At 34.3% G+C, this 141540-nt stretch overlaps 13 protein-coding genes across 22 annotated transcripts; 8 read left to right on the top strand and 5 right to left on the bottom strand.

Moving 5' to 3' along the window:
- The first annotated feature begins 11625 nt into the window (after window positions 1-11625).
- Window positions 11626-17590, top strand: LOC127796168 (uncharacterized). Its single transcript, XM_052328168.1, has 2 exons — window positions 11626-11884; window positions 13856-17590. Exon 2 carries the CDS (start codon window positions 13971-13973, stop codon window positions 17148-17150), a length of 3180 nt encoding a protein of 1059 aa, XP_052184128.1. The 5' UTR covers window positions 11626-11884; window positions 13856-13970; the 3' UTR covers window positions 17151-17590.
- Window positions 17591-27516: 9926 nt separating this feature from the next.
- On the top strand, window positions 27517-30461 carry LOC127797070 (abscisic acid receptor PYL3-like). The gene is made up of 3 exons (XM_052329569.1): window positions 27517-27947; window positions 28846-29061; window positions 29953-30461. The coding sequence occupies exons 1-3, from the start codon at window positions 27831-27833 to the stop codon at window positions 30169-30171; spliced, it is 552 nt and encodes a 183-aa protein (XP_052185529.1). The 5' UTR covers window positions 27517-27830; the 3' UTR covers window positions 30172-30461.
- Window positions 30462-33100: 2639 nt separating this feature from the next.
- LOC127796988 (polypyrimidine tract-binding protein homolog 2-like) lies at window positions 33101-50770 on the bottom strand. Its single transcript, XM_052329382.1, has 13 exons — window positions 50343-50770; window positions 49623-49877; window positions 49153-49532; window positions 42808-42994; window positions 42466-42675; window positions 38788-38850; window positions 38589-38662; window positions 37977-38069; window positions 37509-37569; window positions 36933-37037; window positions 36736-36817; window positions 35828-35940; window positions 33101-33757 (listed from the first exon to the last, which is right to left on the bottom strand). The coding sequence occupies exons 1-13, from the start codon at window positions 50697-50699 to the stop codon at window positions 33410-33412; spliced, it is 2328 nt and encodes a 775-aa protein (XP_052185342.1). The 5' UTR covers window positions 50700-50770; the 3' UTR covers window positions 33101-33409.
- A 1050-nt stretch (window positions 50771-51820) lies between these two features.
- LOC127798256 (pentatricopeptide repeat-containing protein At2g13600-like) lies at window positions 51821-56729 on the top strand. 8 transcript variants are annotated; one of them, XR_008022363.1, is made up of 3 exons: window positions 51821-54173; window positions 55081-55155; window positions 56591-56729. XR_008022363.1 is itself a non-coding variant. In XM_052331703.1 (1 exon), the coding sequence occupies exon 1, from the start codon at window positions 51829-51831 to the stop codon at window positions 54046-54048; it is 2220 nt and encodes a 739-aa protein (XP_052187663.1). In that variant the 5' UTR covers window positions 51821-51828; the 3' UTR covers window positions 54049-55562. The 8 variants fall into 8 exon arrangements, 1 of the variants encoding a protein (XP_052187663.1); XR_008022364.1 differs by having other exon boundaries at window positions 56587-56721; XR_008022361.1 differs by having other exon boundaries at window positions 51821-55155.
- LOC127798258 (bidirectional sugar transporter SWEET3-like) lies at window positions 55746-57834 on the bottom strand. The gene is made up of 7 exons (XM_052331704.1): window positions 57683-57834; window positions 57549-57607; window positions 57407-57443; window positions 57088-57310; window positions 56648-56809; window positions 56155-56274; window positions 55746-56042 (listed from the first exon to the last, which is right to left on the bottom strand). Exons 1-7 carry the CDS (start codon window positions 57814-57816, stop codon window positions 55869-55871), a joined length of 909 nt encoding a protein of 302 aa, XP_052187664.1. The 5' UTR covers window positions 57817-57834; the 3' UTR covers window positions 55746-55868.
- Window positions 57835-64166: 6332 nt separating this feature from the next.
- LOC127796987 (NAC domain-containing protein 83-like) lies at window positions 64167-65269 on the top strand. The gene is made up of 2 exons (XM_052329381.1): window positions 64167-64457; window positions 64622-65269. Exons 1-2 carry the CDS (start codon window positions 64167-64169, stop codon window positions 65267-65269), a joined length of 939 nt encoding a protein of 312 aa, XP_052185341.1.
- Window positions 65270-68587: 3318 nt separating this feature from the next.
- Window positions 68588-70397, top strand: LOC127797723 (probable WRKY transcription factor 53). Its single transcript, XM_052330849.1, has 3 exons — window positions 68588-69099; window positions 69178-69306; window positions 69517-70397. The coding sequence occupies exons 1-3, from the start codon at window positions 68768-68770 to the stop codon at window positions 70124-70126; spliced, it is 1071 nt and encodes a 356-aa protein (XP_052186809.1). The 5' UTR covers window positions 68588-68767; the 3' UTR covers window positions 70127-70397.
- A 4817-nt stretch (window positions 70398-75214) lies between these two features.
- LOC127798082 (transcription factor SPEECHLESS-like) lies at window positions 75215-77498 on the top strand. The gene is made up of 3 exons (XM_052331387.1): window positions 75215-75832; window positions 76192-76770; window positions 77433-77498. The coding sequence occupies exons 1-3, from the start codon at window positions 75470-75472 to the stop codon at window positions 77496-77498; spliced, it is 1008 nt and encodes a 335-aa protein (XP_052187347.1). The 5' UTR covers window positions 75215-75469.
- A 1729-nt stretch (window positions 77499-79227) lies between these two features.
- LOC127796385 (plastid division protein PDV1) lies at window positions 79228-85470 on the top strand. The gene is made up of 2 exons (XM_052328486.1): window positions 79228-79633; window positions 84804-85470. The coding sequence occupies exons 1-2, from the start codon at window positions 79319-79321 to the stop codon at window positions 85335-85337; spliced, it is 849 nt and encodes a 282-aa protein (XP_052184446.1). The 5' UTR covers window positions 79228-79318; the 3' UTR covers window positions 85338-85470.
- An 8571-nt stretch (window positions 85471-94041) lies between these two features.
- On the bottom strand, window positions 94042-95612 carry LOC127797652 (ethylene-responsive transcription factor CRF4-like). The gene has a single exon (XM_052330739.1). The coding sequence runs from the start codon at window positions 95290-95292 to the stop codon at window positions 94297-94299; it is 996 nt and encodes a 331-aa protein (XP_052186699.1). The 5' UTR covers window positions 95293-95612; the 3' UTR covers window positions 94042-94296.
- Window positions 95613-103456: 7844 nt separating this feature from the next.
- LOC127797649 (potassium transporter 26-like) lies at window positions 103457-107752 on the top strand. The gene is made up of 7 exons (XM_052330731.1): window positions 103457-103692; window positions 104801-105272; window positions 105491-105541; window positions 105655-105915; window positions 106114-106166; window positions 106267-106636; window positions 106791-107752. The coding sequence occupies exons 1-7, from the start codon at window positions 103534-103536 to the stop codon at window positions 107609-107611; spliced, it is 2187 nt and encodes a 728-aa protein (XP_052186691.1). The 5' UTR covers window positions 103457-103533; the 3' UTR covers window positions 107612-107752.
- Window positions 107459-111483, bottom strand: LOC127797650 (probable inactive receptor kinase At4g23740). Of its 3 annotated transcripts, none has more exons than XM_052330734.1 (3): window positions 109332-111483; window positions 108433-109105; window positions 107459-107607 (listed from the first exon to the last, which is right to left on the bottom strand). In XM_052330734.1, the coding sequence occupies exons 1-2, from the start codon at window positions 110563-110565 to the stop codon at window positions 108456-108458; spliced, it is 1884 nt and encodes a 627-aa protein (XP_052186694.1). In that variant the 5' UTR covers window positions 110566-111483; the 3' UTR covers window positions 107459-107607; window positions 108433-108455. The 3 variants fall into 3 exon arrangements, with proteins under 3 accessions (XP_052186694.1, XP_052186693.1, XP_052186692.1); XM_052330733.1 differs by lacking the exon at window positions 107459-107607 and having other exon boundaries at window positions 108245-109105; window positions 109332-110580; window positions 110811-111482; XM_052330732.1 differs by lacking the exon at window positions 107459-107607 and having other exon boundaries at window positions 108245-109105; window positions 109332-110580; window positions 111235-111482.
- Window positions 111484-112441: 958 nt separating this feature from the next.
- Window positions 112442-113472, bottom strand: LOC127798289 (putative F-box protein At1g67623). Its single transcript, XM_052331752.1, has 3 exons — window positions 113237-113472; window positions 112958-113123; window positions 112442-112842 (listed from the first exon to the last, which is right to left on the bottom strand). Exons 1-3 carry the CDS (start codon window positions 113389-113391, stop codon window positions 112444-112446), a joined length of 720 nt encoding a protein of 239 aa, XP_052187712.1. The 5' UTR covers window positions 113392-113472; the 3' UTR covers window positions 112442-112443.
- Between the last annotated feature and the right edge of the window lie 28068 nt (window positions 113473-141540).

Raw genomic sequence — 141540 nt, 5'->3', positions numbered from 1 at the left:
TTTAATAAAGAACTCGACAAAAGGCACTGTTCATTCTCAAACAAAATGCATGCTGTGAGCAAAAATATCTTTTGAACAGTATGTAACGTTAAAACGCAATGGTTAGGTATTAATAAATGTGCTTTACTTAACAAATAAATAATTCTATTAATTAAATAATTTAAAATATGATACATTTATTATTAATTAATAAAATTATTTAAAACGATGATTACAATATAATGTAACCCACCACAATCAAAACAAGAAATCGCATATTTAATTAGAATAGAATTACTTGACATAGGTCATTGTCTCTCTCTTTAATGCTCTCATCATCTTCACCGTCTACCATTCTCATTTTGAGAATAGCCACTAGGACCGATTTAAGAGATTGGGCCTAGGCCATCGTTAATTTAGGCCCAACCTCTTAATAAAAAATAAAAAATTTATTAATTTTATTTTAATAATAAAATTAAAATTATTATTTATTAGGCTCAAGGGTTGGGGACCCTAACTGAGCCGGTCCTAATAGCCACAATAGCCTTTTAGTTTGATGTTTTTCATCTTTAACGTTTTTTTTTTTCTCCCCAATGAGAATGGTTTTTCTCTCAACCCATAGCCCATGGTGGTCGTGTTGGAAAAGTGAGAGAAATATATATTAATATACTAAGGACGGATATAAATACGAATTTGAGAAAGAGTAGTCCCCAGATTTATAAGTCATTTCAACCTCCCTCCCTTCTCAAATGATCTAGATTCACACGACAGATTTGGAGAAAACTAAGGGGTATATCATATTAAAGATCACAAAATTTTAGTGTCTTTTGTAATTTGATCAATAAACTTCAATTCTTTGCAAAGTGATCACAAACCTTTAAAATGTTTTGTAATATGGTCACTAAAGTGATTTTTTGACAATTTCTCACCAAAATTGCTGATGTGGCAATGGCCACATCATCGCCATGTCAGTAATTTCGGTTAAGACCTATCAAAAAATCACTTTAATGACCACATTGTAAAATATTTTAAAATTTTATTATCACTTTGTAAGAAATTAAGTTTAGTGACCAAATTAAAAAAGACACCAAAATTTTATTTTATGATCTTTAGTGTAATTTATCTGAAGACTAAGACTGACATGGACCGCAACTCGTGAGGGATGGAATCTGCCCCTACTTCCGCCCCAATAATAAAGTGAAATTGCTTACGGTGGTTGTTAGTTTGGAAAATTACTGAAACCGCTGTTGCATTAGTGAGGGATGGAATCTGCATATTTCAACCATTACTAATGCCAACAATGATATTTTATTTTTCAATTGGATAGTTATCAAGAAAAATATGATTTAATTTAATCTTAATTAAATAAATTAGTAACAGAAGGGGTGCCCGAGCAAAAAAGGAAAAAACTATAAGGACCTCTCAAAATTTTTTAATCACACGAGGTTTTCGTGCAAATAGTCCAAACTATATCAAAATTTGGATAAATTTTCCTATTATAAAATTAAAAAGAGACACGTAGCTTTGTATATTATTGAAAAAATTAAAAGTTTGTTATAACATTGAAACAAAATGTAAAGTTTATATATTATTAAAAAATTAACAATTTGTTATAAAATTGAAATAAATTAAAAGGTTTCATATTTTTATGTTGAAATTGAGAGTACGAGCGGTGGGAGACCACGTAAAGACGATAATCCCTAGGTTTCATATTTTTTGGTAATTTTGTCTTCTAATTTAGTATGTCGTGTTTAACAAGTAAGAGATTTGAAAGGAAATAATGGGACATTTCATTCCAATTTTTTTTATTAATTTATATATTTTTAAATTATGTCACTAAACAATGATAATGCATGAGCATTTCCCTAACAATGTTTATAATTGACTAAGTGTAGTGTCAAATAATATGATAGTTTGAATTTAAAGTTTATTTTTGTCATTCAAAACTAATATCTCTAGACAATGATAAATGCACGTGTATTTCTATGGTGATGTTTATAATTGGCAAAAGTGTAGTGCCAAATAATAGGAAGGTTTGAATTTAAACTTTCTTGTTGTCACGTGAGGGCAACTTTGCTAAAAAATGATAAATGCATGTGCATTTTTCTTGTGATGTTTATAATTGGCAAAGTGTGCGAAATAATAGGATGGCTAGAATTTAAAGTTTCTTGTCGCCATCTTGAACCAATTTTGCTAAAAAATGATAAATGTACATGCATTTCCCTTACGATATTTATGTAGAGCAAAACAATAAAATGATCTGAATTTAAAGTTTCTTCTAGCCATCTTGAAGTAATTTCGCTAAATAATGATAAATGCAAGTGTATTTCTATAGTGATTTTTATACTTGACAAAACTGTAGTGTTAAATAGTAGGATGGTCTGAATTTAAAGTTTCTTGTTGCCATCCTAAACCAGTTTCGCTAAATAATGATAAATGCACGTGCATTTTCCTTGCAATATTTATAATTAGCAAAGTGTAGTAAGAAATAATAAAATGGTCTGAATTTAAAGTTTCTTGTAGCCATCTTGAATTAGTTTTGCTAAATAATGATAAATGCACGTGTATTTCTAAAGTGATGTTTATAATTGGCAAAAGTGTAATATCAAATAGTATGATGGTCTGAGTTTAAAGTTTCTTGTCACCATTCGAGAGCAATTTTACTAAAAAATGATAAATGCACGTGCATTTCCTTTGTGATGTTTATAATTGGTAAAGTGTGAGATAATAGGATAGCTTAAATTTAAAGTTTCTTATCGTCATCCTGAACCAGCTTCGCTAAATAATGATAAATACACATGCATTTTCCTTATAATGTTTATAATTGTCAAAGTGTAGTGCGAAATAATAGGATGGTTTGAACTTAAAGTTTCTTATAGCTATCTTGAATCAGTTTTGCTAAATAATGATAAATGCACATGCATTTCTTTGACGATGTTAATAATTGACAAAGTATAATGCTAATTAATAGGATAGTCTGAATTTAAAATTCCTTGTCGCCATCCAAAACTAATATCTCTAGACAATGACAAATGCACGTGCATTTTTATAGTGATGTTTATAATTGGAAAAGTATAGTGCCAAACAGTAGAATAGTTTGAATTTTAAATTTCTTGTCATCATCCGATGACAGTTTTGCTAAAAAATGATAAATGCACGTTTATTTCCCTTGCGATGTTTATAATTGGCAAAGTTATGCAAGATAATAAGATGGCTTAAATTTAAATTTTCTTGTCGCCATCCTAAACTAGTTTCGCTAAATAATGATAAATGCACGTGCATTTCCATTGCATTATTTATAATTGGCAAGGTGTAATCCAAAATAATAGGATGGTCTGAATTTAAAGTTTATTATAGTCATCCTGAACCAATTTTCCTAAATAATGATAAATACACGTGTATTTTTGTAACGATGTTTATAATTGGCAAAAGTGTAGTGCCAAATAATAGGATAATCTAAATTTAAAATTTCTTGTCAACACCCAAGGACAATTTTGCTAAAAAAATGATAAATGCACGTGCATTTCCCTTGCGAAGCTTATAATTGTCAAAGTGGGCGAGATAATAGGATGACCAGAATTTAAAATTTCTTGTTGTCATCCTGAATTAGTTTCGCTAAATAATGATAAATACATATGTAATTTTCTTGCAATATTTATAATTGACAAAGTGTAGTGTGAAATAATATGATGGTTTGAATTTAAAGTTTCTTGTAACCATCCTGAACCAGTTTGGCTAAATAATGATAAATGCATGCGCATTTCTCTAGTGATACTTATAATTGGCAAAGTATATTGTTAATTAATAGGATGATCTAAATTTAAAATTTCTTGTTGCCATCCAAAACCACTATCTCTAGACAATGATAAATTCACATGCATTTGTATAGTGATGTTTATAATTGACAAAAGTATAGTGCCAAACAATAGGATGATCTAAATTTAAAGTTTCTTATCGCCATTCAAGGGCAGTTTTGTTAAAAAAATGATAAATGCACGTGCATTTCTTTTGTGATATTTATAATTGACAAAGTGTGTGAAATAATATGATGGTCTAAATTTAAAAGTTTTTTGTCACCATCCTGAACCAGTTTCGCTAAATAATGATAAATACACATGCATTTCCCTTGCGATATTTATAATTGGCAAAACGTAGTGTGAAATAAAGAATGGTCTGAATTTAAAGTTTCTTGTAGCCGTTCTCGACTAGTCTCGCTAAATAATGATAAATGCATGTGCATTTCTTTAACCATATTCATAATTGGCAAAATATAAGGCCAATTAATAGAATGGTCTGAATTTAAATTTTTTTGTGACAATGCAGAACTAATATCTCTAGACAATGATAAATGCACATGCATTTTTATGGTGATGTTTATAATTGGCAAAAGTGTAATGCCAAACAATAGGATGGTCTGAATTTAATATTTCTTGTTGCCATCTGATGACAATTTTGCTAAAAAATGATAAATGAACGTGTATTTCCCTTGCGATGTTTATAATTGACAAAGTGTGCGAGATAATAGGATAGCCTGAATTTAAAGTTTCTTGTCGTCATCCTGAACCAGTTTCGTTAAATAATAATAAATGCACATGCATTTCTCTTACAATATTTATAATTGGAAAAGTGTAGTGCCAAATAATAGGATGGTCTAAATTTAAAGTTTCTTGCAACTATCTTGAACCAATTTTGCTAAATAATGATAAATGAATGTGCATTTCTCTAGTGATGTTTATAATTGACAAAGTATAGTGTCAATTAATAGAATGGTCTAAATTTAAAGTTTCTTATAACCATTCAGAACCAATATCTCTAGACAATAATAAATGCACGTGCATTTCTATAGTGATGTTTGTAATTGTCAAATGTGTAGTGTCAAATCCGTAGGATGGTTTGAATTTAAAGTTTCTTATTGCCATCCGATGACAATTTTGCAAAAAAAAAATGATAAATGCAAGTGCATATGTTTATAATTGGCAAAATATGTGAGATAACAGAACGATCTAAATTTAAAATTTCTTATTATCAGCCGAACCAGTTTCGCTAAATATTGATAAATACACATGTATTTCCCCTGTGATGTTTATAATTGATAAAATGTAGTGCCAAATAATAGGATAGTATGAATTTAAAGTTTTTTGTAACTATTCTGAATCTATTTCGATAAATAATGATAAATGCATGTAAATTTCTCTAATGATATTTATAATTGACAAAATATAGTGCCAATTAATAAGAGGATCTGAATTTAAATTTTTTTATTGCTAACCAGGACCAATAGATCAATCCTCATTCTAAATCGTTGCGATTTTAGAATCTAATACACATTAAGACTTGTTAGATTTGTTCCCATTTCTTTTCACTGGATTCCCGGAATTGAAGAGTCAAATCATGAGTCACTTCATATAGAAAGGGGCAACTTACAGCACAAAGTTTCCACCATTATAACATCTTAGGAGGATTAATTGTATACAACCATACCTCCAAGTCTGCAACATGTAGATCAAAATGGAGCAACCTGTGTGCTGTCGTTCCAAGGCTACCCTTTAAAAATTGTCAAACAGTAATTGTAGCTCTAGATTCCTTTGACCGTGGTTAGATTTGACTGGAATATACTCTCTGTTCTGATTCTAAGTTTGGGAGGACTGGATAATAATCATAGTTCTAAATATATCATTGTTCCATATATCTAATTTAACGAGAGTTCTAACATTGATTTGTTCTTTTGCTACTTTGAATACGGAGAGGCCTTTTTGCTTGAAATGGTGTTTAAAATTTTGTATTAAATGAAAGAAAAAATTATATTTAAAATCTTTAGTAATGTTACCTAAATGTAATGCCTAATTTAAACATAATCATTAGTCAAATCTATATTTTTGTCCTTATACTTTCTCATTTTTTTTTTGTCTAACCATCTAAATATTTCATTATTTTGATTACACCCTAAAGCATGAATTTTCGAATTAATTGTGCATATCACCAGAATTAAGTTAAAGCGTGCAACAAACGTGCACTGAAATGTTCAAATTATTCCTTACGTACATGCAAACCCTTTTTGTCTACCATAATCTTTGCCACCATTTCTTTCTTTAGTGGTCGGCAACAATTGGGATGTAGAGGATGAAAAAGAAAATGAGTTAGGACGAAGGGGATTTGCAAGTGGTGAGGGATTGACGAAGATGGTAGCTAACAACAAGGCTAGGTAGGCAATATGACAAGACAAGAAACAGCTGGCAACGAGGTAAGAGAGGTGGCCAACAACAAGTATAAAGGAAAGAAAATAAGGTGTGGCTAGGATTGTGGTTGACAACGAGGCTGGATGGGTGGTGTGACAAGACAAGAAGCAACTGACGACGAGGCATGAGAGGTGGCCCACAACAAGTACATAGGATGCAGAAAAATTGTATGCTCAAGATCACCGATCATCGTTAGCCCCTTGTAATCATTGTTGATTGCATTAGTCGTCGTTTTTCGATCATCGCCATTGTTTTTGTGCCATTTCTGATCATCACAGCTGATCATTGGTTTTCTCCTGTCGACAAGATCTCTTGCTTTATCTTTTCTAATCATTGTCTTCCAGTCGATGATGCCTCTAACTATCAATTTTCTTTTTTAGTTATAGCACTAACCATCAATTTTCTTCTTTACTATTGCTGATGACGACCTTTACACATTTCTCTATCGTCAACGTCTTTTTACCATCAATTGCCCTCTGCCATAGCCGATATTCATCTTCATTTTTCACCATAGTCGTCGATTTACACTTTCTCCTCCATCCTTTGTACTTGTCATCGGCCACCTCATATGCCTTGTCTCCAACTGCTTTTTGTTTTACCATACTATCCACCCAGTCTCATTCCCAGCCATCATTTCCGTCAATCCCTCACCCTCTATAAACTTATTTTCGTCCTAACCCTTTTTTTTCCTCCGTCATCTGCATTCCAATTGTAGCCAAATCACTGAAAGAATAAGTTGTGACAGAGATAAAAGTCGACAATGAAGGTTTCTTAGATATGGGTTACGAATGATGAATAGATAATTTGGACATTTTAGTGCACAAGAAATTGCATATTAGAAATACAATATTTGTTTTTTATTTTACATTAATTAAAATTCTACTTCTTTTAATGTTTTAATACATTTTTTATTTTTCAATAATATATCTCTAGTTTCAATTTTATAATAGAGTAATTGTCCTCAAAACCCCTGTACTTCGTTTTCACCAACTAAGTTTTGTATTTTTCAATTATTGCCTATATACCCTTATATTACAAAATGACGTTAGTTAAGATTGAATTAAATAATAATTATTCTTAATCCCTATTTAATCAAAAAATGAAAAACCAACAAAATTAAAAAAAAAATTAGAGCCATAACCATTTACAGCTTCCGACAATGACTGATCAAAATATGTACAGATTCCTATCTCACTTGAACCCGATAAGGGTTCTAGCCATGGCCGGCCGCCACCAACCATTTGTAAGTTGCACCTATTGCCACCATCTTTGACGCTTTCCATCTCCAACAATGGCTGCAACAATCTTTTTCATTGAGATATGTCATTGTCTCTCTCTTTAATGCTCCAATCACCTTTACCATCTACCATTCTCATTTTGAATAGCCACAATGGCCTTTTAGTCTGGTGTCTTTCATCTTCAGCCTTTTTTTTTTTTCTTCCAATGGCAACGGTTTGTCTCTCAGCCTATAGCCCATGGGGGTCATGTAGGAAAAATGAGAGAAATACATATTAATAAAGTGAAATTGCATATGGTGGCCGCTAGTTTGGATAATTACTGAAACCTTTGTTGCATTCTAGCGAGGGTTGGAATCTGCATATTGCAATCATTTCTAGATCCAACAATGATATTTTTATTTTTCAATTAGAAAGTTATCAAGAAAATTATGATTTAATTTAATTTTAATTAAATAAATTAGTAACAGTAAGGGGGTGCCCGAGCAAAAAAGAAAAAAATTATAAGGATCTCTCAAATTTTTTTAATCACACGAGGTCTTCGGGCAAATGATCCAAACTATATCAAAATTTGGACAAATTTTCCTATTATAAAATAATTAAAACGAGACACATAGTTTTGTATATTATTGAAAAAATTGAAAGTTTGTTACAATATTGAAACAAAATGCAAAGTTTATATATTATTAAAAAATTAACAATTTGTTATAAAACTGCAATAAATTTAAAGGTTCTATATTCTTTTGGTAAATTAGTCTTCCAATTTGGTATGTTGTGTTTAACAAGTAAGAGATTTGAAGGGAAATAATGAGACATTTCATGCCAGTTTTTTTGATTAATTCTCCGCAGTTATCTTATGAAAATAAATAAATTATATATATAATTAACAAATGACCCAAACAGTAAGTTTAAATGTATAAATTATTTTATATAAAAATTAATTACGTTTTTGTAATTTAAAAATATAATTTAAATATGTTTTTGTGATGTAATAATTTTTTAAAATTATAGTTGAATTTTAAAATAGTAATAAGTATTAAGTGTAATATGTAACTATTATTTTTTTCATTTAAATGAATTTATTTACATTCATAAAACTTCACAACTTATTTTGAATTTATTTTAACACCTCTAATTCATTTAAATAATAACAATGAGAACATAGAAAAATAATTTTTTAACGATTTTAATGTAATTTATTAGGATTGATAATGCAAATGAATGTAATTTTAAACTCATTTTTATAATTGATTACTTTAACATTATCTATTGATATTTTAATTTTATTAGTAATGTCTATAAAAAGACAATGTTTTTATTTTTATTTTAGTTTTTATTGTTTTGTGAGTTTCTATTATATTTTAATTTTAAATAAAAACTCACTTTGCCCCTTTAATTTTTCACCATTTATCATTTTAATTGTTGAACCTTTTTGGCTAAAACGATCCTTACACTTTATAAGTTGGCTTACTTTAATATTGTGACTAATGAATTGATGCTTATCTTTACTTAGGTTAACTCCAATAGCTTGTTAAATCGATTGTCATCATCAAATTTAGAGAACCAACCCTAAAATAACACCTCCAACAAATCTTGCCGTCACCAAATTCATTTGCCAAATTTATGGCAAAGCTTATTTGGATCACCAACTATGGCAATCAAAATTTGCAAGGAACAACATCACCATCTCTCCCCCCATAATGGCCATTAATGTTAAAAGATGACCACATTAACCGGATAAGATAATGATTAGCTGGATAAGAGGGGTGCAGGTGTAATAGAAGACAAATTGACCACTAGATCAGTGGTTGCGGCCATTGATAGAACGACTGGCAACGGTAACCAGTTGCTGCGACTCCATGAATAATTGGCGACTTGCAGAACAAACAAAAAAACTGTTGTCCATTATACCAATGGTTTGTGATTTTTTTTCTGAATTTTTTATTTATTTGTGTATTGAGTGAGTGGTAATATGTATTTAGTTATTGATTTGTATATTTAATTATTGAGTTTGTGTATATGCGTATTTAATTATTTATTATGTATATGTGTGTATCTGATTATTTTGTATATTTGATTATTAATTTTATATATGTGTGTATTTAATTATTTTGTATATTTGATTATTGATTATGTTTATATTAAAATAAATAAAATTAAAATGTATTAATAAATAAATAAAATAGAGAAAAATATGGAATGTTGTTGGAGCAAATATAATTTTTGACGTAAAATTAAAATAGATAATAAATTATTTATAATATAATAGGGAGTATGATGAAGAAACCTATTGGAGTCAACTTTATAGGGTCAAAGTGGATTAATTTGTGAAATATAGACTTGTATTTAAGTAAAAAAAATTAAAAATACTCCCCAACTTTTTTAGTCATAGTGTCAATGTAGACTAATTTATAAAATATAAGTGTACATATGAGCCCAAAAAAAAGTTGGATTAAAGTGGCAAATCATGAAAAATTTTGGGGTCAAATTGAGATTTTATCTTTTAATTTTTTATTTTTTAAAAATACATACAATCAAAATATAAATTTCAAACTAAGTTCCAAATTAATGAATGTTGCATAGGAAATGGCGAAGCCATATGCCAAAAATAAAGGCTCGTAAAATAGCAAAGACAAATAAAGATTTTGCATATTTTCGTCAAACCATAAACAAAATCTATAGACACAAAATTCTTTGGTGGGATTTTTATAAATAAAAAAAATTATAATTAGTTTGATAATGATAACAAAATATTACTTTGTCGACACGAATCAATGCATCCCTTTGATATTATGCAAAATAAATCTTGTTTTATTTTTTATTAGAGATTTTTCTATAAAAAAGAACTTTTGACTTATTTAGAAAATCTCTTTTGTTAAATAACTTGTAATAGATAAAAAGAGTCACTCTTTTGTTCCATATAGTGTAGTACTATTAGCCTTATCGAGCAATATCTACCTACACAAGCTCGATCAAAAGATAGGGAAGATTCGATCAAAGCACAAATTTTCAATTGTTAAAAATAATTAAATATAATTTTTTAAAATAATAATAGTAATACCAAATGAAAATATCAAGTGAGTTAAAAAACCCACCAAAGAATTTTTCTATGCAGATAAAATAATATAATTTGTTATAGTTGACATAAAAAATTAAAAAAAGCATCCCAATCACAATATTTTTTAATAATTTTGTTCAAACAAATACTATACATAAAAAATTAAACATCTTAACTATTTTGATAAATAATATTATTGCCGACATATGCATAAAACCTAGCTTAAAATTTATTGCCAACTCAAGTTAAAAATTGATCATGTTTGAGATCTCAAGTTGGGGTTGGGACATAAATATTATAAGAGGGTATTCCCTTTTCTCATTTTTTTCCTAATTTTTAAAAATATTTTTTAGTATTTCGAGACTTCACGGTGTCTTTGAGGAGGCTTCCATAAAAAAAGTACATATCTTTTGTCACCTTCTATTTGACGCGAGTAAGAAAACAAATACACGTCCATTATATATATAAATGATAGATTAAAATCTGTGCCTCGTTGCATTAGGTTTTATCTGTCTCCAATTATTGATTCTAGGGTTCTTCTTTTTCTTTTTTAATTTGGGATACTAAATGTTGGAATGTTAATGGTGTGATGTCAAATTTTGTTGGTTGAATTTGATTTTGTGGCTTTTGCATTGTCGTGAATTTGGACCCTCGCGCATCATTTTTGTTCAGTGTAGCTTGTTTTGGGATTACAAATTTGTTTGACCACATAAATTTGCGACCAACGCTATCAAAAAATAATATTTTTAATGAGAGGATAAACATCCCATCATTAAAAATATAATTTTTGAGGAATTATTTATATTTTTACTAAATATGGTGTAAAATTAATTTTTTAATAATAACTTCTAAATTTCTAACTATTAATTAAAAAATTACCGTCATTATTGAGCCTCATAAATCAATGCAAATATTTCCTTCCAAATATAACTTATCGAAAGAAAAAAAATATTTCCTTCCAAATATATGCCTATAATCTTAATTAGACAATTTTTTTATTAATTTATCTTTTGAAAAAATCTTCTTTTTTTCCAAATAATTTTCATAATCTTCTTTTTATAAAATAATTACATAATCTGAAAATTTTCATAATCAATTTCTGGGCAGAACATCAAATTTTCATCAGGCTGTTACTCCTTCCCGCGCGCCTCTGTATCCCAATCTCCGCCTCTTCCCGTCAATTCCAAATCTCCCTATCAAATCCAAATCCGAATCGCCTCTTCTTCCCATCAATCCAAATTCGCCTCTATTCTTTTGATTTTCCTTTTCTCTTCACTCATTCCCTTTCTGGTTTGTGCGAACCCTTCTTTCATACCGTCGGCGATCGAAGCCCTGCATATCGCTGTTGCCCGTGTCGTCCTCGATCTCGGTTTCTTGTAAGTTTCTATATCGCTCTTCCAAGTTTTCTATATTTTGAGGGTTTATTTTGAGGGTTTATGGTTTTATTTTCTGCATTGCTTTTGGATTAAATTTGTCTATTGGCACCTGGTTTATGAACCACAATTATGTGAATAATTTTCTTTCAGAATATACTATGATTTTCTTGCTTGTGAAATTGATCTAGCTGCTTTCAATGCATGTGAATTTGTGAGTCCTTAATAAATAGCTGTGATATATATATGTATATATATCTGAAATTTGGACTCGCTAAACAATGATAATGCACGAGCATTTCCATAGCAATATGTATAATTGGCTAAGTGTAGTGTCAAGTAATAGGATGGTTTGAATTTAAAGTTTCTTGTCGCCATCCAGAACCAGTATTTTTAGAACCAGTACCTCTAGACAATGATAAATGCACGTGCATTTCTATAATGATGTTTATAATTGGCAAAAGTGTAGTGTCAAATAGTAGGATGGTCTGAATTTAAACTTTCTTGTCACCATTCGAGGGCAGTTTTGCTAAAAAAATGATAAATGCACGTGCATTTCCCTTGCAATATTTATAATTGGCAAAGTGTGCGAGATAATAGGATGGCCTGAATTTAAAGCTTATTGTCGCCATCCTGAACTAGTTTCGCTAAATAATGATAAATGCATATGCATTTCCATTGCGATGTTTATAAATGGCAAAGTGTAGTACAAAATAATAGGATGGTCTGAATTTAAAGTTTTTTGCAGCCATTATGAACCAGTTTCACTAAATAATGATAAATGCATGTGTATTTCCCTAGCGATGTTTATAATTGGCAAAGTGTAGTGCCAAATAATAGGATGGCCTGAATTTAAAGCTTTTTGTCGCCATCTTGAACCAGTTTCGCTAAATAATGATAAATGCATATGCATTTCCATTGTGATGTTTATAATTGGCAGAGTGTAGTGTGAAATAATAGGATGGTCTGAATTTAAAGTTTTTTGTAGCCATTCTGAACCAGTGAACTAAATAATGATAAATGCATGTGTATTTCCCTAGTGATGTTTATAATTGGCAAAGTGTAGTGCCAAATAGGATGGTCTGAATTTAAAGTTTCTTGTTGCCAACCAGAACCAGTAGATCAATACTCACTCTAAATTGTTGCATTTGAGAATCTGATGCACATTCGGACTTGTTACATTTGTTCCCATTTCTTTCCACTTGATTCACGGAATTGAAGAGTCAAATCATTAGGCGCTTCATATAGAAAGCGGCAACTTCAGTTCGCAGTGTGGGCCCGTTTGACAACTGTCCATTTCAAGTCGTCTCTTCAAAGTCACGCTTTTCGTCATGTCTGGCAGCTTCTGAGAGACCAGATTGTTTCTCCCCATTGAGTGATCGCTTCTTTGCTTTTGGGGGCTGGTTTTAGCTTTTGTTTCTAGTTGCAGATTTCGTTGTTCTGTTTGTTGACGTATATATCTTCAGTTCTTCTCTTTTTCTATTTCTTTTAGTTTTAATTTTCTTGTCCCAGTGGGTGGTGGTGGTTGTGCTTTGTCCCCTCCTTTGCTTTGGCAGTTTGGGATTTGCCCTAGCCTGGTTTGTAGCCGTTCTGGCGGTGTTCTTGTTTAATTTATTCTTATTTACAGAAAAAAATATATATATATAACATCTTAGGAGGATTAATTGTATACAACCATACCTCCAAGTATGGAGAGGCTTTTTTGAGGCTTAAGTCTGCAACATGTAGATCAAAATGGAGCAACCTGTGTGCTGTTGTTCCAAGGCTACCCTTTAAAAATTTTCAAACAGTAATTATAGCTCTAGATTCCTTTGGCTGTGGTTAGATTTGACAGCAATATACTCTTTTCTGTTCCTAAGTTTGGCATGACTGGATAATAGTCATAGTTCTAAATATATCATTGTTCCATTTATCTAATTTAATGAGAGTTCTAACATTGATTTGTTCTTTTGCTACTTTGAATACGCTGCTCAGGTATTGATTACGGAGAGGCCATTACATTGTCACATCTGATGCTGGTGACGGAGTTCTGGCTAACTCTTTGAGGACAATAATATTTTGAGGTGAACACTGAGATACTCTACAAATTATGGAATGCAATAAAGATGAGGCCACTCGGGCAAAAATAATTGCCGAGCAAAAGTTAACAGAGAAGGATTTTTATGGTGCAAAGAAATTTACGTTGAAGGCCCAAGCTCTGTACCCTGGACTTGAGGGTATTTCCCAACTGTTGATGATACTTGATGTATATATCACTGCAGAGAACAAGATCAATGGGGAAGTAGATTGGTATGGGATACTTGGTGTTAGCCCCTCTGCTGATGATGAGACAGTAAAGAAACAATATAAGAAGTTGGCTCTCATGCTGCACCCTGACAAAAACAAATGTGTTGGCGCAGATGGTGCATTTAAGCTAGTTTCACAGGCCTGGAGTTTGTTATCCGATGTGGCTAAGAAGCTAGAATATCAAAGGAGGATCTCTAAAGGTTACGAACATAGAGTTCTGAACAAGAGCGGTGGTGAGTCGGCAACCCCGAATGCAAAAGGTTTTCACGATTTCCAAAATAGGGCGACTTCAAATGAGAAGAGACAGAATATTGCAGCTCAGGTGCATCCTACTACTGTTCACCCTCCATCGCATCCAACAACTGATTCTTTCTGGACCACGTGCCCTAGGTGTAAGATGCAATATGAGTTTCTTAGGTCATATATCAACCGTAAACTTGTCTGCCCCAGTTGTCGTGAAGCCTTTAAGGCTTTTGAGACAGCTCGACCTCCGAATTTTTCTAAGACATTTGCTCCAAGAAGGCCAGGGGATCGTAATTTGTTCAACCACTCAAATGTCCAACAGGGTCCATTAACTAAAGCAACTGGTGTTGGCACAACAGAGTCACCGGCGTCTGTGGCTGCAAAATCTGCAAGAGTTGTTCAGCGGGCAAATCCGTCTACTAAAGCAGCTGGTGTTGGCACAACGGCGTCACCAGATTCTGTGGCTGCAAAATCTGCAAGTGTTGTTCAGCGGGAAAATCCATTTACTAAAGCAGCTGGTGTTGGCACAGCGGCGTCGCCAGCTTCAGTGGCTGCAAAATCTGCAACTATTGTTCAGAGGGTAAATCCATTTACTAAAACAGCTGATGTTGGCACAACGGCGTCACCAGCTTCTGTGGCTGCAAAATCTGCAAGTGTTGTTCAGCGGGCAAATCCATTTACTAAAACAGCTGGTGTTGGCACAGCAGCGTCACCAGCGTCTGTGGCCGCAACAGTTGCAAGCATTGTTCAGCTGGCAAATCCGTTTACTAAAACTGCTGGTGTTGACACAACAACATCACCAGCTTCTGTGGATGCAAAAGCTGCAAGCATTGTTAAGCGGGCAAATCCATTTACTAAAACAGCTGGCGTTGACACAACAGCGTCACCAGCTTATGTGGATGCAAAAACTGCAAGGGTCGCTCAGCGGGCAAATCCATTTACTAAAACAGTTGGTGTTGGCACAACGGCTTCGCCAGCTTCTATGGCTGCAAAATCTGCAAGTGTTGTTCAGCGGGCAAATCCATTTACCAAAACAGCTGATGTTGGCACAATGGTGTCACCAGCTTCTGTGGCTGCAAAATCAGCAAGTGTTGTTCAGCAGGCAAATCCATTTACTAAAACAGCTGGAGTTGGCACAACAGCCTCGCCAGATTCTATGGCTGCAAAAATCGCAAGTGTTGTTCAGCCGGCAAATCCATTTACTATAGCAGCTAGTGTTGGCACAACAGCCTTGCCAACTTCTGTAGATGCAAAAGCTGCAAGTGTCACTCAGCAGGCAAATTCATTTACTAAAACAGCTGGTGTTGGCACAACAGCCTCACGAGCTTCTGTGACTGCAAAAGCTGCAAGTGCTGTTCAGCGGGCAAATGAGAAACTGAAGAGAAAGCGTGATGTATCAGACGCTGCTGATGACCGGGAGGGTCTATTGAAAAAAGGAAAAGTTGATGGCGGTATTAATGGTCCTAGACACAAGACAGCACGTCAGATGGGCATGAGAGATGGTGGAAATGGCCGAAGACGTTTATTTGGATTAAGAAAGGGCGGTCTTAATACGGATGGGGCCACTGTCTTTTCTGGTGTTAATGATAAGCTTAAGAGCATGAGAGAGTTGACACCACTGGAAATTCGGAACATGCTAATGAAGAAGGCTCAAACTGACATTTCCAAGAAGTTGAAGGAGTGGAGCTCAGAGGCTATAACCAGGCCTGTAGCCTCAAAGAAAGAGAAGGTGAAGGAAAGCAAAAATGAAAAAGAGAAGCACTCCGTAGAAGGTGGCAACCATAAACAAAAAGGGAATGGAGTCTCTTCCAGTGCTGTCGAAGGAGACATAGCCAGCAAATATTTCACTAATACTTCTGCTGATGATGGAGAAAAAGACATTGCACCAATGTCAATGAATGTGCCAGATCCAGATTTTCATGATTTTGACCAGGACCGTACGGAAAGATCTTTTGCAGGTAATCAAGTCTGGGCTGCATATGATGATGATGATGGCATGCCGCGTTTCTATGCAATGATTCATAAGGTAATATCGTTCAAGCCTTTTAAGATGAGGATAAGTTGGCTTAACTCAAAAACCAACAGTGAATTTGGTGCAATAGGATGGATAGGTTCTGGCTTCTATAAAACTTGTGGGGAATTTAGGATGGGCAAACATAAATTCACTGGGTCTCTAAATTCATTTTCACACCAAGTTAAGTGGGCAAAGGGTCCACGTGGAACTGTTTGTATATATCCCAAGAAGGGCGATGTGTGGGCACTCTACAGAAACTGGTCCGTTGATTGGAATGTGCACACCCCTGATGAGGTGATACATAAATATGACATGGTGGAAGTGCTTGAAGACTATAATGAGGATCAAGGTGTATCTGTTGCTCCTCTGATCAAGGTTGCCGGTTTCAGGACAGTTTTTCTTGCACATGCAGACCCTGAGAAGGTAAGGCAAATACCAAAAGAGGAGATGTTTCGGTTCTCTCATCAGGTCCCAAACTATTTGCTAACAGGCCGAGAAGCTCAAAATGTTACCAAGGGCTGCCATGAACTAGACCCGGCTGCTACTCCTATGGAACTTCTTCAAGTAATTACAGAAGCTAATGGGGCAACGGTGGAGAATGAGGAGAAAGCTGAGACAATGATGTTGCACAGTTCCGCTGAAATTAAGGTCGATGAGATTGTGACTAGGGCTACGGAGGCTAATGACGAAGAGGAAGCAATTGGTGCGGAAACCAAGGATGGCTGATAGTCATCCTGAAGTTTCCAAGGTAGCCGGTTCAATAATGCCTAAAAATCTGAAGCAGATTCAAGAAAGTTGGAGATGCATGGCTTGCGCGCTTTTGGTTATTTGGGCTAGAGCTAAAATAGGACGGCATCTTGGCAAAGAAGTGGATGAAAGGTGAATATACAGAAGTTCTTACATTTTGTTGCTGCATAATTTAGACTGAAATAGAAATGCATACCTCAGTTCCTTTTGCAATTTAATATGGATTACAGCATCTGAAAACATGGTTTTTGTTTATCTTTTTTGGTTAGTTGGAATATTTACCTACCTATTTTGGATCCACCTCATAGGTTTAGGAATATCAGTTTATTGTAATTTTAACATTTAGACTGCAACAGCATATGGAATCGTTTGTTAGTTTCTTCAGTGTCAATCAAGTGCATGCAAATGATCACCCTATCTTGCTTCTCTCATTTATATTGTTCAGGTGGTTTAGTTATGTTCTTCTGTATCCGTCTGAAGGTAATTTGTATGTTTTCACCTCACAGGTGCTATACAACATGTTTTCTGCCAATTTAGTGTCTTACTTCCAGTTTTCTGGTACATTTCATGAGACCATAGTTCCTAAGCTATAATGTTTGGCTGACTAGGGCTTTAAAACGAAGACATGCTCGATCTAGTTTATGCGATTCTAGGGTTATGAAGTGTTCATCAGGAATTTATTAAGAAACTACACTGGAAGGGAATTTTTTTCGTGGCTTACATGCAAGGACGCATCTTTTTTGTGTAGACTCAGCTGTTTCGACGTAAAATCTTTAACATTGAAAAGTAATGTACGTGTGAAAACATTTTACGCAAAAAAATATTTTTCATCTCACGAAGAGATATTTTCCAGAAGTGTTTGGCATGAAGAGATATTTTTCAAAAGTTAGTTATATGTATGTATATGTGCTTATGTATCCAAATTGTACATGTGTGTGTGCGTGTATGTATATGTGTAATAATATATATTCATTTAATATATGTATGTGTGCATATATACGTAACATGTATTTGTGTATTATGTATTTATATATAAATACACCTATATGTAAAGGTGTTTTGATAGAAGAAAAAACAATTTATTAATTTTAGTGTGAATATAGAAAAATAAGGCAAGGATTTTGAGTTGGTAAACAATTTTTCTAATTTTGAGGTAAAATATTTTTCATATTTGTTGTTATCTAAAATAGTGAAAAACCTTAGGGTTTGGATTTGAGTTTGGTATCACTGAATTGTTTGGCTGGTCATTATTTATCAATGTCATTCGCTAACTTAATGGTAAAAGAATAAATTATGATATCTGAGATAACTCTTAATAGAGATTTTTTTAATAAATTAAATATTTTAAATTAGCAATGTGAGTGGTGGAAACACGAACTATTTGAATGGGTCTCTATAACATTTGGACATGCTGAAAACTTGTAGCTATCCATCAAAATTTCTATAATAATCTTTCTTGTTAGGAGGCCATTGAGAAATCTTTTAGGCTAGAACCTGGATTGGCTTATGATGTAGCCAACCAAAGGGTCCACACCTCCTTGATATGACCCACCATGTTCTCAACCATATAAAATCCATAAAGCTTTTCGTCTGTCTTTATCTTTATCTTCATCTTACAGGATCAAGAAAAGCCAAAAAAGAACTCTGGCGAAGAACAAAATTAAGAGTCACCATTTCCCCTTGTGAATGGGTGGCTAAGAACAGGACCACCCCGACTTTCACTTTTTGTGGCTCGTTTGGCAGTGAGATGTCCCAATCTTAACATTAAGTGCCAAAACCAAATCCATATTTCTGACCAATACTTGCGAGTCTTGACCCTGTACATGACTGGATCGATGATCAAACTTGCACACCATGTGTACAGCGCAAAGTATATTTTTTAAGTATCTGCAGTTTATTTATTGTCTCCCTTAAGATAATGAACACTCAAGCCTCATTATACTAAGAAAGAATAATGATAAATCTTGCGATAAGTTATCTGAATTTGCCCTGCATTACTGCTCCTACACTAATGTAAAGATAAAATAGATAATTCATTGCCTTGACACATTCATTAAGACAACTTCTCACAAGATTTACTATTATTTTAGAAGGAAGGAATATATAGTTCAAAATTATTTTACTTGTTGTTTGGTTATCAGGATAAAGAACCAGAAAACGACAAAAGAAAAGGGTCCTAGAAAAGAAAGTGCTCAAAACCCACCTTATGCTCTTGAGGGGGGGAATCCATCACCTTTAGTTGAAAAGCTAAGTATGTGCATGAAAGGCATAAATATGATGTTGAACCTTCTATTCCATTTGATCTTATAGTGAAGGGCCATGTCCTATCTTAATTTGTTGTCCAAATTCTCCGCAATGAACATCTAGAAACTATGGCTCCGTTATCTATAGATTCTTAATTAAAATAGTATTAGCGAACTTAATATTTTTTTCTTTAAACAGAAATTTTTAAACTCTTTTTTAATTTTTTTAAAAATCTCTCTTAACATAAATATCTCGACGCATGAGCCAACAATGTGTTCATCACATGTGAGTTTAATGATACAAATTATTAAAAAATAGTTAATTATATATTTATTTATTATTTTAAATAACTAACAAAATATGTCAAAACAATAATAAATACCGACAACTTTATCCTAACTAAAATAAGTAAAAGTGAGGATTATTATGATGCATGTGCCTAGATTTGTGGCATGTAATCATATTTGTTGTGAGGGTTATTATGATGTTGTTATTTAAATGTAACGTTGGATATGTTTGTTTCAAAGATTGTGTCAAACTAAAATAGTAATGGTTGTGAAAGAGAGTTGAGAATAAATTTTCAATCCCATGACTTGGTGGAAATAAAATGGGATAATTAAGAGGCAACGTTACACTCTTGATTAGCTCTAATTTAAGTATTAAAGTTAAAGCTTCAAAATTGTCTCTGCAGCTTCCAAATGATGATTAATGTACAATTTTTGGAGATTACATCACGAAATTAATCATATTGATCATGAAATCCCCAGCGATACTGCTTGGTGGGTAAATGGCTGTTCAAAATGATTCTTGTGGAATTGATTGCGATATCAACGAACAACAATGCCTACTCTATTCAATTCAATTGATGCTTTTGCCTAACTCCAAATTTCCAATGCCCACTTTGTCTTCTTTTCCCATAAAAAGAATCAAAGATACTTGCCTCCTTTTCACCGTCCATTCCACTTCGCTTTTAACTGTTTGTTGATGCTGAAATTTGCACCAATTTGATTGCATTTACACCCTAAAATTCGGTCTCTTATGCTGTTTATTACGTCGGTTAAGTTATCTCTAACTAAATGCTCTCAGGACATAGGTCGAGCAGTCAGATGAATAATATATCAGTGTCAATTCGATAAGTTACGAGTTCGATTCTCACCTTGTGTAAAGGCCAAAGATTCAACCTGCAATTTACCCTTCCTAACATAATCGAGGGCACGAGTATTGGAGATCGCATAAGGACCATCATCCCAAATTATCTACAACTAAAATAAAAAGTCATGTTAATCGATATTATTATAAATTTTAATTTTATAAGTGTCGACGTTCGAAATTGGTCGACTGAGATTCGTCGGTCCGTACTGATAGAATAATCATAAACACCGGGAGAAGAAAACAATAGCACGATCAACAAACAATACACCAGAATTGTGCTTAGTCTACCATTGTTCTCTAATAATTTTGGCAGAGTAACAGTATGTATTTTTTTCATGTATGTACAATGATTTTTGACCCCCTATTTATAATGTGGGATATTTACAATTTATAAAAAGTTCAAAACAGTGGGGTCACGTCGTGAGGGACAATGTGTTCTTATTATTTCCATAAAATCAAGAGAAAAAGTTCGGCATTATTTGGGACCTGGTTTACCACGGACAAGACAGACATACATCATCTCCGATTATCCTGCTTTATGGTTCTTTTTTGCGAGCTGATCGGCACAACCAGCGAGCTAGAGGCGTCGCTGGGAGCTCGCTCGCTATCGCGGTTGGAGCTCGTGTATTAACAATTATGCAACCTCGTTGAGATCGTCTTCGGCCTTAAGCCTATTGGGCTTCGAGAGGTTAGGCCCAATCTTTGGATTTATTCTCAGCCCAAAGCAGTCCAGACAATTATAATACCCGAAAAATTCTAAAGGACTCAAGACTAATTTATCTTGGGGCAAAAAGGGAATTTTCAGATAAATGGAGGGTATAAGGGTAATTTATTATTATATAAATGACCGAATCGACTACATAGAGTGCCCTGGAGCCGGGATGCCAAAGAAAAATGATATGGTCGTGATGAGTATTTCGATGCATGATTTATGGCATCGAAAGAAATGGAATTCGAAATAATTTTCGGTACAGCTAAAATATAATTGTCATTTAGACTGCAAAACCGAATCGTTATAGACGAATTTCAAGAAGTCAACGAAAGTTTGAGGAAATTTCGATTTTTCATAAGGAACAACCCTTCAGTGGTTTCAGGGAGAAACGAAAGGGTTTTGGCCCAAAACGAAGATTCGGGCCTAAGTGCAGTTTTCCAAAATTGCCGAAAGGAGGTTGAAATGATATTTTTTTCAGAATTTTCGGGGGTCAAATGGATGTTTTAGGGCTTGAGGGTCTTGAAAGCAAATATGAAAAGTTCAAGGGCTAAGTGAAATGGGCCAAAATGAGAAAGCCAAAACATAAAGGGGCCAAAGTGCAAATAATCAAAAGTTTGGCCAATGGTATTCGACCAGCAGCATGGCCAGTCGAGGACGACCAAAATAGACTATAGGGATGGCACGAGCAATGGTCGAGGATGCCTTTCGGTAAAAGGCTTGGCCGACAACGGCCATTAGGTTGGCCAAAAAAGCAAAAAAAAAAAAGTGACCGAAAGTTTGGTCGTTTGGTCGAAGCCTGCAAGTGATGATTTGGTCGGCCAGGGTTGCTTCCATGCTGATCTAAGGGAGGTAGAGACGCCTTTGAGGGTGTATTAAGCGGCCAAGAGGGTTTTGGGAGCTCGAATTTAGCTATAAATAGCTGAGAGTTTTTAGAGGTGAGAGCTTCAAATAGAGGTCATTTTCAAACGAATTGGGGGACCAAATTAAGGGGCTTTTGTTGCCCATAAGGAGTAGATTCATTCTGGAGAATTTGAGCCATTTTTGTTGAGGTTTGGTAGGATTTTGAGTTTTGCCGGAGAAGGAGGCGGTCCGCTTAAGCCGAGACTTCAAGTGGCTGGTTGGAGGCTCTCCGGTGCTCATTTCAGGTTGAAACTTGGCCATCTGGATCGACTCAAAAAGGGTTACAAGATGGCATTGGAATCTTCCATCTCCGTTGTGTTGTGGCCGGGGAAGATGACCGGCGCGTGACCTGCACGCGTTGGTCACACGTGCAGACCACGCGCGGGCGCATGGAGTCTTGGAAAAATCTACAAAAAAATGTTAGAAAATCGAAAAAAATGTTTTATGGGGGTTTGTGCAAAAAGTCTTGAGGTTTGCTTTCCTGGTGTCTCGGTATTTGCACTAATAGCCTCATTTTTAGTGAAAACGCAATATTTGGATAAGTTCAATAATTTTCCTTTGAAGTTCATTAGATATTATGAATTATTGTGGAAAGAAATTTGAGAAAATAGTCTCGAATGTGTTTATTGAGATTTTTAGAAGGAAAAATGGAAGAAAATGAAGAAAAAATGAAAGAAACTGGAATATTGAGAGATGTAGTGATTAAATATGTTTTTTATGATTTATGTGCTCGAGGAAAAGTGATTGATGCAATTTTCAAGAGTTCGCACGAAAATCGAGGTCGGGCATGCATATTGAAGCGATGCGTGTGAAAAATTGAGTTTATCTCAAATGGTGAGTTATCCTATCCTATATGATATGATTGTTTATTATACATGATATTTATGAAAGATATGATTCCTTATATATGCATGATATTTATGAAAGATATAATTCATTTTGTCATATTATATGGAAAGTCGTGATATTTGCATGGCACGATATTATTGTGATATTGATATTTTTTTATAGGAATTGGATGTTACTCTAAAAGTATAACCGTAATTCCCCAAAGGCAATTGATGGAATAACGTTAGGATTATCTTGTCGGAGGTGCCAAGATTCTGCCTAGGATTCTGTGCTGGGCTTGTGGGCCAGGGAAGTTACACTAGGGCGAATGTTTGTTCACGTTATTGCATCATGCATCCATATATATGTTTTTGGACCATCACTAGAAGTTTCATCTTTTAATGGATTATACCCATAGAACATTCAACGTTCCAGTTTAGACTTACAGTTTAGGCAATAACGTGATTGAGGTATGGCGGCATGGGGTGACGTGTTCGATGATTCAGCAGGTTGATCCAGTATTTCGTTTATTTAGAAAGATTCGGATATGTATCAGATGAGATGATAAATGACAATGTATGATTAAGGTATCATTAGATCACACTTGAGGTGTTTAGTTAATATCTCAGGAAACGACTCTCCATGTATTTATGTGTTAAGGCTTTTTGAAGATATAATGTAATGGTACGAATTCTTATATTGTTATAAAGTGAAATTGATTATATACCATATTAGGTTTCGATTTTAAGTTTCCGCATTTATGATGATTACTTGTCTTAACTTATTGATTTTTATTTTGGTATGTTGAGAAGGTAGAATGGGATTGTCGGAAAATAATTTATATTAAAAAAAAAATATTTTCAAAATTATTAAGTTATTTAACGCCCTTGAAAAATGGCGAGGTGTTACAACAGTAATTCAAGGTAGTTCAAAAAATGTATGTTTATAAACTAAAACATGGGTCAAAAAAAGTGAAATATAAGAAACGTCAAAAATATTTTTTTATTATATTTATTAAATTTATCTAATAATTCATTAAAAAGAAGTCATGTAACTTTTATTTGAAATTTTATAATAAATTTATCTCTTTCTTTTTAAATAAATTTATTTAAAATTTTATAAATAAAAAAAATAACTTATTTGTCCTCAATCTCATAAGACCCTCACCATTCTGGTCCATCTTTTTTTCTTTCATCTTCCTATTTATCTTCCTTTCTTTATTTGTTCTGTGATGGTCTATGTCGTAAACAATTTTAAATGAATTTAAAAATATGAATATTTTTAATAAAAAAATCCTTATCTCGATACTTTATTATATATATTTTAATAAATATATAGAAATAATCAATATAATTCTGAGTAAATTTTAAAAAATTTAACAAAAATTTTGAAATACTTTTTTTTAATTTTATTCTGATCATTTTATATTTTAGTTTAAAAAATATTTCAATCTAATTTTATTCTATTTAACAAACATTATCTATAAAAAAATATTTTTTAAAAAAATAATTTATTTTTATTTTTATTCTTACTGCACGCTTGTTTGCTGTCGTGAGTAGTGGAGGGAGGACATGTACTTTGGCACTTTTATCATTACTGCCATCCATTGACAAAACATTATTAATGCTGTCGTCGCCACACACACAGATTTATATATAATTTAATTTAATGTATATTTATAACATGATGAGCTTAAAGTTTCAAAGTTTTAGACCCCCTCGCCCTAAATGATATTATAAAAATATTATTAGAACCATTTATTTTAAAATTTGTATAATTCTTTTATATCGAACAGAATAGTGTGACAACTAACTGGTAATTATTAAAGACGGTATTACTTAAAATGATTCATAATTGTGAAAATGCCAATGTCATATGATATCATTCTAATAACATTAATCTCACTAACATATACTTTGTTTGCTTCCAAGCCAAAGGCTGCTGAGAAAGCAATTTACTGTCGATAATTCTTCACACAAGGCCTCCAACCTTTGTAATTTATAAAGAGCCATTTATAATTAGCATAAGTTATAAATATGTCTTCTAACTCTTTTTTTTTATAATTATTTAATTTTTTTAATTTCAAAGCGAACCTATTATACTTCTTTAACTTTTAATTTTACTACAATCACACACTTTAAAAGTGAGTTGTTGGCGAGGAAAAGGGGAAGCGGGTTGCTTGTGAGGGAAAGGAGAAAAACAAGGGTCGGTGGCGAAAGAAGAGAAGTAAACAAAGGTCATTGGGGAGGAAAGGAGAAAAAACAGAGGTCGGTGGTGAGGGAAAAGGAGGAAACAAAAATCGAAAGTGAAAGGACGAAGGTTGATTGACGACTAAGGAGGGCAACAGCCGATGGATTGGTCATCACCCGCATGGAAGAGGTTGGTCATTGTCCAACAGAAGTTAGTCATCTCACGCAATGGCTTCGGTGGCTGACCAACCCACCAGTTGTTGGCCTTTTTAGTTGTCAACAGTCATCTTTTTTTCATCTTCGATATTTGTTTTCTCTCCTCTCTCGTCGATGAGTGCGAGTGTATCTCACGCGTATTTATTTGAGAAATAAAGTTTATAATTATAGTAAAATTAAAAATTAAAAGATATGATATGTTCACTTTAAAATTAGAAAGATCAAATGATTATAAGATAAGAGTTAGAAGGTATATTCATGCGTGATGCCTTTATAATTATAAAGAAGGTAAGAGAATGTGGACATATTTCATTTGTCTTTTGTCTGGCTGCTCATGGCAACGTCAAGCCATGCACACTGACGGCTACTTGAAATCATTGACCAGTTTGCTTTGCTTTTCCCGCGGAGGCTGCTATCACTATATTGTAACGTAATCTTTCCAGTTCCAAAAATTAAGTGTTTTAATTAATTATTAAATATCAAAATTTATTAAAAATTTATTCAACTCATTCTTCGAGTCCACATTTGGCCTGGAGTGTAGTCAAGGTTTTTTTTTTTTTTTAATAATCCAAGTGTCAAAATTTGTACATCACTATTCTTAATAGAGATAGATCTCACCCTAATCTATTCTTAAATAAATTATGATTTAATATTCATATAATATTTTCAAAAAAAATTGAATATGAGACCTTAGACATCCACCGCTTGCTCTCAAAGGATGTTTTATTAATATTAGATTTGGTTGGTATGTGTGGAATTTTATGACTTATCCGCAATACCTAATTTTAAGTATATGCATTTTGATAAGGTGAGCAACTTCACCTTTTGAACCTAAGTATATACATTTTGAATCCTCACAAGCACAGCGATAAAGTATTAAGAGATTTAAATGATTATCTAAGATTCGAATTGTTGTGGAAGTCTTCGTATGTCTTATCATCCTTCTAGAGATTTTGTCTGCATAATATAAAGGGGGTTCACAAGATTGTCTATTTTGAATATATAAAAAAATTCTGATCGTATTTAAATTTATTTAAAGAACAAATCAAGAGGAAAGATTGTCTCTTCAGAATTAATGAGACACGAAACTCAAAACTTTTATAAAAAAAAAAAAAAAAATTCTTCATTTTGAATAAAGATGAAGAAGTTGCATACAGACATACATGTGATGCACAAGTTTTGGTGATTAAAATGTTTGACTTGCCTTTCGCTATACATAAAGTTTAGATAAACGTGACGTTTTGGTGATTCAATGTTTTATGCTAACTGTGAGGGTCGTTTTGGTGGTTCGCTATATTGGAAAATGTTGGGTTTTGTTAGAATTCAATAGTTGGTTAATTTTCTCCATAGGCCTAGCCTAGCATTGAGGGTATTTTAATTATTTTAAAATTTTAAATAAAAATAACATTTAATACACAAGTTAAACGATTGAATGAGTAATATGTCAATGTTAATCCGGTTGATTGCGAATTTGATTCTCGTCCTATGCAAGGATCAAAAACTCAATTTGTGATTTATCTTCCCTTAACATAATCGATGGCACGAGTACCTAAGACCACATAAGGGCGATCATCCAAAATGAAATACTAAAAAAAATAAGATAATAATTAATTTCTAGATAAAATATTTTGATATTAAAAAAATTCACTCTAAAACAAATTTTTAAATCATAATAAAATTATTTAGATTTTAAAAATAAAATATATTTATTAATATTTAACTTATTACTCTAAAAATAATAATTAATATTATCCCCATTTTAGCAACTTAGCAACATTACTATAAATGGAAGATATAATTAAAATCGAAATGTAATAAATGGGGGCGGGTAGATGACACGATCTCAGCCGCTGGATCATTTAATGCACAACCATATCGCTTTACCATCTTCTTCTCAGAAAACGACAGCGCAGTTTGTCGTTTAACGGTAAAGCGTGGAGGCGGGATGTGAGTAAAACTGTAAAAGTGTAAAACAACAACGAGGGCATTTTCGGAATGTTATAATCCCCCAGCAAACGGACAAACGAGTGGCACAAAAGTAAATCCTCCAGATTTCGATGGCAGTTTCAGAACCCGCAGGGGATAACACCGGTGCAAAGCGATAAGAGAGAGCGAGAGCGAGAGAGAGATCGGCACAACAATATATATGAATTTGTATAGGCAGTGATGCATGTATATAATCAATATATCTGAGATTGTGTATATGAATCGGTAATATTGTATACAAGAGATGAGATGCTAGAAGATTCGAGGCTGTTTCCGGCGGTGAAACTGCTATGGCCCTGAGTTTTTCAGGCTGCTAATAAGTCAACTTTTGGATCGGAGAAACCTAGGCCAACGGTTCGCCAGAAAAATTTCTTGATCGGAGTTTTTCTCCGGTGATCTGTCGCAGCGGTGGAGGTGGAGATTGGTGCGGAAATGAACGGATTTAGCAGTTTAGAGGCGGAGTACATCCGGAAGCACCACCGGCACCTGCCGGCGGAGAATCAATGCAGTTCGGCTCTCGTCAAGCACGTCAAAGCTCCAGTCCATCTCGTACAATCTCTATCTGCTTTCTCTTTCTTGTTCATTTAGATGCGTATTTATGAGTGTGTCTGGATCGATTTGAGATGTGGATTCTGTTGAGATAAGATTGTGTTCGGTGAAATTTGTTGCAGATTATAGATTAGAGATGTAACTAATTAATGACTTCAGTGTTTTGTTTTGGAATGTAACTTTTGTATGTTGGGCAGACAATTTCCGCTTGGATCTGGATACTTTGTTTTGTTTGTGATAATTTTTAAGGCATTTGTTTGTCCGTCCGATAAATTCTGTTCGCTTGGTGAGAAAAAGAAAAAGAATAATCGGCAGAGAAAATTTCGATCCTTATGTTTCACTTTGCATTGTTTTTCGGATAAAACACAAGATTGTTTTTTTTTTTTTACAAGACCAGCTGATCCTCCTCCTTACCAAGCCGTCGGTTACACAGGTTTTAGCTCCGTTTTTGGGGGTCAACTAACTACAAAAGTTGTTTTTTTTCTGGTTTCAATGATCACTTGTTATGAGATTTAAGATTTTATGTCATTTTTGTTTTCTTAGCTTTCTTTAGGGAAAAATATAGCATATTTTCCAAATGCTATCGTTGTTCAATTAGGTACTTTGGGTAGACTCTGACTTTCGTTTTTTGGTGAAATTTCCCGGCTTGGGAAAAAAGGCCTCGATGGTTTCCTTTATATGGGAAATTTTTAAACAAAAGGCGGAAAATGCAGTGATCAAATTTCCTTGAAAGTTGAATATTAGTTACTTTTTTACGTATAATTTTTATTTTTGGTGGGTTATTTATTGATGAATAGTAGTTTTTTATTCTCTGTTTTTGGATGCCATTATCTTTTGACTTTTTGTTTTCGAGATTCAAATTACTTCTGAACACAAGGTTGCTCTTCGTTTTCATCAGGTTTGGTCTCTAGTGAGGAGATTTGATCAACCCCAGAAATACAAGCCATTCGTCAGCAGGTGTGTTGCACAGGGAAACCTTGAAATTGGCAGTCTTAGAGAAGTCGATGTTAAATCAGGTCTTCCTGCCACTACCAGCACTGAAAGATTGGAACTTCTTGATGATGAGGAGCATGTCCTTAGCATCAGAATTGTAGGTGGTGATCACAGACTTAGGGTATGAAACATTCAGAAATATTTTCTTTCCAATGTTGTCCACCTGTATTTTACCTTTTCCATGCTGCACACTTTCTACCTATTTGAGTCTTGATTAGTATTTAGTTTTGTTGAACCTTAGTAACTAAAATACAAAACAGAGAATGCAGGTTAAAATTACGGTTTACTTTAGTTCTGAAGTTATGAATCTATGATGGATGAACTTGGACCATATTGTTCACCTTAATCTACTAAGTTTTGAATGAATTAATCTCCTTAGTTTAATTTTGTCATTCATTTTAGTCGAATTGAGTGGAGTCCCTTTATCATGATTGTTTTGAGTTCCTTGATGCTGTAAAAGAACTTTGTTCCCTTTTATGGTGTAATTTGTTGATTAGTCCTTGAATTAAATGTTAAATTGTTCATCTTGTTGGATGACTGTTAGGTAGGAAATATTATCTAATTAGTAAAAGAAGGCAATTCAAATCAGATAGCGGGGAGAGTGAATACTCAAAATGATGTTACCTCTGTGGATTAATTTTACTGGCAGCATTATGGTACATGGTTGCTTTCATGTAGCTCAATTAAAGTTTTGTTTTCAGGAGTCAACTTTGATCTTGACCAATAAACAAATAAGAAAGAGAAAAGAAGAATTATCAACAAAGACAGCAGGTGGATATAGTTGTTCAAACTGTCTATGAATGTGAACTGTCCGATCGCTTTTCAGTACATGCCACGCGCACTGGGCTTACACATGAATGCAACTTTATATGTTAATTCCTACTTTCTTTATTATAGAGCTTGGGTGGACCGGATGGAATTTGTAACTATTAGAACTACAACTGCTTCTGCTTCTGTATAATAGTTGTAAACCAGCTTGATGTAGTTTACTTTTTCTTTGGTATATTTCCAGAACTACTCTTCAATCATTTCAGTCCATCCAGAAGTCATTGATGGAAGACCAGGGACTCTGGTGATAGAATCCTTTGTAGTAGATGTGCCCGAGGGAAACACCAAAGACGACACCTGCTATTTTATAGAAGCCTTAATCAAATGCAATCTCAAATCACTGGCTGATGTCTCAGAGCGGTTGGCAGTGCAGGACAGGACTGAACCCATTGATCGGATATAGATATGGAGCCAGGGATATGTGGAGGAGGCTAGACTACCATAGATGAAGCTTCTCCTTGGCTCATTGATTCCTAGAGGCTGCGGAGGCAGACTGGTAGCGGCTGTTCCCGCATTCTATATACATTTGTGATGTTATTATTCCTCTTATTCGCGATGTTTACTGTCTTGATTTTATGATTATGCTGGACCTTACCTGTTAGTAGCTTAAGAACCACAGCTTTATAAAATGTTTCTAAATCCCACCATGAATAAAAGGTGAAAGATGAATGAGTAGGTTATTGTTCTACCTGATCCTCTGGATTCTTGCAGTGGAACTATGTTCTACTATGTTATGGTTTAGTTGCCTGTATTGTTGTTAGGATAATGTTATTTGTACAGAAAGGGGTTTTATAGGGGGGTTTACTGGGATTTAAATGGCTATTTTGTCCCTTCATCTTTTCTCACAAAGACCATTTTATCCCTTTTCCTCTCTCCCCTTCCCCCTCCAGCACTGCCTCTCACAGCCTTCCTCTCACTGCTTGTCGCCGGCCATTGCCTCGCCTTTGCCGCTCGCTAACCGCTGCATCCTCGCCTGGCGAGGATGTCGTGCAGCGGCAGTCAGTTAGGCGAGGATGCAGCGACGAGAAGAAGGCTGTGAGGGGCGGTGTTGGAGGGGAAAAGGGGAGAGAGATGAGCGGTTGCTGGAGGGAAAAGGGGAGAGGGAGGAGAGGAGAATATCGTGAATTTATCACGGGAGGAGAGGAGAATATCGTGAATTTATCGCAATAAATTCTCCAATTTATCGCGAGAACACCTACTTGTAAACCCTCCTATAAAACCTTCCCTGTATGAATAGCATGACCCATTGTTGTTAATAGTTGTTAGCAAAGAAGAACCTATTAGGCTTGCCTTTGTACCCTTAGGTAACATTTATTAAAATGAGTAAGATAAGCTTATATTAAGATAACTTATGTATAAGGTTTAAGATAACTTATTCGAAAAGGAGAGAGATAAATTTATTTGAAAAGTTTAAGATAAGAAGTCATAAATAAATATAATAAAAAATATTTTTATTCATAATATTTTTCATATCTCACATTTTTTTTTGTCTATATTTTGGCTATCTCAAAAAAACAGAGCTTGCATTATTTACTGCTCCCCGGTGCCTTAATATCCTTCTTCTACCACCCCAAGTTATCACATGCTGAACGGTAGTTTTTAGCCTAGTGTTTGAAAATTGTCTAGAGTTTCCTTTCTGTTGGCATTTGCAAATTATTGTACAATAAGGTATCAAACTTTTATCTCACCATACGAGGTCACCTACCTGAATTCTATTTCATAGTTCATTTCTATTCATGACTGCCATCAGTTAACTTTATTTGCAAATTACAACGATCGTGTTGGAAACTCATTTCTTGCATTTTTGTTGCTGTCCTTTTATTTGTGCTCTTGAGACTTGCAAACTTGCTATCCTGCCACCTCAGAATGTGTATTCATTGAGATCCACTCGATTAATACCAGGTCAAGTATCCGTTTTTACCATGTCGCGTCTCAATCCGAGGCATTTTTTCATTTACTGTGTTAGTACAGCCGAAAAGTTAAGCCAAAATGGCTTTCGGATCATTCTGCCCTTGCATAAAAAAGCTATTTAGGCCGAGATTTTTGGCCCATTTATCAGTGTTCTTATCTGCATATAGTTTGTGTTTAAAAATATTTGCAACATTTTCCATGGCGTCTGTCTACTTCTGCAGTGCAGATCAGTTCCATCATATGATGAGAGTTTCACTCGCGTAGAAAAGAGACATCCCTTGATGTAATGTAGGTAGGAAGCCATATATGGACTTATCAATATATATTAAGCTTTAATTTCACTCATATGAGATTAACTACATACATAAATTTTAGTTTGTTAATTATTTGTATATGTATCATAATATTCCATTCAGTCTCTTCATGGTTCCGGTGGAATGCATTTCCTCGCCATGTAGATGCCAATGCCATTTTCTATGGTGGTTTCAAGCATCCATTTGCGGAGCTGATAAATGTGGAAACGCTTTCTGCGATACTTGCGTTACGCCGTGGACATGACCATAAGTAAATGGAAATCAATCTTCTAGGGGAAAGTTTATACTGGCAAAGGGACAAAGAAGATTCACTGTATAATATTGCGCTTTGACTTTGCCGCTGGACTGGAGCAACGCCGGTACTTAAAAAGAGTGGCAACCGCAATCCCTTCGATGTTTTAGCAACTAACCAAATGGCCTGTTTAACATACCATGTGGGGCAAAAGAAAAATTTTAAGCAGATTAAAACACTTACCATACAAGCTTTGTGTTTAAAATTATGATGGCAAAATGTCACATGCCAAGCCTTTTAGGCTACTCGTCCAGGTTGTTTGAACAAGCTCGCTTTTGAAAACTTCTTTTTTTTGGTTATAGAACAAAAGCAGGATTCCTTTTATGCGTATAATGTATATTTCAAAGAGCATAGCATTAAAATACAAATCAACAAACCACAAAATAAAGCATACAATTTACAGAATAAAACATACAAATCCTACAAGTTGGAGAAAAATATTAAAAATCCTGCACATAGGGCCTCTAATTTGCTACTGAATAAGATTTCTTTGACAATAACAACAGAACATTAAAACTTCGATTGATGCAAAACTGAAAAAAATCCCACTCCTTTGAGCCAGTAAGTTTGGTTACAGCCAAACTTGAATTAATGCTACTTTCTTTGCATTCAAACGACTGAATTTTTCAAACTATTACTATATTTACAAGGCAACAACCTAATAGACAAGGTCAATCTGATATCAAAGAACGGGAGCAGAGAATGGACCCTCAAGGTCGTTTTCCAGCACCAATCCCTCATTTGATTTTTACCAACACAATATAATATTGTTGAAAGTACTTGAAAAGAAAAAAAAAAAAAAAAATCAGCAGCAGTTACCAGGTCTAACCTCTCTAATGCATTGGCGATAAAGACAAATGGCAGGTATCAAGATACTATACACCACTACAATGGGGACAACAACCAAAAGCATAAACACAACCAACAATGTTTTCAAGCCCTTGGCTGGCTCGAATCTCACTTTCACAGTTCATGTTTTAACAACTTGTAGAACAAAAAAAGGGGGAATAAGAAGACAAATAACCTGGAAACCTAATGTCCCTGTACGGGCAAGTCATGGTTTTTGGCCCAAATAAACTGAAGACTATGGTTGATGCCTGCTGCCTCAGGTATCACAAAAGAAGTTATTGGTGATGATAAGGGGGCATTGCATGGTGCAGGCCATTTTGGTTTTGCAACTGCATCATTCCAGGTGCCATACCAGGAGGTGTGGTCGAAGGAGCTGGCATGTAAGGGTGACCATGCATCTGTGCAGTCATAGGCTGGCCTACTGTTGTTGCAACTGGGCCCCACCCAACTGGAGGCTGAGGTGCTGCAAGCCCTTGGTGAGATGGAGGGAACTGCGACGCACTGTACTGGTGAGGGCCCACACCCCCTACCATAGGAGGAGGTTGTTGCCCAAGAATTGAGGGTTGAGTATTCAACATAGGGGCATTTGGGATTGTATAATCTCTACTTCGATCGTTATTGACCTGAAACAAGTTAAATGATATTATCTTCTTAGATTCATGGTAAAGCAATCATGGAAAAGGTTTATGTCACTAAGTTAAAAGTTTGTACAAAGGTTCATGTGTTCATGCTGGCCCAAACCCTTGTGATATATTGAAATCAGGAATGAGAAAATACATGTTGGAGAAGTGCACATAATAGATGAATCAAGCAATGCGGTTAAGAAGCCATCTCCCTTCAAAGACAGATATTTCATAAGACCACTAGTTACCATTTTGCATTAGCAGCCTCAGATTTTTTCTCAATTTCTTAAAAGAAGTAACGGACAAACAATGGTGGATCAGGCGCTAAGGATGCCCCTTTAAAATCTACAATGCAACCCAACCCCACCCCACCCCACCCCCAAACCTCTCTCCCTTCAAGAGAGGAATGGAAGGGGGAAATATGCCATTTTATCTCTGGTTTAGTATGAACTCGTGTTATTGGGGTGCCAAAGTCAATTCAAGACTGAGTTTGTAAAGGATGAAAGCACTAAGTTAAGATTCATAGCACTGGGTTCTGGCATGCCTGTGTCACTAGTTGACACCTATCACGTTGGTGGGTATAGGATCCTTTATCACCTGGGTCAAATAGTGTTCATAGGCAGCTATGCTTGATAGGTTCAGTGAAATCTTGTTCTAGCAAGCAATTGAGTAATTTTCAACAAAAAAAAAGAAGAGGGAAACTAGGTTGAAGTCATCAGGAGGCGGACATAATAACATAATCAGAATTGAAGGTCAGTTCCTTTTCTGAAGGCCATTATGATATCTTGAGTCGGGACTATTTTTGCTTGTGCCAAACAAGAAATAGCTCAAAATGCACATGTGAAGGTCTAAAGTGTGAACTTCCACTTGTCTTCAGAAAAATACAACTGTGAAGTGAAGTCTCTAAAGCAGATGATCTGAGAGCTCAGTAGTCTCCAGGGTAAGCATATTGGGTGCTGCAACAAATGGCTGAGAAAGCCAACATTGGGTAGTCTTCCTTATAGCCAGATGTTTTGATGTGTATATGCGTTTGGCTATGTTGTCAGAGTTGCATAACCTAGGAAAGCAACAAGCTACCAATGCATCATCTTGCTGCTTGTACACTGCGGTAGGACTTACACTTGGGTCCAGCCCTATCCTAAAGTGCTAGCACAAAGTGTGCTTTGACAGCATATTTGGTTCCCCAGATGTGTGCCAAAGAGTTCACTGTTTGGCATCTCATTATTGGAACACTATGTTTTGCAAGTGATTTTCTGTTGAACTTACTTGAGTGGCTACTTGCCACGTAGGAGCACATAACTCCCAGAAAAGCTTGGGCCTAGAACAACACAAGGGTCCATGCATACTTACATTCTTGGAATTTGGCCAGTAGCTAGGCATGTTTGCTAGTGAAGCAAGCTAGCTTAGTTGCATTGGTTGCATTGTTTGTTGGCATATATTGGTGGTGTCTGCATTATTTAGACTAAACATACAAGGACTAGCACATTAAACCATACTAAATTACCAATAATGAGCACAGGCACAATAACATGCAAAGATCTTGTATGAGCACACCACTATAGCTCAGTGTTTTGCGTTAGTGGGGCTAAGTGGGAGAAAACTAGTGTACAGGGATTTGAGCAAGTTCTGATATGTATTTGAGGGACTTGTCAAGGTGAAAACTTGGTTATTATTAGCTTGACTTCATGTGACACCAAGCAAGTTCACCACATAAACATGCCCACACACACACAAACACAGAGAGACACTGAGAAAACAGGGGATGAGATGTGAGGGTGATGGCATACCGCATACGACAATGGCAGAGACAGAATTCAAAGGGAGAGTGAAGGATGAGTGGAAGGCAGGGGGGATGATGGTTGTGGATAGTGGAGGTGGTGAAGATGGTGGTAGTAGGCACGGGCAAAGGAGGGAGCTCCTCCCATGGCAGACTATGGGAGTTGCAGCTCCAAATCTCGGAGCTGCACTCCATCTGGCCATGGGCAGTGCCAGTGGGAGTAGCCGAAGACTATGTAAATGAGAGAGAGAGAGAGAGAGAGAGAACAAAATTAAATTAAACGAGTTTAGTACCTTTATACTGAGATCAGTGTGGCGTGAGTATGAAATGTGAAGCTTGCAGAAACCCCCATCATATATGCAATGTCCTTCCAAGGCTTCCTTGGCAACAACAGCTGTCTGAACATCTACAAGCAAAGTAGTATTCTATCAACACCTTATTTCAACAACCAAATCACCTAATCCAGTCATAATCATAAACGATGTCAAAGAGAGACGATAGAGTTGATATCATCTTTTGTTTAAATATTTCAATATACAAATACTGGCACCCATAAAAAATCAACTTCCAGGAAATTCAAATCTCAACCAGGTGCAAACTGTAAAGAACTCCTACTCAACAGATGTCTTCTCAATATCATGAAGAAGCATATAGCCAGAAAGAAAATGAAAAATTCAATACTTTCATGATAAGAAACTGCAATTCTTTTTCTTATATCAAACCAGTTCCTTCTAAATGGCATTGCATGTCATCTCTGAGACCATCTATCTTTTGGAATTACAAAAACATAAACAACATATGAGATCATGCTAACCACCTTAGGTTTGTTTTAACACACAAGAAAATGACATATTCTCACATTAAACTTGCAGTTGGCATCTTCACAACCAAAGCATATTAAGGGAGATCAATTTGCCATATTACAGGCTGGGACCATAAACTTGTAACCTGGTAAAATCCACTAATCTAATAGAAGCTTAAAAAAAAGATGATAAAATCAGTGTTAGGTGCTAAAGATATTGTGGAAAAAAACCCAATAATATAACAAGAAAGATATCAACTATAGTACAAATCATGCATGAAAAAGTTTATGAGATTGCTTTGGGCAACTATATAGGCATGCAACTTAAAATTTATGAGATTGGTTCTTAAACAATATAACTAAGTGCATAATGAGCACCCAGGTCAGGTTTGAACTTACCAGGGTACTGAATCAAGGCCTGAACTCCTCCATTCTTATCAAACATGGCAATCTTTAGGACTGGACCAAAAGCAGAAAAAACCTGAACATAAAACAGGGAAAGGAAAAGGAACCAGAAGAATAATAATCAATAACGAGAAGGCATAATACCAGGGCATCCTTAAAAGAGAAGAATAAGATACAGAAAAATAAAATACCATGTGTAGAACATCCAAGGTCACTGCATATTGCATGTTCTCAATAGAAGCAAGAAGAACATTGCTCTCTGTTTCTAGCTTTTTCCCATCCGAACTCAAATTAAACTGCAATGACAACAAACTGCTGCAATTACAAATACGTTGCACCAAAATTTACCAGCTATGAGCTCAGAGAAACTAAGCAAAAATTAGTAATGCATAGGTACCTACCAATTGCACACATTGTCTTGTCAGCCAGATTAAAAGGTTTTCATAGAAAATTGCAAAAAGAACCCAAAAAAGGATAACATTTTGAAGCAATGACAATGTTGTCAGTCAAAATCTTTTAACAAATGTTGGCAATTCATAAGTAATAATGGAACTCTCACATATGATTTCTTTGTTTTTTTATCGGTAACCCTAGTAAATTGTTCTTTTCATTAGAAGTCCACTAATGGAAGTAGGCAACCTTTACATATCAGCACGTGTTTGGCAAACTGCACAGTTCACATGCAATGATAGATCCTACATCATTACTGTGGCTAACTTAAGACATATAATCATAATACACCATTGAGCTGTCTATTCAATGCTTACCTGACCAGTAGTTGAATCTATGGCTGAGGGCGCAACAGGGAGAAGAGGATTAGTATAGTCCCTGAATCAATAGAAAATATAGTTAAACATGATGATGAATAGTGCTAATAATGAAATTCTAACAAACTGAGGATGCAAGAACACATATACAATTTTTGGACCATGTACCAAAATCATGAACCATCAAAAAACTTTGTGGAGTGATCAAATATTATAACAGAATTGAGAAAAATAAACATACAACCTAGAATGTAACAAAATCCTGAGGGACTCATTTCCCTTTTCTTGTGGATTAGAGGGATTTTCTTTCATGACGCAGTTTTTCGTAGACTTCTTATGTGATTTTGTTTCCTCATTAATTTGAAGTTTTTCCATAAAGACATCCCCCCCTTGAGGTGGTTTTTCATTGCATATTTATTATTTTAAAAAATAATAATAATAACTGCAAAACTCAAAATTCAAATAAACCTGCTACGATGACTCTGAAATTTCACAGTCAAATCTGTGTGCGCTGAATATGTGATCCTTAGGGTACACGGCCCCAAATCTGGAATCAAATACCTGAAACATATATAGGAAAGGAGTGAGTAGATAACCATGTAAGTGTATCAGTGGAAAACAACATATGTACCCTACAAAGAGAAAAATAACTATAAACAAATAATTAATTATTGAAGCACACAAATGGCAACTAAGATTTTGTGATCTAATGTTTCAAACTGCCTATAAAAGAATGACCTACTCATTATATGACATCAATGATTTACATAAACTTTATAACATACATAGAAAGGAACTAAACCAAATTAATTTAGGTTATATTTTTAATCCTTAAAAAAATTCCTGGTCAATCTGGACAACGAGAGAATACCACTATAAGAAGAGAGATAAAAGAACAAATAGGAAATAACTGAACATGGAAGGAGACACAAGCCATAGAAAATGTGTACCCCCTCTGGTCGATTTTACAAAAGGGACTACTAGGATCTCCAGTCCCAATATATGTGCACAACATTGGCATCTATTATTAATATACCTAACAGCTGACTCCCAGGCTAAAAAAGGTAAATCCTACATCACCTTGGAATGCTCCTTCCATCAAGAGCATCTTTTGCAGAAGAAGCAGTCTCCGAATCTGAAAATTGCACCAGAGCCTGGGGAAAAAAAAAATCACATACCAAATGAACTAGTGTCAGGGCTGGTAGAAATCACCAGGAACACACAGAAGATGAAGGAAAAGAATGATTCTGACCACTCATGCATACACAAGCACACAGACCTGGAACCCTGCTGTCTTCTCAAAGGTGGTAATCTTGTGCACAAATCCAAAAGCTGAGAACACCTGCAAAATTAATCCTTTATCCTTTCTGAGGATTATTTCAGAAACTAGATGCATGTAAAAACTCCCAAGTTTTTGTTCTGTGCAAACTGTCATGGAACAAACTATCATCCATGCATACAACTTGACAACAACCAGGATTTCATATACAATAAGATAAGCTCCAATAGAAGAATTAGAGTGTGCACAAAACCCAAAAGAAAATGGTACCAATAATAGCAAAGAAAATTAAGTTATGCCCTTCATCTTGTAAATTTAGTAACTACTTAACATCCGTGATATTCCACTTTCCATTCAAATTTCAGGTTTCCTTCTGCCACTCTTTTGGATGGCATGTTTGTTTTATTACCATTGTGAAGGAAACCTTATGTATAAGATGAAGTAGAAGGATAAATGAGAAGAACTTGTAATCAACTTCAATTAGACTCCGTAGATCATTAAACTTGCAGCACATTTTTGCCAATTCTATGATAGCATCTACCAGTGGATCTTGACTACAATAACACTTCTGGGGCCTCTTTTGCTCAATGAATAAAATTTTCTACTCTAAATACTCTGCCCCTACAACCAAAATTATGCTCTGGCCGCTAAAATAATATCCATGGCTTGTTAAGCTCCAATCACAAGTAACTTCAGCAACCTAATCTCACGCAGGGCTTAATATTTACATCTGTGTGAGATTTATACGTACTTTTGGGTTGGAAGCTGCAATTAAAGGTTTTATTTTGGTGTTGGTTGGAGAAAGAAGGGGGGGGGGGGGGGGGGGGGGCAATAGGTGACAATAAACAGTTTTTTCACCACTAGAAGAATGTGGTATATCTAGCACCCACGTCCCATGTCCAATCAGTTGGATATGATAGTGATATTACTCCCACTATCTCTGTGGTTAACGAGGTCAACTCCCAAATGAAGATGTATTGCCCACATCCTCAACATTGATTTGCCTTTCAGGCTCCATTATAAATTGGTTGGAGTAGGTAGTGGGGGGTATTCTTAGACCTTCATTAGTACAACAATACACAATCTCATTTCATCTTAGACCAAACTTGGAGGCTGCCTAGCTAATTCCCCTCTATGGTGATTTTGATTTTCTAAGCTTCCTCCCTCTCCCATCTCCATCATCCCCCAGCTTGATGCCTGTTTAGCTTCAAACAATTCTGATCTCCAACCTTTCGAAATTACACACTTCATTGGGGAAGTGACAGCACCAGTTGAGCATCTCTTGACCAACTCAACACATACACCACACCTTCCTAAAAGGCCTTCCACTACCAAGCAACGAGAATGGCATGTCCCAGATATAAAATAAAGAAACTGTGCCACGGAGGGGGGGGGTCCTCTAAATATGCACTTGTGCAATAGACAATTCAACACCAAGGAATTTTCTCTTCCACGCAAAACATGCAAGTTCCTAAAGCAATGTCAAAAACACCCATTGCCAGAAAACTGTCTGTGAAGGACAATATATAGAAATTTTCATGAGCTTTAACCAGTGTACCACTATGAAAAAGTAATTTCTCACGTTTATTTTGATTATAGAGATAACAAACAGATATATTAGAAAGAAAAAACTGAAGTACAGATAGCATGTAGGATGTGCATGGCACTTTCATGGCAACCAAATGTAAATGGAAAACTAAGGGGCCATTTGAAAATGCTGTCAAAAATTTCCATTCCTTTCCATTCTGTCATTTTCGTTCCAGTTCATTAATTTTCATTTCTGATGAGGAAAATGAAAACTGAAAATGTTGTTTGATTTTGTTGTGAGTTGTCAAGAAAATAACAGTGAAAATAGAAAACAATGTTTGATTTTCTAAATCTGTGTTCAACATTAAATTTATATTGTCGGTAAAAAAAATTGCATTACAATTATTGGTAATAAATTAGATATGAATAATTTAATTAAATATTAAATATTAATAATTTAATTAGATATTGGTAAATTATATATGAATAATTTAATTCTTGCTGGGTGCCGGTATTGTTGTTGGGCATCAGCTGGCAGTCGCAGGTGGAAGAAGCTTGGGTTGGGTGCGGAGGAAGAGAGAGACTGTAATGGTATAGGACTTTTTGGGCAAAAAGTTTTAAAATGGAAACAGAATTGATTTTAAATCCATTCAAATTTTTCCATTCCATTTCTAAACTTGTTGCCAAAATTTTGAAAACAAAATACAAAAACAAACACAACTTCCATTGTTTTCATTCCAATTGCTTGAAATGGAATGAAAAATCTCAAAACGACAGCATTTCCAGACAAGCCCTAAATTTTCAGTAACAAAATCTGAAATAAAGCCTCATCAAGAACACTTTAACACTGAGAACCCTGCCCCATCCCCACAAAGAAAAATAGAAAACAAGCCTAGCTGTAATTTTTTATGCACCCACTGCGCTCATGGTACTCTAATTTCAGAATGACATTCACCAAGACAAGCTATATGTTCTTGCTGGCATTTAATGCTACACTGGTAGTAGACGTTTAGTTGTAGTTATACCGTTACAGAAACTTATACTGCTTAACCATATTGGAACATGGGCATTGGGCAACAGAATAAATAAAGAAACATATTAAATCCAGTTATTCAGTTACCTGATAACAAAATAACTGATATCCTACATATTTCTTCTACCCATTTAATACTTTTGAATTTACCTAAACCACAGTATTAGGAGAACTAAAAAAAAGGGCATAGTCCTAACAACATAAATTTAATAGCATAAAACTACCAGCCTAGAAAACCAAAAAGAGCAAAGAAAAGTGATTTTTGAATCTCATAGAAATCAAAAGATGTACAATTTGAAATGTGAATTAGGTCCAACTAGAAAAAGAGAAGTTGCTCCAAACAAATTTGGGCTGTATTATCTCTTGTGATATAATGCAAGAGAAGCAAGCCCATCTTTAGTACCAATTTGGATTATAATGCTCTATATTCCTAAATAAAGCTGAAGCTGGGCCATGCACACTTCACATTAACTAAAAAGAGGAACAATTAAGAAACTGCTAAGTGAGATAGAAGGAAAGAAAGAGAAGAGAAGAGAAGACAAGACAAGAGTTACGTGGTTCCTGATTCCTCATCCTCCATCCAAGACTGCAAAGTGATATAATGCAGGTATGCTTTCCCAATTTAGGATACTGACCAAAATAAAAATAAAAAAGCCCAGAATATAAGAACATGACCAGAATGGATTTTGATGTTTGGGTAAGAAATTGAAACAAATTGAGAACTGCACCACAAACAACCATCTTACAAGCATGATATTCAAGCATACATGCAACAAAGAAAGGGAGAGATGCACACAGAAGGAGATAAAAGCATCTGAAGCATCTGAAACTCATTCTCGTAGGGAAGGAAAATGAGGAGGAAGAAGGGAAGAAAGAGCCAGTGTTAAGCAAAGGATAAAGAAGACAAACACACATGCGCTCTTTCTCCCAATGCAATAAGCTGCCATCGAAGACATATCCTTGACATGGGCCTGCTGATCCATGTACATTTATGTCAAATAGATGTTTCATAAAGCATGGCCTATAACAAGTGTATAATCTAACCACAGAAACACAGAACATTACTTTAGCAACAAATTTACCTCCTGTAGCAATGAGCAATGAATGCAACTACTTACCAAGTGCAGCACATCAATGCTGACAAGGCGTGCATCATTACCCTCAATTGTCACCAACAGTACATTGCCAGCAACATCTGCAGTGGTTTTGTTGTTCACAATTTCTTGCCTGTTGGAATATTGTAGGTACACGGTCTTCCCTCGTACCTGAGCAGGTTCTGAAGAAGAAGCATAATATGATATCATTGCAATAGCTTGATTTAGTTCTGCCTGGAAAAGGTTAAGAGATGCAAAATGTCAGCGTGAGTCAGTGCAGATTATCGAAGGACTGGAATGGTGGAGAAAGGGGAAAAAAATAAAACAATGGACAAAATAAGTGGAAAAAAACCCGTGCATACTTACAAACTCTATAAAAGCTTGATTTCGGTTTGCTCCAACGTTACATTTTGTATTGACAACTTTACCAAATGGCTTCCCCAGTTCAACCAGCTCCTCCTCTGTGCATTCCCATGGCAAGTTTCTCAAATGGAGCACCTTGGATGGGGGTTGTGTGTAGCGAAACTGTGGCTGACTGGAAACAGAAGCCATCCTACAGAATAACTCAAAACATGTAAGTGCACATGATAAACATAGGAATTATTCAAACCATACAGTGTAGTCCAAGTCAACAACTTGGTAAACCATTTAGAATACAAAATATAAACTGTAAACAAATTTCAGTTTCATGACCACAATAAAAGTAAATTGGGTATTCATCTGACCCATTTAACAATGGCGTGGCTCACCATCATGCTTCCATTTGAATAACCATGAAATTTCATCTCAATAACATGTTTGATGAATTCAACAGGGAAATTTGGGAATTGGATAATGGTAAGAATCTAATCCATCATGAAGTAATTTCAGAAAGAGAAAACAGAAAGAGACAAAAATAAGATCATTGGATTACTTGAGAAATTAGGGAAAGAGGGAAAAAGAAATGACCAAGGGGTAGCTTAACATGAAACAAAGTCAACATTCTGATGTACCAACCTTTTTCATAATATGAAAAGCACCAATGCCTTTTGTAAAGTCATGCACTAGATACTAGATAGTGAACATGTAACTAGTACATTCAGGCATACCAATCATTCTCCATTTCATCTCAAACATAATCAATAAAAGCTTATTATCTTCCCTTTTCTAGACTGAAAGAACCCTTTTCCTGTTATGTCTCTTTTCCATCTTTGGCTAGCTTTCTCCAAAGTGATTGCGCCTTTTTTCTTTCCATTTCTACGTGTACTTACCATCTTTTCTTATTTAATACTTGCGACCCACTTAATCACAATTTCCAAATTAAACTTCTGTGGCATCACACCGGTCCATGCCACTTTGCCTCTCCACTTGCATGGCTAGAAATCTTGGACCACACACCTTGCCAAAAATGCTGGCGAAATGAGAGCATAATAATTGTCTGCCTTTATCACAGGGGATGGTAATGGAGCAGTCGTGGGGTGCAGTGAAACTCTCACAGCTCAAGTTTGACTTGTCTCACTTATCCATGAACCCAATGTCAAGTGTCTTCACTCAATCCTTTTAAAACTGTGACTGGCCGTGGTTCAAGTGACCTCCACTCTCCCCTCTTTCCGGGCTTGTGGCAACTGCTATAGTCACACCTGGTTAAGGTTGTTATATTGCCTCCCCTTACTTTTTTTACTTAACAAAAAATCAGAACAACTTTCTAATCATCCCAGTGTTTGATTTGTGAATGGAGGCAAAAGGGAGAAAAACCTAAAATATGTATTAATATATAAAAGGAGAACAACAATTTATTGTTCCCCAAGAAATAAAGCTCTGTCAATCTCTTAGTGTAAATGTTACCATTATACACATACTTTTATTACAGTTCAAATTACTTGAGCATTGATATTTATACTAATGAGAATAAAAAATTACACTTACCCCATGTCTAGGAACTGCTTCTGAAATGAAGTAACAGTGCAGATCAGAGGAATGTGGGTGGATCTCCCAATTGGGAATTCATCTGGAAGTTAAGTGTGATTTGACAACAGATTGATTTTTTTGGAAAACATGCTAATCTCCTCTTTGCCCAAAAAGGAAAGGGGAAAAAGTTGCATAAATATGTGACCCTCCCCTACCCTCACAAAGTGGGGAGTCATGTGCAGTGTTGTTAGCATCAGACTAAACGGAATGCTTATCGTGCGATTCAGTTCAATACTCATCCCCACCCATATGAACAATAGGGTGGATCAGATTTTGCTTTGAATCACAGCCAGAATTGCATGTGTTGTACAATGTGAGCATTCTGGGTGAATAGCACAATTCAGGTGATTCAAAAAATGACCAGAGCAGTGGAAATATGCAGCTAAGTCACGACAGATCCAATCAGATTTGCACGAGCCAAATGTGAAACGACTCAATTTCTTCTCTTTTTTATTTTTTTTCTTAGTAGGATGTGAACAGTCCTATTGGGATTTTAGGGTTTAAAAATAGGTCAACATAGGGTCTTTTGAGTAAATAACTAAAAAATATGTAGCATATGAACAGCCTCTCCTATTGGAAGATAATAATTGGATGGATGTCCAAGAGTGTTTGAACATTGATGAAGGACCTCCAAGTAAAAAAAAAGAAAGAAAAGTATACATTAGTTTCATACTTAAAACATCTTAAATAATAAATTTTTAGTCACTTTTACATATATTTATTAAGAGTTTGTGAATATATCTTAGTTTGATATCTAGGGCGGCCACAAAATCTAAATGCCATTGCCAACAAGAAGGGCAAAGGAAAATCCATTGAAATGCAAGATGAAGATTTTGAAGACATTGGAGGTGGTGTTGACGGTGACAAGGAAGAGGAAGAAGAGATGGTCATGTTAGATGATAATGATGATAGTAGCGGTGATAGTGACAATCTTGAAGGGGAGGATAATTACATATAAATTTAGTGATCTGTTCTCATAATTTTAAAACTTATGACTTGAGATTTAAGGGTTGATAACTTATGTATATGTAAGGCTTTTGGTTAATTTTCGAATTCTCGGTAGCTTATTTTAGTGCCATGCATGATATAAATATTGTTATTGAGATAGAATTACTATTTTGAGTATTTTCCTCGTGTTATAAGTAAAAAGATCTTTTAGATTATATTTTTTTAAGCAATTTATCAAATTGTTATTTTATATTATGATATGATACAATTCATGATTTGAAAATTAGACCTTCCAATCTACAATATGTATCTTGATTTCAAAACTATGGTTGCGTGCATTGGGAACTCCCTCTATTATTCTGAAGGTATGAGTATTTCAGCACAATTTGAGATTTGAAGGTTTGCTGTTTAGTGAGTGAATTTTGATAATTAGGATTCATTGGTGGTGGCAATCTCGTGATTGTGTGATTGGAAGAGTCCTCCGACAATTGTCCCATTTTAGTTTAGCAAATTTCAATTAGGTTTTTTCTTTGACTTGGGTAGAGAATCCAAACCTGCAACTAAGTTGCAAGTCATGTGCAAAGGGTGCTGTTACCCATGCATTGTTATTCAGGTATCAAAAATCAGGTACAAGTTTCAATAGGAGTAACTAATTGCACGTGCCTACAGTGCATACCCTCTAGTCGAGCAAAAAATGCTATTCTTCCCGCTATGAGTTTCTTTTTGCCCATAATCTTTTACTTCCCTTTTTCGTTTCAATCAAGAAGAAGTTGATTCCTTTCTTCAAGAAGAAATCGATTCCTTTCTTTCGGTTGCATTCCATTTACAAAAGCAAAAACTAAGATAAGGAAGATACACACTCCCGCACAATTACCCTCGCAGTTCGCTCCTATTCTTTCCTCTCTCTCACTTCCACAAGTTCGACGCACACCAAAGACAATCGATGCAAAATTTCAAATACCGGAAACAAAATCACTCCATCAATCTCCTCGCATTCAGATTCGATCCCAAACAAAAGAGAAAACGGAAATTAGGGCAAAGAGAAATTGCATAATCGGAAAGTTGAACACGATACCTGCGAGGGGAAGCGAAGCTGGTGGAGTTGCTTCCGCGAGGCTAGGGTTTGCAGTGGATGGATTCGGAGAGAAACAGGCAAGAGAAGAGAAGCCTTATCGCGCTTTTGGGTGTGATACGGGAACTTCACGGTCCGTTTATTATAGGAGTTTCATATGCAGCGGAAAAGCGTGATCCGATGCATCAAACATCTTTCAGCGGAGGACTTAAAATACTAAATAAATAAATAAAAAATATATATATAACTTTTATGTGATTATTATTTAGTATTTTATTTGTATTTATTTACTAGATTGATTCAATCAATTCTTATTTTTAAGAAAAACAGCCAAAAATTTAGAAAAAAAATATTGTGTTTCTAAGTTCAATTCAGTTGTTTCTTTATCAAAACATTATGTTGTAAGTTCTATATTTTTTAAATCAATAAATATTTAGTAAAAATTATTTTCTGATCAAAATTCAATCAGATGAACACTGAAATCATCGTAAGTATCGAAGATATCTAATGACTTGTCCAACAAGTAAGGTGGTTATCTAATAATACCACAACAATCCATAAATAACCGTTTTGAAAGAGTTGACGACATTGAATTGTCTAAATATAATAAGATTTTACAATTTACTCCTTAATCTATTATTATGACAAACCCTATCTTATTTTTATCTATAATAAACACTATTCTCCATAAACATGTTAAAATTTTATTTGAGAAAGTCATTTAAATGCTTTTTATCTTAATTAAAATGAGCATGAAACAACAAAACTTCAAAATAGACTAAGACGAAGAAGAATGATGCATTTCGTTATTTCTTAAAATAAGACTTGAAAGAAGAATAATGCCCTCAAGTGAGCAAAAGAAAGGCTCTAATGTAGTTGTTCCAATGATTATGTACTCAATGTAATGTTGAGTTCTAGTTTTATTTCCTAATATGCTGGGAGTTTTGTTTTTCTTTAGCATATTTATTTTGTGGTCGTGTCTAATTTTCACGTTAGATTAATTGTTTTTGTTTTTTGTTTATGATTTTTTTGTCGAGATATGTTATAGCATTAGGTGTAGACGCTTGATGTTTTTTTGTTAATATATTCTTAATTAAATAACAGAAATTTTTTTATAAGATTTAAGAAAAACTAAAAGAATGACACCTGCATTTCAAAAGTTACACTAATTACCCCTTTTATTTGATGATCACTAATCATTAAACATAGTTACTGTTTGCCTTTAAATAAAAATTTGCTTTATGTGAAACAAAAGAAGTTGAAGTTTTAACTTATATTAAATGACTAAAATATCCTTTTACAATCCAAGACATCATCAATCCCAACACACTGAAGTTAATAACCCTCCCATTTCAAAACTCTACAAAAGGAAGCTATTACAGAAACTAAAAATGTTTTTTTTTTTTTAAAGTTGAGGGTAAATTAGTAATAAAACACAACACTTTGATATGGCTATCACTTATAAATTCCATAACAAATTTAAAAAATGATCACCTATATACAAAATTCTGAAATTTGTATGAATTTTACACTAGTCTTGAATGGGACATGGGCTTAATTGATAAAAGGACGATTTTGATTAAATTGGGCTATTAAGAATAGATTTGAAATTAGATTAAGGGAAGCCCAAGGAAAAAATACCACTAAAGAGTTGGGCCGGGAGCCCAACTAAGAGTTAAATTGTGAGTAAATAATGGCCCATAGTCAGGTTGAGTGTGGACCCAAAGGTGCTTAAAATGTCAGGCTCCGAATGAAATACACGGGCTAGTGGGCTACTCCAAATCAAATACATTGTTAATATTTTTAATTAAAAGTTAGGCTTTAAAATTTTATAAAAAAATGTCATATACATTCAAAGTCCATGTCCAAGCTCCAAATTCAACACATACATTAACAAAGGCTTAAGGCTGACTCCTACAGTTTGTTAAATCGATCGTCCTCGCTAAATTTAGAGAATCAGTATCAAAATTATGCTTCCAACAAATTTCGTCATCGCTAAATTTTTTATGAAACTCATTTCAATCGCTAACTATGGTAATCAAAATTTACAATGAGAGTATTGTGATCTCTCCTATTATAATAACCATCAATATTAAAAGAGAACGACATTAACTAAAGAAAAGAAGAATCAATCGAAAAAAAGAGGTGAAAACACAATGGAAGATAGAGTTATAAGGATGGAGCACCCCATTGCTTCTCTTATTTCACTTCACTTGTAGCGCTCTCATACATCCTTTATTAGGCCATTTATACTTTTGCTATGGAGCTTAATTCTTAGAAGGTATCATAAATTCAACCCACCTCATTAAATTTGTTACATCATTTGTTTAAGCCATTGAGATTCTTAGTAAAGTATTTTAAGCTCAACCCACCTCATTTAAATTTGTTATTGATATAATTATGACATCCGAAAACCATAGAAGATGAAGCCAGGATATATATATATATATATAGTCTACCACCTTGATATATAGTAGAGAAATGAGATAATTTACAAACTATATAAATCTCCACAGTATCAGTGATGGAAGAAAAGAGACCAAAAGAGTGCAAAAAACATGTACAACATCCAAGTCCCTAATCAACATGCGGGCTTCATTGAACACGAGGAGACTAATTAAAAAAAAATTGAGTTTTTTTAACCCCATGAGAAATAAAGACAACAAAGACAAAAAGAAAAAAAGAAAAAAGGATCCATCGATCTAGCAACCACAAGATTAATTAAAATCCCAAAAATAAATTAAATTAAAGTTGAAGCCCGATTGTTATCACCACCAAGAAGCACATCTTTATAAGGAGTTGGAACTACAGCCGGTGCTTCTACTCTCTCTTCTACAATGATTGATTCTTCAGCCTCCTTCCTCCTCCTCCTCCTCTCTTCTTCTCGAATACTCAGCAAGACTTGATTTTCTTCACTCTCCTTTCTCCTCCTCCTTTGCTCTTCCAGGATGAAAGGAACTTGGCCCTCTCTTTCGTGAGCCAGCCGCTCTTGAGCTCCTCCTCGAAGCTTCTCCAGACGCATTCCGCCGTCTTGTTGGAACTTGAATACTTTCATCACATTCGCCAGTCCCCCGATGAACAACAGGAAGCTCCCGGCAATGCCCAACCACACCCAGTTCCAACCCTGCACGAGACAGATTAATTAATTACATCCACATGAGCCAATCCCCAGATAGATAATCTATTAGAGAGAGGTTTTAGATATATTACTTACTAATAAGTCCAAACCATGGTGGCGGACTGGACCGGATTGCTCTTGAGAGTTGAGAATGGCGCCCACCAGGAACAACAAGCTGCCCATCAAGAAAGGGATGAGCACGCTCTGTTGCAAGATTTGAGCGTGGTCATCGGCTCTCTCGTAGATTTGGCATGAGTTATGAATCGATCCAAGCAGCCATAGAACAGGCCCCGCAATAAGCAAGTTCAGTGCGTGTTTCTCCAACTTGAAGTAACCATACCCCTTTTCTGCCTACATTATTATTCAAGTAAAACCAACAAACAAGTGACCGTCCGTGTCCATGGCTCCTAATTGTACATGAGACTCGAACACGACATTTAGATTTTTGCTGACAAACTATATATATGAGCTGCCACTCTATTGGTCTCAGTTAGTCTATTTTCTTTTTCCCTGCGTAAACATCAAGTCTCGTATCTTCTTTAAAGCTACATTCGTTTAGAGAAAACACAAAAATACACCAGCATCTCCACAAATCTCTCTCTCCTCCTCCAAAATATCTATGTGTATATATATATATATATAATTCACGTCAGCAAAACCATTATAATTAATATAAATATTCACACAAAATTTGTACAAAGCTTCACGATAATGATATATATGTGTGTGTATAATTATTACAATTAATCAGTTTATTGGGCAAAAATTTATGCAAAGGACAATCATTTTAATTCCTAGTTCAGTTTTTTATTATACCTGAATGAAAAGAAACAGAATCCCCAAGAAATAGAGAAGCGTTCCGACGGTCTGGACAACCGGGACGGCGAACTCGACGAGCGCGAGCTGGGCGTCGAACCACATGAGAGAGAAATGGGAATCTACGCCGGCGAGATGGGCGACGAGGTCGTGAACGTTGACGATGACGAGGAAGCCCAAGGCTATGAGCAGGAGGGCGAGGCCGGATCTGGGTTCGTTGGAAAGCTGAGCCACGAAGCCGCTAACAAGCACGATTGTGCCGAAGAGGTAGAGTCCGGCGTTGGTGTACTCGGCTCTGTTCCGAGCCAGCCTGGGCCCGTAGGCTCGGCTCTCGCGCGCTGACGCTAGCTTCACCATCAATTCTGATTGTCGAACTGTCGGAGAAAGATAGAGAAGGAGAGATAAAAGAGATTTGCAGGGAGAGAGAGAGAGAGAGAAAGGCGATCTGAGGAGAGAAGTAGTCAAGAGTGAGAGAGAAGCTGAAGAGAATGGGAATTTTGGGGGGGGGGGGGGGTACGTGTCTTCATGCATGAGCTACAGGGAAGCGTGGCTCTGAGTCGAGGCAATTTCCTTTCTTCCTCATTGCATCTGGGTATCAACCACGTGGCGGTACCAGATTTTTCCTGTTGGCTTATAAACTGAAGTTTCTGAAAGTGAATATTGGGCTTGGAATCTTAATTATGCCAATAATATTTTAAAAATTCTGTAATTTTTGGTTATTCTCTTATTATATCTATCACCTATTTTAATAGCTTTCAGCCTTTCACCAATAAGCCGAAGATGCTTTTCATTATTATCCATTCATTACTCAATCTCAAATAAAATGAAAAATATTTTATCATTTTCATACTTTTCTAATCTCTACCAAAGATGCTTAAGTAACTCTCTAACCTTAATTTTTATGATCCACAATATTTGTCAGGTTTAAAATAATTAATTATCTCTAATATTTAAGAAAATTATAAATAATATTTAATATTACATTACAATTATCTCATGTTATTTGTTAATCACAATTAAGCATTAAAAATTAATTTAGAGTAGTTTATATTTATTTATTTTAATCTCTCTATTTCTTAATTAAGAGCAATGAAAATGATAATTTTTTTTTTTATATTTCTATTGTTCTAGATTAAGAACAAATATTCTAGATTTTAGATCTGAAACAATTTAAACATTAAAACAATAGACGAGGATTTGATTGATAATGGCGATAATTCAATGAAAATGGTAGTAATATTTATTTTTATTTTAAAATTTAAATTTATTATTTATCTCAATTTTAGATAATTTTTTATAGATGGGAATTATTTTTTATTTTTTAATTAAAAGAGAAAAAAATAAAAGATACATTAATTATTTTATTTCTTTATTTAACGAGGAGAGATTATTATTATTTATAAAACAAAAAAAATATTTTTATAAATGAGGTAATTACAATTTATTTATTTTTATTGCCGACCACTACCAACATGGTTAAGAGAGCATGTTTTGCTTGAAGGCTCCCCCTTTCTCCTTCCCCTCCCCCGCCCCTGATAAAATGCTAATTAATAAATCGACGCTTTCGAGATTGTGGAAGCATCAACGTTGGAAGAACTTCAGATTATATTCGGTAAGGTATGGCAGTCTACCCGATTGCTGTCACTCCAACGCAGTCTTTACAAACAAACTGATAACTGAACACGGGAAGCTCGGTCAACTGGATATCGCCCGGAATTTGTTTGATGAAATGTCCCAACGAACTGTTGTTTCGTGGAACACGATGATTTCTGGGTACTCGAAGTGGGGAAGACTGCATGAAGCTCTTACTCTAGTTTCGATGATGCACTGTAACTCTGTGAGGCTCAATGAGACCACTTTTTCAACTGTCTTAAGTGTGTGCTCTAGGTTAAGGTCATTACCCGACGGCGAACAGGTCCATGGACTGATTTTGAAATCTGCATCCGAAAGTTTCAAACTTGTGGGAAGCGCTTTGTTGCATTTCTACTCGAGTTGTTCTGAAATTGGACAAGCGAAGCGGGTATTTGATTTGTTACATGAACGGAATGAGTTGCTGTGGAGTTTGATGCTTGTGGGCTATGTTCAACGTGATCTGATGAGTGATGCTTTGGATTTCTTTAATAGGATGCCGACTTGCGATGTTGTTGGGTGGACAGCACTGATCTCGGGTTATTCAAGGAGGGAGGGGGGCTGTGAGAAGGCTTTGGAGTTGTTTTGGTCGATGAGAGAGAATGGCGAAGTGGCACCTAATGAGTTTACTTGTGATTGTGTTTTAAGAACTTGTGGTAGACTGGGAGCTTGGCATGAAGGCAGGGCTGTCCATGGGCTGCTGCTAAGATATGGACTTGAGTTTGATCACTCAGTTAACAATGCACTCATTGATTTTTATTGCAATTGCAAAGTTATGGAAGATGCGAAAAAAGTTTACGACAGACTTGTTAACCCGTGTTTAAGTGCTTCAAATACACTAATTGAAGGGTTTATCTCGATGGGAAAGGTTGACGAGGCAGAAACAATTTTTAATGAACTAAATGAGATGGATCCACTAACTTATAATTTGATGATTAAAGGATATGCAGTGAGTGGTAGAGTTGATGATTCAAAAAGGTTGTTTCTAGAAATGCCGCACAGAACAATTGTCTCCTCAAATTGTATGATTTCAATTTATTCAAGAAATGGTGAAATTGATAAAGCTTTGGAACTTTTTGAAGAAACAAAATCAGAAAGAAACCCCGTGACATGGAATTCAATGATCTCAGGGCACATTCAAAATGTTCAACATGAAGAGGCATTGAAACTATACGTGACTATGAGGAGGTTGTTGATAGGCCAAACCAGATCAACTTTCTCTGCTCTATTTCATGCATGCTCTTGCCTTGGATCTCTGCAGCATGGACGGCTACTTCATGCTCAACTAATTAAAACACCTTTCGAATCTAATGTTTATGTTGGAACAGCCCTTGTAGATATGTACTCCAAATGTGGGAGCATCACTGAAGCTCAGGCATCATTTCATGTGATCAGTTCTCCAAATGTAGCAGCTTGGACAGCTCTGATTAATGGGTATGCACGTCATGGGCTTTGCTCTGAGGCTATCTTGCTCTTTGAGAACATGTTAGAGCAAAGAGTATATCCAAATGCAGCAACTTTTGTTGCACTCTTGTCAGCTTGTGTCTGTGCTGGTTTGGTCAATGAGGGGATGATATTTTTCCACTCAATGGAAAAATATTATGGGGTAACCCCAACGTTAGAGCATTATGGATGCGCTGTAGATCTTCTTGGTCGATCAGGCTGTCTACAAGAAGCCGAGGAGCTCATAAAAGAGATGCCTATTGAAGCTGACACGGTGGTTTGGGGGGCATTGCTTAATTCTTGTTGGTTCTGGATGGACATGGAACTGGGTGAAAGGGTAGCCGATAAAATATTTGATTTGGATCCTAAGAATATGTCTGCTTATGTTATTATGTCTAACATATATGCGGGGTTGGGGAGATGGGGGGATAAGATGAAGGTAAGGAAGATCTTGAGAGGTTTGGAAGTGAAGAAGGACCCTGGGTGTAGCTGGATTGAGCTACACAACAGGGTTCATGCGTTCTCTATAGAAGATAGAACTCATCCACATTTTAATGTGATCTGTACAACTTTGGAGCATCTAACAGCAAATGTGATTTCCAGTATTCAACATGGTTATGTTTCTGGCCCATAACAAAGCTTAATATATTCTGTGCAGTATCCTCGTGTAGATGAAATTCTATTTCAGGATCCTTTCTTAGTCCCAAGATTGGAGTATTAACATAAGCATAATGATCTGATATAAACTGAGCACCACAGGTTCATCTTTCTTTATTACATCTCTCCATCAGATATAGATTTTTGGCCATATGTTCCTTCTACTATCATTGTATCATTCTTTCTCCTATATTTCAGCAGGCACTCAAATCTCTCTTGTCAATGCTCGAATACTAGTTCGTGTATTTTTTTATTTGGGCAACTGAAGTTATCATTCTCTTGAGAATTGGAGTTCCCTTTTTAGTTTAGGCTATCCATTCATTGCTTAGGCATAGAAACACACCAAAATGCATGATTGTTTCTTTTTCCCCTTTTTGTTATTTTGGTAGTTTTCCATAGAGCTAATCAGTTCCGATTGGCTATGGAATGAAGATACTGTTGTATTGGTTATGGAGAATGCCTACACTTCTTTTTGATACTTTTTCATGTGTGAATTATTCTAGAACCAAAGCTTTATTTCTGTAGAGTAATCAAATGCAAAAAAGATGCCACAACTTGTTTATTTATCAACTCTTACTTTTACTTGAGATTCATGTATGAAATGTTTTGACAATGAATAGATAGAGGTGATCCATGTACAAATAGGTGAAATTGAAGTCAAAATGTGGATGGACAATAAATGACTCAACATCAGAAATGACAAGTTAGAGATTTTACAGTTTTTTTTTTTTTACATTTAATTCTGAAAAAACTCAAATGGTACAGATTTGTTTCCCCTTTTCTTGTTGCAAAAAATGACAAGCAGATGTAAATTTGTATTTTGTCATGGTTCGTGTCAAGTACTGTTTTCTTTTTGGACCAACAGTAAAAGTCAAGCTGTCAAATCAAAATTCTTTAGGACAATTATAATTGTTACATTATCCTGCTGTATATGCAAGACTTATCTTTATAAAGATTTCCTCTGGGAATGTTTCATGAGGTTTACTAATTCAATTACATTGGATTCTAGGAATAAGTTGTGGGTTATCATGGAGGTATGCTGTACATATCCTGTCTTCATCTTATGTTTGAAAAAGTAGACCAGGTATATATTCTTGTAGATGTAGTTGCTAATGATCATACTAATTGTTATTTCCTTTTCTTTTAGTACTTATAGCAACTGTAAGGTTCTGATATAATGTGAGATATAGTGATTAATTAAACCATATTGCCATAATAAATCCTGCAAAGTGAGTTTCCAATAATAAAGGTGGTTGCTGCATGTAAAATTGATCATGATTGTATTAGTATACAAACCAGAGAAAAGGTATGGTGCGTGACAAGTCCCATGCCACACATTTTGTCCTTTCTTTTCTTCTGTCCTCCGCTGGTAGGTATTTTCCACTCTGAATCAATCCTCTTGAATGAAACTAGCTTATAACAGGCATCACAATCTGGTGGGTATTTTGTCCCTTAGCATATGCTTTTGTTAATGTTTCAATCAATGTTCAGTTCATCATATCAGATTAGACTCAGTTTTCCATAGCATCTGGAGTTTTTTTGAGTAGAGGATTTACTCTATCTATGTGGCAGTATATCTGTGTATCATGGGTATGATGTGGTCAACTGGGACCCTGTCATGACGGATCTGAACTGGAATTCTGATACAGATGCATGTCTATTTGCATATACATATGTGGTAAATTGGCTGTATGATTGCATTAGTGCCCGTTTATTTATTTCTAGTGAATCCAGCACCCCTTCTTGTTGAGTACAACAATAGAAGAGAGGTATCCTGGCAGACTGTAAACAAATTCTTCAAATCTTGCCATTGGTATCTTCAGTAACAGTAAGCTGCAACTGCTGCTTGGTTTTGTCATCATCCTTCTCTATGTCCCAGTTGTGTGGTTCTCGCATAATTCCCTTTTTCCAGTACTTGCAATATAGCACAAGCTGGATGATGCCTAATGGACTACCAACAAGATTAGGAGACTGCAAATATGTTCCAACTTGAGTTAGAAAACCCAATCTTTATGACTATCAAACTGGAAAAATTCAACTTCTATGTGTTAAACAAAATCAAACATTAATTAACAAAACATACTGCAAGAAAAAGATCGTGGCTCAGTAGTCCGTAGGCCATCCATAGGGAACTTGCCAGGAATGAGAAAAATGACAAGTAGAATGGCATGAATTCCACGCTCTTTGTTTTTATTACTTGCTTCTGCAACATGAACAATTTAGCACATTGATAATGGTAACTACACCATGGGGAAATGGAAAAAATTGCTGGTCTTCTAGTGTCAGTTTATTTTTAATGGTAAATAAAAATAGAGTTACCACGGGGAAATGGAAAAAAATGCTGGTTTTCTAGTCAGTTTATTTTTAATGGTAAATAAAAATAATGGTTGACAGATGACATGTCGAATGATGGAGTGAATTTGGAATAAATTTGAGATTTCATACATTGCTTTAGACATTACAAGCAGATGCATTTATGAACTAAAAATAACTGAATTTCTTTTCTTATTGCAAGTTAGGACATTGTTAACAAGAAACTGGCAGCTATGAACAAAGTGGTGGGAAAGTGAACTCACCACAACCACAAGAGGAGAACCGTACATTGCTATAGAGGCTACCAGTCCAACACTCCCAACGAGTACCTTGCGATGGCAGTGATCATGGAATGCAAAAGCTGATGTTATTGCAGTAATGCAGAATACAACGACGGCAGAGACTGTTAACATAGCAACCTTCCTCTGCACCATTATGATCTAAAGGTGATATCCTTTTCTTTTGAATTTGTGTCTCTAACAACCAATATTTAGCAATTTTTATCATCCAAGAAAGTGAATGTAAACATAAACTGCATGAATACATATTTATGCTTATATATTCCTTTCAATATGCATATCCAAATGAGAACATGTACTACACAAATAGACAAAAATTCTCAAACATAGGAACTGATAAAGGATGCAAACAATCACTCACTAAGAATTCAAAAAAATCTCTAAATCATGGAGAAATAGCTTGCCTTTTCTTTTGCTGAAGCAAACCAAAAATATATGAGAATGAAGCAGAGCTCAAGAAGCATGCCTAACCCATTAATGGTGACCACAGGGAAATTTTCCCACCTGTAGCTTACAACAGGTAATCCATACCAAGTATAAAGGAAACAATTTAATAGTGCAATGATGTATGGAACACATGAGAACTCCCCTGTGCTTTTCTTTTTTATGACCCTTGAAAAAGTTAATCTGATAGGAATAAAATATATAACGTGAGACTTAGTAATGGCTTGAAGTAGAATTGAGCCGTATATAGAATAAGCATTGAGTTAGGAATTTGCTTACATTGGTGCAGTATAAAGTAGAACAGAAGCTGCATTCCCTGCAAGAAACACCATGCAGTTGTAACACTCGGGGCTTCTTATTAAACTGATTTGATCAAGTGTAATGATAGGGAATTCAATATGTTCACAAAGTAATTAAGTACCTATTACTCCAACCACTAGGCGTAGTCTATCTCCCATTTTTTTGCACTGACAGTTCCACCTAATGAGCAGAAGGAATGTTAGCTGGAAGAGACCTGGAAAGGAGTAATTAACAATGGCTGAACTGTTTGCGAACCTGAATGTGGTATAAATAATGTGGAATTGGTAGAGGGGAAACATGAGAAAATTCAAAAAGGGAGAAAGAAGCTGATGTCTACATCTCAATGAACTTGTGGAGGGAAATAACTTGGTTTTGCTGTTGTCAAGCATTTGTTTAATCCAATGGTGCTCCATCTAAAACCGTTCTAGTTCTTTTTTTGTGGACAACTCTGTTTAGGTTTTGATGGTAAGAAAAAAGGCACAGCACAAAGTAAATTATTTGTCATGTCATTGTTTTCTTGTGAATGGAACGTGTCACAGAACTTCCACCATCCACTTGATTAAAAACTTTGTTATATCCTGTTGGTTTCATATATTGAATGTTGAGAATGTTATCTTGGCTGACTATGATTGAACAATGTTATGTTTTACTTTTTTCTTTTCTTATTTTGGTTTCATTTCTTTCTTCAATTGGTGTTCTGTTTTTCCTTTTTCTGTGGTGGGAAAATTGTCTGAATCTATTATATATATTAGTAGGTTAATTGCATTTCTCCGAATTAATTTTACCTGCCCCACCCAGTGGGATTAAGGCTTATAATTGGTGGTGGTGTTGCAATTCTTTTCTCAAACTTCAGGCTCACACTTACCAGTATGATTTCTTGAACACGATAAAAAAGGAGTCATTTCCTTGCACAGTTTATAGTAAATTGTATTCTGTGGAGAAATCATTGGTTGTTACTCCGATTCCATGATAATAATTATCATTATAATTTGCAAAGGATTTCAAATCTTTAGATAAGGCACATCCAAAATCCCTTTGAGAGGTGCCAAAGAGTGTACTGGACATTTATCACGTTTTTTAAGCAACAGAGGATGAATGTTGACCTGATGAAATGTTTTATTAGTTTGCTTCTAAGAGAAACCAACATGAATTGTATTCCAAAGGATTCCTGGAGGGACCATTTATGGCAAATGGTAATAGCATCTGAAAGAAGTAAATAGAAGTAACAATGCAGTCATTGAAGAGTCTTTCTCAGTTGAGCAGTTGATGAACACCATTAATTGCCATGATGATGGTCTCCGAATTTCCTTCAATGCTCTCCCATTTGCGTCTTGCTTCAACAATCTGTTAAAGTTATATATCCCTGATAAAACTATTAGTACTTTGATATATTTTTATGGTATACTCTATAATGTTCCATCATTCTGGCATTCCTTTTTTTAATGGCTTCATGCCAATACTGCAAACTGAGAACGTATTCAACTGGCATGAATCTTGTTAAATTTTGGGTCACTGATTCATCTAAAATTTTAAGTTGTTAGAGAGAAATTGGTGATTATATCTCTTATCTTATTAATCGTACTCTCATCACTCTCCTCAAACCTTTATTTGTAATTGGATCAAACAGTGCAAGGATTGCAATTGGATTTGAACACAAGACCCATGTTAAATTGTTGATACTAACTCTAAGCTGATAGAAAGGTTAGTAGTTACACTTGTCATATTATTGTTTTCACTCTCAACAAATCTACCATTCAATTTGCTGGTTGCAGGATCTGAATTTGTGGCTACAATTTGCAAACTGGATAGCACTATTCTTCAGTACTGTAATGCATGCTTCAAAGCAGGATATGGGAACCTCATTCTTGGGCAGCTGATCCAATCTTTTGATACCTGGATGGTAGGAAAACTATTCCTTTAAGCATCTGAAAAGATGAGGCATTTTTTCTTTTTCCCACTGCTTGAAATGCACTGGTTCATGAAGCATATTACGGATGCTTTCCGAAACAAGAACCAGAATTCTTTCAGAAGGGATTTTGTATCAGATATGGTAGAAGTGTGATTGTTAATTTAATGGCGCGGAGTGAATTAGTACATAATTCAATTCGTGTAACTAAACCCACCTGATGGAATGAAGGTGATTGTTGCTGCACTCGTTTGTAGCAGCGATAATAGTGGATACAAGCAAACAACTAGTTTGTGGAATATATTCACATGTTGAGGATACATTATGATCGGTAAGATGAGTGGTTGTGGTCAACAATTAGTTACGCTTCATATAAGGTATTGTCTTCGTCGCAAAAGGATTCTTATCACAAGTTAAGTGACCTGTTATTTATAATGCACAATTTTTTTTTGATTCGCAATTTATGTGAGATTCTCTTTTATCTAACACGAGTTCTTAATTGAGGGTAAATTATGTATACAAAATATGTGAGTTTTTATAAATGTTGTCATATAATAATGTGATTAAAGTTTTAATTATGTCTCACATGAGGTGTTACTTATTTTGATGAGAAGCACATAAGTATCATTTGTATTGTTTTGTTTGAAATTTGCTATGTTGAAAAATGAGTGACTCTTGCTTTCATAATTTTTTTTTAACACTTATTTAATCAACGATCGTTTATCTTTTACAATAAACACTGACCCTATAAAAAGATAACATTATTTGATATCATGCACATAAATTGGTTTATTAAATTTTTTAAATTTTTGTAAAAAAAAAAAATCAACTACCCTTTTGAAAAAATAAAATAAAATAATTGTTATCACAATTTTCTTTTTCCTAAAAATTGGACGTGAATATCATTTTTGGCATCTGGTATTACCAATTCAAGAGATGGAAGAAGGAGATGATAAAACAGAGTCTAAATTAAACTTCTTATTCAAAAATGAAGTTGCAATGGATCAAATGAAATTGTTGACAATCCGAAAAAGAAAATAGGTTCTAGAAGACTGAGAAAATAAACGACACATCAAAATGTAGATTATTCAAAGATTGAAACTTGACTTGTGCTTCCCCTTTGTTCTTTATTATTTGACTTTGATAGCAAAGCTTCATACTTACCTAAACCCAGACTCATACCAAGGAAACCACACATGGATTAATAACAAATAAAATGGAGACCTTTAATATACAAATCACGCTTTAATATACCTTATTTATCATCTTCCCGACCACTCTTCTCATCTTTTGTCCATCTACAGTCTCCATTTACCCACTGGAGTCTTCTTTATAAAAGTTTTGTTCGTACGAGTGTTTACAGAAGTTCAATATACAACCAATAGCAACTGTGGCCCATTAGAGATGGCCACGGATTCAGATTGCAATGATGAAAAGAACATCGAAGAGAATGAATTTATTGTACATTAAGTAGTTGAACAGTATATATAATAAATACACATAAGGCTGTGTATTTGAGGCAGCCCAGCCAAGTCAAAGCGAAGCCAAAACCTGCGTTGTAGCGTCTAGAAGAAACAATTAACGATCCACCCGTCCCCTCCACAGCCAGAATGAAACTTCTTCAAAGTCACGAAGTCTTCTGTTGCCTTTTTGACGGGTCCGGGTCTGGGTCCTGCCTTCCATTCAATCTGACCCCATTTTTTTTATTATTTATTAAATGACCATACAGATATCGGTCATTAGTCTTTCGGTCAATTACATCATTTTTCAAATTATATAAATATCTAATATATGTATACGTATATGATAGTCAACAGTGGTTGACTGTTGAACCCAACACCTACTCAATAGACCCATTCAAAATTATTAAATTCTGGCTTATAATAAATGAATAGATAGATTATGAGATCTTACTCGCAAAAAAATATGCATAAATTTGGAGCTCAGAAGTGGCATTTATATTAGAGTTAGTATAATATATACTTAAATTCACTGTATTATTAAATATATATATATATATGTTATTAAAATAAGATTAAAAGAGTGAGATTATGTCCTGTAATTCCCAAGTCAAAAGCCAATTCTAAAGGCAGAACAAAAGCATAAGCATTATTGGGGGGAAGCTGCAACGAAGATGAAGCTATTCTATTTCTATGCTTTGTTAATATAAACTATCTTTAATTAATATCCTTAGCTTTGCCACTTAACCTCACAAAATTAAGTATCATATTATGGAGAACCCAAAGGATCATCTAAGTCACAAGCAAATGTGAACTTGCATTTGGGGAAAGTTAAATTTATAAAAGTATGCGAGATAACATCAATGTTTAATTAATTAGTAAAAATTTAAAATATGAGTGCAATTAAATTTGAAAAAAATATTTATACTAATGAAATTTTGATATATAACTTTATCACGTATGAATATTTTAAATAATAAATTTCTAATGATACTATTTTTTCAACTAAAATTGAAAGTCTTGATGATGAGTATTTTCTTATCTAACTCATTAAAAATGTTGATGATAAGGAGTTAGTTATCTATTTAATTCATATTTATAATCTTATTTCTACTAAGATTCTTATCTTCAAAATTGTTTAAACAAAAATTGTTCAAAAAAATCTTAACCCGACCTTTTGAATTTATTCAAAAAAAAGTTGTAGTGGATATTTGGGTAACATTCAAAATTGTTCGCCTTAAACTTATCTTCGACCACTACAAAAAAATTGGATTTAACAACTAACTTTAGAAATCAAATTATCTTCCATCTGAGTACAAGATGGAATTAAAGACGGAATTCAGAAAAAAAAAAATCAAGAATTTATATTTTAGTGGTAGTAGAATAAATTCATTTTTGAGGGTAGAAGAAATATAAAAAAATGGAATGATTTTTGTCTTTAATGAAAAAAAAAAAATCCCTTCCATCTCTGAGTTCATCTCCAAACTTAAAAAGTAATTAGAGACGGAATTGTCTTCGACTCTAAAAGAAAAAAAAATATTTTTATTATTTTAATATTATTTTTCTAATAGAGACAAATATTTTTTTGTCTCTAAATAAGTAATATAATATCCATTTAGAGATGGATTCAAAGGCAAAACAATTTTGTATCTATGGGGCAATTCCAAATCAAAGACTTAATTAGAGATTGAATATTTTCGTCTTTGAAAGAAAATAATCTTTTTATAGATAACATCCTTAATACAAAATTTGAAATAGAAAAAATTGAGAAAAAAATAATTATTTTTATATTTTTAATATTATTTTTAAATATAAACAAATACTATCTTGTTTCTATACAAAATAAATATATTTGTATAGAAATGACCATAGAGACCGAATATTCCATCTCTATTGTCTACTTTCGTGACACAAAAAGTAATTTTTTATTCTTTTAATTTTAATTTTTTGAGTAACCACCTTTAATTAAAAAATTTTATAGTAAACTTTGACTCATGCCTGTGTATGTTAGAAACCAAGATAAAAATCAATAGCTTAGAGCTTGTTTGTTATTTTTAACTCGTTTTTAGTTTTTAGTTTTTAGTTTTTAATTTTCTAAAATAGTCAAAACGTATTTTATTTTTATATTTTTAAAAATATATTTTCGAAAACAAGAACAAATTTTGTAAAAAAAAACTCAAAATAATAAAAAGTTATTTTGATTATTTTCATCACAAATACGTTCAAAATTTTCAAAATAGGAAAAATGCTACAGATAAAAAGAGCTCGTTTTCAGTAATTTCAAAACAGGCACTCAAAATATAAAATTCAAAATTTAAGACTAAAAATTGAAATAAGAAAAGAATATTCTCTTAATATTTAGGACATGTGACGACTTTAATAAATTAAAACTTTAATAAATTAAAACTTTCTATGAAGATAACTAAAAAAATGATTAAATTCAAGATTAATACCGTTGAGATTTCTATTTTAATTAATGAAAAGTTGAGAACTGCATTAACAAGGCATTACGCGTTGTAGTTTATTATTCAATTATGTTATTTATTAATAGTATTTACTATTTGTGGTGCTCATGTTATTGTTATTTCTAGCGAGAATTTAGCCGTCTAATTGATTTTAGATAACAATCAATTTGAGGTAACAAGATGGTAATCGCTTTGGTGCTGTTCGAAATCTAATTAAGAGGGTATTCTTATAATTTTCTCAATAATTGACTTCTAAATCTCCATACATTTTGGACTGCCATTTATCTTAATATTTATTTATTATTTAAACTTATTTGAATTTAGTAAATTTATAATAATATATCATAAAATTTTGAGGTTCTAAAAGATCCAACTTCTTTATTTTTTTTTTATCACAATTTGAAAAAAAAATTACTTAAACATATGTGGATTAAATAGTCAGTTATCTAACTCATTGAAATCTATCTAATCCATGATTTCAAACTAAGATTTGGATAACGTATAATCATAATTCAAGTAGGATTCTAATTACAATTTCTATATAAGGAGGCTAAAGTCACAATTTTAAACATAGTTCTCAAAAATCATTATTAGAGAGAGAGAGAGAGTAAAGTAAAAAATTAAGAGAATGGCTCACTTCTCGTTGCCCATGTCTTGTTCTTGTTCTTGTTGTTATTCATTGGTTCCCGGAATTAAATTCAAGCCAACAGAGAAAGAGCTTCTCCACGGTTTCTTGACTCGAAAGATTCACGGTCTTCAATTTTCATGCAACCCTATCATAGAAAAAGATGTTTATGCTAGCGAGCCATGGCTATTTCAAGGTATAATAATTGTTTGAATATTTTGTTTTCCTTTTCGTCACTCTTTCCATATTTTATAGACCTTTATATTTAAAATTGTTTCTTAAAATGATAGATCCAAATTCGGAAGATGAAAAATACTATTTTGTGAGAAGGGAGAGAAAATCAGAATCAATTAATGGGAAGAATTCGAAGCGAAGTCTTAAAGTTACAGGGAACGCTAAGGGTGGATGGTGGAAGGCCACCGTCGGCGATCAAATGATATTCAACCAAAAACGTCACGTTATTGGATATAAAAAGACATTAAAGTTTTGTATGTATAAAAGTGACAAGCGCAATCGTAATGAATGTATCAAGACTGATTGGATCATGCACGAATACAGATTGCCACGCCCAACTGTAAGTGTATATACACTTAATTTTGAGTATTAAAATTACATGTGATTATTCAATGTTGTCAATCCATTTTATAAGTATTAAATCTCATTCATTTTGAAAAATGTCCCCCCAAGACTCGAAAACTTAATTTTGTAAGATATTAAATTTATGTCTGTTAATTACAGTTTCAGGAATGGGTTATTTGTGGAATCAAGAATAATGGCTTGAAGAAAATGGAGGATATACAAAATGTCTCTCAAGATTCAACAGCAACACAACATGGTCACTATAATATTCCTAAAAAAGTATTAGCGTCTCATCAACAAATATCGCAATTGGAGCAACACAATCTTGACAAAGAACTAATAGTATCGCAACCCATATCACAATTTGATCCAAATGATGATTTCGAAGATTTTGTTGGCTGCTTGGAGAATGACTTACAGCATCAAGAAGTATATAGTGAAGAGAACAATAATGCTCTTACAACGAGCATTTTTCAAGATCAGACACATTATAATGATAGTGTAGCAAGCATGAATATGGTGTGGTATAACCAAGATCTTCAAGTTCAAGAATTGATAGCAACGCAACAAATATCACAACATGATCAGTACAATATCCCTCAAGAGCTGGTGGCGTCGCAACAAATTTCTCAACTGGATCAACACAATCTTAACAAAGAATTGGTGGGATCGCAACCAATATCACAACTTGATCCGAGTGATGATTTCGAAGATTTTGTTAGTCACTTGGAGAACGAGTTACAGTGTCACGGAGAATATAACGAAGGGAACAACAATGCTGTTACAATGATCACTTTTGAAGACTAGATGCAATATAATAATAGTGTACAAAGTATGAATATGATATACTGTAATCATGATCTTCAAGTTCAAGGGACAATGTGGGGATTCTTGTAGGTGATTTTTTTTTATTGTAATATGATTACATAATATGTTATGTTGTTTGAATTAAGCATGATTCATTTAAACTTGTTTGCGATCTTATTGTCTCTGATATGTTTAGTTAATATTGATTTATAAAACAAACGTAAATGATAAAACACATAGTTAATTACATATATTTTGTTGATTTGTTCTCACAAATAATATTTAAGTATTATCACATGCGTAAACATAAATAATATAAGCTAGACAATGTGTTTGAAAGGTAAATAAGAGGTAGCATGAGAAAAAAAAATTAAAAAATAACATATCACGACTATAGTGGCATTGAAACAACAACAGAGACAATACTTCTATGATAATCTCTAGCTTGAGGAAGATAGAAAATTAATAAGAGAAGTTGTCCTGATAATAATGCACAACTATCACAAATAGCTCAAGGTGTCTAAATCATATATCAAAGTTGGTCAAAATGTTATATTACATTTCCTAAGGTAAATATAAATTGAATGGCCTATCTATTTATTAGATAAAATGCCATAACAAAATTAAAATGTAACATATTCATTATCAGGGGAGAAGAGAGAGATTTCAATAAAATATAATTTCAGATGACTTTAAATTCAATGCCAATCGGGAAATGATGACTTGGGTGAATGATAATTTGGCAATTCTCCAATTACATCAGGGGATTTTGGCTTTGAAAGTTGAAGGTAACTGACGAATTTGACGTCACCTGAGGGAGAGGAAGAAGATGTAATCCAGAGCCCCAGTGAAGCCCCAAGTGCAGTTTGTGAAGGCTGGCAACAAAAGGAGTCTAGTTTCAGAAATGTTTTGCAGAAAGTCTACGTTTCCAAAAATTCGTACAAAGCAATTCTATGAAAATAAAAATGAATACGAAAACAAATAGGTATCAAACAAAACCTAATAATATGTACAGCAAACAATCAATCATCAGTTTTTCATATCAAATGCCAAGAGTTTTTAACAAGAATTATTTCTTGTGATGAGCATTTTTGACAATTGACCAAATTTCCACACTTGTCCTCGGATTTTACAAATTGAATACCAAGACCTATTGTTTATGATCACAGAAACATTTTGGGAGTGTCGTTTTGACTTTTTTTTTATTTTTGAGTTATTTTTACAATTTTAAAAATATTTTAAGATCATTTTATAATATTAAAAAAGTATAAAAAAAATATGTTTTTATCCGCAAAAAGTTAGAGACTCTAACTCAAACTTTTTAATTTTTTTTTTAAATTTGTTTGAATGCATTATAAAATTTATGTTTATTTTTAAATTAAATAATTATTTTTTTAATAATTTTTATATTAAAGATTATATTTAAAAAAGCCTCCAATATTTTTTATTTATGTATTTTTCTCACATTTTTGTTTTCTATATTTTTTGAAAAGTGCCATTTCTCATTTTTCTTTTCATTTTATATCCATTTCTCATTTTTATTTTCATGCAACTTATCATGTAAAAACACACCTAGTCGAAGAGCGATTTGAGAAAAAATGAGTCTAAAATTTAACCCACATCTACATTAATTACACGCCCTGCGAATAATAAAACGTGTAGATTCTTAATATTATTTTTTTTTCATTTAGAATAAAAAAATCCTAGTCAGGCGCTTGTTTGGATCCAAAAACAAAAAAAGGCGAAATGAAATATTTTACAGTTGTGGAAACTAAAAACGACAAATACACGTCATGAGACAACGAAACAGAGCTCACATGAAAACCTTAATTATATGAATCTGCTTGTGCTTTCTTTATGTGTATTCGCCGTATAGTACGTGCAATTTGAAGCACCGCCTGCCTGCCCACGTTTCTACCTTCACCTTCACCAATGCCCATTTTGTTTCTCTACATACTGATGGATTGAGTTCACACTAATCAACAACCAAATTAAAGAGTATTTTAAGCTCCACACCCTCAACTCAAGTTTCCACTAACCAATAACGATTTCATGGTCCGAGAACTTAAAATAATCAAAAATGTTTATTGGTAATATAAAAATATTAAAATCAAATTACAATTGAGGTGTTATCGAGAATTAATTATCAAAATATTAATTTGCCCTTTTATCCAAATTTGATTGCAATTATAAAAAATATATATATATATATCTTTTTGCTATATGAATAAAAATATTTTTAGATTACGTGAAATAGATTTTAATTACAAATATATATATATATATATATCTAAAAATATATCAAAACTTTAAAAAAAATGTATTTAAGAAGAGAGAAAATAGTTAGATTTATTTATATAATTAAGGGCAAAGATTTATTTATACTTATTCTTTCTTTATATATTTTGTATTACTTTATTATTATTAGAAAATAGTATACGTGGCTACCGGCATTGACCCGAATACGTGCCACGAAAGACGCTCGCTCGTGTGCAGTGCACCCCCTCGAACTCGCATTCGTGATCTGTCAACGTCAAACGTAAGCAGTGTTCTGAGCCTGACATCACAACGGCTGTCATCACTGGTTTTGCTATTTGTTTTATGTTTTTCTTTTTTTTTTTTTGGTGGCCATTTAAACACCCAATTAGAGCGGACAAGGAGCAGTCAGTAAAAATACTAACCCCAATAACGCGGAACAAGGTTTGAAGGTTCTTGGTCGCCTTCTCCTCCCCCGCCACGCCTATGACTTTCTTCTCCAAGACCCCTTCTTACGTTTTTTATATAAAAAAATTAATAAGATAATACTATTTTATCCGACGAATTAAGCCGAATCACCTCGCCGAGAGGGGAAAATCCCTTTCTTAGTAGCGTAAATATAGACCTCATATTGTTAACTTCATATATATATATATATATATAAACACTAGATTCTTTAAGAAGATCATGAGTTCATGTATAGGATATGGAAGATTTTAAAAACATTCATTCATAAAAATAGAGAGAAAAGTGGTTTATATGTAGAAAAATATATGTGGGTTTGTTTATCATAATCATAATAATGATTATTAAATCAAATAATTGGTGAATGTTGATTATAATTAATTAGAGAGTGTAAAAGCGAAAAGGTAAGAGGTGTTTCTTAGGTTGAAATGGTCAGCAATTGGACTTGCGCAATATCTACACTTGAACAGGCACACTAGCAATGACCACTGACCGGTCTTAACGAAGAAAGCCCACCCGTCGTTTTCCCAGTCAAACTCTCTCTCTCTCCTCCCTTCCATTCCCTCAAATTTTCCATTCAAAAAAGACCCCTCCCTTGCAGTTGTGTATGCATAACCAACGCCCCTCCATCCGAATCTCTCCTGTATTCTTTTCTCATCGTTTTCCATTTGTTCTCACTCGAATTTTCCATTTCCTAAATTAGTTGGCCTGTTTAATTTCTTGGATCCCTTCCATGTTCTTTGCTTGTCTTCTTCTTAATTAATTTCTTGAATTAAAATGGAGAATTCGGCGAATCATCAGGAGCAAGATAATCTGGTGAACGAGCTGACTCAAGGCAGAGACCTGGCCAAGCAGCTCCAGAATCATCTCAACCTTGCATCCTCTTCTTCCCACGAAGCTCGCGAAGTTTTGGTCCAGAAGATCCTCTCTTCATACGACAAGGCACTGTCGATGCTCAAGTGGAATGGATCCGCAGGAGAGCCGCCGCTGCCGGCCGCTGGCGCCATTGTCATGGCCGAGTCCCCGCCTTCGCTCAGCGGGAGCCCTCACAGCGACGATTCGGATCCCAGTTTCAAGGATCATGAACAAAGGGACGGATCCAAGAAGAGGTGAACTTCTGTTGATATATCTTGTGTGGGCGGGCGCGCATTACAGAATTTATTTCCTAACGGATAGATGTGGTGCAGGAAGAGCATGCCACGGTGGAAGCAACAAGTGCAGGTATGCCCCGGGACGGGACTCGAAGGGCCTCTTGATGACGGCCAAAGCTGGAGGAAATACGGGCAAAAAGACATTCTCGGGGCCAAGTATCCGAGGTATGCAATGCTCGAGCTTGTTATTATCTCGCATGATTAGGTTTAGCTGTCTATCTATCTATCGATCTTAGTTATCTCAATCTTACGTAGTGTACTTTATATCTGATTTTTGGTAAGTCTTATGTTGTATAAAAAATGCGGTTTACTCATTGTAATCAGTCCCTGTAAAAAGGCTGCTAGCGTTGACACTTGAAATTCTGCTATTTGCAGAGGGTATTACAGATGTACTCAGAGGTTTGCCCAGGGCTGTTTGGCAACCAAACAAGTGCAAAGATCCGACGAAGACCCAACAATTTTTGAGATCACTTATAGAGGAAGACACACTTGCAATCAAGGACCCCGTCCCCACCCAGGTTCATCTCTGTCTTCATCTCCATCTTCCCCGTCGCCGGAAAACCGACAGGCAAACATGGCCTTACAAAGTCATCTGCAAGTCAACCCACCAAAGGTCAGCCAGGAAACCCTCTTGAACTTCAGGACAGGCGGCCTCAGAGTCATTACTGAAGGCCTGGAGACTCACCACCAAAGCCAGCCATTTCCTCCCTTCTTCCTGCCCTCTCCTTCCACGGCGGCCGATAACAGTTTTCCGGCGAGACTCTCTCCTTCATTCATGGCGTCGCCGGTTTCCGGGTCAACCTTTTTCCCCACTGATTTTGGAGAGATTAGAGCCTTGCAGAGCGCGGAATGTGAGCTCGCCGGAATTGCTTCCACGGCGGCTTCAGCCACCAGCTCTCCGACCGTTGGATTGGATTTCCCGTTTGGCCCCATAGATGAGTTTGAGCCAAGCTTTTCTTTCGATAACCCAGGATTCTTTTCCTAATTAATTCCCACTTGATCAATCCGAGATTCATTAGTTTTGGTTGACTCAGTAGCAGCATAATCACCATAGTTATATTTACATTATCCATGCAGAATAACATATTTCTGATTGAGATGTGTGGAAGCTTGAAGTAGGCAAGCATTAGGCAATATTCATCATTTGAAGATAATCTTTGTATCCAATATATTCTCATAAATCATTTTACTTTTCTTTTTCTTCTTCTAATGTTGTAATTAAAGGCTTATATATATATATATATATTGTGATCTAAGTTGGCAGAAGTCCTAAATTTCTCTGTAATCTTGAGTTAGCATTCTTAAAGCTTCTTTTATTCTCAGCCACGTGTAACTTCTTTCCCTACGGATGGCTAGTTTCGTCTAATCTAATTCATGAATTCAGTTAGTCCAAATTGAATTTAGCATCTCAACTACGTTGTGTTGGGTAAAATACGTGAAAAATGCAAATAAAATCTTGATTTAGTGGGGGAGAGAGAGATCCAAAGAACCTAATTAACGTTAGGTTGTTCCTCAACCTTGGTGAACTCACTTGGATTATTTTATTGGGCCCCATTTAAGTGGGCCCTAAAACCCATTAGAATTGGGCCTAAGATCTATTTTAAAAATCTTAGCCCCAGTTTAGGGCCTGGGTTCATACTCGAGCCCACTTAGGGCCATTTTCACTCAACACTTAAGTTTCTCAATATGGCCAACCCAACCCAACTCCTTTTTACCATTCTTCATGGGCTTCCAAACCCACTTTTAATTCCCATTTTGATTCTACTTGAGCCCATTATTTTGTTTATCCTAATAGCCTAGAACTTTGAACTATTTGAGCCACAACGCACGAAAAGGGGGAGGAAGGCGTGGCTCTATTTTGGCCATTTCATTGAAATCTGCTTTACCCTTTTCTTCTCCATTCATTACAAACCTCCAACATTTGTTGAACTCAAACACGGGTTGCTTTTGCCTCTACTAAGGGTGTTTTTCATTATTTTTGCTGGTATGTTGATATATCTATCGTGGGTACAGATGCACATATTGTTGGGATATTTTATATTTTGCGTTCTACGCATGTCATCCAAGGGGTAAGGGTTGACCCTACCCATCCAACGACTTAGGAGTTAGGGTGACGCACAAGGGAGTACGTTGTCGTATGCTATTGGAGTAGAGAACAGACACAGTGGTAGCGCGCGCGAGAGCATATATACTGAATGATCTTGTAGTGCAGTTGTCAACAAGCATATATATAGGTATAACACCTCCAGCATCATGTAAAACGTCCCAAATAATTAATAATTACTGAACTTGAGTACTAATTAATGGTGAAAGATTATGAGCATTGGTTGGTTGAATCCTGGACAAGATGTTTGTTGACTGAAATGAATATGTAGTTGTGTGACTTGCAACCGCCACGAAATTAAAAATTGCTTGGAGGATGTTTAAGGAATGCCTGCCTTTTGATATATAGTTAACGCAATCGAAAAGATATATGAGAAGAACAAAGCAATGAAGAGTTCAAAGACTTCAAAATGAATCAAATCGTAGTTGAGATTGATATTTATATTTGTGAAAGCTCAATTGATCATGTAGGAGTTTGTTTCTTATTTGGGGGTGGGGGTTGGTGGGACTTGGAGCCTATATATATCTTGGACAGGGATAAGTAATATTATGCCTTATCCTTATTTCTACATTATTTTTTGGGGTAGAAGATGGTCGCAATAAGTTGCCCTGAATGAGTCCCCTTAGTTATTAGGACTTGCATGCTAGCGTACGTGTCCTAGTTGTAGGGAGCTTAAATTGTGTAACTTAAGTAGCTATTTAATTAAGATTGACACTCTGGACCAAAGACAAAAGATTTGGAGCATTGATTAATTAGTTAAATCCCCAGCAGAATGCCTATTATAAAATTTTCTCATCTAATCTTTGAAATCAAGTCAAATCTTGGTTGACTACCATGTAAACCAATACTGATCTTATTCCTATTTTTAGTTAGTTATGAGGTCTGGCAGATACAGGGAAGAAAATCTAGCTAGTCATGATGATCTGTAAGTTATATTCAGTAAATTAATAATTAGAATAGTACTAAATCTTAATTAAAAGTATATGAAATTTAAATTTATATAGATGAGAGTTAAACAATAAAGTTGGAACTTGGAAGAGATGAAAATGAATCAATTTTCAGCAATCAATTTGGCTGGGACCTTTTTAATACTAAGTCCAAAAAGGTAACATTTATTATTCCCATATATAGGATGTCACAATCCCCCTGAAACTCCCGGAAATTGAGCCCCTCTTTACCATAGGGTCATTTATTTTATGCATTTAAATATTTTTATTAATTAATAAAATATTTTAAAATAAATACATTAAATACCAATCAGGAGTATATTCTTGGAAATAAAAAATTTTTAAAAAGAAAAGAAAATTGAGCGAGTAATTAATGTTACAGTCATACATTTCATGCTGGTTTTAAATGACGTTTTCAGAGACAGTGTGCAATTAATGAAGTTTTTGAGGACCCACCTATTTACACACACACTCACTCTGTCTCTGTCTCTGTCTCTGTCTGTCTTACAATTTTGTCCCCCTCTCAGTCAAACAGAGCCTTATAGGATTTTCATTCCAAATTCTTAATATACTTAATTAATATTTATATATTGTCACCAAATTATATACTACTCGTAATTATAAAAAAGATAAAAAAAAACATGCATATAATTGTCGTAACATTTTATGGGGTTTTTTCTTATGGAAGGAATATACCCAAACGGAGGTCATTATCACAAAGACAACTATCATTTAGATTTGGTATTTGCAATTCTTATGTAGGATTGGTCTCGTTGAATGTTTTTCACACAGACAATTCCATTAGTTTGAAGTCAATTTCATGTAGTTAACAGAGTACCTCACGAAAAGAAAAAATGTTACTTTTAATAATCTTTGAATGTTAAGTTTAAAGTACATGAAGTGTCCTTCAAAAAATTAGTGGATCCCCGGAGCAAAATACCATTATTTTTATTCCAAAAGTAGAGGTAGAGAGAGATAGAAAGGGGAGACAGGGGGGGTTGGTTGAGGAAGATAAATGTGGAAGGTGATGGGTGATAGCAAAAAGGTGGATTTATTGGCGGCAGCAGCGGAAGCAGAAGCAGAAGCAGAAGCAGAAGATCAGTAATTGTGTAAAATCCAAAGCCTTCCTCTCTTCTCCTCTGCTCTCCTGCTTAAATGATGAAAATGCTCGCACATCCATGCACGCAGTGACTCAGCTGCCACCGTGTACCGTCCAACACATAGACGGAGAGTTTTGTACAGAGATTAATGTATATAATATATTAATATATGTCTATGGGCATGAGAGAGAGAGAGAGAGAGAGAGAGAGAGAGAGAGCTATCAATATATAATATATGTACCTCTTCTTTTCAAGTAGGGTTTTGAAGTAAATCAAAACAAAGAAAAACATGCGTTTAGGAAGAAAATACTAACTGTAATTTATAAATATTATTATTTTCATCAATACTAATAACAGCTTACAAATTAATTACATTTATGGAATAAGATCAAACAGACAATTTGTCAGATTTTGCATCCTCATTTATATATATATATATATTCAAGTTTTCTAACCCTAAACGAGTTGTTTTCTCTCCCATTTTTTGTGAACAGAACCCTAAAACTGGTTGATTGTTAACGGGGCCCCGGGGGGGGGGGGGGGGGGGGGGGGGGTGTTAGCGCAGCTTGTTCCCAAAACAAATAGTGAAAAAAGACAATGAAATATATAAAGAAAAAAAGACTATATTTTTAATTATTTCAAATGATAATTAAAAATGGCATCATCAATTTATTTTGACTTTATTTTCTGTTTGAAGTTTCTGAAGGAATGTTTTTCTCCTCTCTTTTTTTTTTTGTAACAAAACCATGAAAACGGAAGGGCTCTTTGTGCAGCTGGGGCTGGGTCTGTGCTCAAAAACCAACAGCTTGAGAGTTCATCAATGGAGTCTTTACCAAGTGTCAAGAATGCCTATCACAAAACAATTAAAACCCACCCAGAAATTAACTGCAGGCAACATATATAGATAGATATATATTTTGACTTCTATTGCTAATTATAAGAAGCAATTAATCTATTAATTAAGATAGTGCTGCATTGAAAGTTTGGCTTCAATGCAGTGTCTTTTATCAAGCATTCCTTCTACAACTGCAGTAATTAAGATCATTCTGATTCCTTTTCTTCTTAAAGGCAAGCCATTCAACACATATATATCATCAACCCATAAATTTTCATCTTAGATATATACTGTTCAAAGGCTCTGGCAGGTGTTGAATCAGGCAAAGAAAGTGAAGGCAGTTTCGAGCATTTGTTCTCATTAGCAGTATTCTCTGCAGCCACTATACACACACACACACACACAAAATTATTGTACTAAACTGAAGGGAAAAGCAGAAGCCAAGAATGGATTGATTAATCATCCCCCGAACAGACCAGTAGCATATATAATTTTATTTAAAAAATTATATGAGTACTATAGTTGGTCATGATCCATAAGTTTTTTAATATACAACACAAATCACAGTTATTATTACTCCTTTAATTTTTAATTATTTATTAGGAAGTAAAAGAACTCCATTACGTGTATATATATGGAGCTCAACCTAAAAGAAAACAAACAAAATTCCATCATTAATTTTAGTTTTTAATTACTATACTGATTACTAATATATATTAATTCCCGGCAAATAAATATAATATATATAACATGATTTTTATATTATTTCTCAGATAATGATTTTGTAAAAATATGATTGCTCTGAATTATTATTTAAGTTGTTCGACCTCATCGATCACGCTGATTGGTTCCATAGCAAGTTAATTAAAAATCCAATATAACAATATGTATATTATAATTTACAGAAAAAAATATGTATAATATTATATCTGCATGGAAACTATTACAATATTTAAAATTTGTATTTACTTCTCATATTATTTTCTATTAAATTTGACAAAACCCTATCTATATATAACGTGGCCCTTGAGTCTCATCTCTCTCTAACGGCTCCCTTTCTTTACAGTACTGGCCATGGCCATTCTGTGTCCTTGTTCCATGGAATTCTGTGCTTCTATTTTCTGTCTCATTTGCGTGCGTTTTCTCAATATGCAACGGTAAAGACAAGAAACCAAACGCAGAGCCCCCATCAAAAGCTAGCCAAACAAAACACTTGATGCTGATTGTTCACTCACTCAATTTCCTTCTCTCCCTCTTATATTTTCTCTCCTCTTCATCCCATTCTCTCCTTCGCTTTCCTGCATTTTCTGGGCGGATTTTGCAAGAAAGTTAGTTTTTCTAAATGGACGGCGGTGAAAGTTTATCAGATTTCGAAGCCCACTTCGCCGGCGAAGACATCTTCAGCATCCTTAAAAGTTTGGAGAGCGATGAGACTAGTAATATTCCTCCGGTGGACGAATTATTGGCTTCTCAGAAACCAATAACTACTTGTTCAAGTGATCATCTGGCTGAGCTCGAAGAAGCTGTAGCGCCAAAGAGAAAGAGGCAGAAGCTTTCATCAACAGAGGAAGCCAACCTGCAGCGGGAGGATCAGCACGTCCAGCAAAGGATGGCTCACATATCGGTGGAGCGCAACCGGAGGAAGCAGATGAACCAGCATTTGTCGCTTTTGCGCTCTCTTATCCCTGCCTTTTATGTCCAAAGAGTGAGTCTCTCTCTCTCTCTCTCTCTCTCTCTCTATATATATATATATATAATCCTATGGACTCCCTTCCTGGCAGCAACATTTTGGAAGAGGTCGATGAGCGCACCCTTATTTGCTTAATCTTAATTTGGTTTCACTTGTACTATATGCATTCTCCCTTTCCCATTTTACTTAAAACCTCTATTGCCTTGCTTGATAATCCATTTTTATTTGTTATCAATGAGAATTTATGGTCACTAGCTATTATTTGAATGAGAACTAAATAAACTCATTAGACATGCATAATATAACCTACAAATCCCCTGGATCTCTATCTGGATGTAATTTTTGCAGCTGCTTAATTTGTGTTGTGTATATAGGGAGACCAAGCATCAATAATAGGAGGGGTTGCGGCTTACATAACAGAGCTGCAGCAAGTCCTACAGTCACTAGAGGCCAAGAAGCAAAGGAAATTAGCTTACCGTAAATTGGTTCTTAGTCCGAGACTAAATAATATTGTTTCTAATAATTATTCCCCAGTACTTAGCCCCAGAAAACCACCTCTAAGCCCTAGAGTACTCAGCTTGCCCATAAGTCCAAGAACCCCACAGCCCACCAGCCCTTACAAGACTAGGCTGCAGCAAGGCTACCACCTTAGTTCACCATTGCCATCTCCTTCTCCTTCTTCTTCTTCTTCTTCTTCTTCTTCTTCTTCTTCTTCTTCTTCCACTTCCTCCATTAATGACAGCGCCAACGAGCTCGCTGCCAACTCGAAGTCCGCCATTGCTGTTGTTGAGGTCAAGTTTTCAGGCCCAAATGTTCTTCTCAAGACTGTTTCTCCCCGGATTCCTGGACAAGCGGCGAAGATAATAGCAGCCCTCGAAGGTCTGTCGCTTGAAATCCTCCATGTCAGCATCAGCACCATTGATGAGACCACGCTGAATTCATTCACCATCAAGGTACATTAACTAATTATATGAAGCACTATCTTAATTCTTTTTAAAGAAGCTGACAGATGAACAAATCACATAGACAACAATAAGCTTTTTTGGTATATATGTACATCTCCAAATTGATAGCTCTGACCAGATTATGAATTCTAATGTTGAATGATCCTTACAGTCAGTACGTATATGCATGATTATCTGGCAAGGACAGACAAAGCCTCCATCTTGCTTGTTCTCTTCTTGGTACCCTACATAACGCAAAAAACCAATATATTTTGCAGTACACAAAAAAAAAATTATATGGCAACTCTTTAATTATATTATATGATACACTATAAATGTAATATAAAATACAAATATTTTTTATGTATCGATACTCTTTAATATCATGGAATCTTTTCGAATGATTGTTTTAGATAGATTTCAAAACCCAATTGTGGTTTCATGACAATTTCTGGGCACTGCAAGCCATAATAAATTTGAGTGCGTCTGTCTTGGGAAAAACACACTCCCACTAAGAACCATGCGGAAAAGAATTATTGTTTGGGTACTGGCAGCAGCTAGCATTTTGTTTATGATCTTGGCCTTTTCCATTAATTAATTCTTTTCGAGGACCACTTACTTACTGGAACTAATGATTGGGCATTGCATTGCCCCATTGTTTCTGATGATAGATTGGAGTGGAATGCCAGCTTAGCGCCGAGGAACTCGCTCAACAAATTCAGCGAACTTTCTGCTAACATCATGATCCTCCCACATCATCTCTGATCTCTGATCTCTCTCTCTCTCTGTCACCCTAGATAGATAAGTGGTAGTTCATATAGTAGTTTGTTTTTCTCTCCTATCAAATGGACCTTTCATTAGTTCGAATAAGTTTAATAATATTAACAAAAAATATCAAAATCACTTAATTTTTTTAAATAAATTTCAAATATTAAATTTAAATCATAAAATTAAACTAAATGTTAACAAAAGGGGTCTTCATAAAATTAAAACGAAACTAGAAAGGATGGGTGAAATTTATTATATACTTTTTTAAGCATGTAGCTTGAAATAAAAGTATCGACTATTTGAGGAAAAACAAAAAAATACATTTAATTCTTAAATTTAGAATTTAGAATAAATATATTTATTTTTAATATTTAAATAATTTAATTAATTGATGATAAATGTATCATATTTAAAAATCTTTAATTAACTAATCAAATTATGTGAATGTTAAAAATAAAATAAAATAAATATATTTTATATGGAAGCAAAATACATCAATAATTAACATTACCCATAAATCATATTTTTAGGAGTCATAATTCTTTTAGTATTTAGATTTTTTTGATGAATCTTAATTAGAATTGAGAATTATTATTTAGTGTTTTTGCTAAATGTGACGTGGACCCGGGTCTCGTCTATGGAACACGAGGACTCGTGAGAATATGTTGAGGCCCATATAGGTACTTCTACAGTCTGGGCTTTCAAGGCCCATTGTGAATACTTTTCCCGACTTGATGACCCAATATTAACCGTCATTTTCAGCTTTTAAAATTTTATAGCAACTATTAAATTTTTAGTTTTATTATAATTTATTTTTTTAAATTTCATTAACATAGTTAAAAAAATTATCACGTTGTAATATGTAAAATAAAAATAAAGAAACACAAGTTGACTTTATGCATAATTTCAAATAGAAAATAATTTACGCATAATATTATTTTTTATCTTATTTTTTGGTCTCTATTTGATTTGTAGAATATTTTTTAGAAATTAATTATACATACACACATATATATATATAATTTTTTTAAAAATTAAAAAAATGACTTGTAAAAGACCCAGTGATTTACAAAAAAGAATGAAGAATTCTCACAATGAATTTTTTCACTGTTTGATCTGTTTGTAAGAACAATAGCTAACGATAGTGTCACACTAGTTTAATTTTTTTTACTTTTGTTATTTTATGTACTGCCATATCAACTATTAATTATTTTTTTACTACTTTCATATATTTATGTTTATAAATATAATTTTTAATTAATGAATATATTTATATTTTTAAAATTATATTTAGACCCCTAATATTCACTAAATTACATTATCTAATCTAACATTTTAAAAATATATTGATCTCTCATCAATCAAATATTTATTAGAAAATTCTTATAATTTTATAAACTCTAAGAGTAGTCAAATCTGATTTTATAATTTTATAAGTTCTTTATTATTTTATTAGGAAATTTTTATAATTAAACTCTAAGAGTAGTCAAATTTAATTTTAAAATAAAATTTAAATAATAAGATAATCAATATAGTTTTATATAAAAATTAAAAAAATATAATTTAAAAATATTATTAATTTTCATCTACAATTATTCTTTTAATATTTTTTTACTTAAAATTTGAAAATCGTGCGGGCCTCGAGCCCGTCGAGCCCAACTGTCTTTTTATTTTTAATTCCCACGCACCAAACACAGCCTAAGCGCGGTTGCGGGAAAGCTCCGTCATTCCACTTTACCAGTAAGTTTCGCACATCGTTTTTCTCCGGCAAACGGCGAAACTTGTTCCCATGAGATGGGAAATGGAGATGGACGAGCTGGAAGCAGTGCTTGAGAAAATCTGGGACTTGCACGACAAGCTCAGCGACGCCATCCTCGCCATCACCCGATCCCATTACCTCCACTCCCTCAAATCCCTCCGCAAATCTGACGCTGCCGTTTTGGCCCCCTCTGGCAACAAGGCCGACGATGACCTCCGGGCTGGGTTCGTGTTCGTGAAGGACTTCCCGGTCGACGACGATTACTCGGCCGTTCAGGAGGCGAAGTCGCTCAAGGCCATCCGAACCGCCCTCGAGAATGTCGAGGACCAGCTCGAGTTCTTCCACGTAAGTTCTGGTTTGTTTAGGGTTTTGTTTTTGGTTGCTCGGAAAGGGGCGGAAAATGTGATGACGCGAAAGAATTAGTGTTATTCTACGCCTTTTTTGTGCTTTTATTGGATTCTGTAGTATTGGTTGTTTTCTATAGATTGATTGTCAGCTGGCACTCTTAATTCTGTTTCAGCTTCACTTGGTGAATTTTGGAGGTAGAAATTCTTGGAAGAAGATGAACTAGCATATGCGGAGGGATAAAAATTTAAAGAAAAAACATAGTGATGAAAAATGAATTAGTTCAAGTCAAATTAATTAATTTTTCATTTTGTGATTGGGTTAGAAAATAAGAAATGAACGAAATTGGGTTTAATCTTTCTCTTGTTAACCCAACTGAAAATATAAATGAATATTGCGTCAAATTCCTTCATCTGTTTTAGCTGTCATGTTTTGCCCCTTCACTCTGGTTCCACTATGCAAGTTCCAAATATAGGACTGAGTAATGTAATTTCCCCTGGAAAATCCAGTTTCAAACATTGCTTTAGAGACTAAAAATATTTCTTTCACACAACAAAAAAGTAGTCCCTCATTCAAGAATTTGTGATGATGGGGAACAATGGGTGGACACTGTTTTGAATCGTTCCCTCCTAACTTGACCTTCTCTGGGAGACATGTTGGTTGTGTTTTGACTGTGATTCAAAGGTGGAATTGCTTTGGAGATGAAAACATCTATTCAAGTTTGACAGCTGCCACTTTGTGTGTAGTAAATGAGTAAGCTTGATCATGGACCAATATTTGGGACATAGTTGATAACCCGGGCCTTCAATTCTATCCCATACCTGAAAAGATGCCCCAATTGTAAAGATAATTTCATTTCTAATAATTTTGGTCTTAGAAGAAGATGAAATCAACAGCTTAGGAGGAACTTTTACTGGGGTGGATATAAAAATTCGGTATCTACTCAATAGTAAGTCCTACCATTCTTCAGTATGGTGTATGTTCTGACTTTGAAGGTGTAACCTTTTGCTTCTTGGTTGTTTCCTTATTGGACATGTTTCAGAATTGGAAGAGTTTAATGTCTGTATTTAATGGCTGCTTGATATACTCTGGTGGTTGTACACATCTGAGGCTAAAACTTTGGATAGGAATAGTGCATACTGGAGCAATTTGTGCTTTGGATTCAAATATAAATGAAGTAATTCTTACCTTACTTCTTTTTGTTACTACATTTGATTCCTCCATATTTCATCCTAGTGGTTTCCCCTGGGAGATCTTCATTATAATTTCAATTTTTTATCTCTGGCCTTCCTCTTATTTGATTATGGCACATGTTTTTTATTTTGAAAATTCATTTCATCAGTATGGAATAGAGGCGTGCATCATAGTTAATTTAGAATTTGTTGAGTTTTCCGCCATCTCATGGAAATTTTCCTTATGAAGATGGTGCTGGAACTTTATTTCATCATTCCCTTGCTAGGGGATTGTGTTAGGAAAGGCAACTGCTTTAAAGTTTTGCTACATTATTCTTTTGCATGGATTTGTATTGTCAATGTGACTTTTAGAAGTCAATTGACATTATGAATATGCCATCAACCCCAACTTGATTAGGATAAGGTACGGTTGATGATGATGATGAAAGCTGACATTTTGGGACCAATTCACATGGAAAAAAGTTTGTGGTGCTGATGTAAAGATTATATGGCCTAGTGTAATGAGTCAAAGTTGGCTACATTGTGCTTGTGGCCATTGAGTTGTTGCATATGGTTTGACTCAAAAGTGGATGCATTGTCCATGCCATAGGTCTTTTGGGCATTTGTGTAGTCTAGTGGCAGTATGATAAAATATGATATTGACAGTTTGTAAATATGGACTATGGAGATCTCAGCTTCTGAGAGGTGCAAGTATTTTTTAAAATTTGGATAATTTCCTAGAGGTTGATAAAAGTTCATAATGACCAATTTGGACTTAGATATAGGGCTAGGTAGAATTGTCATAAGCTATTATCACTGCCCAAGTACAATGTGTAATTTCTCCTACCACTTTTTAAACAGCTGATACCATCTGTGGGTTTGGATAGTGTGCTTCATTTAATACCCAGTGCCACTATGTACTGGGCAACAATCAAGGTGACTTAGAATAGACTTTGGGCATCCACTAGGCAATTCTGAATTCTATAAAGCAATTGTGAGGGACTTGGAGAACTAAAGATAGTGCTATCAGACAAGAGACTTGGTGCAAGGTGTTCTTACCAATGATGTTTTGAGGCATATATCCATGTTCTTGTGGGTGCCAGCTAGGATTGATTGGATTATCTTGATATCATCAGTGTCTTGTTTTCCAACTTATGAGCCATTGGCTTCATCTTGATGTTGCTTTGTGGGGATCTTTGTTATGAAACCACAATGGTGCTTTTAAAAGAAAGTTGATTACTCCAAGGCCTCAAGGCTCTCCTATTTTATTCTTGCCAAAATGCTACATCACAAAAAAGAGAAGCAGACGAAAGTCAAAAACTGTTTTGAGGAAAGTCCAAGGAAAAAATCTCCAAACCAAAAAGATTTGTGGTGGTAGAACGGAGAGGTGCAAGTAAAATCAAAATCAATAAAACTTCACATTTGCCACAACGAAGAAAACCTGAAGAGGTATTGTAACACTATGGGTTCTCACCCAAATTGCTAGTTGAAGGTGACTATTAGGTACACGGGGCTAAGTAATATATCCCCCAGTAGATTACTGATGTGGGACTAAGTCATTACAAACTCCCCTCTTTTTAATTCTGTCCTCGTTAGGCCAGAAATTTATATTTTAGTTTGACTCAATCTAATCTCAAAACGGTTTCTTGGCTTGCACCCACTCTATGTTGATTCCAACCACTGAACACAATGAGTCCTTTCTCAAAAGTGCCGGTTGAAGGTAACTATTGGGTTCATGGAACCAAATAATATACCTAAAACCTCTCGAGTAAACTATTGATGTGGGATTGAATCATGAAAAAAAAAAGAAGGAAACGAAGAATGCAGTCAGTGAGATAAAGTCGAAAGCTTATAAAAATTTGTATTACCAACTTGACATAGAAAACAGGAAATGAGATATATATATATATATATAGCTAACTAAAACAAAAAAGAATGAAAGAAAAAGAATTTGAGCCAAGTGAAGTGCATAGAAGTTTTTATAAGGGCATATGTAGTGCACAATTTTTCTTTTGCCTTGCACAGATTTTTTTATAACTCAACCCACAGAGTCAGGCACTGATGATTAAAATGGAAAAGCATATTTGACATTTTATGTGATAGTAGGATTTCATTAAAGTTAAAAGAAAATTTTTATTATATAATTATAAGTCCAACTTTGTTGTATGGTACAAAATGTTGGGCAGTTTTTTTTTTATGTAAATAATGTTGGGCAGTTTAGCACCAACACCTGCAAATGAATGTTACAAAGATGAGGATGTTAAGATCGATGTACGTCCGTATAAGAAAAAACAAAATTGGCAATGAGGTTAGTCATAATAAGGTCAAAGTGGCTCTTATTAAAGATAAGATACATGAAACATAATGAATATGATTTTATCATGTGAAAAAAAGACCAACAAAGGCTTCTCTAAGGAGAGTAAATAGAATGGAACAAATTTGGTGGGTGACACCAAGGTATGATAATAGTTATAAAAGCTTTACATAAGATGAGGCCATAAATGGAAATGATTGGTAGGCTAGAATTTAAGTAGCCAACTCCACATAGTGGGATAAAGGTTTGGTTTATTGTTGTTGTGTAATCCAAAGTTATGATTTATTTTTAAATGAATAAAAGTTGAATCTTTGAAAGAGATGGAGAGTTCACTCCCCCCTTTTCTTTCTTCCCTTTTATCTGTTGTTGTTCTTGCTGCTGCCAACCTCTGCATCTTCTCTTTTCTATCTCCTTCTGCCGCTGCATTTTCTTGTCTTCTTTTCTGTTATAATTGTGACCTAGAATCTTAATTCATCTGTGATTGGGTTTTCTAATTTGACCAGGATTAGGATTTCGAATTTAGCTGTGATTAGGATGTTGTCAAATTTGATTTCGACTGGGATTTATCTCATTTGGAGAAATATCATCTTGGCTTATCTCATCTGGAGGAATATCTTCATGAATTATCTTCTGATTAAAATAAAATTTACTGTGTACATCTATAGATTATTTTAGGTTTATAAATAGTTGCCCAGGTCACTGGAATTATTGTGGTAATATCACTTTTGTTGTAACAATATTTGATAGTGATATTTTGTTCTTTCCGCTCGTGGTTTTTTTCAATTTGGGTTTTCCACGTAAAATTCTGTGTTCGTGTGTGTGATTGATGGTTAATTTGTGGTTTGTTTTCGATCCAAATTCATAACATTTTCCTCCCTTGGTTCCACATCACAACATGTCATATTGCTCTTGTTAGCCCAACTTATTTGCACTTGCATGCGTGCACGTGTTCTATTTGTGTCCTGCATGGGATTTAGGGATCTGTGTGCAAGTCTTATGTATAAAAAAAAGACTCTATTGGATGAGGGGAAGAGTTCTCACGACCTATTTTATGTGAAAATTTGCATCACACTGCAAACTTAGTGCAGAGTTCAAAGGTTTAGTTATTTCTTCATGTTGAGGAGCAATGCATTACTGAGACTGAAAGGGCATACTTAAAAAACTAATTTTCTTGAGAATTTAGTAGCAGCATCAGGTAAGGACTGGAGGAAAACTGGGCAAAGGTCTTGGCTTTAGTTGGCATCATTTTGAATACAAATGCTGCAGGCATGATATGTCTTGCGTGAGAATGTGTTTTTAACTTTTTAATGGATTATTATATATCATAAATAGTAGGTTAAACTTAGTTTGTTTTGATGAATAAGTTGTATAACTGACTGCAACTGGTGCATAGGGTTTTGTTGCATGTTGTTCTGAGATTAGGTATATTAGGTATATCTAATATATTGATGCAATTAAGGACTGCATGTCTCCTCCCCTTTCTCATGTTCCTACACCAAGAAGTAACTTCAGAAGAACCAAAATTATAGCATTCTTATGCATAGGTATCATTTAAGTTGACATTGGAATGTGGCACTTGAATCAGACGGCTCTTGTGGAGCTTTAAAATAGTGATGCACAATTGGTTGCATTCAGTTGCATGCATGCCTGTGTTTGGCATTCATCTTGATATTGTGTTATGCAGACCGTACAAGTGCAGCAGAGGGCGGAGAGAGATGCCGCGATTGCACGCCTAGAGCAAAGCCGAATTATCCTCGCGATGAGATTGGCTGAACACCACGGTAAGAAGTACAAGGTCATTGAGGAAGCTTTAGCTTTTGTGGCGGATGTACGCGATGCAGGTCGCTTTGTTTCACCCGATAACCTTTATGGTTCTGCTCCATTTCGACCTGGCGAGCACTTTGCACCCTGTGAAGGTAGAAGATCAAGTAATCTCATCAAGTTTCTCATATCCGGATTTGAGTTCGCCAAGAAATCCCTTAAAATAGATCAAATGGGCGGAATATTGGGCAATGCCGCGCTGGTTGCAATCAGCATGCTTGCTCTGCTGCATTTGCACCAAGTTCCTTACCAGGGAGAGCAGGTCTTAGAAGTCCCAGGAGAACAAGAAGATGCAGCAGGCTACAACACGAGTGGTAGGAAGGTATCTTCTTGGTTGGAGGATTCATCATCCACTGGGCATTTGACAAACTTGGATGTGATGTTGGCGAGGGGCTAAACTTGGATCTCTTCTTTTGTTTTGTTTTGTTGATTCTATAGTCCATTTATCCCACGGGAATTGGTTGCTTGAATTTTTGAATGTATGTATGTAATGGAGGAGATTTATATTTTGATTTTTATTCCTCTTTCAACTTCTCTTACTAGGCTGTGTTACAGCCTCTATATATATATAGTTCCTTGAAGCATTGTTGGAAGGCTGTGTTAATGTTATCCAAAACTAAATTTCATTAAAAATAACAGCATAATAATGAAGATAAAGGCTATGAGTGTGGATGATGTGCAAACATATAACAAAGAATACAATTAAAAATAAGATGATGATTCATGATTAAGATAATTTGATATTGATACGTACGTGATACATTGTATCGTAAGTTTATCTTTATATATTTTCATCATATATTTTAAATCAAACTATATAAACTTTAATAACAGCATTGTTTTTGTTTTCTTAAAAGATCGATCCCTGAAAATTGAAAAGAAAATAGAGAAAACAACGTTGTACTGTTCATTCAATCATCTGCGTTGGTCTAGGAGTGGGACTTAAAAGAAACAGAACTCAAACGACAACAAGTTAATTTTTCCTCCCAAGGAAGAAATTCAAATTCTCTACTTTCTCTCTCTTTCCCACCTACCAAACATAGACCCTACGCTCCTACTGCTAATTTCTCTTGATTTTTCTACGAAGTGGATTTCGATTTTCCTTCCTGCCCATAAGGCCCATTACCCACTTGTCGGCAGGTCTAAATGGGCCCTACATAATGGGCTTTAACCCACTAAGAAGCGCGACCCACTTAAATATTTGGACACAACCTGACCGTCGCCACGTGGCTCATGATAGCTGATGTTGATTGATTTTGATGATCTCTTTTGTGTATTTGGGGCGTGGGAAAGGCCCATACAGACTTCACATGCCATTGACTTTTCTACATATAATTTTGTCAACTGCGTGCCCCATATATATGACTTGAAATAATAAAATTTTTAAATCAAATTAGTTAAGGAGGAAAATAAAATTATTTTTAGAATTTTGAATTATTTACGACAAAATATCTGAAAAAAGCTTCAGAAGATGGCATAAGTTCTAAAGAGTTTATTTATTAAGAATATATAGCAGTCACAAATGATAAATTTGTTACCTTTTTATGATAACTAAATATATTTGCTTTTCCAAACTTCGTTTCGTTAATCAAAGATGATTTGTTTTTGTTAATGGAGAAAGTTGATTTCGATATGACACGTGGGCCAAGTCCAAGCTGGCAAATTCATTGGTCAACCTTTGATGAGATGAGGTGGTTCACCTAACAAAAGATTTTGATTGGCATTGCTTGGAAGCACAAAAGTGGGAGCCCCGAAAGGTCATTTTGGAATTTTTATTTTTATTTTTTATTAAAATAAAAAAGGTGAGACTAATTTTGAAAGACAGATCAAGAATCAATTTCAGGAACTCACTTATAATCTATGTTGCACGGAAATGGAAACGAGAAATATTTTCGATAAGAAATGAAAATGTGGAAACGGACGTTTTTTCAAAAAAATAGATATAAATAGGGTCTGAAACAGGAATAAAAAATATTTTAAAAACGTTTTAAAAACGAGAAAACGACACTTATGAGGTGTTTCCGTACAACGTAACTTATAACTCACACAATACTTTTAATTGAATGGACTATACAAAGACCATTTTTTTTTTTTTTTTTGGGTTAAAGTTTTGGTAATAATATATCATAATTTCTTCTATCTCTTACATTGAACTGATGGTAATTAAAACCCACAAGATCTAAATGATGAGCACGGCCAATTTAAAGCATTGATCACCTTAAATATACTTCATATTTTAAACTAACTATCATCTTGATAGCTAGAGTATGATAGTTACATGTTGGCCAAATTCATATATATTTTTTTAATTTTATACAAAAAGTCTATCATCATTCTGAATTTTAAATTTGATATTCTAAATAATTAATTTTTATAATTTACACCTATTAACTACGTAACTTGATTTAAAATAATATGAGAGTTAAACGCGAGATAAATTGAAAAAAAAATAAAAGAAGGAATAATAGAAAAAGAATCGACCAAATTGATTCTTCCTTTTATCTTTATGTTTGCCTTTAGCCATATCTTTGTTCTTGTCTCTTATCTCTCGTCGACTCGAATGGAAGAATCGAGTCTTTTGTCGGTCGTTGTCATCTCAACCGATCCCGACATTCTCTTTTCTCCAACCGGTGATTGACAAGTCGTGACCAACATATATTTTCCCTTCTCCAACCAGCGACCTACAATCAACCCACCATTCCTCTTACTCTTTGCTCCAACAAGCGACTTACAACCAATCCATCCTTCATCTTCATTTTTACTTCTAATTTTTCATCATTAATGTAACATTTTCTTATTAAAAGAGATTAAAGAGATTATGTACTATTATCTCTTTTATCTAGTACATTCTCTAATAAAAATGCGATACATGACTGATAACATTGTCATAAGTTATGATTTTTAATATTATTTTAACTTTTATAAAAATTATTATTAATATTAATGCTGATGTTAACACCACATCAATAATAAAAATATAGTCATAGTGAATACTAAAGACATTATATCAAAGTTGGTTTCTTAAAATAGCATTTCCGGGTATATGTATGTGTGTGTGAATGTACAGTGACAGTCAGGTGTTCATTAAATTGCAATAGAACACGAGATTCATCGACTTCGGCCAAGCCTGCAATTTTGCAAACACTGGGTCTCTCTTCTTCACGTGCCCTTGACCCTGAGCCTGCTTTGTTGGTTTCGTGAGTCTCATACGAAGCAGCAGCAGCAACTGGGAAGGATGTAATATAATATAGGGGACAGGGTCATCTGGGTCACTTACTTGTGCGAGGGGGGTGCGCGCGCGCCTGCAGTGCAGCCTTTCTTTCTTTTCTTTTCTTTTTTTTTTTTAATTTTAAAGTACGGCACAAAGGACACCGAATTATGCTCCATGTACACTCAACGGTTATTTATTTATTTATTTTAATCTAAATATAATCCAATAATATTTTTGTCCTTCATTTCTTTCTATTTTTGGCATTTATTGTCTGATTGGAGAGTGGAGGGCCGCTGATTTAGCTGACCAAGCAAGTGAGTATTCAAATCTATTTGGTTTGGTTTTTAGTACCAGATTTTTGCTGCTTTTATAAGGCTGTGAACAGTTTTTGATTCTGATTCTAATAAATGACAAGTTTCTATCTTCCTGCCCACCCGCCCGCCCGCTGCCAAGACCCGACACCCCAAATTGTTGTTTCTTCTTTCTTTTATCCCTGGGGAAAGGGAAAAAGCATGGGGCTATATATAACAGTTGTCATTAGATATCGGTATTCAAGGCATGTTAACGTAAACTTAACGACAAATGGGTATGGTAATACAAAGGGTACGGTGCAATTTGAAAAGAGATCCAGACCAGACATGCAAGAGGAAGGGGGCTCCATATACCCTTAGATTGCCCAAAAAATACAAATTTTGAGAAACTGTTGGAAGAGAGAGTAAAACATACAAGAACTGTTACAGATTTTTTATGAAAAGAAATAGTGAACACGTGAGGGGCGCGTGAGATGGAGATGGAGATGGAGATGGAGATGGAGATGGAGACAGGGGGCATTTCCCAGCAGCTAGATGATGGGGATGGGAAAAACTGGCATGATTTTGCTGGAGACATGATGATGACCACATTTTTGGCTTACAAAGTCTTTAATCTTCGAGAAATTAATAGTAATTAAAAGTTGGTCCCTAACCCTAATGGAAGTATTTAAGTATCCCCACATGTGATTCAGTCTCATGACAAGAATATTAGCTGTCCCCTTTTAATCATTCCCAAGCTTTTCTTTTTATCTTGTGATTAGACATTTTACAATATTATAAACTTCACAAAATTAAGTAGTTAGCAAGCAAAATTGGAGAGAAAAACCCAACAAGTATAAAAAGAAAAATTAGAAAGGGAAAAATCATTCGAGGCTATGCTCTGTTATATATCTATCATATTGATGAATAAGGCCATAGTTTCTTAACTCAATCTTGAATTAATTTCTAATGAATATAATGCACGCCACGGCGGATAAAGACGGACTAAGCTCATGTTTATGCAAGTTTGCTGAAATCACGTGCAAGATTTGTGGTATTTGCTGGGCGGCTAACAGTATAGTAAGTCTTACTATACTTGATTACGTGTTAATAAGTGTATCATATTAAATGTTTATTTTTATCTTTTCATTTATACCACATTTGAATCGATAACAAATCATAATCAAACCATCAAAATCACAAATAAACACAAAAATTTAACGTGAAAAACTCAAATTGAAAAAAATTATTAGCAGAAAGAACAAAATATCACATCATGATATTGGTATAATAATTTCATAATATTGAATATCTATTTATAGAACTAACACTCATTTATAGATATACATAAAAAAAATATATTTTGATTAGAAGATGAGCCAAGAAGACAAGTCTTCGGTTTGAAATAAATCTTAATCACAATCAAATTTGATGTCTTAATCACAGTCAGATGAATTTCAATTTTAAGTCACAATTATCACAATCTCCAATTTGACACAAAATTCAAATATGAAATTATCCATAATTATTTCTTCCAACAAAATTATAAAAAATTAACCTCCTAATGAATACCAATAAAATTCGTACCACTGGAAATATCAACCAAATCCATACAATGGTCACTATAGTGTGTATCTTTAACCGCACTCAAAACATAAGTAACAAGATCAACCTCAGTAAATCTTTGAAGGGGTTTGATATTTTTTCTACATTTATCTTTTGTAATACAATACTGTGATGGATTAGTGTTTTCTTTTGGGGTTGACTTAATTTGAGACGAAGACTTATATGTCTAGTTGTTATCAATTTCAAGTTCCACTTGAATGTTAGAACTCTGCTAACCTGTAAATTCCACTTGAGTGTCAAAACTCTACTGACAGCAGGGTTAAATTCTTTTCTAAACAAACCATAAAATATAGCAATTACATCAAATATAACGTTTTTGCTAATTACAACTTTAAATACTTTTGGATCTCATAACTTGTAACCCTTAACACCAAATTTATAACCAAGAAAGATACACTATTTAGACATTGATTCTAATTTTTCATCATTAATGTGAGTAAATGTAAAATATTCAAAAAAGTTCAAATTAAAATAATGTACAGCGTACCAGACTACAACTCTTCTAGAGTTTTCTTATCAATAGCAAATGAAGGAGATTGATTAACTAGAAAATATGTTATGTTTGTAGCCTCAGTTTAACATGATTTAGATAAACCAAAATTAGATAGCATGTAATGTACCTTTTCCATAAATATTTTGTTTATCCTTTCAATTATATCATTTTGTTATGATGTACTTGGAATTAATAAATGTCTTATAATTCATTCTTTTCCATAGAAATCATTAAATTCATTTGAACAAAATTTTAAATCATTATCTATGTGAAGATGCTTAATTTGTCTTTCAATTCGTTTCTCTATCACAGTCTTCCACTATTTAAAAGTAACAAAAACATCACTATTCTATTTTAAAAAAAATACACAAACTTTTCTAAAAAAATTATTAATGAAAGTCAGCACATATCTGGCACCACCTTTAGAGAGAATTTTGACTGAACCCCAGAGATCAAAATGGACATAATCTAGTGTCCTTTTTGTGTTGTGAATACTTTTATTAAATTTAACTCATTTTTACTTACTAAAGACGCAATATTCACATAATTTCAAATTTTCAGTACTTTGCCCTTTTAAAAGTCATTTTTTGCTTAATTCAAACATGCCTATTTCACTCATATTTTTAATATGCATATGTCACAATTGAGTGATATCAATATCTAATAAACAAAAAGTATAAACAATGGCATCACTTGTAACATTGGAGCTCTGCAGAACATATAATCTATCATATTACTTTTTATATTTTATCACAACAAGAGTACATTTACTGACCTTAATGAATTCATCTTCATCAATGAACTTATAACAATTTAAATTAATACTACTCGTTGAAATAAAATTTCTCTTAAGATCGGGAACATATCTGACATCAATTAAAGTTTTAACAATATCATCAAATATTTTAATTTTAATTGTTCCAATGACATCAATTTTAAAAGAAAAATTATTTCTATCAGCATATCATCAGTAGTCAAAGTTTTATATGTCGAAAATCAATCCCTATTAGGAGACATATGAAATGTATATGCTATGTCGAGAATCCAATTTTTACAAAATTTGGTAATTTCATTAGTTATCATCATAAGTTCTCCATCACTATTGTTATCTTCAACAATATTGGTTTTACCTGAAGTCTCTAGTTGTTTTCTTTTCTGATTAGATTCTTGTCTCTTAAGTTTGTTCTATAGTTTAAAACACTCATTTTTTATGTGTCTCTTCTTCTTACAATAATTACATATTTTGTCTTTATTTCTAGGCTTGGATCTACTTTTTCTTTTGGCACTAGAATTTCTATAATATGTTATCTCTCTAATCAATAGACCATTTCCCTAATTTTTAAAATTTTCTAATAACTACTTATCAATTTTTTCTTTCGAAAACAAAATATCATAAACTTCATCTAAGACGAGCGTGTCATGACTATAGAGAACAATGACTCTAAAAATTGAATACAAAGCCAACAAAGAACATAACAAAATTAAGCTCAAATATTTATTATCATATTGAATCTCCATGCTTTTCAAATTAGAAATAATTTATTTAAAAACTATTAAATGACTTTCAATAGATGTACTTTCTATCATTCGATGAGACTATAATCTTTACTTTAGTGATCAAGCTTTTAGTCATATATTGTTTTTTTTGAATTTTAACCATAAACTAACAACAATTTTTTCTTTCAAAATATCTTGCAAAATTTGATTCAATAAATATAGATATATATAAGAAAAGGCTTTACGATCCTTATTCTATTTTTCTTCAATACACCATAATTGTGCCACTTTATCAAAGCCCAACAATGCATCAACTAAATTCATATATGCCAAAATTGCACATATCTTAACCTGGCACAATGTGAATATAATATTTTTGTCTAATAATGGAATATCATACTTTAATATAGCTATTACGAAGATCAAATAACCCCAATTAATACCAAACGATTGATAAATAAAAGTCCAATAGAAGACATACCAAGATAATGGATCTAGGCAACGAATATGGGCTGGACAGATATGGCAAGTTGGATCTAATAGATCTAGATCTTGGTGAATCTGGGCAGATCAAAGCTTGGAGCCTGTTGTTAATGGTATAGGAAGCAATAGAGGGGCAGCAGTTATGGCAAGACGTCAGCAACGACATAAGTTCAAGAGTCAATGATTATGGCAATGGCGAAAGACAAAGGCGGTTAGAGAATGCATAAAAGAACGACTTTGAGTTTATCGATGAAGATTGACAGTAATGTGTAAGTTGTAGAGTCAACGTCGACGGTAGTGAAAAGCACGGAAGAAGGCCAACACTAGTGCAAGGAGCAAGGCGACAATTAGTGATGATGGCAAAAGTCTCAAGAGTTGTCGATCGACAGTGGTGGTAGTCAAATAAGAGGAAAGCCAATTGTGTGCAAGAGGAACACGAAGGTGTCGCTAGTTGACTAGAGCATGCTACAATTGCAACAAGGCAAAAACAATGGACAACGAATGTCAGAGGAATGAAGTCAATGGCAGTGATGGCTCTGAAGATGGCCGACAACCATGGTAGCAACGATGGTAGTTGCAATCTGTCCAAAAACTTGATAGCTTGATTTAAGTTTGTTATGATACCAATTTGTTAGGATTTTGGATTGATAACAAACCACAATCAAACCATCAATCCTACAAACGAATATAGAAATTTAATGTAAAAAAACTTAAATCTAAAAAAATTACGGGCATAAAAAATAAAAATATTACTATGATGATATTGGTATAGTAATTTCAGAGTATTGAACACATATTTATAGATTTAACACTTATTTATAGATGTATATAAAAATTATATTCTGATAAAAAAATGAGTCAAGAAAATAAGTCTTTAGTTTGAGACAAATCTCAATCACAAGTCAAATTTGATGTTTTAATTATAGTCAAATTTAAAATTTTAATCATGATCAAATTAATAATTCAGGTCAATTTAAATTTTGAATCACAATTATCTCATACATATATACATACTTACATTTATATATATATATATATAGCACGAGATTAACTATTAACAGCATAATATCACATACGCACAACTTAAATTAACTTTGGCTAAATGGACAGGTGATTGACGTATTATTAATTGACAGTTACGTGCTTAATTTGTCAATTTGAAGCCATGTTCTTCCAACGACTATGGTTCGTTGACTTTCTACAATTCACGGATTCAATTCACAGCTGCATCTGGAGGAACCAAAAGCCTCAAATCTTTTTTGATCAAGAAATGAAAAAGGCCAATATCTATCTATCTATCTATATATATATATATATATGACTCTGATCTGATTTGTAGGTTTCACACCGACTCGACATGTTAGTCAAAAGCGCCTTTAAAAACCGCAAATTACGCCAACCCCTGTCGGGAGAGACAACCAGAATGCCACACTGGCAGTTCACAATTGAACACGTGGAAGAGGCATATTTATCTTACGTGTAATTTTAAAAATAACAAGGATTGCCGCTGAATTTTTCATCATAATCTCAATTAATTAATAGCACGAATATAATAATAAAATAAATTACGTAATACAAAATTGCCTCGTCAAGATCTTATACTCTTACAAGTCTTAAGTCTTATTCATAAAGGAAAAAGAAGAAGAACAATGTGACATAAATTCCACCCCATAAAAGAAGCCGACTTTTTGCCGCCTTTGATGCAAAATTTGCCGAATACTCGGCAATCGGACGGCGGGGAAGCTCCGAGGAACCATCATAGTGCCATGAGCGGATCCGTAGAAAAGAAATCTCCGCAAAGGTCTTCGAAGTAATCATCGATTTGGCAACCCGATGATGGCTCAAAATCAACGAATGCGTCGCCGAAATCGGCGCTGAAGCTATGATCAGGTAGAGCCGGCACATCATCGAACTGTATTGGCTCGGGTGACTCGAAGTTAAAGAAGTCGTCTATGAACGGAATGTCCATCGGCAAATAGTCTTCAACTGCTTGAATCGGTTGTGGACCGGGTTCAGGAACTTGAACCGAGAAGCACTCGTGGATTTCTGGGGCCGATTTAGACCGGTTCAGAGATTCAGCTTCCTCGCTGGACCGGGTCCTGAACCGGAGCACTGAGATCGGAGAAGGTAGGTTGTTGGACTCGTCGCTGGACTCGTACCCGGAAACAGGCGTCTTCGGGTTGGTTTCCGGGTCGGAGTCTCTCGCCGGCGGGGTGATGAAGTTGGTTAAAGCGTCCGGGCCGCGGAGTTTAATGGCGGCGTTGTCGTAAACCACGGCGGCCTCCTCCGCCGTGTCGTAGGTACCCAGCCAGAGCCGGACCCGCCGGGCCGGATCCCGGATCTCCGCCGCCCACTTCCCCCACGGCCGCTGCCGGACTCCTCTGAACTTCCGGCCATTGCCCACCGGCGAACTCCTTCTCGCCTTAGCCGCTTCTTTCTTTTTCTTGACACTAGTAGCACCAGTAACATTATTTTTACAAGTGGGTTCAATGAGAATCTCGTTCACGAACTTTTTGACTCGTTTTCGTCGGGGAAATAGCTCTTCTTCTTCGTCGCTGGACGAGTCAGTAGCATCGGGATCAGTAACCGATAGCCGGACGACTCTGGGCGTTTCGGAATTGTGTTTGAGGCCATTGGAGGGGTTTCTAAGCTTGGTGAGCTTCTTTGTGACGGTCCGGTGCTCGGTGAATTTGATCGGATAGGACATACTCAGGCTGCGATCCATCTCGCTGATGTTCGCATTGGAAACCATAAAAAGCGATGTCCAACTCTGGAAATCGGACTAAAAAGGAGCTTAAAAAGTTGGGATTGAAAGGAAAAAAAAAAGAGTTGAAACAAAGGCTATGGATTCGTCGATAGATTCACAGAGAGGACATGAGACCAACAAGGGGAACCGAGCTACTATTAGTAGGAATCGAATGATCAGTGGGATTTTTGGGAATGTTTAGTGGGACTTTTCTTTGGAGTTTTGGGTGGAAGAAGAGTTGAATACAGAGTGGGTAAAGAGAGAGCGTTGAAGAAAGTAGTAGACTGAGAGAGAGAGAGAGAGAGAGAGAGAGTGCGTGTGTGTGGCTTCAGTGATTTAAGATGGAGAGCAGGCATGGCTGTCCCGTTTATACTTATAGAATCCAGCCCCAAATTGGAAACCCGCAGAGCATTTATTGCGATTTTTGTAACATAAATAAATTAATATAATTAAAAATATTACAAATCACATTCTCTTAAATATTTTTTTTAATCTCTCACTTCTTTATACTCAAATCTCATTATTGTGCGATTATATTTATTTTTAAAATTTTTGACTATCAACTTTTTATCAAAAATAACTCATGGTGATGGTAAGTTTTTGGTGTCATAAAAAAAAGTGATAAAGTTCTCAAATTGTTTTTAAAAGTGACGAGAAATTAATTTTTTTGTGAAGATAAAAATATTTTATTTAATAAAAATTAATTACGTATTTACTTAAAAATATATAAGTTTACAATCGTATTTGATTTACTTAAAAGCCAAATCAGGAGAGAAGGCCAATCTTCTTTTAAGATTAAGTAGACAAGGTCCAAACACCTAAATTATAAAAAAAAATAATAAACCATTTATTTAAAATCACGGAGTAAATCTCAATTAGACTAATTATTCTTTACAAATTTGTAAAAACCAGATGAGGATGTTATTTTATTATTATTGTTAATTATTTTATCAGATTTTCCTTCTTAGATATGGTTACGAATCTTCTTATCTACAAATTATTTTTTGTTTATTTTAGTTTGTTTTTAAATTCGTGCTGGATTAGGAGATGGCGCTCGCTGGTTCCAGGATTAGTAGCCGGTGCCTAAAATTCCGGCGACGATCGGTGAAAAATTAGCGGAGTCTCCAAATCCCGATGGCCGTGAGGAAGTGGACACGCAGGTTCAGCGGGCCCCAGATGAAAGGGGCTGTCCAAAGAGTAAACATCACAAGGTGCTGAGTCAGCATTTGATTCATCTCGAACAGTGTGTGGCCTGTCACGTGAGGCCCAGGATGCTCGCTCGGCCCACTCTCTTTAAAAATCGTCCGTCTGATTTGAAAACCCACTTTTACCGCCTTCCCGCTTTGACCAATCATCTCACCCAGCCAATGCCACGCCATCTTCGCTGTAATATTTTTTTTAAAGAAAAGTCATTTTTAAATTGGGATATGTTATTACTTATTATAAATAAAAATTAAGTGATTTAATCAAATTTTGTTAATTAATGATGACATGTCAGTTTAAAATTCTCACAAGTGGAGATGACGTGGTTCGTAACCTTGAATCCGCTCTTATTTATAAGTACAAATATTAATTTTACACAAATTTTATGAAATATTTTTTATTATTTAATAAATATATAATATATTAATACTAAATATCAGGTAAAATATTAAAAATTTAGGTCCAAATACTAATTTTATTTTATAAACTTTACCAATTTTTTGGGAAAAAAATTTCTTACCAGGTGCCTTTATATGTCTCTAGGTTTTGCTTTATTTCTTTTTCGAAATCTTATTATCGAGACAATTCGTCCTACAGTACACTAGAACACTTGCAATGCACGTTACCATACAGACAACCTTTGGAATTGAATTGAATTAATGTAATTAATTGTGTTGTCTTACATCTTTTGAATTGATAGAGCTAATATATTGCGTACGTCAAATAAATATTATCGAATAACATAATATTTATTTTATGAGGACAAAATTAAAGGGGGCGTCCCCTTCCCGCACATATATATGTATCAGTTTAAATGCTTAGGAATAGAGATTTAAATGAAATTTTAATTAATTAATTTATATTTGTAATTTAATAAAATAAAAATATAGCATGCTTGAGTTAATAATCTGTTTGGCTTTATTTATTAACTTATTTGTTAGGTAAAGGAGTTTGACTTTTATTTTGCCAAATTGGTATAAAGCCGGGCAGCTTCCATTTTGATTGACATTTTTGGTTTAGCACGGTTAAGTGAAAAATTTTTGAGCAATCGAATCATCGTCCCCCCCCCCTCCTGGGGCAGCAGCACTTAAACAAATAAAATACAATATTATATACGGCTACACCTACACCAGTGAGTTTGCTTTTGTTTTTGGTCTATTCATCATCTGTACATCTACTTTAAATTCTTAATTACTACCCTCTTCTCATTTCCCATCCAACTATTTTGTCCTGTTGCCCAAGCAAAATGAGAGGGGGGTGGCGTATGAAGGGTGTGGGACTCATAAAAGTTGTCCACAACATAACAGAGCCATCCCATCCAAATATGCCTCTTTTTTTTAACTAAAATCTGTGGCCAAACAAGGATCTTGATAATTTCATCGAAAGTTTTGGTTGAATGGCCTTTCTAAACATGCACCCACAAATACACAATTTGTCTGATCATGGGAAAAGAACAAGAAAAATTCATGTTAAATGGGGGCTCAAATACTAATAAGTTTCTGCTTGTTGGTTGAAAAATAGAAAATTTAAGGGCAGGCATAAATAGGGGTGAAAGTATTATTATTTAGTTAAAGCTTCACTCTTTTTGTTTTCTTTTTTAATGAGATTAACCAGAACTTAACTGATCGAACCAACTAATCTTCATTAATTTGGTTTCATTTTTTATTAAATTAAGTTCAACTCATTTTGATATATGAAAAATCAATTTTTAGTTTGGTCTTGTTTGGTTTGGTTCGAACACTGATATTTCAGTTTGTAACTTAGTAAATTGAGTTTACCTGTAGAACATAGGGCATGCACATGAGCGAAACCTCAATGAAAATGAACCTTAAACCACTGCCCACTGGACCAACCACAAGTTGTTGCGAAATATGAGATTCCAAAGTGGGACAAAAAAAAAGCCGCGTTCAAGTTGTTGGGCGGTGGCTGTCTTGGTGTCCGGCCCGTCTCATTGAGCCAAGTGAATGAATGATAAACCCATAAGACAACTCATCAAAAACATCGAGTTCGACAAATCATTTCACTCTCTCTCTCTCTCTCTCTCTATATATATATATATATTGTACTTTGGGTAACTGTGTCACGTTAATGAAATATATCATGTGATTTTTCTATTTGGTGGTTTCCTAAAACTGAATTAGCACAAGTCAATGAGGCATCAAGTTCTAGGCCCAGCTCAGCTCAGGCTCAGGCTCTTTTCTTCAAATTGGTTCCTCAATCATGAATTAGTTGTCGATCATGATCAAGTTCCAGCCCCCGGATGGCTTTGACTAGAGGTTAATGGCCTGTTCAATAATAGTAATGGATGCCTTAATTCTTTCTTTTAATTTATTTTATTTAATTATACTTGCATATTTAATGCATTCTGATGCTAACTTTTTTTTTTTAATCTTTTAGTGATCCTTTCATCATAAAAAAAATGAGTGCTAATGAGATTCTTGTTAGTGTACACAATTTTTTTTTTTTTTTTCTAAATGGGTGTACACAAATTAAATCATAGCCCACTCTATAATGCTAATGATTAATTTAATTACTATAACTAATTGTCATGACACATGCAAAATATTTAGCTAAGATATATTGAGATGATGGGCACCAAAAATGTTGAAAAACTTAAGTGCATGTGATTAGGGAAAAGAAAAGCCGCTAATCCCCATTGGAATGATTACACAAATAAAAAATGAAGACCATATGCAAGCAAGAGAAACAACGAATTAATCCCTATGTTTCTGCAATTAATCCCCAAAATTAAACATCAAGTGCGAGAGAGAGATCCGTTCTAAAAAGAAGGGCCAACACCCATAATTACAATATATGCAAGTCGTCTGAAACTGCTCTTAATAAGTCAAATTACCACCTTGGTTTTGGTGATAGACTCGGAAAACAAAAGGGTTCTTCTTAGCTCGCCCTTTCATGGCGCCACGCCATCCCCCCCAGCCATCAAAATAATTACGATAACTCACATCTGGGACAACGACATTTGATTGTATTACGTATCCATCTTTTAATTTTTTTTTCAACTTTTTGATATTTATTATAAATTTCAAAGAGTATACAGTGTGTGTGTTTTATTTAAATAATAAATTACAGTTACATACTTCTGAAGCACGACTACACCCACGAGGAGAGAAATTGTATTGTCACAAAGCGTCTCTTTGAAGCAAGAGATGTTGGTCTCTTTAGACATAAATGGGTCCTTTCTTCCTGAATAAAAAAGGAAAACTATTTAAAGGTGTAAACAAAATTAGACACAACGCTGCTGCTATTAATTAATTCGGTATACATAAATTTAACACAAAGTAATCATGAAATGAATTTAGTTTTGTTGATTTTTGGCATTGAGATGGAGATGCGTGCATTGGCTGCGTGCGTCACGATTGGCAAAGAAGCCATAAAGCGTATTATGATGATCTCTACGCTAACCGGATGGCGGGGAGGAGCCTCTGTCCTGAAAGTGGAAGACAGTGGAGGTAACCGGCTCAGCCTTTGGGACCCCACTCCCATATTCCCTATCCGATTAACCGGTAACCGGCTCCCGCCGTTTCCGCCATTCCCCACGGGCACGGCGAGGTCACGTGCCCCCCCCCTCTTTTATCTCCTGAATATCTTAAATCAATTATATGTATATTGCTAATAGTTACAATACAATATATATATGCCCTTCCTCCTCCGTTCTTGGCCACGATCCTTTCCCTAAGATTTAGTCTATTTTGATGATTAAGTTTGAGATTGGTAGTGGTAATCTTTTATATATTACAAATATTGAACATGTCCTGTATGTACACAAGACATGGGTCAGCGATAATTGGTATTGGTAATCTTTTATATTACAAATATTGAACATGTCATGTATGGACACAAGACATGGGTCAGCATCCAAGTCCACATGTGACTATTATTTTTGGTTCTTTTGGTGGGGGAGTGGGCCATCATTAATAGGGTTTGGCATTCCTAGGCACCATTCTTCTTGTTTAGTCTTTTTGAACTTTGAACTAGTTGTTATTGTAATGTCACTCTCTACACCCATTTGCCTGACAAAAAATTACGGAAATTTCAAGTTCACAAATGGACTTACAAATTTCACTCCTCTTATAATTAAATTTAATTAATAGTATATCATTTATTTTATAATATTATATTATTTTTTTTATGAGATCGCGTGAAAATTCGATAAAAATCTATGAACTCAACATTTTGAAAAAAATTAATATAATATATAATTGCTCGACTGACATAAGTACTGATAATAAAAGTAGTCCCAACGGACAAATACTTTGGGTTGGAGGGATGCTTCACGAACACGTTATTTGGACGACCCCACTCATCTGGGCCCTCTTGGACTCATGCTCGCATATCTAATTAGCTAATAAAATCCACCCATTACTCCAAATCCATTTTTCATGTGCCTCCAAATCCTTCTTACTTAATTAATAATTAATTAACATCCCTACAAGCTCTAATGTACTGTCCTACTCTGGGATCTTTGTGTCTTATCACAGAAACTAACCTCCGTTCAGGTGTAGAAAATTTGTGAAATTGAAGTGAGAGAGATCAGTTACTTAGGTTTGTTTGTCACTTGTGGGTCTAGTTTTTGATGAGTCCAATTCTATATTACTTTTTCTCTTATTATTCATAAAGATTCTCTTTGTATGGCATCGCCATTACGTTTATGTATGATAAAATACATTTGAATAGGTCCATAACAATTCCATGGGTCATGAATGCTAATAGATGGCCCAGCATGGAAGCCCAAAACATTTTTCCAAGTGCAGCAAAAGACTCCAGCCCAAAAAAAAAAACCATGTTTCCTCAGTATGAAAGCTTTTGCGATTGGGCTTAGTGTTGTGTTCTTGTCCTCTTATGGATGGATGACATATATATATATATTCTGGGAAGTAGGAATACATTTGAAAATCATTTTAAATTTAATGAGAAAATTCATTTTACAAGAAGCCATTGTATCACCAAACAAACAGCGGACAATATAATTGATTTAAGATATTCAGAGATCTGCGAATGCAAAACAATTGGGAAGTGGTTGGGTGGCTTATGGTAATGGTAGTAATAGGAGGCGTCCTTTGTTCTTGGTTTTTCTTCTGTGTTTCTGTTTCTTTATTTATTTATTTATTTTTTTCGTCATTGGACCACCTCCCACAGTTTCCAAGTTGTCGCCGGGTGATTAATTGACACTACTAGTTTCCGCCGCCCACAACGTCACCCACAATCCGCCATGGGATATCGGAATGTGTGGCTGAGGATTAATGCTAAATCGCTTTCAAGAAAGGTTAATTGTTATGCCCAACAGATAAGTCCAAGTATGGTGGCTGGATGGGTTCGAAGATTACACAGCCGGGTTAGGCTGCGGACGAATGCGGCTAAGCGCCATGCGGCAGCCGGCAGCCAGGTGGAAGGCATGGCTGGAGCCATGTGGGCAGCAAGCGCACTCACCAGGCGTGCGATTCGAGTGACCCTTCTCGCCACACCGAGAAACCCTGCCATGCGGCGATGCAGGCCGGCGGCCACGCAAGCACCCATGCGACAACCATACGGCACGTTGAATCAGTCAAGTCGACCTCCAAAATGTCGGTCGAAAACTGGTTGTTTCTTGTTATCTGTCACTCTCCTTCCACTTTATAAATAGGAGAGTCTTCCTTCTAATAAAAATGTTCGCTATACTACTTAAATTCTACTTTTAATAAAAGTATGAAAGAGTCCACAAGGGACCTCACCCATGCCTTAATCAACTTTTTTTTTTTTCTTGTTGGTTATTCGATTATCAAGACTCAATTGAAAATTAAGAATCTCTTAATTATCAGACTCTTATCATTAAAGACAATATTTGTTATTGTTAGAGATTACCCATCGCTAATCATCTTGAGCGTTACTCGCACATTCTCTCGTCATCAAGACGTCAAAGTATTCTCTCATCACCTAAAAGATCACTTGTCTATCACATTAAAACGGTCTCCCACAATTAAAAAACAAATCTATTGTTTAATCAAGCAAATTACATTAAAATTCAAAAATTTAACAGTAACTCATGGCATGCTACTAGTATTTTTGCATGTCACCAAATTTTATTTAAATATCTCAAAGACTTTTAGCAGTAGGGGGAATTTAATGTAGGTTTTGTAAAATAGAAGTGGTAGGTAAAATTTGTTCCAAAAATTTATGGAGAGCCCCGGACATTTTAAAAGTTACACTACCCATCGCTACTTTTGGGAAGTTCTATTATATTCCCTTGTATTGTTGGCCATGAGTGAGCTTAAATCGAACATCATGATGTAAACAAAATATATGTGATAATTGCCCAAAAAGCCTTAATTAATGATAGCTTAATGATCTATTATACTTTCAAAAATTCTTAAATATCCCAACATTATATAATTAATGGGTATAATGATTTATTTTTTTATGAAGATAAGCGATTCTTAATTATAAAAAAAGTTAGGCAAAGGAAGTGAAAGAAAATGCCAAAAATTTTTAACAATGATAAAAGAAGATAAAAATGAATAACTTGAGAACTCATATTACTAAGGAAAAAAAAAACTTCAAAACTCTAATTGTGGAGAACAAATCCCCATTGACTTAGAAACTATACTATTCTAAATTCAAAAAGAATATGACCATGAGTTGAAGCTCTTTCTACTAAACCAGTAAGATTAGTCTTCCAAAAATAGAATGTGTATTATATATTATCACAAATGGAATGACAAAAGGGAGCTTGTAGGGTGGCCAATTGAAAATACTCAAAAAGTGTGATTCTTTGGACATTTAGTTTCCATTTGTATTTGTTTACTTGAATCTTTTGTAAGCACGGTCTCTGTTCACTCACCTGCTCTCTTTTAAATCACTTGCTTTTTAGCCCGGAAGCATAAGCCCCAATACTTTGGGTTATCTTCAGCAATAATGTATATGACATTTAACATTGGATTAATATATTTGAATGTATAACCATGCGTGTGTGTGTGTGCATATATATATGTATATGAAGTTGCAGCTTTGGTAGTAGCTAAGAGCTTGAAACTAAGAAGCTACATAATCATGAGTTCCAAGGTTGAAGACGACCCAGAAAATGGAGGAAGAGGTTCTGAAAATGGTTCTGATCGACAGCTGTATGAAGGCATGGTTCAACACCAAGATGCCATGGACCGGGTTCTGAGTTTCACTAAGATTTATCAGCCACATGTAAACAAAGCTAAGGTAGGATCTATATGTCTATATATTTGCACTTTGTCAATTAGTACTTTTAATTTCCTTCCTTCTTAATAAAATAAAATTTTCAGTAACACGGCACTGTAATTTAGTCCGAGTTAAGTGAGATGGATCATGGAGTGAATGTTTTAATGTCTTGTAGCAATGATAGCTAGTTTTGCAACTAAGAACAGTATACATAATTTTTGTTTGAGTCTCACATTAGGTAGGCACATGGCTTAGTTAATTTGCATATATAGTAAAAAAGGGAGTGACCTCTACTAATTGAAGTCATAAGCTGAAGTGAAAGTTTTGATGGCTTCTCACAGTAGGTGTTATCAGGGCACATGGCTTGATTTGTTTATGTAGTTTTATTATGAAAAGGGTCTTTGTGAAGGAATGGGAGTAACCCACCTAATTTTAAGTCACAAATGTTCTCTAACAACATAAATTCTTTATATATACATAGTTCCTTCAGACCCCAAAAGGGGTTAATTAGACAGAAGGTTTAAGGTAAGGGCGATTCATATGACGGGGGTGGCTGGCACCTATAAGCATTTCGATACTTAAGTAACTAACATCGTTCAAGTTAATATAATTTCTGTAAAGTTAAAAAAGAATATACCTTGACTAATGGTCAGCTAGCTTACATAAGAGAAAAGGGAAGAGTCCCTTGCGTGTCATCGATTGTTACAGGTGAGTTGGGAGCTAAGGATCTCGGAGCAATTGAGGTTTGTTCTGAGGATGATCGGATGGGGGATGCTGCTGAATTGACATGGATGGGATGGGCCATGGGGATTGGGCCCAATACTGAACAACAAGCTTATTTGTTGGGCCAACCCAATGAAATTAGTACGGTTCATACCCTTAATTCACCCCTTAACTAGTAAATTCATGTTAAGAGAGAAAAAACAATCTCACATCAAATGTGAGTCCATGTACTGACTCATGCATACGAGATCATTTTTTTTTTTTTCACAAGACCTCTTTTTAGAATAACACTACAAGTATAATATCTCACAAGGAGAATGTAACCGAAACTTTAACTTGGTGAACATAATTTTATCATTTTGGGGATATCACTAATTGACATAGAATAAAATGAACCTTCCCACAGAAATATAACGGGATGCAGACATTGGTGCTGGCATACCAATCTCTTGGAGTTGTGTATGGAGACCTTGGGACTTCTCCTCTAAATGTCATCTCTTCCATCAACCTCTCAAACCCTAACGAAGAAGATCTTTTGGGGATTCTCAGCCTCATCGTCTGGACTCTAACTCTTCTGGTTTTGATCAAATACGTCTTCATCGTTCTCTATGCCAATGATCATGGGGAAGGCGGCACCTTCGCTCTTTACTCGTATCTTTGCAGACATATCAAGTTCAAGAGCAAATTCACCATTAGAAGCACACGGCTGGAGTCTGATGAGAGCATGAGATATTACAGTACCAGAAATAGTGCTTTCAAGTCCAAGGCTAAGAGGTTTCTCGAGGGAAGCTCCACAGCTCAGTCCATTCTTACTTTTGTGGTGCTTCTTGGGACCTGCATGGTCATCGGCGACGGAGCTCTAACTCCGGCAACTTGTGGTAACCAACTGTATTATTCTAAAGTATTTCTTAATGTCTCGAATTTAGTATCTATGTTTTTTATTTTTTATTTCGTCTACCATTGATCACAACATCATCTACAAATAGCACATGCATGCCATATGGCTTAAATAACGTTACAGTAATATTGTATTAGTAATTGTAAGTCATAGACATGAAATTATGTCTGTATTGATGTAATTATTTGATCGTTACAGTTCTCTCAGCCCTTCAAGGGATCCAATCACGCTCCTCAAAATTCACACAAGGTAGGGGCTAAAGTTTATAATAATTTGAGGAATATAATATATTGTACAGAAACTGATTACTATCAGTATTGATTGGAATTCGATGAATTGAATGTTGTTGGTGGCGAAAGCAGAAAATGTAGTTTTACTGTCGGTGATCCTTCTGGTGGCTCTGTTTGCTTTCCAGAGATGTGGAACCAGTAAAGTTAGCTTCTCCTTCAGTCCCGTTATGGTAATGTGGTTTGTTTCCAATGTTGGAATTGGAATCTACAACATTATAGTACACCGGCCATCGATTCTTAGGGGATTATCACCTCACTACATTTATAATTTCTTTCTGAGAAATGGCAAGAGCGCTTGGGATCTCCTTGGTGCTGTGTTCTTGAGCATTACAGGTATGTACCCATTTAATTTATTTGTTTCTAACACCAGATAATAATATATATATAACGCTTTGATTGTGAATTTTGATGTACTAATTAATTAATACCATTAATTATATATATACCATACGTATACCAATGATGTTCGAAACAGCATTCACAATTAATTTGATGCCAATTATGTAAACTATACACATGCATGGTGTACAGGTGCTGAAGCTATGTTTGCCGATTTAGGCCACTTTGACAAAAGAGCGATTCAGGTGAGTGAAGGCTGGACAAGGGGGGTTGAAGTTATACTATATATATCAAAGCGATGCACATTAATTCTAACATAACAATCCATTAATTAATGGGGCGCAGCTGGCTTTCACTTCCTTTGTTTATCCGGCATTAGTGCTCACCTACGCCGGCGAAGCAGCTTATTTAGTGAAAAACCCTACAAGGATCAGAGAAGCCTATTATAGCTCCATTCCCGATCGGTTATACTGGCCAATGTTCGTCGTAGCAACCCTCTCCGCCGTCGTTGCCAGTCAGTCAATGATCTCGGCGAGCTTCTCCATTATCAAACAGTCTCTAGCTCTTGGTTGCTTCCCTCGAGTTACCATGCTCCATACTTCTTCCAAGCACGAAGGTCAAGTCTACTCTCCAGAAATCAACTTCATTCTCATGATCCTCTGCGTAACGCTAGTCGTTGGGTTCAAAGGCGGCATTGAACTCTCAAATGCTTATGGTACGTAAGCTCTTTCTTCAATCAACTTAATGGTTTGCAGTGTTTTTTGTGTGATTAAGTCAGTCTAGACATGAATTTACATACCCCGATTTGACTCGTGGACACTCTTGATAGAGCTCATGGATTGTGATTTATTCTTCCGCCATTGACGCAGGTGTGGTGGTGATATGGGTGATGATGATAACAACCTGTTTGACGGCGTTGGTGATGCTGGTAATCTGGGACTCCAACTTTCTCCTCATCTGCCTCTTCTTCGTTCCATGCATTCTTCTCGAAGCCGTGTATATGACCTCTCTTCTCAACAAAATCCCGCAAGGAGGCTGGGTTCCATTCGCCATCTCAGCTTTCTTCCTCGTCATCATGCTTTCATGGACCTACGGAAGAACCAAGAAGAGCATCTACGAAGGCGAGAGGAAGATCAGCTTGCCGGAACTCAGCCAAATGGTATCGGATCCTCGCCTGTTTCGAACTCCCGGAATCTGCTTCTTCTGCACTGACCTCGTCAACGGCATCCCGCCCATCATCCGGCGGTACATCGAGCACACCGGCTCGGTCCGCGAGATCTTGGTGATCATCACGGTGAGAACGCTGCCGGTCAAAACCGTGCTGCCGGAGGAGCGGCTGGTGATGGGGAGACTGGGAATAGAAGGAGTTTACCGGTGCCTGGTTCAGTACGGGTACAAGGATCCAGTCACCATGGAGGGGGATGGTTTTGAGGGTTCGGTGGTGGAGAAGCTGCAGGAAACGGCGGAAACGGCCGGCGAGAAGTTGAAGTTGGAGGCGGCGGCGGAGAAGGGGGCTGTGTTCGTGACAGGGCGAACTATTCTGACATCGAAGAAGGAGAAAGGATGGATTGAACGGTTCGTGATTGACTGCTTGTACAGGTTTCTGCAGAAGAATAGCAGAGCGGCGACTTCGTCGATGCAAGTTCCGGTGGAGAGTACTTTGCAAGTGGGAATGCTTTACGAGATCTGAATCATCATTTTATTTAGTTTTATTAGCCAGTTGTAAGATAAATTTGGCAAATATGTATTCGCTATTCAGTATGAACTAAAAGGGTGTCTCTTTTAAAAATAAGAAAAAAAGAAATAAAATGCTTTTCTAAGTTGAGCCCAATCTTGTATTCTGGCCTGAAGGTTTGACCCATATACCTAATAAATAAAGAAGGCCCGCACACAAGCCACAACCGCTGCCAAGGCCCAAAATTTTCCAGGTTTCTTCATTCTAAAAAGCATCCTTCCTTGTAGCGGAAAAGGGGCGTCTAAGAGCACAAGGACACTTGATTGGAAAAGGGATTATTTTTATACACAAATATATTGTTATTTTGTAAAGAGTAAGTATAGCAACAGTAACAGGCAAGGTAGGGTTTTGCTCGCCCGTTACCCCCCCCCAACAGAAGAATTACTACTTTAAGAGAGCATCTCTGCTTGCTACAGCTACATTGCTTCTCCTTCTGGAAAGCTTCATGGTTTGATGTGAGAAATGAGAACCGATTTGAGAGTCCCCCCCTTTTAGGAGGCGGGTGGGCCAGCTTCACTTATATTTGGGTTTGGGTCTGTTTGCATAGGGCTTAAACACAGATAAATAAGAACCAGAGGGGAATGGGAATTCACACACAAAATGAGGAATTAGTTTCATTATTCTGCATGGAATTTATATCAAAAACACCATGCCCCTGTACTGAAAAATTAATACACCAAGTTTAATCCATACACGGATTAGCTAAGCAACCTATGTGTGTGTTGGCACCAGTAATCGAGGAAAAACAACTAATGTAATTTCAACAAAGCACCAACCTTTGATCCCGGAAAGAACTATTTCACTTTGAAACAGAAGAGTCTCCCATCTCCGGTGGTGTCAGTGTTGGTGTTGAACGTTCTGATTGTTCAGAGGATGGCCGGTTTCCATGCCGGATATCCTCCACCCTTCTTACTATATCTGTCATTTTAGGCCTCTGCTCCGGCATCCTGGATGCACAAGCCAGCCCTATCTGCAACATTTCCACCATCTCTTCCTCTATGTTTGGGAGCTTCAATAGCTCCACATCGAACACTTCGGCAGTCCACTCTTCCCTCACCACAGAATGGACCCATCTCACCAAGTGCACAACCTCCTCGCCACCCGAGGCTCGGGTTGGAGACTTACCGGTGAGAAGTTCGAGGAGCAAGACTCCATAGCTGTAAACATCGGATGCCTGGGATACTTTCATTGGGTCTGTTACTTCTGGCGCCCGGTACCCTGCAGTCTGCTTGAGTGGTGGAGTCATCGGGCTCATCAGCGTGGCCAAGCCGAGATCAGAAACACAACCGCATTGTTGGGAGTTGAGGAAAATGTTCGAAGATTTTATGTTCCCGTGGATGAGCTTTCCACCATTTTGTGAGTGGATATGAGCAATTCCTCTCGCTGCACCAATTGCGATTCGCAGTCGTGTTTCCCAGTCAAGGGGAGTCTGGTGTTCGCCACTTTTAGCTGCAAAATTAGGATCCATTAGAAATCACCAACATTTTCTCCAAAAGCAGGAACCTTTCACGGGAGGCTTAGTAGCAACAAAAATGATAATAACTTAAAATGTACTAAAACTAAACCAGTAAATGTCCTGATGCAATAAGTGAGGGGGTCACAGTGTAAAGCAACAACATATATATATATATATATACACACACATATATACTGGTGAGTAAATATGCTCACTAACCGTGTAACAATGCAGATACACTTCCCAAGCTATAGTAGTCATAAACTACGAGCTTTTCGTCCTTGGAATAGTAATATGCTCGCAGTGCAGCAACATTTTCGTGCCTAATACTTCCAACAATTTCCATCTGCTGCTCGAATTCTCGCCTTGCCACGCCCACTTCCTTCAACCTCTTCACCACGACTGTTGTTGAATCCTCCAACGCTGCCCTATAGGTTGTCCCGAATGTCCCCTTGCCAAGCACCTCTGCAGAAGCCCTTAACAGATCTTCCAGGTCAAATGCAAAATTGCAACCCTCAAAGAATGAGAGCCTGCCATTACCCTCTTGGCTCCCAGATACCGATTTCTTCTTAGACTCTTCTTTATTTTTCTTCTGTGTCTTGGCAGGGACCCCATTTTTATCTTCAGCACCCGAGTTGCAAACAATCAGAAGAACGGCAACCGCCAAAAACCCCAGAGCACAGCCACCAATTATGATTCCCAGAATCGCAGGTTCACTAAGTTTCTTGGACTTCTTTGATGGTTGAGCAGTGGTCGGAGGAACTGGAGGAAGCGGAGGGGCTGAATTTTCTGTGGAAAGATTGTTACCTGAGAAGGCCGAACTTGCAAATCTTTGAAGAGAACGAGGTATGTTGCCAGTAAGATTATTGTTGGATAAATCCAACACTTGCAAGCTAGGGACATTCAGGGCAGGTATTTCACCGGAAAATGAATTGTTAGCGAGATTCAGAGCCTCAAGGTGAGTTAAATTTGCAAGTGAAGAAGGGATGCTACCATTAAAACCATTGTTCGACAGATTGATCACTGAGAGATCCTTCCAAACTGAGAAATTCAAAGGCAAAGGGCCACTAAAGGCATTGAATTGAAGATACAGTGAGTTTAGGTTTTCAAGTTGGGAGAAATCAGAAGGAAAAGGAGCTGATATTTGATTTGATCTTAGACTCAATAATTGAAGTGCTGATAACCGGCCAAGAGTCTTCGAAGGGATTGGACCACGAAATCCATACCCAGGCAATCGAACAGTAATAACTCTTGATTTATCGTGATTGCAAGTCACTCCAGTCCAGTTACCGCAGGGTGAGGAACTCTCATCCCAATTGAGACGGCGAGAGTGAGGAATTTTCTGTATGAAATCAAGCAAGGCTTCTTTATCTTCTACCGGCTCTGTGCCCACTTGCAGGAAAACAAGTTCTAGGAAGAAAATTGCCGAGAAAATGAGGTTGATGCAACCCATCTGCTCACCAACTCACTGATCAAAGAATATGCAAAAGAAAGAACCAAATTAAAGTGAATGGGAAATTCTTTTAGAGAATGTAAACTGGTAGATACAAATCTCATTCAGATATCCGTTTCTCTGGAATTTGCATTAACAATATAGAAATTAGAAGGCTTTTAATTCAACAGTTTTGGTCCATAGTAAACGAGTACATTAATTCATTTCAGGAAAAAATTGGGAAAATAAAGACTTCCTTTACTGACCTCTTTGCCTCTTCAATCCTCCCCTGTTTGGCCAGTGAGAAAACTCCAGGAAAAGAAAAGAAAAAATAACACCAATCCTTTTTCTTTTCCACGTCTAGAAAGTAGAAATATGTACGTATATGACCCGAATGGACAAAAAATAATTAAAATGAAAAGACTGATCGAACCCAATTTTCCAATCAAACTTCCACAGACATCATTGTCGGCTCCCAAAACTTCAAGCTAATTTCACAGGGATTTAATTTTAAAACAAAAAAGTCTCTTACTTTTGTCTGTTGGTGGATGAAAAGATGCCAGATAGAGACGGGAAACGAGAGTTTTTGGACCCGGGTTGGCGTTCCACCCGCAGAAACAGAACCAAACCAATCAACAACAGCAGAAATCTTCTTTGGGGTAAGAAAGGAGCGGAGCAAGAAGCACTCACCTTCGTCTCCAGATCGCTCCCAATACAAATTCACCAGTAGTCGTCAGTTCAGCATCCAAAGCACTGACCACCAATTTGCTCGCTCGCTCGCTCTGCGAATTCAAACCAAGAAGATGCGCAAACAACAATAGAAACCTTCTGAGTTGGGAAGAAAGAAACACAGAGATGGGGAGAGAGCGAGAGAGAGAGGAGAGATGACCGACTGTGACCTGCTTTTGCTTGCCGGAGCAGAAAACGATTTCCCAACAATAATTTAATAATTAATAAAATAATTATTGGAAATAGAACGTAGGAAGGAGGCGAGGAGTTGTAAAATGAGGGTTGCATGTGCAGACAAAAGTGTCAATTCCGACGGCCCCAAATTGCTTGTGGGCCCGCCCGGGGACACCATTTCCGTCATTTTGGCAGAATTTTTATAATAAAAATAAATTTTATACTTTAAAATAATAATAGTAATGTTATTTATATGAAGATAAATCTTTAGTAGATTTGATATTTTTTATTAAAAAATAAAAATGTATAATATAAACATAAATAATTATATTTTAATAAAAAAATTAACTAGACTGGAGATCTAAGTCTAGATAAATAGTATTATTTATTTAAAAAATATCTCTCAAAATAATTAATATTTTAAATGATTAATAAACAAATTTAGTTACAAATGTGCTTAAATTTTATGTCAAATAAATTTAATTTATAACAAAAGAGATCAATTTAATTATCATTAATTAATAATCACCAATTGACTTAATTATTACCCACCAGAGAGAGAGAAGGACAAGTGGCGAATGTTGTCAATTTTGACAGCATCACAGAACTAATCTTTCCTAAACCTATGAACGTGAGAGATCCTAAAAATGTGCAAACGCACCCCCCCATTGACTTCGTTGAGCAAAGAAGAACGTTGACTTCATAAAATAAAAAGGATTTTTAGTTAATTAATTAGTAATTTAGTCAGCTTGTTATTAGTTGGCTTAAGCGTATGTACTATTTTTTATGTTAGATGCTAATTTATTGTATTTTTTTTAATTATTACTAATGTGTGTTGACCACATTACTAATTTCACTAAAAATTAATTAATCTAATTACGAGTTAACACAATTTCACTCATACATTGAGAAAAAATAAAACTATTTCAATAAATATTTAAAACATACAAATTAAATAGTGAATTGTATTACAAGGTACAATATTATATATAGCTTTTAACGAGATAACATGTTACAAAACAATTTGGCTTCCCTGCTCCATCGACAAGCCTCGCAATCTACATCCATCACTTGTTCGTAGCCATCCCACGTTACTGTTAGTCTAATGTTACCCTCCTCCTCTTCATGGTTGCAAAATCGAGATTGCCGTGGCACAACAACATTAATATTGTTAACCCACATTGCTCGCATCATCTTATTAATTCTTTCTCGGCATTTTGGGATATTACCAATTACCAAGGTGGTCAAAATTTGGAGGCCCTGCAAACTCCACTCTCCACCCGAGCAAAATAGGATCATGCCATAGACGTAGGAAGCCTCCACGTGTCCCTTTTGCATGGCTGTTTTTAAATGGTCAAGCCCCGATTCCACTTTTAGAAAGGTGAAATACTCAACCTGGTTGTTGCGCGCAATAATGATCGTAAAACTCAAATTAATTCAATACGTACGTTTATTAATAATAATTAAATATGTTGAATAAAATATAATTAAATGAAAAGGAATTGATTACCATCCCTTGACGGTAAAGAGCTTCTGGATTACCACTCTCCAAGCACCGCTTGAAGAACAAAGAAGCTTCTTCATGTTTCAACCATTCATGGATTAGAGGGATTTTTTCAATCGAAATACGTTCAAGAACATATTCATCTTCGGCTGCTCGACGAAGGTCTTTGCAACTAACAAAGTACGTAAAGGCTAATTAATCAGTAAATATATATAAAAACTAATTAAGGTAGTCGACCCAATAATAATAATTAATTAAAGATAAGTAATGAAACTTTTAACTGACCATTGTTTGATCGTAAAGAGGTCGGTGAAGGAAGAGGAGGCAACTCGACCCAATGCTTCGAGCAGCAAGTCAAAAGGGAGAGACATAATGGAGCAGGTTGTATCATTAGATGAATTTGGTGGGTCTTCGCTTAGATTGGAGCGAAGAAACTGCATGGTTGGTACGTAATGTAATGTAAAAGAAGGAAGGAATGATTTTTGTGGATTGTTAATGTTGAAAGCTGTAGTAATTGTGAATTTGTGATGGCCTCTCCAACCAAATATATGCATCTGTATTTATTTATAGGGTTTTTACATTGCATGAATCTAATTCCCAGTTAAAAAAGGAAACTAAACCCAAATCTAGTCAAATTAGAATTTGCCTGTTTTAGAAGTTTCTATTTCCAATGTTAGTGTTAACTCCAATTAGAATTAGAATTAGAATTTGAATTTGAATTTGAATGGTTTAAGCAAAATCAATCAGGTTTGTATATTGATAGCTTGGGTTCGGGGTTTCCCATAATATTGTGTTCAAAGACGATTTGGATAGTGCAATAATGACGTGGTGAGGAGTAAATTTCCTCTAAAAAAAAAAAAAGAAGAAGATGAATTGGACCCTTGCCAACTACTTCCCTCTCAAAAAAGGAATTACAAAGGGAAATTGTACTTAAAAATTTAAAGTGTTTTTGAGAATGTGAATTCAATTTAGAAAAAAAAAAAAAGGAAAAAGATGAATTGGACCAAACATTGGACCCGACAAGAATTAAAAGCGTTGTTTTTAGGTTAAAATAGGCTCAAATTATTTAAAAAAGTGTAATTGGGCCTAAGGCATTCCATCAAGGAAAAGACGTGTTGGGCTTCAGTTTGCCCCTAATAAATACCCAAATGAGTCCACTTTATAAGTTGGGCCATTTATAGAGTCCTGCTGTCAAGGGCATTTTGGTCAATTTCTGTGCAGATTTTTAGGTTTAAATGGCTTATTTATAGAGTTTTTTTTTAGTACTGCTGTTCATCTAATTTAGGTGACACTTTTTCATTACCTAATAAAAATGTGTCACCTCCGTCTTTAATTTAAATAAATAATATTATTTTTTTTTGATCTAGAAATAGCCATCTTATTGGGCAGTTAAATAAGTAGGGTTGGTAATTACTTGACTTAGAATAGGTTACTAGACTTAGAATAGGTGTGGGTGGCATACGATCCACAATTAGAGAGGGTCATTAGGAATTATTACAAGTTCATGTCTTAAAAGTAATATTGTTATTAAATGCGATTAACCTAAAATTCTAACTTAATATTATTATTATGTATTTATAATAAATTAAGTTGAAGCTTAATTTATCTAACTTAATAAAAAAAATTAAATTAATTATAGTAATTGAGTTAAGCTTCAAATATTAAATTCCAACATTAAGTGTGATGAATTTTCAACAACCAAGTGGAGGCCGACAGTCGAACCATTCTTCAAGTGCATGCACCAACCAACAGTCAAACCATTCTTCAAGTGCTTGCACACCCATTGATGCATCATTCATTATGTCATAATTATTATCTTTAAAAACAATAATTAATATTACTTATAAAAATATCATTATTTTTCGCACTAAAATATCACCAACTCCAAGTACAGACATAAAGGAAAAGACAAATGAACCCATTGATGCATCATTAACGGATTGGATTTAATTTACCCCTATATTTGTATATATATATTTTTAATATTTAAATAATTTTATTAATTAATATAAATATATTATATTGTAACATATTATACCAATCATTAAGAGTGTATTGAAATTTAAGTGTATTCGTCGGTAATATATTTGATGTTTCTGTTTATTTTTTGTTTCTATATAAATAGTTTTCAAAATTAATAAATATATTCCTTTAATATCTCTAGAAAGAAAAAAATTTTAAAGTAACGTCGGTAATGATTAAGTTTTAATAAATATAATTTTTTTAATTTTAAAATAATTTTTTATTGATTCAATAAGTGCACTTCTTTTAAAAAAATATATAAAGGTAATAAATGAATTACGTTTTATAATATTTTATTAATTAATAATTTTTAAAAATAAAAATAATAAACCTTATCTAAAAATAAGTATATTTATTAAACACAATCTTCTATTTCCTTTTTTGTTGTAATTTAAGTTTCTGACAATATCAAAGATTATTGCCAAACGTACGGTCTTAATTGTGCCACGTGTGTGGACAATTTGAGGTTGGTTTTTAAATTAAAAGAAAAAATTTAAGCAATAGCATATACATTTAGTAGTATAGTTAATTATATATATCACCATCGTAACTTTTGATGTGTCCGGTTTAGTATGCAATAGCTAAAACCAAAAGGTTCCAAACAATGAATACATGTCACAGCACCATTAAATAAAGTAACTTGACATTAAGATTAGAGGTAATATTTATTTTATTAATTTAGTAATGATAATTAAGACTGATAAGTACAGTTGTACACGAATGGTGTGACTCACAATCTTGAGTCCTCTTTAATTATGTAGCCCCCACTCTATAATAATATACAAACATGAGATTGTTATGTTTTTTGGCACCATTAACTTTAAAATAACAGACGTGACATTTTTTCATTAATTTATATAAAATTCACGAGCGACATATCAGCATTGGCACTATCTACAATTAAAGTCAAACAAAAGGTTACTTATTCGACTTCACTTCTATAGGCATAATCAAATGTCCCATAATGACAATCAAATGTCAAATCTATGTTAAATCATTCAATTAGAGTTAAAATAATAACTCCATAGGAAAAAGTGGGAGCCCACTGACACTGAGGTTTTTAAATTTCACTGGAATTTAATAAATTTTAATAATTAATTTCGAACAATCATAACTTTCATTATTTTACGAATTAATTACATCAATAATCATCTAATTTTATATTTTATTATTGTTTAGTCACTAATTTTTAAAATATTATATATTAATTATTAATATTTCAAAATTATTATTATTTAGTCACTAAATTTTAAAATATTACATGTTAGTCATTAATATTTCAAAATCGTTTCTTACTCATCACTCGTTAGCTACTGAATTTTAAGTTCATGAGTGACGAATGAAAAATGATTTTGAAATATTAATGACTAACAAGTAACATTTTAAAGTTTAATGATTAAATAATAACAATTTTGAAATATTAGTGACTAACATATAACATTTCAAAGTTCAATAATTAAATAGTAACAGAATATAAAGTTGAATAATTATTAATCTAATTAACTTGCTATTTTAATAAATTTATCAACTTAATAAATTTTCTAAACAAAATATAAAATAATTAATATCTTTGACTCTAATCAAAGCATTATATTTATGTCAAAATACATGACATAAAAAGTAATTATGAAAAAGTAAGAAACACGCGTGACTGCGACTTAACTTTGTTGGTCATTCATGTTCAATCACTTTGTAGTAGTTGTGGGCCCGACCAAATGGATAAATAGATACCATACAAAAAGGAAATAAGAAAATAATATTTAAAAAATTAAAAATAAAAATGCAGAAGAAATGTATAATTAAAAAAAATAATGATTTTTTAATATAATTTTTAATATAAAAAATAATTATTCAATTAAAGACAAATATAAATTTTATTATTTATTTAAATAAACATAAATACAAATTAATTCTGTATTTAACGTGATTGTTGAGATAAGAGACAAAATTACTTTTGTTTTTAAATCGTAGAATAAAAATAATTTTCAACTCACGTATTTTTATATTTTAAAAAATATAAAAACATCTCTGAAATATTTTTTTTAATGTTACTTTAACCTTTGGACACCACAGGCTGTCAGCCTTTTCTTGATTTATAAATGATAAAAAGATAAAAGGAAAATGGGAAAATCAGATGACACACCGCACATGGCACGGCAATCGGCATCATGGCACTTGGGCTTAAAAGTGGTGGGTTGGGTGGGCGTCTCCTTTTTTCTATCTCCCCGACCAAATCTTTATTTAATTTTGTTAGTGTCGTGTTATTTTAGATAATAATGTTAATAAGTGTCTTAAAAATATTTGTTAATGTATATATGTATTTATTATATATTATTTTTAATTTTTAAATCATTGAATATAATAAAATGTAAAAACATATATGCAATACACCTTTAACTAGTATTCCAATATTATTTTATTATTTTTATTTTTATGTACTATTTTTAATTAAAAGAAGTTAGTAATTAATTGTCAATTCATAGAATTGACTCAGCAAGTAATGAGTCCTTTTCCTAAAATTGTACCCTTTTTTCTCTTAAGCTCTTTAAAATGTAGATATCTCCCTTTTTTTTTAATTTTTTTTTGTTTTCAAGTTATACCCCATTTTCATTTGGCTTATCCATCAAATAATAGAAAAGAAACATTGGCCCCAATCACACGGAGTATTACTATTCATCCTCGCTGTAGATGAATAGCAGTGACATGAAAGAGTATATTTGGTAGATTTATTTTTCCTTCCCTCTTTTCTCACTCTCTCAATGCTCTCTTTTGGCACACTTACACACTCCCTTATGCAAAATTTTCCCTCCCTTTCTTTTTCTCTCAAAAGCTAAATCTCTAACTTAAGGATTCTTTTTTACTGACCTCACATATAAAGAGAGGAGGTTAATCACGCAATTCAATGATCAAGTATCGAACACAGGACCTCTTACCAACTACAGTCCAAACCTCTCAAGACATGTTCGTCCCTAATCGCTAGGCTATGCTTGTGGAGCCCCTTTTCTCTCTCACAACATCCCCTCTTTATCCCTCCAATCACACTCCCTCCCCCAGCAAATTTATCTATAGATTCAATTTAAGTGCTCATTAACATTACTTATGCAAGTCTTAATTTTAATCTAATGATTTATTATGAACAGAATCAAAAAAAATTTTGTCCATTTAATGAAAGCATCCTATCCTGTAGTAATTATTAATTTTAATTTTTTAAATAAAATATAAACGTGTACCTCAATTTTCTCTCTTTTTCTTGTTCTTTTTGCCTTTACATTTTTTTTCTTAGAAATATTTAAAAAAATTTAAAGATAAAATACACATGCACCTCAATTTTTAAATTTTTTTCTTGTCCTTTTCACTTTTACATATTTTCTTCTTAAAAACAAACTTGAAAAATGCAGGAGAGATTAATGTAATGCCTTATTTTTTCTAAGCAAGCCTTAATTCGAGATTTCGAGGATATTTTTTTTGTTAACAAACATTCAACTTATATTCCACGTAAATTAAATCCAGACAATCCCAATCTATTATTTCAGCATATTAATTTAAAAAAATAAGTTAAAACTAGTAATATCATCACGTCAACAGAAATAGAATCGAAAACTCAAATTTCACATAACCAAATTTACTTTATTTATAACATAGAAATTGAATCATCATTTGACATGACATTTTCAAAACATAATACATAGAGACTCATCTCTTAACAACAACTACTAAACACTTCTAACATAGACAAAATATAAGGTAAAGATCACCAACGTAAATGACGACTACATCTCGATAACCTATTTTCCTTTAGCGTCGCTACTTTCACCTGGAACATTTGAATATTTCAGGAACACAGTTCAAATTAGATGCTGAATCATCTAAGTAAGAGTTCAAATACATTTTTATGAATATATGCAAGGCCATGAAGCAAAACCGACATATCCCAACATGATCCAGTCTAAGAGAATCCCACATAGTACTTAACCATAACCGAAAAAAAATGCAATCTCTCTAAAGGCAACACAACCTAATTGATACATTGGCATAACACAATCATACTTAAGAGGGACAACCTCAATGCATGAACCCGAATATTACCCCCATATCATGTTAGGCATTACGCTTCCACTCAAAAACATTTCGGATTTTAACAAAACTCTGGCCACAAGATGATCAATACTATCCCCAGAATCAACGCCCACTTAGACAATAATGCTATTTCTCAAAGGAACCTGGGGTGGTGTTCACTCTCAACCCTGTTACTAGAGCCAACATTCGGGGTGGTGTCAACTCTCAGTCCCACCACTTGAGTACCATAGGGTGAAGTCCGTCTCAGCCCTGTCCTAAGTAGGTCACATAATATTAATTCTTGGCGTGCATCCCGAGTGTTATCACTCAAGTGCCACACACAAGTTGACAACCCACATCCCACAGGGACAACACACAAGCATGCCAATGACACATGCCATGATTCGATGCATCATGAAAATAACATTTCAATGTACACAATTTATCGCACAAAATTCAATGTACATGTATAAAACATTTTGGGATGAATCTCCCACATGAAAATAACCTGTCGTAGGTCAAATCGATTGCATAAAACAAATCCAGTATTGGGTCAAACCACCCAAAATAAAATCAAGTTTTAAATAAGAGCACTCATAGTAAATCAAGTTTAAGGTAAGAACCACTCACAATAAACCGAGTTATAGGGCGAACACTCACCTTGAATGTATCTCAGACCACCTCAATTATCGTGTCAATCTCGATTTTCGCTCTAACCCTCCTCCTTCATTTTACAGATTTCTCTTCTCTTTCTCAAGTACAACTCATTCACCTCAATCTCTCTCAAATAGAATGATTTTGAGAACAATTCCATGACCCTATTTACAGGCTTGAACTCCAAAGTGATCCAAATGCATAATGTATTAACTTTTGAAATTCACAATCATAACTCATACGGACTCACCATACCTCACATCACATCACCTTAAGGCCATACCCTCAATTAATTTCATAATCCCATTTTAAACTTTGCATAATTGTTATTACACCCTCAAATATCAAATTAATAACCATCGAGATACTTAAAATCTAAAATTAATAATTTCAAATTTACTCAATAAATACATTTCGTCCATGCACCCTCACAAGACCTTTGTTTCATCTCGAAATCACTTCAGGGTTGATTCTTACATAAAATTGGAGCCCACTTAGGGTTTCGTTTACTTTCCGAAAGTCCTCAACGGCGATTTAATATTTTAACTTGAATCATAGCTGTACTGAAAATAGTATTAATTTTGATTTCTTTTAATACCATAAATCCTATATCGGAATGCTTGTTAATACCATATTATTTTTTTTAGACATCAAGGTTCCAAGGCACTCCCTACGGTTGATTCGGAAACTTTTTTTTTTATTATCAAGTTAAGTTTTGATATTTTAATCTCACTTAAATTATGTGACAATCTTATACTGAAACATGGTATTACAATTGAGCTACTTGTAGAGAAAACTTTATAAAAATGTTTGTTTTTAAGAAAAAAAAAACATTTTATCTTTAATTTTTTTAAATGTTTCTAAGAAAAAAAAATTGAGCTACACGTTTATATTTTATTTTTTTAATTTTATTGAAAAATTAAAATTAATTGATTATAGTATGATATGGTGCTTTCATTAAATGGACAAAAAAAAATTAATTCTGTTTACAATAAACCATTAGATTAAAACTATAACTTGTACAAGTAATATTAATAAACACTTAAATCGAATTTATACATATATCTGAACTAAAATTAATACAAATTTTAAATTGTATTAATAAAAAATATTTGATAATAATGAAAAATGTAGAGAAATTTGTTGGGAGAGGGAATGTGGTCCGAAGGATAAAGAGATAGAACCGGCGCCCGGGGGGGGAGGGAAAAATTTGCCCAAGGGAGTGTGTAAGTGTGGCAAGAGAGAACATTGAGAGAGAGAGAGAGAGAGAGAAGAGGAAGGAAAAACAAATCTTAAAAAAGTGTAAAAGTCTGCAAAAGACACTTTCCTCGTCAATACTCAATCACACGCATAGAATAGTGAAAAGGCGGTAAAAAGGCTGAAAACCGTGCTCCTTGTACTATTGCCAGATGACCTTTGCTGGGGGATGTGACATGCAGGAAGGGAGCTTGACTCAGCCCTCCAGGTCTAAAATTCTGTCACATGTGGAAAAATAGACACCGTACGTTCTACTTGATGAGTTTGACAGATTCGTTCTGGCAGAAATTGGGCCGACGAATCACCATAGCGATAGAAAAGGAAAGAGAGCAGACCGTGCCCCCACCATTAAATACTACGACCCTTGTGGATGCCGATGTAACGTTCGATAAAAGAAGGGCAATTTTCTTGGGTGCTAAGGTAAATTCTTGGACGGAAACAAAAATGAGAGACATTTTTAATAAAGAATGAAAACTTAGAAACGTTATTTTTTTAGAAAAGTAGAAAATGAAAATATAGGATAAAGTGAAAATTTAAAAAATATAAAGATTCTTTTATAAATATAATTTTTAATATAAAAAAATATTTAAATATAAACAATACACATAAATTTCACAATGTATTTAAATTTCAAACAAACATAAACGTAAAATCCATAATACATTCAAACAACTATCAATAATATTTAGAAAAGCTCAAACATAAACATTTCAACAATATCACAATTTCTTTTTGTAAAAGATCAACTCAATAAATAGAAGTTATTTAAACATTTTTAGTAATAGACATTTAAAATTAAAAGACGTAAATAAAAAAAAATTGCAAACCATGTTTAAACTTGTTCATGACCTCCTTCCCCTAAACATCAATTAATTATTATTTAATTTTTGATAATTTATTAATAATTTTGACATTCTATAACAACTTATAGCTAATTAGAATATAAAAAACTCAAAATTGTCGATGGATGAGATGGCTAGATTGACATTGTAACTTACAATCTGAGATGAAAGGTTTAGATTGTAATTGCTCAAAACTTTGCATAAAGAGTAAAAAATATATATATGTATATATATAAAGAGAGAGAGATGGGGGCTTACAGAAGGGAATCGACATCTGTAACGGCAACGAGAGGGCAGAGAAATAACTACCGGCGGTAAGGGCGATTGAAGGACTGGCAGCGATGGCGATCGAAGCACTGGAAGCAGACAACGGAGCGGCGAGGGCGATCGATGCACTGGAAGCAAACGGCAATCGCTGAGAAGAAGCCGCCGCACTGGAATAAGAAAATGAAAAAGAAGAAGCTACCACACTAGAAGAAGAAGAAGAAGAAGAAGAAAAAGAAGAAGCCACCGCACTGGAAGAAGAAAAAGAAGAGGAAGAAGAAAATAGGGAAAAGAAAATAGGTCCCAAATTTTTAAGGGATTCAAGTCTTTGGGCATGGCAGCACTCGCTGGAAACATGTTTCTAGTCAAGTATCTTAAATTACGAAATGGTCCAAAATTTTGCAAAAATTACACAAATGATCCGAAAAACGTTTCGGGCCGTTTTTTCCGTTTCTGAAATGGGAAACAGTTCGGAAATGGCATCTCCAAACTGTTTCCATGCTTCACAGCCTTAAGGGCCCCCACAAATTGATCCATGTATGTGGAAGGAGTTAATCACGATACACGACAACACATTAGGTATGAGACACAGTGTATGGTGCCCACAAGGAGCCACTCACACAGGAGGGTGAAACTCTCACACTGCGACTGTCATGACTCGAACCTGTATTCTTGGGTGCAATTTGCTACCTGAAAACCAACTGTGCTACGCCCATGGAGGCAAGAAGGGCAATTTTCTGGTCAAGAGATAGTCTAGCAAGGAACGATCTTAAAAAATAAAAAATATTTGTTGTCCTTATATTTGTGGTTATACTAGAAGTTGAAATCTACTTGTTGGATTTTTTTATTTATCTTTTTTGTTGAAATCGTGTGGTCAAATAGCAGGAGGCACTCATAATGATACGTTAATAAAAAATAAAAAAAAACAAATTGCGCAAATGATAGCGCATAATCTAAAAATAAAAAAGAAAAGTAACTTTAGTTGGTATACGATCGATAAAAGAAAGGCAACTTTAGTTGGTGTATTGATTGAGTCTTCCGTTTTGAATTTATTTTTAATTTTATATTTTAAATATTTATTTTTAAAATTTTAAAAATATATTTTTTTTGTTATTTTAAAAAATTGTTTTTTAAAATAAAAATTAAAAAATACATTTTTTATTTTAAAAAATTATTTTATATTTTTTTCTCTTTTCTTATTCTATTCTACAGCTCCCTACATCTTTTTTTATTGCCGACAACCACCGTCGGTCATAGATTCACACGATCAGAACCTATCATTAGAAACTCCAAATTAAGAGGGTTAACATACATAAAAATGGGCCAAATTTAAAGGCTGAATTTTTGTAGATCTAATTTTTAATTTTCTATCAATACCTATATATGCATTGCCAATCGCCACTAGTCATTGTGGTTGGTGGTTTCCAACGATCAAAAGCAACCATCTGACACCCAAGGGCCCATCAATCAATATACCTAAAAATCAGTGAGATCCAACGGTCAAATCTTCTTAGATCTAATGGCAACCAACAAGATTGAATGATGGTTGAGACAAGATAGGAGAAATGAGACAACCGACAAGATCAAATAGTAGGGGGCGATCGACGACAGCTTGTGGAGGTGACAAAGATGACGGGCAAAGTCGATGGCGACTCGTGACAATAACGGAGATGATGGGCGTGGTTGACGATCAAGGCTTGAGAGAGAAAGAGAAAAGAGAAGAGAGAGAGAAAGAAGAAAGATTTGTGAAATTTGAAGAGAGGGAAGGGGGTTGTGTGTTTTCTGTGTTTTAAGTCACATTTTGTTGTTCTGGGTTTTATTTATAAAAAAAATTATTTTCAAAAACACGTTTTTGAAATTAACAAAATAAATGTATTTTTAATATTTTAAAAAATTAAAAATTTAAAATGATCTAAAAAAAATAAAGAGAACACAGCCTTAATTTTTATGGCACTTCAAATTATTTTATTAGTAGTTTGCATGTCGTAGAAAGTGCAACGAGTTATATAAATAATTTATTGTATATAAAAATAATATACTATATAGTTATTATATATAGATTTTTTATTTATATAATATAATATATTTTTATATCTTTTGTGGAGTATAAAGTATCTATGCCTTTTAAGTTTTATAAAATTTTTAAAATAAAGAGGGATGAGTAAGTGTGTGATTCAAATCACTTTAAGTAATTTTTAAAATTACTAAATCATAATTAACTATTTTTTAAAAAAAAAATCTTACTATTAATTTAAGCAATTTAATTATTTTTTTTTCTTGGCAATTCTAACAAATAGAGTGGGGGAGCAATTATTTCTATTTGTTCTATTTTCGTCCTCAGTTATGGGGACATCAATTTTGGGACCACGTCTCAAAGCTCTGCCACCATCTCTCAAAGCTCGAATAATGTTATTGGTATATTTTTATATATATTTTGAACTATATAAAGGTGTATCAATGACAAAAATATTTTTTATGAGGCGCATAGAGACATGTGAAATGCATGGAGGTAAGGGATATTTTGGTCATAATATTTCTTTGTGATAGTTCAAAATGTACAAAAATGATGTACATCTAGCATGATTCTTCAAAGCCCTAAGGTCACTATAGGAATTGGGTATCATTACTTTACGTTATTTGTATTTAGTTTTATTTAAATTATTAAATATACTTTTTTTAATTAATTCTTAATTTAAAATTTAATATGTATGTGTATGTTGCAAAATATAAAAATCAGTATATATATTTTATAACAATTATTTTTCTATTTAATTAAATTACTATATCAAGAATATTTTAAAAAGTAGGAACAAATACAACTTTAATTTTAAGTTCGTTCATTCCATATATAAACTTAAAAAATTTAATTAAATTATATTATATCATTTAAAGTATAATAATTTATTTATAAATAAATTTTAAATTTTAAGATTGTTTGGTTCGTTTAGTGGAGCAGCGCCCTTCTTCAATGTGGTGCTTTGGTGGCCAAACACCTCTCTCTCTCTCTCTCTCTCTCTCTGTGTGTAGTTTTCACTGCCACAAAGCCATGCACTAAATCGGATGGCATTCAAAAGCAAATTATTGCTCAAATATACATTTTTGGCTTTTTTTATTTTTTTATTATTTTAATTATATATCTGAATTGTATAATTTTAAATAAATTTAATTTTTATTCTTTGACTTTTTTTTATATACATTCAAATTTTTCAAAGTTTCGATTATATCCTTAAATTATTTATTTTTAAGTTAATTTAATTTTAAGAATAATATTTTATATAATTGATATATTTAATACTTGTACTGATTAAATACCCAACAAAATATACAAATATAAATGTGTTACATTAAATATCACTTTAAAGTGTTCAAATATTATTTTTTTTATAAATTATTATTTTAAATCTATTTTACAAACTTATAAATTAAATAAATAATTATATAATATTAATTGGACCGTCCGGGCCCAATCTCGACCCTCTCCCTCAATCTTGGCCCTTTTCTTAGGCTCAATCTCAACAGGGCTCAGGTCCAATCTCAACTCAATCTGGTCTTCCTTATGGACCCAACCTTAATCCAGCACCAATCTACCATAGCATCATTACAATCTCACTAGATATCCGCATAGCAGTCCCAGACCCTATCCTCGTTAATCCACATTAATAAGCGTCTCATCGCCACCATGCCACTACCTGAGAACCTTTACTAGCGCCAGATAACCAGTCTCATCACCTGTAAACGTACGACGCATGCATGCAGAAGAACATCTCTTTATTTTGTATCAACTAACTCTCTTCAGAGCCAAGATATGTTCTGATCCCTGACCTACTGATATACTATCTCTCTTACTCACTCGACTGTCGGAGTATTTGCAGGTGTTAGTTACCCCCTAGACGAACTCGTCGTCGGAGCTCACGCTCCACCTCCGATTGCCCTCTTTAGTTAGGAAAGAATATTAACCTTTTCTAGAAAAAATTAAAAAAAAATATTATTTAGATACTTTAAAGTTACTTTTAATGTAACACTTTTATATTTGTATATTTTGTTATATGTCTAATCAATATAAGTGTTAGATACACTAATTTATTCATGAGAAGAGGTTAACTTAACTTGAAAATTCATAGTTTAAAATATAATTGAAATAATAAAAACAAATGATAGTGTGTAAGTGTGGCAAGAGAGAACATTGAGAGAGAGAGAGAGAAAAAAGAGGGAGGAAAAACAAATCTTAAAAAAGTGTAAAAGTCTGCAAAACACACTTCCCTCGTCAATACTCAATCACACGCATAGAATAGTGAAAAAGTTGTAAAAAGGCTGAAATCCGTGCTCCTTGTACTATTGCCAGATGACCTTTGCCGGGGGATGTGACATGCAGGAAGGGAGCTTGACTCAGCCCTCCAGGTCTAAAATTCTGTGACATGTGGAAAAATAGACACCGTACGTTCTAATTAATGAGTTTCACAGATTCGTTCTGGCAGAAATTGGGCCGACGAATCACCATAGCGATAGAAAAGGAAGGAGAGCAGACCGTTCCCCCATCATTAAATACTACGACCATTGTGCACGCCGATGTAACGTTCGATAAAGGGCAATTTTCTTGGGTGGAAAGGTGAAATTCCTCCTCTTTTAAGGGCCTTTACATATTATTTCATATAAGTGATAAAGAGTTAATCATGATACACGATAATATATTATGTAAAAAAATATAATACATGATATTCATAAAAAGTCATCTATATGGGAGGGTGAAACTCTTATATTGCGACTGTCATGACTTGAATTTATATTTTTATGTGTAATCTATTACCTGAAAATCAATCGTGCTATGCCCGTAGAGGGAAGAAGGGTAATTTTTTGGTCAAGAGATAGTCTAGTAAGGAACGATCTTAAAAAATAAAAAATATTTGTTGTCCTTATATTTGTGATTATACTAGAAGTCGAAATCTACTTGTTGGATTTTTTTATTTATCTTTTTTGTTGAAATTGTGGGGTTAAACAATAGGAGGCACTCACAATGATATGTTAATAAAAAAAAAAAAGGAAAAGCAACTTCCGCAAATCATAGCGCATAATCTAAAAATAAAAAAGAAAAGCAACTTTAGTTGGTATACAATCGATAAAAGAAGGGCAACTTTAGTTGGTGTATTGATTGAGTCTTCCGTTTTGAATTTATTTTTAATTTTATATTTTAAATATTTCTTTTAAAAATATATTTTTTTGTTATTTTAAAAAATTGTTTTTTAAAATAAAAATTAAAAATACATTTTTTAAAATTTTAAAAAATTATTTTATATTTTTTTCTCTTTTCTTATTCTATTCTACAGCTCCTTGCATCTTTTTTTATTGCCAACAACCATCGTCGGTTATAGATTCACACGATCAGAACCTACTATTAGAAACTCTAAATTAAGAGGGTTAACATATATAAAAATGGGCCAAATTTAAAGGTTGAATTTTTGTAGATTTAATTTTTAATTTTTTGTCAATACTTATATATGCACTGCCAATCGCCACCAGTCATTGTGGTTGGTGGTTTCTGACGATCAAAAGCAACCATTTGACACCCAAGAGCCCATTAACCAATATACCCAAAAATTAGTGAGATCCAATGGTCAAATCTTCTTAGATCTAATGACAACCAACAAGATTGAATGACGGTTGAGACAAGATAGGAGAAATGAGACAACTGACAAGATTAAATAGCAGGGGGGTCGACGACAGCTCGTGGAGGTGACAGAAATAATGGGCAAAGTCGATGGCGACTTGCGACGGTAACGGAGATAATGCGCGTGGTTGACGATCAAGGCTTGAGAGAGGGAGAGAAAAGAGAGGAGAGAGAAAAAGAAGAAAGATCTGTGAAATTTGAGGAGGGGTTGTGTGTTTTCTGTATTTTAAGTCACATTTTGTTGTTCTGGGTTTTATTTATAAAAAAAAAATTATTTTCAAAAATATATTTTTGAAATTAACAAAATAAATGTTTTTTTTAATATTTTAAAAAATTAAAAATTAAAAATTATTTGAAAAAAATAAAGAGAACACAGCTTTAACTTTTATGGCACTTTAGATTATTTTATCAGTAGTTTGCATGTCGTAGAAAGTACAAGGAATTATATAAATAATTTATTGTATATAAAAATAATATACTATATAGTCATTATATATAGATTTTTTATTTATATAATATAATATATTTTTATATCTTTTGTGTAGTATAAAGTATCTATGCCTTTTAAGTTTTATAAAATTTTTCTGATAAAGAGGGATGAGTAAGTGTGTGATTCAAATCACTTTAAGTAATTTTTAAAATTACTAAATCATAATTAACTATTTTTTTAAAAAAAATCTTACTATTGATTTAAGCAATTTAATTATTTTTTTTTCTTGGCAATTCCAACAAATAGGGTGGGGGAGCAATTATTTCTATTTGTTCTATTTTCGTCCTCCTTATTGATGGGGACATCGATTTTGAGACCATGTCTCAAAGCTTTGCCACCATCTCTCAAAGCTCGAATAATATTATTAGTATATTTTTGTGTATATTTTGGGTTATACAAAAATATACCAATAATAAAAATGTCTTTTATGAGGTGTATAGAACTATGTGAAGCGCATGAAGATAAGGGGTATTTTAATCATAATATCCCTTTGTGATAGTTCAAAATATACAAAAATAATATACATTTAGCATGATTTCTCAAAGCCCTAAGGTCACTATAGGAATTGGGTATCATTACTTTACGTTATTTGTATTTAGTTTTATTTAAATTATTAAATATAATATTTTTAATTAATTCTTAATTTAAAATTTAATATGTATGTGTATGTTGCAAAATATAAAAATCAGTATATATATTTTATAACAATTATTTTTCTATTTAATTAAATTACTATATCAAGAATATTTTAAAAAGTAGGAACAAATACAACTTTAATTTTAAGTTCGTTCATTCCATATATAAACTTAAAAAATTTAATTAAATTATATTATATCATTTAAAGTATAATAATTTTTTTATAAATAAATTTTAAATTTTAAGATTGTTTGGTTCATTTAGTGGAGCAGCGCCCTTCTTCAATGTGGTGCTTTGGTGGCCAAACACCTCTCTCTCTCTCTCTCTCTCTCTCTCTCTCTGTAGTTTTCACTGCCACAAAGCCATGCACTAAATCGGATGGCATTCAATTTGGGTCCCACTAGATACCGAACACAAAAGCAACATTATTGCTCAAATATACATTTTTGGCTGTTTTTTTTATTTTTTTATTATTTTAATTATATATCTAAATTGTATAATTTTAAATAAATTTAATTTTTATTCTTTGACTTTTTTTTCTATATGCATTCAAATATTTCAAAGTTTCGATTATATCCTTAAATTATTTATTTTTAAGTTAATTTAATTTTAAGAATAATATTTTATGTAATTGATATATTTAATACTTGTACTAATTAAACACCCAACAAAATATACAAATATAAATGTGTTACATTAAATATCACTTTAAAGTATTCCAATATTATTTTTTTTATAAATTATTATTTCAAATATGTTTTACAAACTTATAAATTAAATAAATAATTATATAATATTAATTGAATCGTCCGGGCCCAATCTCGGCCTTCTCCCTCAATCTCGGCGCCCTCCTTAGGCTCAATCTCGGCAGGGCTCAGGCCCAATCTCAGCTCAATCTGGTCTTCCTTCTGGACCCAACCTTAGCCCAACGCCAACCTACCATAGCATCATTGCAATCCCACTGGATATCTGCGCGGCAGTCCCAAACCCTATCCTCATTAATGGTGGATCGTATCCACATTAATAAGGGTTCCGTCACCACCATGCCACTATATGGGAACCTCCACTAGTGCCAGATAGCCAGTCTCATCATTTACAAACGCACGACGCATGCATACAAAAGGATATTTTCTCATTTTATATCAACTAACTCTCTTCAGAGTCAAGATATGTTCTGATCTCTGACCTACTGATACACTATATTTCTTACTCACTCAACTGTCGAAGTGCTTGCAGGTATTAGTCGCCCCTTAGACGAACTCGTCGCCGGAGCTCACGCTCCGCCTCCGATTGCCCTCTTCAGTTAGGAAGGAATATTAACCTTTTCTAGAGAAAATTAAAAAAAAAAATATTGTTTGGATATTTTAAAGTTACCTTTAATGTAACACTTTTAGATTTGTGTATTTTATTACATGTCTAATCAATATAAGTGTTAGATACACCAATCACACATAATGTTATTAGGAGGAGATGTTAACTTAACTTGAAAATTCATAGTTTAAAATATAATTAAAATAATAAGAAATTTGAATATCTATATAAAAAAATGTTAAAGTATAAGAGTTAAATTGAGTCAAAATTATATAGTTTAAGAATGTAATTGAAACAACATAAAATTCGAGTGTATAAATAAAAAAAAACATGCAAATACAGAGACAAAAATATATATTTGACCAAATATTATTAGCATATTTATATTTATTTACAACACACTAAATGGGCGCCCTTAACGAAAATCATAATTTTATTTATAAGATATATCATTAAAGTAATTATAATTTTTATTACTTTAATGATAAAGTAAACATCGATTCCCTTGAGCATGCAGCCTCCAGGTACAGGTACTTAAGTTTCATGGATGCCTATTCTAGTTACAATTAGATCTGAATGTACCCCGAATATGAGAAAAAAACAGCATTCATCACAGAGAATGCCAACTTCTATTATTAGCTCATGTCATTCAGGCTAAAAAAATGCAAGTGCAACATACTAGTGACTGATGAATAAAGTGTTTGCCAAGCAGATCGGCCGGAACATCGAAGTTTATGTAGATGACATGGTAGCCAAGACTTTAAAAAAATAGGACCACTGCTCGGACCTAACCGAAATCATCGCACAGCTCTAGCAGCACAGCATGAGGCTTAACCCTGGCAAATGCGCCTTCGAAGTGCAAGCCGGTAAGTTTCTAGGATTCATGCTAACCAGCCGAAGAATTGAAGTAAACCCACATAAATGCGAAGCCATCCTTGCATTTTTATATCTTTTGTGTAATAAGTGTGTGATTCAAATCACTTTAAGTAATTTTTAAAATTACTAAATCATAATTAACTATTTCTTTAAAAAAATTCTTATGATTCATTTATGCAATTTAATTATTTTTTTTTCTTGGCAATTCCAATGAGTAGAGTAGAGGAGGAGTTACTTCCATTTGTTTTATTTATGTCATCATTGCTGATGCGGACATCGATTTTGCCACCACTTCTCAAAGCTCTAAGGATAATGCTACACGGACAAACAAGTTGACGCACAGATTGACAAACTGTTTTAAATTACAAGTTTAACCCTCAACCAAAATTACAAGTTAGCCCTCAACTCTCACTCTCTCTTTTACTCTTCAGTTCTCACTCTCTTTCACTTTCTCTCTCTCAAGCCCCTGCGAGTTGCAGTCTCCCTCCCCCTCTCTCAAACCCACTATATCTCTCTCCTATTCTCTCTCTCAAACCTCTGTGGGTTGCAGTGTCTCCCTCCCTCTCAAACCCACTTTATCTCTCCCCCATTCTCTCTCTCAAACTCCTGTGCGTTGTAGTGTCTCCCCTTCCCAACACACCGCTGTCGCCCAAGGATGGCCCCACCGTCATCGCCCGCCGTTGATCCCCCTGCGTCGCTTGGACCGCCACCGTCAAGCCCCATCGCGACTGTAAAAGACAACGTTTATACATACATTTATATATATTTATATATTTTATTTTTTTCTACTTTTTTTTTTTTGCTTTTGTTGTTTTTTATGGTTATTTATTTGTTGAAATGGAAATTAAAAAATATAATTTATTTTGAATTATGAAATAACATAATTTATTTTGATTGTATATTTGACAATTGAGTAAAAAATATTGCTTGTGTTATTTTTGCTTATTTCATGCTCTGTTATTAATTTTTCTTCAATTTGAGGGTATTAATTAAATTACTTAATTTAAATTATTTACTTATAAAATTATAACATTTGTGTAAAATAAGATTAATATTTTACTTAAATCAGATTGGAGTAAAATTACTTGATAAAATTGGAGTAGTGTAAAATAAGATTGGAGTAAAATTAATATTTTTAAGATCAAATTTAATATAATTAGATATATTTTTTATTATTTTAATATTAAATATAACAACAATTTTTTTCTTATTATTTTACAATCAAATTTAACAACAACAATCTTGATAGTTGTCATTAAAAATATTAATATATATATATATATAATAAGATCGCACAAGTAATTAAATAATTTATTTTCTCATTTAAGATCACTTTAAATACCAACTTATTGCAACAGCATCAATTATATCTTAAAATCATCTCTTATTTTGTATTAAAATTACATTTCTTAAATAAGAAAAAACATAACAGAGAGTGGGTGAAGTTTGGGCGGTTCGAGCGAGGGAGGGGGCGAGGCGAGGCGATATGGGGGGCGGGCGACGGTGGTCAGTGGTCGGTGGGGGGTGATGACGACAATGATGGCGATGGTGGGTGGTGTTTGTAGTGTTGGGAGGGGAGATGGCTATGCGAGCAGGGGGGTGACGGCGGGCGATGTTGGCGAGGGAGACGGCGGTGGAGCCATCTTTGGGCAAGGCGGTGCGAGAGGCAGTGTGAGGGGCGGGCGACGATGGTCAGTGGTCGGTGGGGGGTGACGACAATGGCGTGGCGGGCGGGCGGTGTTTGCAAGCAGGGGGCGACGGCGGTGCTAGCAACGGTGGCAGGGTTGACAGCGATAGAGGTGTGAGAGCGGTGTGGGGGGCGGACGCTGCACCCGCGAGGATGGGTTTGAGAGAGATTGGGTTTGGGGGAGGGGGTTGAGAGAGAAAGAGTAGGGGAGAGACACAGTGAGATGATGGTTTTGAGAGAGAAGAGAAAGAGAGAATGGGTTTGAAAATGGGTGGGCAAATATAAAATTAACTCAAAATTGAAATCAGGGTTATCGCGAGATTTTAACACTAAAATTTCGCAATAACTTGGATTTGTCAATTCATACATCAACTTGTTCTTCCGTGTAGCATTATCCAAGCTCTAAAGTTTGCTATTCGCATCAAAAATTTAATGCGAACGTGTCAAGCATAATGTACAGACTCCCCGAACACCCCCCTACCCCGTCAACACCCCCTGAACACACATTTTTTTAAAAAATACATATATTCTAATTACTAAAAATATATATTTTAAACTTTATAGAAACTAAATATATATTATATTTTAAAAATATAGAAAACTACACATTTCTAACCATAAAGATATATAATATTTTCAAAAATATATAGAAAAATATTTTTTACTAAAAAATTATATTTTCTTAACTTTATACATAAATTAAATACAGACATATATATATATAGTGTTTTCAAAAAATTATTTTAATTTATCACTATACAAATTAATAAGGAGCTGAACTAATTTTTTTTTTCTCTTTTCTAATTTTAATAAAGGAATACTAAATATTGAGACTCCAAAAGTATGATGCTTATAAGCTTTGTGAGATGTAAAATTTTGGTTGGTTTTGATAAATAATGCTATTTGCACAATTATTTTGACAATCAAATAAACAATTCAATTTATCGCGATATTTTGACGATTGTGTGTGAGAGAAAATGAGAGACAAAGAGTAGGTGAGAGGTGAGTGGAGGTGAAGCCGACAACAACAATGGGTGGAGATGTCGATTGGAGCAACGGGGACGGAGATTGTGTATGTGTGTGTGTAAGAGAGAGAGATAATGAATGAGAAAGAATGAATAGGTATTCAAATTATTGATTATTTAGGTCAATTTATTATGATATTTTAATACTAAAATATCACGATAAATTGAATTGTTCATCCTATTTTTTAAATTTCAATATTTAGTACTCCTTTACTAAAATTAGAAAAAAAAATTAGTTCAACTCTTGGTAATTTGTATAGTGATAAATTAAAATAATTTTTGAAAAAACTATATATATATATATTTAGTTTATGTATAAAGTTAAGAAAATATATTTTTCTAGTTAAAAATGTTTTTTTTATATATTTTTAAAATATTATATATCTTTATGATTAAAAATGTGTAGTAGTCCATATTTTTAAAATATATTTATTTTTTTTATAAAATTTAGAATTTATATTTTTAGTAATTAAAATATATGATATATTCATCTTGTACGATTTTGACGGCTACCATATATATATATATATATAGTCTTAATTTTATGTCTTTGTCTGCTATGTTGAATGGAAATGGAAACGAAAACGAAAACGAGAAACGTTTCCAATAGCAAACAGAAACGTGGAAACGGATGTTTTTCTAAAAAATAGACATAAATAAGATCCAAAACAAGAATAATAAACGTTTTCGAAATGTTTCGAAAATAGGAAAACATCACCTCTGAGGTGTTTCCATGAAATATAGTTTGTCTGAGCATTTATTATCTTATCCAACGCCTCCTTGATATGATATCTTCATCTTGTACGATTTTGACAGCTACCATATTATATATATATATATATATATAGTTTTGAGTTTTTGTATGAGCATTTATTATCTTTGTAAGCACCCCCGCCCGGATATCCCAATCGCTCGATCTATCCGAACGAAAGCGCTTACATAAAGGAAAGAGAAATAAACATAAGACAAAAATACCCTGACATGCATACATACGAAAAATACAACAGCGGAAGCAAAACAATATACATGCACGCCCACAAGTACCCCGCTGGAACAACGGTCAAGGAATATATAAAAATATACAAAGACCTGTGCCAACAAATAAAAGATATCAGGAACAACTGGGCACAGTAAAAAAAAAGAGTCAGAACTCCTAACAAAACATCAGAGAAGACGGGGGCAGCTAACTGTACACCCTACCAACACTGGCTGCTAGGTGGCGCGGTCCTCGCCCTCGACTTTAGCTTTACCCTTACCTGGAATGATGAAAAGCAAGGTGAGTCACAAGACTCAGCAATTTTATGAAAAAAGGAAAGCTGTAAACGAAACAGAAGAGAAGATCACCCCAAATATAAAACCACACGTACACACAAGCCATGTGACGCAACAATGCAACAGTGCACCATAATAAAACACATACCAGTCCTCAGGGTCCACATAAAACACCTGGCACCCAAGTCCCAAACCAACCTGCCGCTGCCCTGAAAGGTAACATAGATTCCCAACAAACCTGTGCGCACTGTCCCGGAGCGGTACTCCCGTCACCCGTATCCCTGCCGGTACTCCCGACAGCCGAGCCATAGGCTCCCTCGGAACGATACTCCCGTCCGAGAACTAAATACTACCTGTAACCATGCAATGCATATAAAATGCAAGGCGTAATGAGCATCAACGTGATACAAGGCGCCCATACATCCAGGCATCAGGCCACGCTCCGCCCATATAGTAAATCACACGCGATGCATATGCCCGTGCTGGATGCAACCTGACCAATCTAGAATATCCGTGATCAAGCATAACCAAGTCATGATAATCCCAATATGCAGCCCGTACCCATGTGCATACCAAACCATGCAACAAGAATAAAACATAACCAGGCGTGCTATAATCACATAACGGCAGAGCTAGTCAGCAGTGTTTGACACCGGTCAGCAGTTTGTGACTAGGAGAGATCATTTGACGGCCTAAGATAGACCGCACGAGAGTCACACCGTCACCGAGCCGTCGATCCTTGCCCCCATCGCACAACCGCTTAGCTTATAAATAACCAAAAAGCCAATAATACTATCCGAATAGCTAAGAACCTAGCACCGGGTAAGTACAACATCATTCCCACAGACTTGGGGGTGGCACGAACCCCCGTAGACAACCAACAAATAAAACCCTTGAGACCAGTTTAATAAATTAAATTTTAAAACACACTGTTTTAAATTCCATAATTTATTAACAGCCGAAATCAACGAAGGGAGGTCAAATAAATTGATAACGAAAGAATCGACAATGAGGGTATATAGAACTTACCTTTCCGAAGATAGCCTTAGGCTCAATTTGATCAAACGCGATCAAAGTTCTACGAACTGTAATATTATAATTATTGACAAAATTAATAAAATTGAACCCTAAATAAAATTTCGACCGCAGAGAATATTAATTACAAGCTGAGGTACATACCTAGAAAATTAAACCACGAATTAATCCAAATTTAGCTCCAAAATCTCAAATTTTTACGTTCACAAGCGCGCGGAATTTCTGTAAAAATTTTACTGCTCGTTGCACCAAAAGCATGCCCGAAATCGGGCTAAAATTCGGCCTTAAATCGGCCAAAAGAAGCAGCCAGCACGCGGCCACGTGGCAGCGCTGGGGCGGCCACCACCTTCAACCCAAAACGACGTCGTTTTGGGGCGCTTGGCTGATTGAAAATCAGCCCTCGCGCACAGCCCCCCCTGGATTTGAACCTGCGACCACTCGCGCCTTTTAACCTATATATGCAACTATTAAATTTAAAGGAGACTTTTGGCCTCTTCCGTGATTTACGCCAACCACCCCTAACTTTCATTTAATTACACTCTTACCCCCTAAATTAATTACAGTAATACCCGAAATTTTTGAAAATCCCACAATTTAATTTATTTTGATTTTTTTTCTTATTCCAGAATTTTCTAAAATAATAAAATTAATTATCTTAATTTCTTATTTCCTTAAAATCACAAAATATAATTTTATTTAATACCAACAAATTATTTTAATAATTCTTTTAAATCAAATTATCTCAAAATTAAATTAATTGCAGGGCATTACAATCTTGTTCAACAGATTTTTAATTTTTTATTTATATTGAGCATTTCTTATCTTAACTAACGCAATCTTAATTTTTTATTTACATCGAATATTTCTTATCTTGTCTGACGGACGGGTATGTATCAAGCATCCATAAATGTACAGACCCGAGTGTACCACCCCCCATACCAACCCCCTCAACACACATTTTTAAAAAATATACATATATTCTAAACTTTATAGGAACTAAATATATATTATATTTTAAAAATATAGAGTACTACACATTTCTAATCATAAAAATATATAATGTTTTCAAAAATATATAAAAAAACAATTTCTAACTAGAAAAATATATTTTCTTAACTTTATACATAAACTAAATATATATATCTATATAATTTGTTCAAAATTTATTTTAATTTATCACTATACAATTTAATAAAGAGCCAAATCAATTCTTTTTCTCTTTTCTAGTTTTGATAATGGTGTACTAAATATCGAGACTCTAAAAATAAGAGGTAGATAAGTCTCGTGAGATGTAAAAGTTTGGTTAGTTTGACGAGTAATACTATTTGCACAATCGTTTTGACAATCAATTAAACAATTCAATTTACATACTCAGAGGATCAATAATGCTATTGTTATCAAGATAAATTGACCTAGAGAATCAATAATTTGAATATTTACTTATTCTTTCTCATTCATTCTCTCTCTCTCTTACACACAGTCTCCTCCCCCTTGTTGTCGCCAGCATCTCTACCCATTGTTGTTGTCGGCTTCACCTCCACCCGTCCCTCGCTTATTATCTGTCTCTTACTCCTTCTCACACACAATCGCCAAAATATCATGATAAATTGAATTGTTCAAATGGTTGTCAAAATGATTGTGCAAATAACATTACCCATTAAATCAATCAAACTTTTACATCTTACAAAGCTTATCTGCATCCTACTTTTGGAATCTTAATATTTAGTACTCCTTTACCAAAATTAGAAAAGAGAAAAAATAATTGGTTCGACTCTTTGTTAATTTGTATAGTAATAAATTAAAATAACTTTTGAAAAAACTATATATATATATGTATTTAGTTTATGTATAAAGTTAAGAAAATATATTTTTCTAGTCAAAAATGTTTTTTTTTCTATATATTTTATGGTTAGAAATGTGTAATTCTCTATATTTTTAAAATATAATATATATTTCGTTTCTATAAAGTTTAGAATATATATTTTTAGTAATTATAATATATGTATATTTTTTAGAAATGTGTGTTCAAATGTGTGTTGACGGGTTGGGGGCAGGGTCTGTATATTATATATATATGCTTGATACGTTCGTGTCGGATAAAATAAAAAATATCTAACGTAAATAGAAGATCAATACCGTATTACTTTACATTATTTGTATTTAGTTTTATTTAAATCATTAAATATAATATTTTTAGTTTATTCTTAATTTAAAATGTAATATGTATGTGTATGTTGCAAAATATAAAAATCAGTATATATATATATATATTTTATAACAATTATTTTTCTATTTAATAAAATTACTATATCAAGAATATTTTAAAAGTAGGAACAAATACAACTTTAATTTTAAGTTCGTTCGTTCCATATAAAAACTTACGAAATTTAATTAAATTAAATTATATTATATTAATTCAAGTATAATAATTTATTTATAAATAAATTTCAAATTTTAAGATTGGTTGGTTCATTTAGTAGAGCACCGCCCTTCTTCAATGTTGGTGCTTTGGTGGCCAAACACCCCCCTCTCTCTCTCTCTCTCTCTCTCTACGCAGTTTTCACTCCCACAAAGCCATGCACGGAATAGTCAATTTGGGTCCCACTAGATACCGAACACAAATGCAACATTATTGGTCGAAACTGGTTTTTTGAATTTTTTATTATTTTAATTATATATTTAAATTATATAATTTTAAAAAAATTAAATTTTATCTGTTAAATTTTTTTTTATATACATTCAAACTTTTCGATGTTTTAATTATATTTTTAAATTATTAATTTTTAAATTAATTTAACCATTTTTCAAGTATAATATTCTATGTTATTAATATATCTAATATTTGTACTGATTAAACACTCAACAAAATATATAAATATAAAATTGTTACATTAAATATCACTTTAAAGTGTTCAAATATCATTTTTTTTATAAATCATTGTTTTAAATATATTTTGCAAACTTATAAATTAAATAAATAATTATATAATATTACCCTTTTCTAGATATAATTAAAGAATCAATCATTAAAATACCAAAAAAAAAAAATTAGAGAAAATTTTAAAAAATATTATTTAGGCACTTTAAAGTTACTTTTGTAACATCCCGCATCGAACGATAAGAAGGTTCGGGATAACTTACTCTGATAGACTTATGCGAACTTCCCAAAGAGGACAACCATCATTGGATTATCCCAAGTCAAACACGCTTAATTTGAGAATTCTTTGCCAACATTCAACCCAAAATGTATCCAACTGGTGTTATTTCTTTTCTTACTTATTCTCGACATATACTATTATGGGCTCTTGGGGTATTACATTCTCCCCCCTTAAGTACATGACGTTCTTGTCATGCGACCTTATAACTGGTCCCAGACCTTCTCCCCTTTAGAGGTTGCCATCCTATAAGCTTGTCAGGAGCCGTTTCTTGATCAGACCTTGCACCCCAGCGCCACTCCTTTCCCTCATGGACCACCTTCTCCAAGGGTCGGCTCTGATACCACATGTAACATCCCGCATCAAGCGATAGGAGGTCCGGGACAATTTACCCTGATGGGCCTACGTGAATTTCTCAGGGGGTCACCCATCCTTAGATTACTCCATGTCAAACACGCTTAACTTGAGAGTTCTTTACCAACACTCAACCCAAAAGATATCCAATTAGTGTTATTTTCTTCCTTACTTATCCTCGACATATACTATTCTAGGCTCCTGGGGTATTACAACTTTTAATGTAACATTTTTATATTTGTGTATTGTGTTACGTGTCTAATCAATATTAAGTGTTAGAGACATCAATCACACAAAAATGTTACTCCTGACAGAGATTAAGTTAATTCAAAAATTCATAGTTGAAAGTATAATCGAAACAACAAAAAATTCGAGTGTCTACATAAAAAAAAGTTAAAATATAAGAGTTAAATTTACTCGAAATTATATAATTCAAGAATATAATTGAAACAAGATAAAGTTCGAGTATATAAATAAAAAAAATATGTAAATACAAAGATAAAAATATATATTTGACCAAATATTATTAGCATATTTATATTTATTTACAACACACTAGTGTGGGCGCCTTTAAAGAAAATCATAATTTTATTTATAAGAGATATCATTAAAGTAATTATATTTTTTTATTACTTTTACGAATGTTATTAATATCAATTTTCATGAAACGATATTTTAAATATATTAATTATTAAAAATGACATTCGCCCCTTCAACTTAACTGATAATGGTAGAAATCATTTTGGGTTTTAAATGGTATTATTATTCATTACTTAAACGTTATCTAAATGTATAATTTTAAATTTCATACTGTTTTTGACAAATGAATTTTATAGTTTGAAAATTATAATAAAAAAAATGGTAACGACGCACGTGCGAAGGGTTTGACTACCAAAGCTACCCCTTTGGTTAAATAGAATAGAATAGTCTGAACACATGGAATGCAATTTAATAAGAAGAATAATTAGATACTAATAAACATTATCACAATAAATTTTTAAGTAAAAAAAATATAATTGTTTTAATAGAAAACGATTTTCTTTAAAGGAACACAGAAGTAGCTAGCGTGTTATAAAATATTAGGGCCTGTTCTCTTTGTCGTTTTCAGGCCCGTTTTGAGTTTTTAATTTCTCAAAACACTGAAAACGCGTTTATTTTGTTATTTTCAAAAACGCATTTTCGAAAACAAGAAAAAAATTTGTAAGGGAAACCCAAAACAACAATTTGTTGTTTTGGGTGTTTTCAGTGAAAACTTACCCAAAACACCAAAACGCGGAAAACGCGTCTCCCCTCCCCACTGTGCAAACCCACTTCAAAGACCAGATTTATCCTCTCTCCTCTCTTCTCCCCTCTTCTCTTCTAGCTGTCAACCTCATCTCTTCCCTTTTGCTCGTCGACTGCCACTGCCATCGCCATCACCGACGTCAACCGCCACTGCAACCACAGCTGTCGATCGCCACCGCCACTGCAACCCCTTGCATCGCATCCCCCGTCGACCGCCCCCAGTCTTCTTTCTCTTCTCTTCTGGCCCGCCACCGCCACCGCCACCGCCATCACCGCCGTCGACCGCTTCCGCGACCATTGCCGCAAACCCTTACATCACGTCCGCCGTCGACTGCCCCCATCTCTTTTCTTCTCTCTTTTTTTCTAGCCTGCCATCGCCATCGCCATTACCGCCGTCGATCACTTTCGCTTCCGCCACCACCACCCCCAACCATTGCCGTCGACCGCCCCCTATCACAAACTCTTACAAACCGTCCGACTTCATCGCCCCCAACCGTCCGACATCACCCCCCCCCCCCAATCGCAGATTGCAAACCCTTCTCCAATTTGATTTTCTGTGTTTTGTTTTGTTTTATTTTTTTGTTTTATTTTATTTGAATATTAAACTAAAAATGTAAAATGATTTTTTTATATTAATTTTTTTAAAGATATTTTTAAGATTTTGGATTATACCTATGATAAATTAATATTATGTTATTTTGTAATTT

The sequence above is a fragment of the Diospyros lotus genome, chromosome 3, assembly GCF_014633365.1.
Source record: "Diospyros lotus cultivar Yz01 chromosome 3, ASM1463336v1, whole genome shotgun sequence".
NCBI classification, from domain to species: domain Eukaryota; kingdom Viridiplantae; phylum Streptophyta; class Magnoliopsida; order Ericales; family Ebenaceae; genus Diospyros; species Diospyros lotus.
The sequence above is the reverse complement of the archived record's forward strand: the minus strand, read 5'-3'. Positions and strand labels throughout refer to the sequence as shown.

What these genes read in the sequence shown, in the direction of transcription:
- LOC127796988 (XM_052329382.1), bottom strand. Translation starts at nt 50,699, where the DNA reads ATGGTGAAGCTAGCGTCAGCGCGCGAGAGCCGAGCCTACGGGCCCAGG. An exon ending in CCTTGGATGTTCTACACATG is followed by an intron (nt 36,818 to 36,932) that starts GTATTTTATTTT and finishes TTTTATGTTCAG; the next exon opens with GTTTTTTCTGCTTTTGGTCC. An exon ending in GGCCTTGATTCAGTACCCTG is followed by an intron (nt 35,941 to 36,735) that starts GTAAGTTCAAAC and finishes CTTTGCTTGTAG; the next exon opens with ATGTTCAGACAGCTGTTGTT.
- LOC127797650 (XM_052330734.1), bottom strand. Translation starts at nt 110,565, where the DNA reads ATGGGTTGCATCAACCTCATTTTCTCGGCAATTTTCTTCCTAGAACTT. An exon ending in TGTATCTGCATTGTTACACG is followed by an intron (nt 109,106 to 109,331) that starts GTTAGTGAGCAT and finishes CTAATTTTGCAG; the next exon opens with CTAAAAGTGGCGAACACCAG.
- LOC127797070 (XM_052329569.1), top strand. Translation starts at nt 27,831, where the DNA reads ATGAACGGATTTAGCAGTTTAGAGGCGGAGTACATCCGGAAGCACCAC. An exon ending in TCAAAGCTCCAGTCCATCTC is followed by an intron (nt 27,948 to 28,845) that starts GTACAATCTCTA and finishes CGTTTTCATCAG; the next exon opens with GTTTGGTCTCTAGTGAGGAG. An exon ending in GTGGTGATCACAGACTTAGG is followed by an intron (nt 29,062 to 29,952) that starts GTATGAAACATT and finishes GTATATTTCCAG; the next exon opens with AACTACTCTTCAATCATTTC.
- LOC127797652 (XM_052330739.1), bottom strand. Translation starts at nt 95,292, where the DNA reads ATGGTTTCCAATGCGAACATCAGCGAGATGGATCGCAGCCTGAGTATG.
- LOC127797649 (XM_052330731.1), top strand. Translation starts at nt 103,534, where the DNA reads ATGAGTTCCAAGGTTGAAGACGACCCAGAAAATGGAGGAAGAGGTTCT. An exon ending in TCTAACTCCGGCAACTTGTG is followed by an intron (nt 105,273 to 105,490) that starts GTAACCAACTGT and finishes TGATCGTTACAG; the next exon opens with TTCTCTCAGCCCTTCAAGGG. An exon ending in TGAACTCTCAAATGCTTATG is followed by an intron (nt 106,637 to 106,790) that starts GTACGTAAGCTC and finishes CCATTGACGCAG; the next exon opens with GTGTGGTGGTGATATGGGTG.
- LOC127796385 (XM_052328486.1), top strand. Translation starts at nt 79,319, where the DNA reads ATGAGATGGGAAATGGAGATGGACGAGCTGGAAGCAGTGCTTGAGAAA. An exon ending in ACCAGCTCGAGTTCTTCCAC is followed by an intron (nt 79,634 to 84,803) that starts GTAAGTTCTGGT and finishes TGTGTTATGCAG; the next exon opens with ACCGTACAAGTGCAGCAGAG.
- LOC127798082 (XM_052331387.1), top strand. Translation starts at nt 75,470, where the DNA reads ATGGACGGCGGTGAAAGTTTATCAGATTTCGAAGCCCACTTCGCCGGC. An exon ending in CTGCCTTTTATGTCCAAAGA is followed by an intron (nt 75,833 to 76,191) that starts GTGAGTCTCTCT and finishes TTGTGTATATAG; the next exon opens with GGAGACCAAGCATCAATAAT. An exon ending in TGAATTCATTCACCATCAAG is followed by an intron (nt 76,771 to 77,432) that starts GTACATTAACTA and finishes TTCTGATGATAG; the next exon opens with ATTGGAGTGGAATGCCAGCT.
- LOC127798256 (XM_052331703.1), top strand. Translation starts at nt 51,829, where the DNA reads ATGTTTTGCTTGAAGGCTCCCCCTTTCTCCTTCCCCTCCCCCGCCCCT.
- LOC127796987 (XM_052329381.1), top strand. Translation starts at nt 64,167, where the DNA reads ATGATAGATCCAAATTCGGAAGATGAAAAATACTATTTTGTGAGAAGG. An exon ending in ACAGATTGCCACGCCCAACT is followed by an intron (nt 64,458 to 64,621) that starts GTAAGTGTATAT and finishes TGTTAATTACAG; the next exon opens with TTTCAGGAATGGGTTATTTG.
- LOC127796168 (XM_052328168.1), top strand. Translation starts at nt 13,971, where the DNA reads ATGGAATGCAATAAAGATGAGGCCACTCGGGCAAAAATAATTGCCGAG.
- LOC127798258 (XM_052331704.1), bottom strand. Translation starts at nt 57,816, where the DNA reads ATGCTTGACAACAGCAAAACCAAGTTATTTCCCTCCACAAGTTCATTG. An exon ending in ATTATTTATACCACATTCAG is followed by an intron (nt 57,608 to 57,682) that starts GTTCGCAAACAG and finishes TCTGCTCATTAG; the next exon opens with GTGGAACTGTCAGTGCAAAA. An exon ending in CTACTTTATACTGCACCAAT is followed by an intron (nt 57,311 to 57,406) that starts GTAAGCAAATTC and finishes TATTCCTATCAG; the next exon opens with ATTAACTTTTTCAAGGGTCA.
- LOC127798289 (XM_052331752.1), bottom strand. Translation starts at nt 113,391, where the DNA reads ATGCAGTTTCTTCGCTCCAATCTAAGCGAAGACCCACCAAATTCATCT. An exon ending in CTCTTTACGATCAAACAATG is followed by an intron (nt 113,124 to 113,236) that starts GTCAGTTAAAAG and finishes GTACTTTGTTAG; the next exon opens with TTGCAAAGACCTTCGTCGAG. An exon ending in CTCTTTACCGTCAAGGGATG is followed by an intron (nt 112,843 to 112,957) that starts GTAATCAATTCC and finishes CGCAACAACCAG; the next exon opens with GTTGAGTATTTCACCTTTCT.
- LOC127797723 (XM_052330849.1), top strand. Translation starts at nt 68,768, where the DNA reads ATGGAGAATTCGGCGAATCATCAGGAGCAAGATAATCTGGTGAACGAG. An exon ending in AGGGACGGATCCAAGAAGAG is followed by an intron (nt 69,100 to 69,177) that starts GTGAACTTCTGT and finishes GATGTGGTGCAG; the next exon opens with GAAGAGCATGCCACGGTGGA. An exon ending in CTCGGGGCCAAGTATCCGAG is followed by an intron (nt 69,307 to 69,516) that starts GTATGCAATGCT and finishes TGCTATTTGCAG; the next exon opens with AGGGTATTACAGATGTACTC.